Source organism: Uloborus diversus, unplaced genomic scaffold (genome assembly GCF_026930045.1).
Source record: "Uloborus diversus isolate 005 unplaced genomic scaffold, Udiv.v.3.1 scaffold_354, whole genome shotgun sequence".
NCBI classification, from domain to species: Eukaryota; Metazoa; Arthropoda; class Arachnida; order Araneae; family Uloboridae; genus Uloborus; species Uloborus diversus.
This window is the reverse complement of record NW_026558521.1, coordinates 1-107,289: the sequence shown is the minus strand read 5'-3', so window position 1 is coordinate 107,289 and position 107,289 is coordinate 1. Positions and strand designations below refer to the sequence as shown.

Below are 107,289 nucleotides of genomic sequence, written 5' to 3'. Positions count from 1 at the left end.
GTTCAGCTTAAGAAAAACCAATTTAGTTTTGATTTGGTCTGAGACTGGATTGGAAAAAATAAAAACTCAATAGCTTTCATTTTCAGACAGTAAAGTTACATTGTATTATTTTTCTTAAAAAAAAAAAAAATCAATCAGTTTGAAAGTCGAAAATTTCAATTAATACTATAAGTTTCAAAGGCAATCTAAAATAGAAAATGTAATTGTTACGATTAGACACACAATATCCAATATGGTTTGTTGAATGACGACTTGACTTATTTCTGGTGTTTGATCATGAAAGCTCTCAGTTATAAAGCAAAAGTCTTTTTTTTTTTTTTTTTTTGTTCTAATTAATCTTACCTTTATGTGTATTTCTGTCAAACAGATGTGTGGATAGCATATATTTCTAAATGCTTAACCCTTTATATGTTCCAAGAAACACAGAGCTATTAAGAAACCCTAATTTTATTCATAAAAAAATCAAATTTTCCCGAAAAAAAACCGGTAAAAACCGGTTTTTTTCCACCATTTCAAAATTTCCGGAAATTTTACATCTCTAATCAAGACAAAAAGAAATGCAACATGTTAGAGATGAAAATCGAATTCGTAGACTTTCTTTCTTTTGGTGCTCATTGCACAGGTTCATTTTGATGAGGACTGCAATCTGAGTGTCTTGCCTTCGTTACGCATAATTTATTTTTTATTATAGTACAGAATACATATAAAGAACACATGAAAGAGTTTACATCAGAAAGAGGGGAAAGTACATTCGGAGCGAGGGTGTCTTGGTCCACGACGCCTCAAGTGGGAGAAGCAGTCGCTTAGACTAAAGCCCTGGATCCTTCTCCTAAGTAGCGACACGGGGAGTTGTTGGCCATGTTGGGGCCAAACACCGGCTGTCTTCTGTGATGAAATAGTGGTTTCTTAGTAACTCCTTGTTAATAAATATTCCTAGATTCTTCGAGATAACAAAAATTTGAATGTACATTAACTTTTTTTTAATTTTTACTTGATAAGGAAACTAATTTTTATATCAAAGCATTTTAATGTGCCAAGATGTTTTACAATAATTCTCTATCCCTTTGCGAAATATTTTTTTAGTCTCGTTCCCGAAAGCATGGAAATAGGATATTTTTTTTTTTTTTTTTTGAAAGAATAGATATTAGGATTGTATTAATTATCAGAATAGCGCAAATAATTAATCATCCATTGATTCATCGCAGCAGATACTTTATTAACCAAAAAGTAGTTTTTTCTTTTTTTTTAATCGCAGACATAAAATTAAGCTGTATGTTACAAGGGTTTAAACTACTGATTCTTTGAATTTTAAAGTAACATAATCAATATATAAATATGATACTTGCAGTTCCAGTTTCTATAGAATATAAGTTTTTATTATTGTAACGGATCCAGCGAGACTTCCAACTTTCTTGAAAGGACGACACAGTTCTTGATAAAAACACAGGAGCTTTATTTACACTATGTACAGGAGAAATCGTTAACAACTGCTAAATTAATTATCAGCAATTAAACAAATATCACTCAACACCGTAAACTCAACGGTTACACACGTATTTACTTCCAAATACGAAAACAACACAGCGAAATGCCTCGCAATGAACAGAGCTAATACACTCTCAGTACAAATTCTCAATCGAAACTAAACTTTTTATCACGCGGGACGCTTTTATAAACATCGAAAAAGTTTCCACAACATTCTTACTGCTTCTCGAAATGCGTAGACCGTTATCAAATTTTATCAATGAAAAGAAAAGGAAATAGGGGAGAGTATACTTCAGCCGAATGAAAAGGGGTTGTATATTCATTACGGGAAACTATTTACAGGTTACGTTGCTACAATAATTACTATTTACAGAATTTGTAACATTATTAAACTGAAATGAAATTTCGAATTGAATACAATGTAGTATTTAAAAATAAAGCGGCTTTCTTTCTTTTCATCCATAAAACTCATGGATTAAAACAAACTTTCGCTATTTATTTCAAGGATTGAATTCTTCTTTGAAAACTTATAATTATATTTAATCATTTATTTAAAATATAATCAATCGTCTTCAGCATTAAAGTTTCACTACACAAAGTAGATTTAAATAGAACTTCGAATGAGTAACGCAATGAAATGCAAAGTAAGATTTTCTGCCTTTTAATAAAATAAAATAAATGTTGTCAAAGTAGCATGTTCATTAAAAATAACACAGCAAAATACGGTGAGTGTTTCAAGTTTTATATTGCAAAATTGTTAAAATGTAAGATATTGGATAAGTATAAATGTTTTTATACAACATCAACTCTCTCAAGAACATAATGTCCGTGAATAATTGATTGTTTTCTTTTTTAAATGTAAATGAATAAAAGAGGACGTTTGTCATATATTGGACATATCAACTCAAAAAATCATAGAATAAAAGTAATAAATTAGCTTAAGATTTTAAACAAAAGTTTTAAAATACATATGAAGAGATGAATTAATTACTCGTGTTACTGATTTTGTACTGCACATTAATGTATGCTTACAATTCTGTTAAACATAAAAGTAATAGTTGCTTGTTTCAAAATGTTGCTTTCGTTTCACTGGCATTTTTCCTGAATTCACTAAACAAGCATTCAGATTACAGATCTGAGGTAAATAGAAGCATTGACGATAAAGTTTTAAATATTAACTGCGCTAAAATAATTTGAATTTTAAATTTTGGCCAAATATATCGATATTGTTGAAGAAAAGTAAATAAATAAATAAGGAACTGGCCATTTAATAAATGCGTGTTTACACAGAAAAGTTTCAGTAAATACTTTATGAAATACCAAAAATAGCAAAAAAATATCCTGTTAAAATAATCCTAAAAGAAGAAATGAACAAGAACTCACTGTAAAAAAGTAAAAACTCAAGGAATGCAATATTTTAAAATACGATGTGTTGGAAAAAAAAAAACCGTGAGTTTGAATGCAAACAAATATTAAAAATATATGCGAAAAAACATTGAGTTATACAGGGATTCACACCGAGGGGGGGGGGGGGGAGATAAAAGAAGTTACGTCATCTCTGCTGATTCAATGCACCCAGATTTTACGTTTTTCTTTATTTCGTTTCCCTCTAGGTAAACGATATAATTTGGTGCCCGATTCTGCCCTATTCACGCAGTTAACGGCACAGTAAGTAGATGCTAAAATGAACGAAGAAATAAATATACAAATAAATAAATATGAGCAAGAATAGCGAGAACGCAATGTTAAAAGACCGGTAAGCACACAGATTTTGGCCCCAAGATGTCAAATAATTACCCACGTGATCGGCCACATCCAATAAGAATAGGAAGCGGCACCAGAAAATAGAGAAAAACGATGTCGCTACTTCTTCTTGGTTCGAGGGCTTTAGCTTAGACCACTCGGCCACTGAGATCCCAATTAGTAGACTTAGTAAAAAAAAATTTCAGGCAGCGAAAACTACCTGTATTTGTCGCACGCAGTTAACGTGCGACACAGAGTGCAACATCAAACGTCTTTCACATTTACATCAAAAATAATGATTTTTGACGCACAAAAAAGAATGATGAAAGTTGTGCTTCAAAAATAATGATTTTTGACGCACAAAAAAGAATGATGAAAGTTTTGCTTCAAAAATAATGATTTTTGATGCACAAAAAAGAATGATGAAAGTTGTGCATCAAAAATTATGATTTTTGATGCACAAATTTTTCTTTTCATGAATCACAGTACGGTTAATCGAATGTAAAGGGCCTCTTTATCGTTTCATCCTCTATCAGTAAAAAAGAAAATCAACCTAAGTTGGTGATATAGCAGTAACGGATCTGAGGGGGAGGGGGTTAGTCTTGCTCGTACCCTAGGCGGCAACTTCTGAGTTTGTCAACATTAAGTGATTCACTCAAGCACGGATCCAAAAGGGAGTTATAACTCCCTTTCAGAAACCAAAGAGATCCTTTTGCGTTTCTAAAATTATAAATTAGGAAAATTTCCCGACCTTTACGCTCCTTCCTACTGTCACAAAACTTAAAATTTATTTTCAGAACTTTAATTAAAAAAAAAAAAAAAAAATCCGGAGGAGAGCGACTTACCACTCCTTTCTCCCTTAACTTAGCCAAACATATCCTAAAACAGTGTTTGTAGGGGAGAAAATAGCTTCAAGGTGTGTTTTGAGGCAGGAGAATTCCGACCCCACCGAAGATATCTTAAAATTGCTTTGTTTAACCCTCAATGATGTCACATATAGAGCCACCGAAACCTTCCTATTCCTTAACGTCACCAAACAGCCCAAAAGTGCTGTTTCAGGCCTTGAGTCTCGAAACATTTTCATAGGATAACGCCTACCCCATCCCTTCACATCTCATCTTTTAGCTTAATATTGAGTTTTTAAAATTTCAACACCAACAAATTCCTGAGAGCAATCAAGCCCTGACCCTTCCTGTAACGTGATTAAAGCTAGTCTAAAATGTGTATTTAGGGCATGAGCTTCAAACTTTAAAATCCCCATCTCGTCCAATGTCTCCAAAAATCGCTTTAAGTTGGGTTTTCTAAACGTCAATTTCAGAAAAATTTTAAGGTAGGGACCCCAAATGCGTACGAAATCACCCAACGTCATCACAATTAAAGCCCTCGATCCGTCTCTTAAGTGGCGACACGCTCCAGCGTCCGCCATTTTGTGTCGTTCCGCAACTTTCTCCCTATCTCAGCAGTAGAAAAATACAGAGTTTCGCTCATTGAAAAGTATCTTTTTATCAACGAATGTTTACAGATTTTTAATCGTAACTTATGTAACTGAGAATAAAAACACAAAAATGTTGAATTTTACCTTAGTAATATATTTTTTTTTTATTATTAAACCGAATATTAGTAAAAAAGTGTTTTGAAGAAATGTTCGACCATTTTTAAGAGTAATTTCTTTTTTTCCCCAATATAGACCTTCTGAGTTACAAATTACTTGAAGTGTTTTAAATATGTGTTTTATTATTAGAAAGTTGGTGTAGTAGGACCAGGGGCGGATACAGAAAACTCTCTCGGAGGGGGCCCGGGAAATTGAATAGCACCTCCTCCTTCCCCCTGCCACATACGATGTTTCATAACAAAGTTTTCATTACTTTATTTTAAAATGTCTTTTTTTTAAATTTTTTTCGGATCCCTTAAACTAATGATCCACCTCTAAGTACATACATATTATGTACCAATATACTTTGAATGTGGACGTAAAACATCTTTAACGTTTCAAGCCAATTAAATACTTAACCATAATAATGTTACCGAAATGCTATACAATAAGCGTTTTTAATTTTAGGAACAATGTCGTGATGATTATAAATCGAGGGCAAGGTTATTCAATAAAAAAATATACCCATACCTCATTTGAGTTTTTAATATTATTTTATAGTATTTTAACTATAAAATATTATTTAATTAAGAAAATCATAGCTATTAAACATATAAGTTTTACTGAAAAATTCAGGACAATTTCTGTGTGGATTTCAAATTTTTTTTTGGCATGGGCCTCCTGCCCCCCCCCCTTAAATCCACTACTGAGTAGAACAGTAGTGAGCTAAATTAATTATGTCATAAATTATTTGTAGGAAACAGTTTGAACTTATTCATGCAAAGCAGTATCATTTATATTTCTAATGTGTGTAGTTTTCTTATAGAAAATTTTTCACTTCTAAAAAATTGCAAAATTTATTTTTATTTTAACTAATAAGGTTTTATTTTCAGCAGGACTCTTCCATGTTTTTTTTTTCTTTTTTTACATTTTACCAACACTTCTCTTGACGATTTTACATTAAAAAATGACTTTCATTTAAACCTGATTTTTAAGGATACTGCTAGTTCTTAAAAATTCAACGAACTGATAATAAAATGTAACCAGTTTAAAATCAATATTAAAAAAATAATAATAATTGAATTATGTGATACCAGTAGGAATTCGAATAAAAGAGTGCAGATTACTAGGACTCGACCGATGCATCGGCTAGGCCGATGCATCGGCGCCGATGGTTCAACAATTTAGCCATCGACATCGGCATCGGCGGCCGATGCTAACTTGCAGGAAACATCGGCCCATCGGCCTTAAAAAAACATCGGAAAGCCGATGGAACTGGCCGATGTTTTTGAAAAATAAGGACCTTGGTTGTTTTACTTTTTAATACAAAGTAAAGGGAGTTATTGTTTTCATATAAAATTGTTTACTTAAATTTCAGTATGAATTTCTATTTTAGTCACCTCTGAAAGAGTTTTTAATACTGCATTCAGGTACCAAACGTGTTAATTATTGCGTTGTTTCTTGCGGCTGGATGTACGTATGTATCTCTCATAAGTCATAACTCAAAAATGGTAAGCTGTAGAAGGCTAAATTTTCGCATATGGGGTGTGCGTACGTTCCAGTTGTGCACTTCCCTTTTTGTTTTCGATCGAGTGTTCTAAAAAGCCTATTTACTCATTTTTTGTGGCTATTAACTACTTATTTCAATGGAAAACTGATATAGCGTCTCAGACTGACGATCATTTGGTGATATATTGCTGAATTTGAGACGATGGAAACAAATATGAGATGGCGAAACTGGTTTTGTTTCATTTTGTTAGATTCCCGTTAAACCGGCGGTAATTTTTAATTTTTCGATATTTGTAACATTAATCACTGTAATGCAGTCTTTTCTGTATTGCTTCGGCGGAGCTACAAGTTTGGGGCCCGTCGAAATACCTTTTTGGGGCCCTATTTCTCTATCACAGAAGTTCTAAAACATTTATCATAAGCATTTTTGTAACTTCTACGGTGCCCCAATGGTTATGGGCCTCTCGCGCAATTGCAACATTTGCTAAATTTTAAATCCGCCACTGCACGTCAAAACAAACTCTGGTGCAAGTTTTAAAAGGGTTTTTCTGCTCAATGTTTATGATTGTTTTGAACTCTATTTTTATGACTATTTTTTGTATTTCCGAAAACACTTGCCTGCCCCTCCTCTCACTCCCTCAATTTCTGAAATTAAACTCTAGTTGTACTTCTTAGTTGTTTAAAACTAACACCATTCCTAAAATTAGAGATTTTTTTTTTGTCAAGCTTCATCTATCGTTTAGGAAGAATTTAGAATATTAATGTAAGAAATTGATTAAAGACGTTTTGAATGGTGACATAATTCGGAAATCAAAGGGTCTTTTGAATTTTTTCTTCAGAAGTGCTGAAGTAGATTCAGAAACTCTTCCGAGGCGTTGGTGGTAGCGGTTCTGTACTAAAAAGTGATCTTTCAAATCCCTGTCATTCTTATCAATTTATTTCTGATAGATTTTTTTGAGCAATCGCGATTGCTTATTGTTCTCATTTGACTGTCCTTGACGTTACGCTGATTTTATTTCCCCTCCCCCGCCTCCCTCTGCCGCACTCCCGCCCATCGTCCTCCGCAGGCGCGGCTCCTCCGGTCCTGAGCAATGTCCCCCGAAATCCACTTCTCCTGGTCGGTTGCGTCCATGTCCTACACACGCTCATACACACACATACACACACACACACTCACGCCTATGTCTATACACAAGTCTATGCACACACAAGCTTACACATGCACAAGCACCTACACACACAGAGACATACACGCCTACGTGTGTGCACAAGTCTACGCACACACAAGCTTACACACCCCCACAACTATACACACGTAAACGCCCATGAGAAGGGCAGGTTTGGGGGGGAAAGGAGCAGTTTCTAGAAACAATAACTCCAATGAGTAGGGTCCTGTCGCAACTCGTGATTGCGGAAAACATAATTTGAATTAAAAATATTAGAACTCAAATTAATTTTTTTAAACTTTTTTTTGCCATCGGCCAACGGCATCGGCCATCGGCCATCGGCAATCGGCCATTTGGAAGAAAACTATCGGCCATCGGCCATCGGCCATCTTTGAACAATCGGCCAACAATCGGCATCGGCCCATCGGCCAAAAAATGCTATCGGTCGAGCCCTACAGATTACATCTGTGACGATATGTTATAAATAGCAATAATGAATTTATAAATTAACAGATACTGAGATAAATCATATATATATATATATATATATATATATATATTTTTATTAAAAAGGTTTTCACATTAAAATAAAAGTTGAACGAAAACGGATTTTTTCCGGGCAAAAACTTCACTTAATTATATAAATTGGCTTGAGTTACATGTTACTTATAATCTCAAAGAAACTTATTTTTTTCTTAATGAATAATTTCATACTTTTAATATTTTAATTTTTTTGGGCAAAATAGATAAATAATTAACTTGGCAACACACTGAAACTCATGGCTATAACACAATTAAAAGCAAAACGACGTATTCTTAAAATAATTTCGCTACAGTTATTCAGACATTTTGAGACTAACTAAACAATAGAAAATTTACATTAAAAATAAATAAAATAATTAGTATATTTAAATTTTGACGGCTTTGTTATCTTAAACTCAGAAAAATCAGTTTTAAAATCAGGGCAAATATTCTACTACTGCTAGAATTTATTAGGTGCCGTTACATAGTTGAGCTTTACAATATTTGAAGGAATTATTTATGATGATTTTAGTGAATGTCCTTATTGTCCATGAAAATTAACAAACCATCAGACAGTTTCATGAAAAGTAAAAAATATTACAATTTCAACAAGAGTTTCAAAAAGTATCTGAAATTGCACAGCAGTACTGATGAAAATATTTAAAATACATAAATAATCTTTCAATGTATTTCGATATAGTAATTTTGAACTGTTAGAACATCTTAATGCACTACATTAAGGCATCTTCACATGAAAGATAGCGTTTAATGAAAAATACGAATAGCAAAGAGAAAATATCTAGTATTCCGCACAGTGAAATCACACAGGCAACGACACAAAATGGCGGACTGAACCCACGTGACTGCCCGCCTCCAATCGCAGTCGAAAGCGGCGCGCAGTGCATGGATCAAAGTGTGTCGCCACTTAAGAGACGGATCGAGGGCTTTAATCACAATTGGTTCCAAATTTCACTTTTAGAAATTTCTGAGGCAAGTCCGCACAGCCTTTCTCTCTCTCTCTCAATGATGAAGAGCTTAAAATGAGCAAAAGTTTAAAAAAGATCGGGTGGAAAACCCCCCTCCGAACATTCTCTCATAACTTGTCTGTCAAACAACGGCTAAAGTCGCGTTTTTAGGACTTCACTTTCAAAATGTTTCAAGGGGAGACGGGAGAGCCGTATGATTTTTCAAGATTTTCGGAAACATTTGGCCCGTCTTACGCCACCAAAGATAGCCTACGATTGCGTTTTTTGAAACTTCGGCATCAAAAAATTTCGAGAGAGCTCCCGAACGTACCCTTTTCTGTTTAACGTCATCAAAGATATCCTAAAATTGAATTCAAGCTTGAAAATATTTCAGGAGGAAAATCAAGTCTTTGTTGGAGTTAGGGAAGCCCTTACACCACTGGATACAGCCTACATTTACGTGTTTTCCAGCTTAGTTGAAAACCTTACCTGACAGCGCCCCCGAACCTTCCCCAATATCTTCACATTATCCAAAGATAGCCTAAAATTGCTTTTTTAGCACTTCAATTTTGAAAAAATTCCTTGAAAAGTACCGACCCCTTAACATCACCAAAGAAAGCATGAAATTGATTTTAATTTAAAAAAAAAACTATGGAGGGAGCTCTTCTTTTCTATTAGCTTTACTAAAAATTACCTAAAACTCCGAATTTTAACTTTAACTATTGGAATTTTTCGGTGGGGTCTGAATTCTCTTTTTTTTTTCTTCTGCAAGAAAAATATGAAGAAAAAAGTTTCTTTTCTTCTTTATTAAAATTTTAAATCTTATTATTGCTATATGAGTGGTATCAATTTTTGTATCTGTTTCCTTTACGTTGCTTGTTTCATATCATCGCCATTCTTAACAGACTTCGAAAAGAGGTTATCAATTTGGAGTGTGTAAGATTTTATTTGTTTCTATCGCGTTCATTGTTCATTTTAAAGAATCCGATTTCGCAGATACTTTTTTTTTTTTTTTTTTAAATGACTGAAAGAGGTTTTGTGAACTCGACCACGTGATTTTAAAACATATTTACTTCAAAAGAAATTTAAAGAAACAGAAAAGAAAAGGTGAAGAAAAAGATTCGACCTCAAAATAGAGCTGTAAAAGAAAGAAAATGAATAAAGCTCCCAAACATAAAAAATGTGCAAGAAGTTAAATCTGAGCATCAACATCAGTAGCATTTTCAAACATAAGTTTCGAAGTCGGTGCAAAATGATTGATATAATCATATGTAAACAGAAATAAATTACAAATATTTATCTACGAATATAAATTTGAGTGGACTTGGAGTTCAAAAAAGTTATTTCTTTAATCCGCAATTGCTATAAATTATAAGAGGCGTTGCAGTCTCTGCCTAATGGTGAATGAAAGAGGTCAAACAAAAAAACAAAAAAAAAAATGCCGTAACTTTATTTGCATTTAAGTTTAGTGAATGACAGTAATTTTTCCTCGTGCTTAGGGAAGTTTTTCTTTTTTATTCATTTGAAACTACATTGCACCAGAAACTCCTTGAAGCCTTTCGCCTGAAGCCCTGAAGCCTATACTTTACCCAGAAGAAAAAAATCAAAGGGACTAAGGGGCCATTCCACGGAAAATGGCCATTTTGTCCCTGTTTTGTTTGTAGTTACCTCTAGATAAAATAGCAATGTCACTGATACATGGAGGTAGACAATAAAAAATTAAAAGAAAGGTGGTTGATAATGTAGCATGAAACAAGACGTCTTCAGAAAATTGTGGAACACAAAGCAATGCTGTATTTTCGTTATTTTTCAGGTGTTGGGCAACGCGAGAAAGGCAGTAATCACTGAACTGAAAGAATTTATAAAACTGATAAGATTCTTAAGAGCGAAGTTCGGAAGAAATGTATCGTTTGCATTGCTTCACTGAGAAGACAATAATACAACGACAAATAATACACTTTTTTACCTAGTGCTAATATTTGCGGATATTATAAAAGCGAAAGTGAGTTTGATTTTTTTTCCTTGTTTGGAACGTTTTTACGCCATAACTACTCAACGGATCATCATGAAAGTTTTTATACACGTTAGGAGTGCAGAATAAATCATAAGGTACCTTTCATCCAGAAAAACAGTATTCCAAAATTTGTACGAGGAGCGATCCAGAAATAAGGTTCCCATCAATTTTACAAATAGACGAAATTTTTTATTCTCATAAAAATTTACATTGTTGGAAAGATGAAACTTTCCTCTATTTTTCTACATAATCGCCATCTTTTTCTTCACGTTTTGTGGACGATGCTCCAATTTCTGCGCCCCAATATCATAGAACTCCGCCGCCAAACCGTTGAGGAAACGTTAAGCCTCTTGTTTGACTTCATCGTCACTACGGAGGCATTGCGCACTCAAGTATACCTTTAACTTGGAGAACTAGTGATAATTGCTAGGCGCGAGGTCCGAACTGTAAGGTGGAGCATGGCAGTCCAGTCTGTCAAAAGTTCCTGGGTTTTGAGCGTTGGTCGTGAAGCAGCGTTACACCGGCTGTTTGTCGTCCTCGCTGGTGGTTCTGGATAGCTCTCCTGAATTTTCTTAGTGTTGCACAATAACTGTCTGAGTTGATTTTGGGGGAAGTTAAAGGAACGCTTGAGTGGCCATCGCTTCCATAGTGATGATGAAGTCAAGGAAGAAGTTAAGCGTTTCCTCAACGGCTTGACGGTGGAGTTCTATGATATTGGGATACAGAAATTGGAGCAACGTCTACAAAAATGAGTAGAAAAAGATGGCGATTATGTAGAAAAATAGAGAAAAGTTTCATATTTCCAACGATCTAAATTTGTGTGAGAATAAAAAATTTTGTCTACATCTAAAATTGAAGGAACTTTATTTCCGGATCGACCCTCGTATTCCAAATTTGAAGCAAATCATAAATTTGAGAGTTTCTTATCGAAGAAATGTCACATTTGTTCGATTTTTGTTGCATGTTAAGCGCTTAAAAAGCTGCACAAGGTGTATTCCACCCAGTTCAAGAAATAATTAGAACGCCCCCTAATTCTTCATTTTAAGTTGTGGGATATTTATTGTCTGCTTCAGTTCAGTTTTAATTAGTATGAAGAAATTTCTGAGAAGAAATATCTGACGTTTTTTTTTTTTTTTTTTGCTTCAGCGTGAACAACTAAAATTCTTGCTTTTGGTTTGAGACTTTTCCTGTAATGGGGGAAGTTAAAAGTTTCCCCTTTTGATTATTTCATCGCTACTAATCAAAACTTTTTTTTAACTTCCGGCATAGAATATAAGGAATTTGGCTGTATTAAAGGAGACTTTTACTGTTAAGTTTAATATAATCGGAACTTTTAGATTTGCCTCTAACGTTATTTCAGAAAGGTTGATGCTGATGTGGATTTTGAAGGACTGACGTCGATATTCTAATGAGGACTTTTGGAGAACTCATTTAAAGGAGATTTTTTTGAAGCTATTTTTTCCTGTTCTGATGGGGTTTAAAAAAAAAGAATGTTGATGAAATTTTGAATTTTTCTCTCATTCCTTAATTTATTTTTTGGAACAATTTTTCTTATTCAGAAAGATATTTTTAGAGGGACTGTTGACGTTATTTGAAAATTGTAACCCTTATTCTGACAGGGTTGTTTAATAAACTTATATCGTTATAGGGTGTGTCTTATAATGCACTTTTTAAAAAAATTTTGAATTTCTTATGGAGCACCCCTTTAATTGCTTCCTTTTGATGAAAAAATACACGCATAAAAGTTTCATAGAATTTGAACATAACTTAGGGGGTGCTACCAGTGATTAAAATTACATTCATTGTAAAAAAATGGTGTAAAAATCAACTCTTGACATATTTTTAATTAACATGAAATTAGGTTGGTTGGGTTCAACATAACACAAATACCTATTTCTTATATATACCAGAAAATAATAAGCGTATTTCATGGTTGTCATTTTATGTAATAATGTCAAAAAAGTATTTGAAAGTTCTGTAATGCCATTCATATCACAGGTTTACACTTTCAGTCTTTTACTTATAGCAATATTGTAATTTTTCTCTTTGTTACTTCCATGTGACAATACAAACTTTTCACTGATTGCTACTTATTATCCAAACTAAATAAATAAATAAAAAAAAATAAATAAAAAGAGAGAGTTGACAAATTTTGCAGCAGTGGTAGCACCCTCTAAATATTATTCAATTTTTATTTTTCATATATGAGATTTTTTTTTTCATCCAAAGGAACAAAATGAGAGGGTGCCTCATGAAAAAATAACACCTTTAAAAATAAGACGCACCCTATCGTTACCCTAATAGGGAATTTTAGAGAGTTTTTCTTTTTCTTATTGAGAGTTTGGGAAACTATTGTCCTCACTCTAATGGGAATTTTTAGAGTCTGTTGTCCTTACTCTGATGAGGATTTTACACACTGTTATGCTCATTCAACAAAAGATTTTTTACGGACTAATGTCGAGATTCTACTGGAGATTTTTGAGGACCGTCCTCCCAGCCTATGGGGTCTATGGGGTCTATCGCCGCTGGCGAACTTAAGAAATTGCGGCCCCCACCCCCAGGGTCGCCCACGGGAGAAGTCACCGGAGGTCATTGTGACCTCCAAAAATTTTTTTTTAAATTTATTTATTTTATTTATTTATTTTTTTATTATTATTATTTTTTTTTTTTTTTTTTTTTTTGGACATTTTGATTAGTTGATTCGACAAATAGTAGGCGAAATTAAAGTCAGACAAAACAACGTAAGTAGAAGCACAAATTTGTAAATTACAGCAGACACGTGTTTCGGCGTTACAGGGAACGCCTTTTTCAATGCAAAAAATAATGAGCTTATGGATGAAAAGACATCCGACAAAAGCTTTTGTCGGATGTCTTTTCATCCATAAGCTCATTATTTTTTGCATTGAAAAAGGCGTTCCCTGTAACGCCGAAACACGTGTCTGCTGTAATTTACAAATTTGTGCTTCTACTTACGTTGTTTTGTCTGACTTTACTATTCAGCACAAAGGTATTTATTTATCTTAGTAGGCGAAATTGTTTTTCTTTTTCTTATTTTCTTTTTTAGAATTGTTTTCAATGATGCCCAATGTTTCTTCTTAGTAGATGTTATGTATGTGTCTCTAGCTCTTTTTCTTGCGGGTGTTTTTTTTTTTTTTTTCATTTTTTAAAGCATTTTTCAAATTCTATGATTAAAAAAAAAACAGCTTAAATTTTCTTTTTCAATCAGTTGAAGTGCCTCCCCCCTGGCTGCTTCCCCCTAATTTTAATGAGGATTTATAGGGTATGCTGACACTATTGTGTGACTGTTGGCTTTATTTTAATGACCCTTTTAGCAAAATTTCTCCTTGTGCATTTGGGTAATGCATTTGGGGCATTTGGATATTTTGGGGAATGTTAACTTCCTTTACAAAGCTTTCTCATTTGAATGGGCGCCTTTTAAAGACAAATGTCTGAATTTTAATAGGAATTTTTAGGGACTGTTGTCGTTGCTCTGACTGGAGATTTTACAGATTTATTCTTTTATTTTAGACAAATTATTGAACCTGCTTCACTCGACATAACCTTTATTTTCGAGTTAGACCAGGCAAAGCCGGGTGACGCAACTAGTTGTTAAAAAAAATGGGAAAATGAAAGGTATTGTCTTATGGAGGAGTGTAAAACTTGTGACAGAGCGGTAAATCTGGATTTAATACACAGGTGTTAAATTTATATTTACATTCAAAATTAAAATGTCACAAAAAGCGATCTACATTGCGAAAAAAATCATTTATAACAAAAGGCAAGGGGGGAAAAAAGAAAAAACTTTAAAAAAGAATAAAAAAAGTTCACTTTCCTTTTACTACATAACACAAACTAATATTTCTCCAATATTAACTTCATGAAGAAAATGTGTGTGCGTGTGTATTATGGCTCTTATCAGTTCAGCCATGACCTTGACAATGTTTGCCTCTTTTTGGGCAGTTTAGTGAAGAAGGGAAGCGTTATTAGCAAAGATTTTAGTTGGAATTAATTTAAAAAACTAAGACGTGGGTTACTTTTGTAAAAACTTGCGTTGGTTTACTAAAGTAACGCAACTCAACTCTTCGCCAGCTCCCCTTCACTGTTTCCTATTATCGCCCAAAAGACGCAAACACTGTCAAGGTCAAAGCCCAACTTATAAGAGCCACACTATACTTATGCACGCACGTTAGACGTTTTATTTCTTTCATTGCCTCCCTTATCCCTTATTTTTTACGAACTTTAAGTTTTGATGAATTTTTGATTACTCCAAATGAAAGTGATATTTGAACATGCACTTCACAAAAGGTGCGGACTACCACAAAAAAAGGGGGGGGGGGCTCATATTGAGAAAGGTCTCGCTATGAAAAAATGAGATTTATAAAAATGCCCACAGTTTTTTCGATAGAAATTTTAATTATTTAATATTATGCACTTCTTTTTTCGATTTTACGCTGTTACTCTTCTATTTAAAAATCTCTCTATTAAATAATTTTCTTTTTAATGTCTAATAGTCGTTAGGGTTATCGAAGTCCTTGTTTTCAACGGCTTCAGAATGTATCGAGTCTGCTGAACTCACAACAGCTGGTTTCGTTTTCGGTATTTTTCTAACTTCTTGTCAAATTATGAGTTATTTCTTGTAAATACACATGCGTTTTCAACCTCGCGCACGTGCAGTTTTTTGTTTTCTTTTCGAGGCGCGAGTGAGATGCAGCAAAGTTTTTTTTTTTTTAAATACCTATTTTGTCTGTTTCCTAATATTGATTGATGCGTTTCAATATACACAGCAGAATTTTCATTTGCGACTGTAAACGTGGTGATTTTGATGCGGACATGAAAAATAGTTTTGTGCAAGTAAGTTGTGATAATTTCGGGTATGAAATAGTGAGCAAACCCATTGCGCACGTACGATCATTTAAAACTGCAGTTTCTTTTTTACAGGTTCTTCTATTTTTTTTAATACTGTGTTGATTTTTATTTAGTTTTCCTGGAAATTTGTTTCATGTTGGAAGCTATTTTTTTTTTGTATAGTTTTGGAATGCTATTGTCTGGAAACGCTTACATTCAGTGATTATGAGTTTTTTTTTTTTTTTTTTTGCAAAATATAAAGTTTGTTTTTTAAATTTTTCAGCAGTATCTTTTATATAATATTCCATTCGTACACATAACTTACTATATACATAGGGGTTTTTTTTTTTTTTTTGCTAATTGCTTCATGTGTTATGCATGGTGTAACATTTATCGAGTTGAAATTTATTAGTATTTTATGTATGACATTAAATGAAAAATCAGAAGAAAATGACTGAATTTTTTATTAAAAATATAGTTTTTAGAATCATGAAGCAATCAGCGATAGATCAAAGAAATTCCAAAAGAGAAAAACACGTTTCAAAACCAGGCTGCAATGCTTGATTGCACAAACATTAATTTGTCAGAAGCATTTTTTTTTTTTTTTTTCATGTCTTTTTTTCTGAACTCTAGTCAGATGCCGTGCTCTTGGGCATTTGCAAAGCTTGCGATAAGCAATTCATTTAAACTGAATTTTCAGTTCAAAAATTTAAATTCAAATTTTTATCTTGAAATCTGATCCTCTACCACAATTGGTGAATATTTTAACCATTTTTGCATCATAAAACATTTTTAGAAACAGCTAAAGATAATCTTTATTTATTCAAAAAAATAGTTACAAGGGATTAAAATAAGGATACATTGTCTGTGATTATATTTTTTTCTTCCGCATTGTGAGTGAAGACTTTCTAAAAGTGGCAAATCTATAGTTGCGCCAAACCTAACTTGGCTACGCAGATCCTAATCACTGCATTACGAAGCTGCCAGGGTTAGGTTAACTACAAACTATCATGAAATCAGTATCCATTTTCGAAATCACCAGTTTTTGCTATGCTACATTGTGGTGCAATGCGCTATACTTTGTATTGGAACTTTTGATATTATACTAATTTCTGTATAATATTTTAACCATATTTTCTCCTAAATAATTAAATTACATGAATATTTATCATTATCAAATCAATTAACTGGATGACATTTGTCTTCTTTTTATCACACAGGTATCGTCATTGTCTTCCGAACAAAGTAGGCTAAAGTTATCATGAGGAAAGCATGATAACTGTTTTGACAACAATTAGGGGAAAACGTAGGGACTCTCTTCCTGGTAGGGAAAAAAGGAAGGGAAGAAAGTGAAATCGCGGTGGAAGCGGACAGAAACACGAAATCACCATTCCGTCGTAATTCCGTCCGGCGCAGACAGAACGAATAATGGTTAATTGCATAAAGGGTTAAAATTCTTCCGTTAATGCAAAAATGCAACTTGTTGATTGAATTTTGATTCCGCGTTTTGTTTTTGCAAGCGAAATGTTCTAAATATTTATCGTGCAAGTTGCAGTGTCGGAAAAGAGAAACAAATGTACCGGCCCACTGGTTCGCCGCCCCTTGTAAGCAGGTTAGAAGGAAATGACACAAAGTAAGTGAGATGTTTACATCATTCGATTGTTTCAAAAAGGGTCAGCTCTAACTCATTCATTGGTTTGGGCACAGCGTCGATTGGGATATGAGTCGAATAAACTCTGACAATGTGATGCGACAAGCAGTTGTCATTGGAAAATTTTTGAAACGATAAATAATTTTCAAAATTCCCCTAAAAATACCAAAATAATTTTTTTAATTTCTATTTTTTTTCCTGCTCAAGAACTTTGCGCCAAAAATTAATTTTGGTCATCTCTTTTAAATTTCTTTCTTTTTACATCTATTTTTCTTATCCCTTTTTGGGCTTGTGTTTTCCATATTAGTTTTTTCTCTTGATCTCATGAAAATCAATCAATTCATTTTGTAGGTTGTTCTTTTCGATACTAGAACAGAAATTTGTAAACTTTAGTTACCTTGCAAAAGTTTACTATAGAACAAAACTTCGTTCCCTCATGCATTTGTTACACTAGACTAGAAGAACCGCAAATTTCGAAGATTTTAAGAGTAGTATATTTTATCGAGAACAAAAATTAATCAGTTCAAAATATGGAATGACCATAATGAACAGTTTAAAGGATTATTTATACTTAAGTCTCTGAAAAATCAAAGTCAAATATTTACTTTAGCAGTTTTTTTCTCGATAAACCTTAAAATATTACAGAATTTCACTGATTAAACGGAATCTATTATTTTACATGAGGAAACTCATATCCAAGAAGTGGTGAAAGGATTTCTTTTGTTATGAAACATGTGACTTCAATTTTCATTAACGATTTTGGATGCACAACGTTGTATTTCGTTGATTGTATAGTTTAGTTGTCGAAAATGACTTATTTTTCTTTTTGTTGCTGTCCTGCCAAAACAATAGGAAGATGCTCCACAAATCGTTAAGGTGTTACAGTACCTCAAAAATGATCAAACGATCAAAAAAAAAATTATTTCTTATTTTAAAACTAAAAAATATTCCAAACACAGGGAAAAAGTTTCATCGCTTTAGCTCAAATATTTAAAAAGTTATGAGCTGATTTAGATCATGCTCACTATGTGTTCTTCCACAAAAGAAAAACTTTAAATTACTTTTTCTTGATGATAGCTTTTTTTTGAGCAATCACGATTGCTTATTGTTCTCACTTGACTGTTTTGATGTCCGATCATTTTATTTTCCCACCGCCACCCTTTGCAGCATCACCGTCGACCGGGTCCGCACGATGCTGCTCCTATAGCGAAAGCCTTCTCTAGGTTGCATCCATACAGACACCTACACATACACACACATACACACAACTACCCACACATTCATGCCTGCACACATACACAAACTCATATGCCTACACACACATACACATACCCCCACACACACATTCATACACACAACTACCCACACACTTATGCCAGCACACAGACACAAACACACATGCCTACACACACATACACGTACCCCAACAGACAAACATACATACCCCCCACACACAAACACACACGCCTACATTCACACACTCGTGAATGCGAAAAACATAATTTGAATTCAAAAAGTCAAAATTCAAATTAATTTATCTTTTTTTTTTTTTTTGCAATTTTATGTCATTAGAATCCGTAAGGATTTTTGATACAGCTTTAAAGTATTACTTTTTGTAGTCAGGATAGTATATTTAACAAAATTGTGCATTGGATAAGCATTTTGTAAATTACTCAAATGTTTAGAGCATATTATTCGCAACTCCAATAAATTACCGCTTCAGCCGCAGTGTAGTGCCGGACGAAAAGGGTAAAACAAACAAATGCCGTAACTTTTAACTTGCTTGGACGCTTTGTGAATGACATTAATTTTTCATCGTGTTTTTAGGAAGCTTTCTTTTCTATTATTCTGAAATTACATTACACCATAAACTGTCTGAAGCCTGTATTTTATCTCAAAGAAACCACGTAAAATGGAATGTTTTACCCTTTTCGGCAGTATTGTTAATCACCGCAAGGTAGCGTATTCGAGCTCTGGGGTTGCGAATACCTATAAAAAAAAATTTTAATTACAATTTTTTGCTTAATTAATCACAGAAAATTTTCTAATAAATATACTAGCAAATGAATGCACAAATTTTTAGAGATAATTATTATGGTGGTTTAACAAAAACATTTTTTAAATAAGCTCAAAAACAAAAAAGACTTAAGGATTTTAAAAAGTTGAAATTTTTCTAAACTCTAAATTTTTAGAAAAGTGGTCAATTTTTTAAAATTTTGAAAATAAATTACTGACTACAAAATAAGTGTGCATGTTATAGTACCAAAAAAAAATTTACTTAAATTTTTTAAAATGCCTCGAACTTTTATACCCGCAAATAAAATATTGTTTAAAAAAAATCCGCAGATCGTATCACAGAATTGGGTTTTTATTAAGTGCATTTTAAACTCAAAGAGAAGGTACTAGTTCTGCAATTATTATACAGAGTGATTATAAAGTCCTGCTCTGATAAAGAAAATTCGTTTCAAAATTACTTCAGATTTAAATATGACTATTTTCACTTTCTTGCAGTCCCGTCATTTCAAATTTTTCCACAAGTTAGCGCAGTCAAAGGGCATATAACTACTCAATGCATATTAATATTGAAAAGCCGCAAATTCCACGCCCACGTATATGGAAATGCTTTGATTTCACAAACCAGGGGGGTCGATTTCCACCCTCCTGACTCCCCTAAACGAAGGACTTGCTTTCTTTTATATCTAATAACTTGATGAAAGTATCGGATTCGAGAAAATCTTAACTTGACGTATTTGTACGTTCTGAGGTGTGTTGAGTCCATTTTTACCATTTTTGGAAATACATTATAGGTCTGTGTGTCTGTATGTGTGAGATAGTTTTTTTTTTTATTTTATGTTTGTGTGGTCGCACTAGAGCAAATACTACTGCATGAAATCGAACGAAATTTGATACACATATGTACCCTCATTTGAATTGGGACCCATTAGTTTTTGGTGTCAATTCCTCCAAGGGGGGGTGGAGCAATCAAACGTTTCTCCGGAAAGCGTACCTGCTATATCTCTGGAAGTAAAGGGCGGAATCAAACAAAATTTGGTCACTATGTTGACTCTTGAGGAAACAGATGTTGAATCAGTTTTAGTACCAATAACTCAAAAGAGATGGAGCAATCGAAGATTTTTTTTCTCGTTACTTGTGATTGCTATATCTGTAGAAGTAATGAACGGAACCAAACAAGGGACAAGGAACAGTCGACAGGTAGACATTAGAAGGTGCAAGAGTTGATTTGATCTTGGCATCCGTAACTGAAAAGAAGGTGGTGCAATCGGGCACTCTTTCTTGTTCACTGCGAGTGCTATAGAAGCTCTGCTGCGAGCTCTCAAGAAGTAATGCTATGTTTTAGATGAAGTTTGGCACAAATGAGAACCTACATGAAAACTGGCACTGATTCAACTTTGGAGTTAAAATAGGTTAATTTATACAAATGTCGTCTGCCCGAGAATGCCTTTCACACGATTTAATAGTTGGAAAATGATCGGAAAAATCTCAATGATATAAAAATTTTACATGTCGCCATCTTATATTTGTTAACAAATAAAATATTTGTTTACGCAAAGTGTTGGTAATAATTTTCAATTTTCTCTCTTTGATTCTGCTTTTGCTTCTGAAAAATTACTTGGTCTTCAGATTTTTTGCGTTCATAATTTTGTTTTAGTAACCCTGTTATTTTATGGTAATCTTATGCAAATAGATATTTCCTCGTCTTGGTTTCTGCATGCAAAGGAAAACATTCCTCGCGCAGGCATGGGTGCCAAACATCTCATGCTCTTGAATTAAGCTCGCCAATTATCGAGATTCTCACGCTTTTGCGAAAAGTTGTATTCACAACTCCAGAGCTCGAATACGCTACCTTGCGGTGATTAATAATACTAAAGAAAAAGGTAAAACATTCCATTCCACGTGTTTTCTTTGGGGAAAATTACAGGCTTCAAACAGTTTGTGGTGAAATGTAATTTCAGAAGAATAGAAAAGAAAACTTGCCACAAACACGATGAAAAATTACTGTCATTAACTAAGCGTCAAAGCAAGGTATAAGTTACGGCGTGTGTTTGTTTTACCTTTTTCATCCGCCATTAGACAGTGGCTGCAGCGCCCCCTATAGTTTAATGGAGTTGCGAATTTTGTAGTTGCGATTGCATGAGCGATTAAACGTGAGATCCAAGAATTCATAAGAAATATTTAGGTGAAAGTTTTGTGATGGTCACAACATACTAGTTTATTTTAATCCTTATTTGATAATTTTTTATCGCAAAGTTACTATAGTTCTACGAGTGAATTTTTCGTCGTTCTGAAATGATTTAAACGATTTTCAACTTTGTGCCAGGCGCCACTTTTTTCTTTTGACGATGCCGGATATAATTCATATAGTTTTTTAGTTTGCACCAGTTTTATTGCATTTCTTTTTATTATGCAATTTAGAGTTTAATTCTTGATGTACGATGTACGTAGTGCCCAACTCTTTAGATGATTTATATCTCATTTATGCATTTAATGTTAATTTATGTTTGTGATCGAAAATGAACATGCGAAATGATCTGGTTTTTCGCAGAAATATTTTAAACATCTCTACGTATTTCGTGCACTCAAAATAGAAAATGCGCCTCAAAATTTTGTCAGGCGTAAATAAAAATTCAACATTGTGGAAAATGGAGGGGGAAAACAATATGCATTTATTCCTCTTGCATAGTAAAGGAAGTACTGCAATCGCGAAAAAATTGTCACTCTAATATCAGGAGTAATTTCCATTTAACTCACACCCGAATGAATGTTGGGTGGTTTTCTCGGCCCAACCGCACGATCATATGAACCTGAGAAGGTACCAGACCCCCGAAATATCATTTTAACGATCCCCGAGCTAACCACGAGTTTTAACCGAGCTTACCACGAATTTTAACTCGAAAACGGTATGCCGTAGAAGGTTGAAATTTTGTTTGTCGACTCTGAGTGGTGTCTAGTAGTGCACCTTCCCTTTTGGACGAATTCAAAGCATTGAATGACTAGAGAAAAATCTCGATTGATACAGAAACCCCGCAGTGAATAAGCAAAAATTCGAATAACAGCTGTTAAGCATTAGCTACGAAGAAAAATTTCCTTATAGATTAGTTGTTTTTAGGGTCATAGTTAATAATCAATTTGAAAATATGGGGGGTCTTTGCCTCGAGAGGTTGGAATTCTGACATATAAGACAACACAAGGAAGATTTTGAGCACAAAGAGAGAAAATAACACTAAGAGCTCCGGGAGGAATCGAACCCAAGATCTCCGGCATTCGAAGAGAAGCTTCCACTTTTGAACCACGAAGGCCCTAATCAGTTAGTTAAAACTCTAACTAAACCAAAACGGAATACTAACCAGGGAATCACAAGAATTTTGTAATACGAAAAAAAATTTAAATAGGTTGCAATTGAAGGAGCATTGTGAAACGTATTTTCTGAAGCATAAACTATTTTCGTCCTTTGTCCCTCCGTTACTGAAATATAAGCCCTTAAAGTGAGGCGATATTTTAAGAAATATCGCCAAATTTAGCGAGAATCGGAAATTTTTGGAGGGGAGCGAAGGGCAAATGGCTTATGAGTCAAAAAACATATTTCACTATTAGTCCAGTCAAATTAGACCAAAAAATAAGAGTGAGGTTACAAAATTCGCACCCAGTTGAAAATAGGTAGGGTTGTTCAAAACACCATCATAAATGAAATCTAAAGATTTCTCATCGATCCAGTGTTGAGAAAAAAATACTACTGGTGATCAAAGGTCACAAAAACGGGTTCTTCGCGATTTTCAACGAAACGATAAGTTTTATCATAAAATTAGCCCAAGCAAAAATTGTAGATCAGATAATTATTTATAAAAAATGTCTCAATACTTTTTTTCTTAAGAGCCATCGTTTTTGAGATATAACGATTCAAAAAGTTGAAAGAGTTGTAATTGTCATAATATGCCCACATTTCCACGTTACCTCTGGGGTAATGTGCTTAGCGCCACTTTTTTTTTTTTTTTTTTTTTTTTTATCGTGGTTTCTCCGGTAGACCTATTCTACGGATCTGTTATGATTCTGTTTAATTTGAAACTGTTGAATAATTAAAGATATTGGCAAGGGTTGAAAATGATAAAAGAGATAAAAACGGTATTAGAAAGAAAAAAAATAAAGAAATTTATCCACCTGGTTCATAATTTTCAAAACATCTGCTTCCTCTTTTCCTTGTTCTTCGTCTTTTTCTCTTATTCTCCTTCTTCTTCATCCTGGGTGCAAGTAAATTGTCCCAATAATGATCGCATGTCTCTTCGCTAGAAACAAATGAATCCTCAATTGTTGGTGAATCAAGACTTCAACACAACCGTTCTGGACAATTAGTACACCAACTAATTAGTTTGTTAGCAACAACATTTACTGTTGTTGGTACTTGGTAACCAACAGTCGTCACATGCCAGAAGTTTCTGAAAGACTTCTTGCACAACTTTCTTGGTATAGATGATACAATTGATGCAGCAGAAAGCCATCATAGAACTACACTGTAAAAAAATTCCGAAACGTCACTTGTTAAATTCACCAAAGAAATAGCTTGGTTATTTGGGGCAGCAACTTTCTATTCAATCCGAAAAACGACAGAACAAAAAACAGGGTACGTCGTAAAGACACGGTATAGAAATGAAACTACCATTGTGTTTCAGGGACATATTTTAATTATTCAGTAATGACTTTTGAATAGCATAGATTATGTTTATCATTCATGTATTTGCATAGAATTATATACAGATGTGTCACTGCGCATCATCTTCAGAGTTCTTAAGAAGATAAATTATTAGTTTTGTGACAGCTAAAATAAGTAATGAAAACTCTCGATTCTAAGTTTTCTAGGAACCATGAAGACTGAACAGAAGTAAACTGTATCAATTGTTGTTCCACGACGTGTGGTTTCTTACGTTCTGAACTGTCACTTCACCCGCACGTTTTCTCTCACGCCACGCTCTGGTTCTTTCTGCGCCTGACTTAGGCACATTCACAACAAAATTGTACATTTTAACGAAGAAAATAGATCATAAACAATGAGAACAGTAAACAGTGCTCGAAATGCAATGGTGATACACACGTGTTTCAACGGATGCTCTGTTGACAACCAAGAGTTGTACTCAATGATCGCCACGCCGCTTGAACGCAGTCACACAAGAAACAACTACATCACTTCCGTTATACAAAAAGGGTAGCGAATCAGAACTTCAAGCCCTCGCATAAAAAGATTCACTTCAAGAATTACAAAATTATAAAACGGTGTTTAAATTTGGAATGTTTACGTTTCAGCTCATTCTTAGGGGCTGTCCGCAAATGATGAAACGCTTTGAGGGGGTAGGGGTTTTGTAAAATTGTGACAGTTTGTGGAGGACTGAGGGGGTGACAAGAAATGTGACGTTACGCATTTTTTAAGACAATTTGCAGCGTGGTATGTGACAAGAAGAAGTGAGAGGTACGGTGGAGAGTGACACTTTGTGACAAAAGGGGGGGGATATAAAATGTGTTGAAGAAAAGCGTGACGTCATTATTTATGAACAGCTCCTTAGGGATTGTCTATAAAAGGGATGTCACACTTTTTTTCACCGTTATTTGCCCCCTCTCTCGTTTGTCACAAAAAGGTCATACTTCACCTTACCAGTAATCCACTTGTCACATGTCACGCAATTTTTCACAAACATATTCGTATAAAAATGCTTGACGTTCCCTTTGTCACAAACTGTCACAATTTCACAAACCCTCTCTCCCTCTCAAAGCGTGACATCATTTATGGACAGCCCCTTAGTTGATATTTTGCCCCTGTGTTTCCCTTGCTTATTTATTTTCCCTTACGAGTGTCAACTACTAGTGCGATTCTCAATAAATACTGGTAGTTTTAACTTACTAGCAGTACCCGTACGGCGGTGCCCGTGGTAAAAATTTAAAGGAAGTCCGTCGAATAAAAAAAAAATCCACAATCCCTTCCATCCCTTCTAATGTGAAATAATCATTTTTCTTCAACTAAAATACATGCACACATTTTCAGAAACCAATTAGAGTCTATTTGGAATTTAAAACTATTCGCCAAAACACATAAAAAATATTAACAGTAGCTTTAAAACTCAAAATAATCCTTCAACTATATAGTTCATCGCGTAACGCGCCAAGCAACCACGCTGCCGTAACCCTGCTCTCTAGCGAGTGAAGTGGGTTTTTTTTCTGTAATTTAAAATGTTTCGCCAAATAAATAATACAATAATAAAAACGTTATAAAGGATAATCACAATTGAAAAAAAAAAGACAAATGAAATTATTTACCTAGATAAGCAACTATCTTCAACTATAAGAAGAAAAACAAACGTTTTAGAAATAAAGAAAACAAAACCCAATAGAAAAATTCTACAAAATCAAATAATGTACCTGAGTATCGGAAAAAAAAAACGCATTCCAAAATCAGTTCGCTGACCAGAACAGTTTCACAATAGCGTAGCTATCGACACTGTCGGCCAGCGCCCTCTCGAGTTAACTTACCCATCCAGCTATTAGGAATTAATAGAGCTAAACAATTGATTAAACATTTAATTTGCAGTTACAAATATTTCGGGAACGCAGTCGAACGGGATAAAAATTATCCTATGTTACTTTTCTACTCCTAGTTTTTCGCTACCTCCCCACCAATTTTCAGCCAAATCGGTTCAGCCGTTCTTGAGTTATAAATAGTGTAACTAACACGAGTTTCTTTTATATATATTGGTATGAAAATGCCATTTTCATTCCTCATATCATATTTCTGTGTATAAATATTGCTATTACGCAAAAAAAAATTTAAAAATATTGAAATCCCGGTACTTCCTTATGATAAGTACGCATTTTTGTTATTTGCAACATAAATGTTTTTCAATGAATAACAAAATAATATGCAAGTCATTTTATGCAATACATGGAAAAGCATCAGCAATTTTCTTTTCTAAATGTATGCGAAGAAGCAAACCAATCAATGCGTTGTTCAGCAGATGACCAAGGCGGAAGCAATCGCATTTAAGATGAATCAAGCAAATATTACGCATAATTGCATAACATTTTATGTAGTATTGCGTATTTTTACCTTTTTTACTTCCGCGAAAGTAAAAATTCAATAACCAGTTAACCATTTCTGACTAGAATATCGTTTCACAAGTAACATCCTCTAAGTTTTATTGCGTTTTAAATAACATAATAAGAGCTGCTGCTGATTGTTTCATCAACCTGGGCCCAAGGAAAAATGAATCCAGAAAACTTAAGTATTTTAAAAAAAGAAAAAACAGGTCTCAAAACTTTAAAAGAACTCTGAATTGCACTGAACTTATAACAGTATAGAGGAGGGGAAAATAAGCATTGTTAGTTAGTTTTGAATTCGAAAGCTAGTTTTCTCGAAATGCATCAGTTAATTTTTAATGTCTCAAAATTTAGTTGCACTACATTTTTTTAAAAACTTTTGTGTTTTGGATAGCTAGCAAATATATTTCATATGGAAAAGTAGTGATTTTTGCTGCCTACTTATGTCTTCATAAATCTTGCTAAATAGTCTTGACAGGAGAAAACAAGAGTTGACAAAATAAACTTTTTCCGAAGCTTTGTTAAGAACTTTCTCAAGTCAGATGGTTTTTTCTTGATTATGCTGGCATGGCAATGCAAAACACTGGGACGACTACTACTCCCGCGGGATTGACTTTATTCTGCAAAGAGTCAAATGTCAAATAGAAAAAAAAAGAGTTTTTTTTGGAATGATTGCTTTTGTTACTTGAATTGGAAGTTTTCTCAAATTCCGTACACCAATTGTAGAGTATTACAAAGTCACATACCAATTAGCAATTATCGTGCAAAAGTGAGCCCTAAAAAAGTCCAATGCGTCTTAACAGAGCATTGCTCGTATGGGATGGGAAAGGATTTTTGCTCAAAAAATAATGCGTTTGAGGAAAACGGGTACTGAAGCTCCAATGCAGTTAATTTTACTGACATTAAATAACTCTGTAATATCAATAAATGATCCCCATAAATTTCACCACCATCTAAAATGGATTTTTCTTTTCTTATGGGGATCATGCTCGGTTTTTGCTCAATAACTGCAAATTTCGGGGGAAAACGATGACTATTTGATTTCTGCATTGTTGTATCCACTTTAACTTGCACTGCAAATACTCTTGTTGCTTCATTAAGGTAAGCCATTTTATGAGTGAATTTGGTTCATTGTAGCAGGGGTGAGCGCTGATTGTTTTCATCAAGTCACAGCCTCAGTAGAAGTTTTTGGATAGCTTCACTAATTTTATTTCTCACTTTAAAGAGACATTCAGAAACTTCAGCAGCTTAACGTACTGCACTTTCATGCGAGTCATTCTGTGTTTCATCCAAAATTAAGTCGCCTCTTTTAGAGTTATGCAGAATGTTACAGATTGCAAGATTGCTCGGCTAATATATCGAACATCATTTTCAAGGTACCACCCATACTTATCAGTTTCACGGTGACAAATATATCGGCAGGCACTTTATGCGGGCTATATATTATAAATAATGCCAAGTTTTTCATTACTTTTTTCTGTGGAGAAAAATATTGTGCACTTTAAGTAAAAGATTTTGAGCTCATGTCTTAAGCTTTCCGTAACATTCCAATATTGCGCTCCAGCTGGTTTTTTAACCTGTGATAAACTTTATAAATTTTTTCTAAAGCGCAATTTTCTGGGTTTCAAATTTTAGTGATGATTTGCGAAAATGTTTATAACTTTTGTACATTTTCTTAACTGCTGAACGTATTTTAAATGGCAAATTCACCGTTTATCACATGAGACACAAAGTTTTTCTTGCTTTACGAGGAAGGTGCTTAAAATTTCAGATGGTGCTTGTGAAAATATTCGTTTTATGAGCAGCAAAAGTTGGAAAACGTCTGCATGGAAAATCTATGCGGGGTTTGAAATTTTGCGGGATTTTTCTCTCAATCCCGCGGGATCAATCCTGCTAAATATCAAGTGGGATCCCACGGGGTTCGGGATCGGGATTAGAAACCCTACTCCATTTACTAATTCTTACTCTAAGTTAGGATTGAGGAAGCATAGAAATGTCTACACACATTATGTGTAAAAGAAATATAACTGTTATAGGGGGTAAAATCAATTTAGATTGCAGTAGAAACAGTGCATTCGTTCCAGCAGCTGTAAGTTTGGGTGATAGAACTAGTGGAATGTTTTTGCGGTGAGAATTTTATTTGCGTTCCTTTTCAAGCCTCTTTTTCTGCTCCCTCATATTGTACGACCAGAGAACGAGTGATGTTAACATAACTGAATTAAAGGTGAAATGTCCAAAGAATTTACTTTACGAGTATTTTGAAATAAATGCTGAAGCTATGATGTTATGTAACGTTGCATAACTAGCTCATGTCAGTAAAATGGAATAAAGTATGCTCTGTTGACATTGCGTAAATGAAGTAAAATTGAAAGGAATACTATTTCGTGAAGGCAGGATAGAAATCATAATGGAAATTATGATAACAAAAATTATGATTTTTTTTTCAACTCAGTTTAGTTTTTTCCAATTAAATTCTAAGAACTCATATGGAGAAAAATAAAAGGTTCATTTTGGGATACCCTTAGTGTAGAAACGGAGGGGTTTTCTAATATCAACAAATATTATTAAAAGTTAAGAAAAGAAAACGGGTTGGAAGCTACTGAAAAATGACCCAGGAAATCCGTTAATAAGAAGATTCGTTTAATGGTAATTCGAGTGTTTGTTATGAAAAATTAATTTTTCAAAATATTTTTTAACATAATTCTTCATATCACCTCAGCTACTGATATTATTGCACTTAGAAAACAAATTTGCTTTCCTAAAATACCTCTCTCATAAGATAGAAAGAAATGACTTCAAATTTGTTTTGTATCTAAGAAATGTTTCATCAGTCACATTCCATGCCTTTTTAAATACATCATTTTTTTCATAATGATTAGTAAAGGAAATAAAACAACGTTAAAAGTACATTTTTTTTTTAATGTTCTTTTTTGCGAATTTGCTTTTCTTACTATTACTTTGTAGCAGAAAAGTGCTAATCTATATCTTATAATGATTAGTGTTTGACAGCTTTATTTAAATGTATATTTTACAATTTGGTGTCCCATTCTTTGTTGTATAATACTCTTAAATATCTGAAAAGAAAGCCCTCTGAACTTTTTTATTGTGAGAGAGTTTTATTGTCAATAAAATGGACAGAGCTCCAAGCTATTCTTAAAAGCTGATTCACGGTTAGGCAACTCTTGACCTTGAAAAGGAATACAATGTTCCCAGTTTTCATTACTTTTTTTTTCTTATAGGTAATAAGGCTCTTTAGTGTCGTTGCTCTTAATATTCTAAAAGTTTCCCTAACGTAAACTCAGTTTTTTAAAAACAATTCTACACTAAAGAGAAAGAAGGCGCGAAAGAATAGAAGTGAAGAAAGTTTTTACATTGTCAAGAGTTCATCTGGCATGAAATTACTGGTTTGCGTGACTTAATTCCCGAGTCTCTGAATTGCAACATACCAAACTTGTTTAGAAGCAGACATCATTGCAGTATTTTTTTTTTTTTTTCATTATTTGAAGAACTTCTTCAAGCAGCATTTCAGTTAACTTTCAAATAGTTGTCTTTTTTTTTTCTTGTCCTTCGCGTAAAATTTTACATGAAAAAAAGGGAAGAAACAAAAAATACATTGCTTTTTTTTATTTTCACTTCGTTTTCAAAATTTCTTGTTGACTCCCTTTCTTAAATTTATAATTTTCTTTCTTCCATCTGATTTCATGTTATAAGATGCATTATCAATGTTGAGGTATAGAAAACATAAAGGCACTGGATTCAATGTTTGTCGAACATCGGCAGTTGGAGCTCGATGTTGTAAAAGATATTGCCGTGTGCAGGCAAAAGGCAGTGACTGAAAAAAAAATTTTTTTTTCTTTTTTTTTTTAATTTTTTTGTTAATTGTAGGTTAACTTTATTGTGAAAGCTTGCTCATTTGGTTTTCGTTGAAAAAAAAAAGCGTGGAAAAAAACGTCTAACTCCAACATTTCCCTAGTGTTAGAATTGAATCCAAAACGCGTTTCTTCAGATGTCTCAAAAACTCACTTCTGCAGATACTGCCGTTTGCCTGCCCACGGCAGTATATTACTTTCTTCTTTTTCTAATACGAAAAGAATTTACATTCAAGAACCTTGACATTTTATTGAGTTTTCCACTTTCGAGGTAAATAACGGATCAAAAAAATGATATTGGCAGCTTTAGACACAATACCAAAAATGGGGGGTGGAGGGGAAGTTCGTTTTGAGGTTTTGACGGAAATTTTTCGAATCTTCCACGTGCGCAAATCTCCTGACCGGAATATTTTCAATATAAGTATATGAGAATTTATCACCGTTATTATCATCGTTTTCCTGAGTATCGATGTATCTTCACCTAGGCGTCCACGACTCGAAACGAATCAAGAAAAACAGTTGTTTTTCACATAGTTTTTCAAAATTTTTGGTTCAAACTGAATTTTTTTGTAGGGCTTAGTTAGAAACATGTTTGGGTTACTTAAAACTTATATTCGTTGAAAAACATTCCTTAACTTGCTAGAAATAAGATAAGGCTTTTTCGAGGAAAAAAAATCAATATCCTTTGGTACATATTTTTCAAAACCGACAAAAATATTTCCTGAAAATTTTCTCTGTACATGTGAAACAATACAATAACTGATATGTTGAACCTTATTTTAATTAATTTTTGTTAAAGTCTATTTCTCAAGCTATTTTCTGTATCATAATGTCAGTCGATTACTTTCAGTTCTTAACAGTTGTCAGAAACAATGAAAAATAATAGTAATTATTGAGTTACTAGAAAATCGCCCGTCAAAGTATGACGAGTGAAAATTGCTTCTACATTTGAACGAAGCCATTGCTTGTTTGGTGATATTTAGATAGTTGAAATTGTAGCCTTAACTCCAGTGGATTAACCCTAAACTCCTGTAGGTAGCGTTCATTGTTGACCACTTTTACGTTTCTTCATTCCCCTGAAATGAGTCTTACCAGTAAAACAGTTAAGTTACTGGATCGAGTTCGGCCTTGTCACAATAAAGCCTTTCCTGCATGTTAAACATTACCAAAACATATTCGCAACTCCAACGAACTATAGGGGGCACTGCAGTCACTGTCTAATGGCCGACTTAAAAACTAAAACAAACGCATGTGGTAACGAAGAAAATGCTAAAAGTGTTGTGATTTTTGTTGTTATGTATGATTTTTTCGCTTTATTCATTTGAAAAGATTTTTCAAAGTCTTTTGGTTATTCTGACCCATATAGAAAGAGATTAGAAACCAAAAAGTATTACGAAAGTAAACAATTAATGCAGAACACACAGTAAGTTGTTCTGAAGCAGCCATTTTCACAATGTTAAATTCGGAATTCATAAATTTTTGGTTCGCTTCGAACGGCATTTTCATTTTGTACCGTTTTTTCTATACATTAGTACATATTAAGTTCAGTTTCGTGACATTTCCGGCATTTGTTGACATTTTTGTCACATAGTGCACATACATGGCAGACTGTCAAGAGTAACGTTTAACACTAGATAATTTATTTCTATGACTATATGATTGGATATCCAAAGAAATTATGCATTTAATTCATTCGTCATGGAAATGATTTACCTGATATGCGAAATCTTGTCAAGATACATTATTCTTTCACACAATTTTAAAACCATAACCCTATAAACAGATTTTTGGCGAACTTTTATTTTTTATTGTTCAAATTCTTAACGTTCTTTCTGGATTTTTCAATCTGTTCTGCGATAAATATTTTCAAGAAAATTTATTTGCATACTGTCTATTTCAGTAGAATACTGTAGTAACAAAGGTTATTAAATCATTTATGTGGAATTAGGTTAAGGAAAAGTGTCCAGTCAATGTTGTTAAGTTCGTTTTTTTTTCATCGAATTGAAAAACTGATATTTATTCAAATTCACTCAGAACAAAATAAATAAAATGTGTACTCACAGTTTATATATGGTGGTAGTTTTCTTTTCAGTTGATTGACCATTATTTCTTTTTACTTATCGAATTCTGTAATCTTACTATCATTTTATTCCACTCATGATAAAAATTAAAAATGGTTTAACTAAAAACGCGAAATCTCGCCAAGGCTACTTTGCTCGCACAATACTAAAACTATAACCCTAAACAAATTTGGCGAAACCTTTCAGCTGAGAATAAAAGGAATAAATTAAATTCTTTCTAGGTTAAACATTTTTCATTTTGTTCTACGATAATAAATTCAAGAAAATATTTTGCATACTGTCCATTCCAACTAAATGCTGCTGTAAAATATGATTAGTTAAATTAATTTAAGATTAAAAAAAACTCATATTCTTACAAATTCATACAAAACAATAAAAAATTTTACCTGGTATAACGTTATCCAATTTTGTTAATCCAGAGTTTTCTTGTTTACGCTTCCACCATTTAATACTTTTTTGAAAGAAATAAGGAAAACTAACATTATTTTGAGAAGCTCGAGAATACTACTAAGGGACGAATTAATTTCTGTAGCTGAAAGCAAACTAAGACACCTCGATTGCGTTAATAAATACTCAGAACAAACTGCCTGTGTTTACGTCAACAGACACACGTGGAACGCAACGTGGCAATGTTTTAGTTCCATCGGCAGTTTTGTAAATCACCGCAAGGTAGCGTATTCGAGCGCTGGAGTTCCGAATTATAAAATTATTAATTGTTGAAACACGCGCGTTACTCGATCATCGGCTATTCTATATATGAGGATCGTTAAGAAAAAAAACTAACCTGGCATTGTCGTAATGTTGTGAATAGGAACCGTGTAGCCTTCACAATGCTGCCAGATTAGGTTTGCCCCAACTGTAGTTTGGTTAATAAATTTAACAAACTGATTTCAGGCTGAACTTTTGGGTGTTTCAAACTTTTCAAATAATGCAGGTTTTCGATGTTTCTTTTTGGTTCACGTCAAGTCATCAGTTCAAACGTGTTTTTAAAAGCTTTTTTTTTTTTTTTTCAAAATTACTTTTAAAGTTAAGCATACAAACTTGCAACATTTAGAGCAGATTAGCGATTAATATAAGTTATGCTCTTTTTGTGCACAGTACATTTATATTGAAACGAAAGTTAATACCGTTTTTGACTTTTATTTTAATAAGGATAGGTAACAGATAAAGATGTTTTAAAGTTTAACCTCAAATAAATTTAAAAACAAAAAACTTTAAAATGAAATATTAAAAATGTTTTTATCCAGAAGAATTATTTCTATTAGCTTGATTTGCATTAAAAAGTATGACATAAAGTAAGCATATGATTTCTTGATTACGATACTCAAAAATTGCAGTTCATCTTAATATGTATTTATTTTGGAAAATTTAAAGCAGCCAATAAAATTTAAATTAAAAATTAAGAGAAGAAGAAATGTATAGCCGGTACAGCAAAAGCTATTTGTAAAAAGCTGTATCCTGCCTATCTTCTCTCAAATTTTCATTCAAATTTTATTGACTGGTTTAGAATTTACCTAAACATTTTTGAAAGTTTAACCATAAAGGTTAACTACATTTTATTAGTGTTGTAATCAAGAAATCAGATACTAAGTCAGAAAGTTTCTCTTTTTCTTCTCATCTTCACAAACTTGAGATGAAACAGCGTGCTTAAGTCATCATATTTCATCAATTTTCATACTTAAACTGAAAAAAATAATAAAATAAAATAAAATAAAATAAATAAATAAATACAAAATGGTGAGTGATTATTGGTATGCATTAATAAAGCGATATTTAGACTAGTATGTGATGTGGGAACTTCCACTGTCAGAGATAGCTAAAGGGATGAACGTCCATTCACAAAATCAATAAGTAGCAAATAACGACGCCAATATTTACTCTCCACGATCTCTACCGAAAATTTCGTTTTGTGGGAGAGGAATTCGCGTAAGCTCTAAAATTCGTTGCTCGTGAAAAACTCACATATTATAAGTCGAATCGCGTTGTAGCACGAGTCCAAGGTCGTTTTGTTTGAATGACACATTCAAAAATGGCTTACTTGCAATAAAAATGAGAAACATTCTAAATAACTAGAAAATCACCCGTCAAGATATGACGGTTTGAAAATTGCTTTTACATTTGAACGAAGTAATTGTCTGTTTGGTGATAATTTAACTGCTGAAATTGTAACCCTAATTCCAGGGGATTAACCCTAAACTCCAGTAGATAGCGTTCATTATCGACCACTTTTTTGTTCCCCCGAAATAACAGTATTACCAGTAATACCGGATCCAGTTCGGCCCTGTCACAATAAAGCCTTTCCCTGCATGTCAAACATTTCCAAAACATATTATCATATTATCATGGCGTGGCGTGAGTTTCATTGTTGATGACGTTAGGAGCGTTACTCGATCATTGGCTATTATATATATGAGGATACTTATTGCCATCAAAACATAACATTTTTTTGAAATTATTGTAATTAAATGTCATTCCAATACAAATTTCGTACTCTTGTAGTAACATAGTCGCAAGCCATATAGTTACAAGAATTGAGTTTATTACTCACATTTCGTTTTGATGTATTCTCTGCTGTTCAAGATAGAATGCTTCATTTAAAACATATTTGTACAGATTTTTTAACAGACTATTTTGAATTTCAAACAATAAAAGACCCCTCGATTGATCTTCCGGGAAACCTGGCGTTTTGTGGAACACAATTTAAGAAACGCGGAAGTAAAAAAATAAAAATCGATTTTTTGACGGTTTGTTTCCACTTGGTCCCTCAATCTATCGTGTTTTCAAAATCCTGCACATACCAATGAGATGAGCCCACCCAGCAACCGGCACTGACCTTGAATTATAAATTCAATATCTCTTTTTTTTCCTTTGCATCTGCTGCCCATAAAAGTAGTATCCGACTTTCTGTAGGCACAGATGGCTTTTGAACATACACCGCGCGAAAACAAACATTTTGGAAACCCATTCCTTAAAATATTTAAAGCTGATTCACTCACTGTCCGCTCGTAAGTCTCAGCTGTTTGCTGAAATGGTTGTCACTTGAAGTATGTATCTTTTACAAGTAGTGCATTGCTATTAATTGAGCGTAATGCGTTCAAACAACGAATTTGGAATTTCGGACTTGTTGAGGAAATGCCAAATTTTTGTGTCAAAATTATGGCGGTAAGTTGAGATTGAAACCCATGCTTACTGTGAGTTACATTTATCTCTATGCATATTAGATTTGAGCCTGAATCTTAAATTTATTGTATTTTTTATAATTTCTTTTTTCGTTATGAAATATCATAATTACTCAATGTTTTCTCTTCCACGATAAATTTTCCATTCATTTTTAACAAACCTGATATCTACTTTTCTCATCGTGAAACTTTTTGTAACTTGCTGCTGTGTGAACTGTCTGAACATACATGAAATGCACCGCCAACTCAGTCATTTCCAGCCGAGGACCGCAGTTTCGTGCTTATTAGCACTCAGCTATAAGCACGAAATATTGCTTCGGTCACTCGTTTGGTCTGTGCTAATTCTATATTACCTGTTAGGGAATAAATATGAATTAGAATGTTTCGAAAATTATTTTCTCTTACCTGCTTGTTTGTTGTATTTGAAGAATTCATATGCGGGAAGCCATCTCAATCTTGAACTCTGAAAATCTAATAATTGAAAAGTAAATTGCACTACAATTAGAAAAGACGGCCTCACTCCTTGATATTAGAACTTACACTTTACTTTCTTCTTGAGAGTTACACGCTTGCGCAGCGCCATCTGTGGACTGTATACGAAACATACCGCCCCCCTTGAAACACGGAGGGGTTTCAAAATTAATGAATTAAGTTAAACATACTAAATGAATTTAAATTAAAAATAAATCATACTTCTAAATAAATGAAATTAAGTAATTAGCGTTACAGATGAATAGACGACCTTAACCTTCTACAATATTAGAAAGAAAAATTAGGCATAGTTTAAGAATGCTCAAGTGTCTATAGAAAGGGGACACAGTTTTGCAATTGGTCTAACAAGTTCACCAGTGTCAGTTTTTACCTTGACCACACGAACTTTATTGTCTTTACCAGGGAACGTTTCCGTGACCTTCCCTAATTTCCACTGTAGTGGAGGTAAGTTGTCGTGTTTGATTAAAACAAGATCTCCAATGTCAAGGTTCTTTTGAGAATTGCGCCACTTCGCTCTTGATTGTAGCAATGTCAAATACTCGGACGACCATCTATTCCAGAAATGTTGGATCATTCTTATAAGCAATCGCCAACGATCGCAATGACTGATGTCGTCTGGAACCGTAGGTAGAGGAACAGCTGTTAATGCTTTTCCTATTAGAAAATGTCCTGGAGTCAGAACAGACGGATCATCTGGACTGCTAGATAATGCACATAGTGGTCTAGAATTAAGGCATGCCTCAATTTGACTTGATAACGTGGCTAATTCTTCGAATGTGAGACTGGTGGCTCCAACAACTCTTTTGAAATGATACTTGAACGATTTCACGGTAGCCTCCCAAATGCCTCCGAAGTGGGGAGCAGATGGAGGATTGAAGTGAAAGGTGATTTTGTCTGTTACCAGAAATTGATGTACGTCGTTTTCCTTCATCAACTGACGAAACTCCTTCCTAAGCTCTCTGCTCGCTCCATAAAAATTACTTCCTTGATAGCAGAAGAGGTCAGATGGCCTACCTCTGCGTGCCACGAATCTTTTTAAACAAGCGATAAAGGCTTTTGATGACAAGTCGCTGACGACTTCAAGATGAACTGCCTTCGTTGCGAGGCAGACGAAGACGCAGATGTAGCTTTTAGTATTGCGGCTTCCTCTTCCCTTGGAGTTCCGTATTAAGAATGGGCCTGCAAAGTCAATACCAGTTCGTTGGAAGACAGAAGAGGGGCAAACTCTGGACATTGGAAGATCTCCCATGATTTGACCAGCGAGCCTTGGACGATTTCTGAAGCACGGGATACATTTTCTTACAACTCTTCTAACTGCATCTCTGGCTGAAAGAATCCAAAATTTTTCTCTGAGAGCTGCTTGGAGAAGTTGTGGACCGGCATGAAGAAGTTTTAGATGATAATCGGTGATAATTAAATTCACAACATGGTCGGTTTTAGGAAGCAAGATGGGATGCTTCTGCGATTCTGAAAGCATTGAATTTTTTAGTCTCCCACCGACACGAATTATTCCGGAATCATCGTAGAACGGAGTCAAGGGATTAATCTTGTTGTTCGAAGGAAGCTGCTTTCCCGCTGACAGATAGGAGACCTCCGTCAAAAAATGATCTTGCTGGATAAATCTTACAATCCTTTTCTCGGCTTCGTGCAATTCTGTCGTTGTTAAAAAAGACTTATTTCTTTTATCCGCAGCCAGAGAACAGTTCTTCCCAAATCTTAAACAATAGGCTACAACTCTCTTCAACTTGTTCCAAGACGAAAATTTCTGAAAAAACTCTGCCTTGAAAGAAGCATCAACCACTTGCAGCATAACCAGCTTGGATGATCCTTTGGCTTCTACAGACATGTCTTTTTGCAATTCTGGATTATCCTCAAACCCTTCATTAGGAAAAGTAGAACTCCTTAGCCAATCAGGTCCGTTGAACCACAAGTCGCACCTTTCTAGTTTAGTTGGAGGTATCCCTCTTGTTCCGCAATCAGCAGGATTCTCCAGACCGCTCACATGGTTCCAGTGCACATTAGGAGTCAGCTCTTGAATTTGTGCTACTCGATTAGCTACGAACGGTTGCCATCTTCTTGGTTCAGACTTCAGCCATGCCAGTGTGATCTTGGAATCAGACCACGCAAATGTCTCAGAGATTGGCACAGTTAGCGTTGGCAAGCTAGCTTGCAACAAATTGGCAAGAAGTAAAGCAGAACAGAGTTCCAATCGAGGTAAAGAATGCGGTTTTACTGGAGAGACACGCGTCTTGGATGTTAGCAGTCTGGATGTCACAGCTAGGGTTACATCCTGGGAACGAATGTATAGAGCTGCACAATAGGCCTTTTCTGAAGAGTCGCAGAATCCGTGTACTTGCACGTCTGAAGCCTGGGGAATGAGAATACAGCGTGGAATTTTGATATTTGTAAGTACAGGAAGCTGTTCTTGAAATGTTCTCCACTGCTTTGCCAGAGAATCAGGTAGCTCCTCGTCCCAGCTTAGATGATGACTCCACAGCTCTTGGAGGAAGATTTTGGAAATGATAACTGTAGGTGCCAACCAGCCCAAGGGGTCAAAGATTTTAGCGACTTCAGAAAGTACCTTACGTTTAGTCCATCTCATTGACGGTGATGGTAAAGGTGAACTTGTCAACATCTGGAAGCCAAGCTATTCCCAGAATCTTGACAGGTTGGTCATCGTTGATCGTATGTTTTGAATCAATTGCCTGTAATTCTTTTGAAATGGTTGCCAGTACGTCGGGATCGTTTGACACCCATTTACGTAAAGAAAAGCCTCCCTTTTTCATCATTTCCTGCAGCTCGGATACCAGTTGAATGGCTTCCTTCTTTGTCGCACTCCCACTCAGCAAATCATCTACATAAAAGTGACAACGGGTAGCTCTTGAAGCGGCTGGAAAATTCTCTTGTTCGTCTATGGCAAGCTGTCGTAAGGTTCTCGTGGAGAGGAATGGTGCTGAGGATGTTCCGTAGGTAACAGTAGTTAGACGATATTCTTTTATTGGTTCGTTTGGGGACTCCCTCCAAAGAATTCTTTGCCAGTCTACGTCTTCCTCATGAACTTTAATCTGGCGGAACATCTTTTCCACATCAGCGCAAATGGCTACATTGAAAAGTCGAAACTGAATCAGGATAGGGAAAAGTTCTGGCTGTACTCTTGGTCCAACCATGAACAAATCGTTTAAAGAAAGTCCAGACGAGGTTTTACTTGAAGCGTCGAAGACAACGCGGAGCTTAGTTGTAGAGCTAGTGTTTCTAACAACTCCATGATGAGGTAGGTACAAACTATTGATGTTATTACTTTCAGAATCTGGAACCAGCTCCATGTGCTTTAGATCAAGGTATTCCTTCATGAATTTGCGATAGAGTTCGTATTTTTCTAGATTAGAAATGAGATGGCGTTCCACGCTGATTAGCCTACGAATTGCATTTTGTTTTGAATCACCTAACCGCGTGGGAGGTGTATGAAATGGTAACCTTACTGTATATCTGCCATTCTCATCCCTAGAATGTGTCTTTGCGAAATGATCTTCACACGACTTTTCTAAAGAAGTTAAGGGTTTAGCACATGGTACAGAATCTAATTCCCAAAATTTATTGATTAGATGATCTGACACTAACTGAATATTATTTACATGAAGAGAATTTTGATCACCAAAATTAGCCTTACCGCCAATTATCCAACCCAGTTCTGAACGAATGGCAAATGGTTTGTCCTTACCTAACGATAACGTTTGACCCTTTAGCAATGGCAAAGTAAGGTCAATACCGAGAAGTACATCAATCGGACCACTCTTGTAAAATGTTGGATCAGCCAGAGAAATATCCCCAAATAATTCGCACATTGAGGAATCTAAGTTGTGATGTGGTAGCATACCTACAATTTTGTTAACCACATACACTGGCGCTTCAAAGGACTTTTGAGAAGGAAAATGTGAGGTGAATTGAATCTCAGCAATTCCATTTGTACGCGTATCGGAAGCACCCAAACACGAAATACGAACATTGGCCTTTTTCCTGTGCAAGCCCAATTTTTCAATACACTCATTTGTAATAAGCGAAGCCTGGCTTCCGCTATCCAAAAGACATCTACAGGTCTGATAGTTACCCCAAATATCTCTTACTTGAATCAGAGCCGTGCAGAGGAGAATTTGAACGTATGGGCCCACATCAGAAAGACAAGATGTAACATCCACCACTCCAGAATTTTCCCTCAATTCATTAGTACTTGGAACAAGGGCAGGTGAAAACACAGGGGCGTTGATAGCAAGTCCAGTCGAATTTGACACATTTACAGGACCCTGTCTTCCCCTAGCGCTAACATTTTCGATATGAAGTAAAGTGTGGTGGGTTTTTTTTGCACGTTCTACATCTAAACTTGCTTTTGCAAGTTTTCACACCGTGAAATTGAATTAAGCAGTTAAAACAAACATTATTCGATTTAACGAAATTTGAACGCTCTTGTACTGACAATTTTAAGAATTTATCACACCTCGACAATGCATGGTCTCTATTACAGAGAGGACATTGTGACTGGGCGCTAGACGCGACCAAAGTCACCTTTCTTTGAACGTTTCTCTTGGTAGTTAAACTCGGGATGGATCTCGCTTGTGTTGAAAGAAATTGCAATAGTTCGTCCAACTTTGGAATGACATCAGTTGAAAAGGTTCTCTCAAACCAAGTTCTTGAATTTGTATCAAGCTTGAACAATATCATATGCATCAAAAGGGTATCTGCAGTTGGATCAATCTCATATTCCAAGGACTCTAACATCCTTACAAATTCAAAATTTGTGTGGAAGATTCTTCACTTAAGGGTGTTATATTGATAAATCTTTTCATTAAGGAGGACCCAATTTCTCTTTTATTAAAGTATCTATCCCTTAGCAATCTCCAAGCAATTTCGAAATTATCATTGGTAATTGATAAAGAGTTTACGATTTTTAACGCATCTGACCTTAAACTCCCTTTTAAATATTGCAATTTTTGTGCTGCCGTCAAATTTTGATTGTTGGAAACTGCAGCTTCAAAAAGATCGGAAAAGGCAAGCCACTCCTCAGTTGCACCGGAAAATACAGGTAGGGATAACGTAGGCAGTTTTACTTCAGCTGACTGAGCTGGGACTGAAGTTTGGCTTGAATCCTGGGTTTTAACCTGAAACTCGGAATTTACCACAGAAGGTACAAGCCGAGTATCTATAGTGACAAGTACTGCCTCTAAAGCGTCTAAAAGATCGTCCTTTTCCGTACAATAAGTTTCCTCATCTTTTTCTTCGCAAATACTTATAATAGGATCCAAAATACCCTTTACCTCAGTTTTAAATTCTACGAATCTTTCCCTCCTAGCTAATAAACCCACCTTATTTAAATTCTCAATTTCCTCTTCTGTTTTCTTTTGGAGTTTTGTAATCGAAGATTTGACACTCTTTTTTTTCTTTAACAAAGCGTCCATATTCATTTGAATATAGCAAATAAAACAATTTTATTAAAGAAAAACAACGCAGCTGTGCGGGAATGAACGAATGTCTAGTCCAAAGAACGAAAGAAAATACTACTTTGGCGCGTCACCGAGACGGTGGGGAAGCGAGGGGAGAAAATCGCAACAAGAATTACCAAGGAATAAACAGTCTAAAGGGCAAAACGAAACTGAAACTTTTGTGAATTATTTGAAAAGGAACGACAATGGCAGACTACCAGTAATTTACCAAATAAGAATAATCAACCAATCAAATGAAAAGAAAATAACCACTTATTAAACAGATTGAAACTTTTTGAATAATCTCAAATTTGAAATAACGCATTTCGTAAATTTGCATTAAATCCTAGTACGTGCACTTCGTACGCTTTAAAGTTTAACACATTTAAACAAAATATACTTTTGAATGTTTCTCTAATTGAATTAAGACAATATAAAGCATTTGTTGAAACAACAAAACAAGCAAGAATTTAGAATAGAACGTTTCTCACTGGTCTCCGGCTCGACGGACCAAAAATGTTAGGGAATAAATATGAATTAGAATGTTTCGAAAATTATTTTCTCTTACCTGCTTGTTTGTTGTATTTGAAGAATTCATATGCGGGAAGCCATCTCAATCTTGAACTCTGAAAATCTAATAATTGAAAAGTAAATTGCACTACAATTAGAAAAGACTGCCTCACTCCTTGATATTAGAACTTACACTTTACTTTCTTCTTGAGAGTTACACGCTTGCGCAGCGCCATCTGTGGACTGTATATATCATTATCGACCACTTTTTTGTTCCCCCGAAATAACAGTATTACCAGTAATACCGGATCCAGTTCGGCCCTGTCACAATAAAGCCTTTCCCTGCATGTCAAACATTTCCAAAACATATTATCATATTATCATGGCGTGGCGTGAGTTTCATTGTTGATGACGTTAGGAGCGTTACTCGATCATTGGCTATTATATATATGAGGATACTTATTGCCATCAAAACATAACATTTTTTTGAAATTATTGTAATTAAATGTCATTCCAATACAAATTTCGTACTCTTGTAGTAACATAGTCGCAAGCCATATAGTTACAAGAATTGAGTTTATTACTCACATTTCGTTTTGATGTATTCTCTGCTGTTCAAGATAGAATGCTTCATTTAAAACATATTTGTACAGATTTTTTAACAGACTATTTTGAATTTCAAACAATAAAAGACCCCTCGATTGATCTTCCGGGAAACCTGGCGTTTTGTGGAACACAATTTAAGAAACGCGGAAGTAAAAAAATAAAAATCGATTTTTTGACGGTTTGTTTCCACTTGGTCCCTCAATCTATCGTGTTTTCAAAATCCCGCACATACCAATGAGATGAGCCCACCCAGCAACCGGCACTGACCTTGAATTATAAATTCAATATCTCTTTTTTTTCCTTTGCATCTGCTGCCCATAAAAGTAGTATCCGACTTTCTGTAGGCACAGATGGCTTTTGAACATACACCGCGCGAAAACAAACATTTTGGAAACCCATTCCTTAAAATATTTAAAGCTGATTCACTCACTGTCCGCTCGTAAGTCTCAGCTGTTTGCTGAAATGGTTGTCACTTGAAGTATGTATCTTTTACAAGTAGTGCATTGCTATTAATTGAGCGTAATGCGTTCAAACAACGAATTTGGAATTTCGGACTTGTTGAGGAAATGCCAAATTTTTGTGTCAAAATTATGGCGGTAAGTTGAGATTGAAACCCATGCTTACTGTGAGTTACATTTATCTCTATGCATATTAGATTTGAGCCTGAATCTTAAATTTATTGTATTTTTTATAATTTCTTTTTTCGTTATGAAATATCATAATTACTCAATGTTTTCTCTTCCACGATAAATTTTCCATTCATTTTTAACAAACCTGATATCTACTTTTCTCATCGTGAAACTTTTTGTAACTTGCTGCTGTGTGAACTGTCTGAACATACATGAAATGCACCGCCAACTCAGTCATTTCCAGCCGAGGACCGCAGTTTCGTGCTTATTAGCACTCAGCTATAAGCACGAAATATTGCTTCGGTCACTCGTTTGGTCTGTGCTAATTCTATATTACCTGTTAGGGAATAAATATGAATTAGAATGTTTCGAAAATTATTTTCTCTTACCTGCTTGTTTGTTGTATTTGAAGAATTCATATGCGGGAAGCCATCTCAATCTTGAACTCTGAAAATCTAATAATTGAAAAGTAAATTGCACTACAATTAGAAAAGACGGCCTCACTCCTTGATATTAGAACTTACACTTTACTTTCTTCTTGAGAGTTACACGCTTGCGCAGCGCCATCTGTGGACTGTATACGAAACATTACCTACCAGTATGTTTGGCACTCTTGGCTTCCTTAAGACGTTTTTCATCTCCAGCTCAGTCACTTTCCTATGCCGGGATGATGAGTGCTAATAAGCACGAAACTGCAGTCCTTGGCTGGAAATGACTGAGTTGGCTGTGTATTTCATGTATTTCTCCCTTAGCCCTGGCTAATGGGCGGTAATTTGCTAAATATATCCGAACATATTTTATTACAACTTCTAAAATGCGGTGTGAATTAAAAGAATTTAACCAAGGGAAACTAAAATCATGCGTGAAAAGTTTAGCTCGTTTTAGTTTAAAATGTTGCACTCATTCCGGTAAAATAGTAACTTACATCACTCGCCCCCTGTTCGTTAACAATTACGCACCCCCGAAGATTGCACTGCAGTTTAATTTGCTTCGTGAAAAGTTCATTCGTCTTGTAAGAAGAATTTGATTGAAATACGTTATACGATTACAAAATGTAAGAAAACTCCAGAGCATAATACAGTTAGTTGTTGATAAAATAAATACTTAATGTCTTCTTATTTCTTATCTCGTGTGGCCAAGATAGAATTCATTCAATCAGTACTTTGGCGGCTTTATTTCGCTTTAATACACAAATAATACTAATTTAAAGTCATTAAACCCTCATTAACGCTTTTTTTCGTCTGTAAAAGTTTTTTTTAACTATATATTACAGTAATACGATGTACACAACACTGAATTATACGAAATCAGGGTAACTTTGTTTCTTATTTTTTATGTCATGGACAAGATATTATAGAATTTATTCCACCGATGTTTCGGCTTCTTTATTTTGCTTTAACACACGAATAGAACTAATTTAAATTCATTAAACGTTCAATAACGCATAGGCAGATCTAAAATCTGCCGCCCAACTCCCCCCCCCCTTTTAAAAAAATGCAAATTTTCCGTGATTAAATAAAATCGCAAAAAAAAGTGTTCCCAAAATTAAAACTGTCAAGCTTATGAAGAAATGATGGCATTTTGTATAAAATTCCTTATTTAGGAAATTTAGGGACAAAATTGCAACATTGAGATTTTTTTCTTTTTTAAAATTTTTATATGAAATTGTTTTATAATGATGCTAAACGTTCCTTCCCATTAGGTGTTATGAATGTATGATATTCGCGCATGCTAGTATTTTATCATTCGGCAAATTGAAAATTGTTTTCATATATGAATCAACGATTTAAATAATTTCCTCTGCGTTATTACGTTCAACCACTTTACGTTTCTTACCACTCTTCATTTAGTCATGGTATTTCACTCGTAAATTGTTACTGGATTACATTACAAAAAATCCAAATATTCTGCTTTTGAAAAATGCCCATTTGAAAAATTTGGATCACTTTTTAAAACTTTTTGAAGATTCCTATATGTTTATCGTTTTTTAATTAAGCATATGTTTTCGTCATTTAAAATCAGTCAGCCTTTTTCGTTCGTCACTCACTTTCATTTGCTGCCCAGACATATTACTATTAACTGAAAGGTTTTTAAATATTTATAATGTAGAAGAAAAAATACACGTCAATCACTGAAGAAACCGTACATGAATAAACTTTACTATGGTACTAAAAATCTTAGTCAAACTCCAATCTTGTTGGAGTTTCTGATCAAACAAAATGGCACTTGTTTTTCTTCAATCGACACCACTTTTCTTCTTCACACTTATTGATTTACAGACATCTATTGCCAAGCTTGAAAAATATTTCATTTTCATAAGATGAGTGAAAATAAACATTACTAAATTACAAGAAAAGGATGTCACTGTAGAAAATGAAGGAATGCTAGTACTTCACTTTCAGAATAATAATTATTTTTTTTTAAAAAAAGAAAGGAAATACGTGCTTAAAGCGAAATTGCCGCCCCTGAAAATTTTGCCGCCCTAGGCAACTGCCTATTTTGCCTATTGGGAAATTGGGCTCTGTCTGGACGGTGGTTTGAAACCTGTACTGTTCAAACGAAGAAAACATATAGTTGATATAGAAATGTAAATAAATCGGTATAAATGCGAATAGATGAAGAAATAGATAAATAAAAATAGATATACATCGTATATAGAGACAGATCCATATAAATAGAGATATTTAGTTAATATAGATAGATAGCTATTAATAAATAGATATAAATAGGTATATAAAGAACGATAAATGTAAAGAAATAGATATAGATAGATAGATAGATAGAGAAGTGGTAGCTAGATAGATAGGCAGACATAAATGGAAAAAAAATAAATGATGGATAAATAGATATGTAGGATGAATTTAGAGACAAAAATATTTTTTTTATTTTTAATTTTTTGATTGTGCTGAACTATTATAAATTTGTTTTTTATGGAAAGTATTATAATTCTCTACCCTTTTCTTGTTCCCCATGCCACTGATTCTGCCCTAATTCCACATTTTTTTGCACTTTTTCGGGTTTGGGGACCTAGGTCAGTTTTACCCTTGAATGGAGCATTGGAGCATTCGGCATATAAATACCCAAGAAAAGTTGAATGTAATATCTAGTTTCTTATCACTCACCAAAAATTGGTAAACGAGAAGCAGAGAAATTCTCATGCTCCTTGTAAAGTTGTGATTAGTTGTAACTGATAAAAAATGTCCAGATAACAATGTCAACAGGAATAGTTGTTCTTTCTGATATAGATCAGAGGTTGTAAAATGTATCTCAATTATTTTGATAGCAATTCCTATCGCATTTTATTGTCTGCTGCGTGAAATTCTATGTTTTTTATCAAACATGACTTTAAGCTTACGTCCTTCTAAACAGCGCACTGTAGTTCTATTTTTTTTTTCTTACCAGAACACGAGAAGGGAGATTAACTTTAAAACTAAACCGTTGTTGTGTCGTCGTGCTTAATTCATTGTTCAATATGTGGCCGGGAGAGTTTATATTTACTCGTATCTTTCTCTATACCTTTTTTATATCTGTTTATCTCTCTTCAGAAACGGGATTGAATCCCATACACCAAAAGTGTAAAATTAATACACATTAGCATTACTTTTCACATTGATGTATGCATTAAAAATTATGCTTTATTTAAATTACTATAAACTTTAATAAGAAAAATTATGAACTTTCATTCGCAGGTAATGTGGTATCCCTTCCTTCACTGGGTACAAATTTTGGCTTATGCAATTATGCGTTATGCTGTCTAAAAATAGTCCATTTTATGTAGAATTCTGATTTAAACAGATCCAAATTAACCCATTTCGGGGCGTTTATAAATGATGTCTCACTCTTTTTCAACATTTTTGAACTCCCCCTCCCCTTTGTCACAAAGTATCCCACTTCATCTTACCCCCCCTCCCCCCGCCTACTTTGTCACATGTCACGCTATTTTTCAACAAACATTTCGTTTAAAAAATGCGTATTGTCCACACTTCTTCTCACTCCCCTTCCTTCCCCCCTTGTCACAATTTTCCGAACTCCCCTCCTCCCTTCAACGCTTGGCATCATTTGTGAAAAGCCCTTTTGGTGAAATATCGGAGTTTTCAAAATAAATAAAAGAACTTGAAATAACGTTCCGGAATAGCGTTCTGCCTTACGGAAAAAATCCAGTGCGTCGTACTGGCGCGTTCGGGCTCTTTACACCCTGATTGTATGTTCGAAAAGATCATCATATTTTCGAAAATATCCGATACTTTGATATATATCCGAATATTTTGATATATATGTATATATCCGATATTTTCGATCAGCACTTTGATAGTAAATACATCCTGAAGTTACTGCTATTTATTTTTTTTATATTATTATTGTTATAAATTTATACGGGAAGAAAAAACATGAAATTTGCTGACCCGCGAAAGTTAGGATATTTTTGTAAAAATTTTGTTGTGGGGCCCCCTTTGCTGTGGAGCCCCCGGGGCAGTAGCCCCGCCTGCCCTCCCCTAAATCTGATCCTGATTGCATAATTGGAATAAAACTGAAAATAGCTTCTTAAATATTCTCTATATGTAGCGAATATTAAGGAATAATAATTATGAAAATTGTTTGAAATGAATTATTAAACCAGTTTCAAAGTTATAATGCTACTTAGGGTGGTCTTGAATCCAGGAGTGTCTGGATGGCCACTGTGACCTCCCCAAAAATGTCCTTATTAGGCAAATTTTGTCGAACGATTCTGCAAATTCGTAAGCATAGTTGCAGTATTACAATTTTTAAATGCTCAAAGGTCCCGTTTCATTAGATGTACTTATGTGTTGCATACCCTTGTTTTTTCATTCGACAAAATTTAGATTTCCATTTGGCGAACTGAGAATTTTCCACCTGCCAAAAATTAAAGTTCGGTGCGTCCGTGCTTAAACCATGGAGAAATGTTCCGTAAAATAAATTATTTTGAGAAAAAGAGTGCAGCTCTGAAGCCGAAGACTTAAACTTCCACATAGTAGCTCCAGAATTATTGAACTAGCTGTGTACAATGTTGCCAGCTGATTTCGTGAAATAAGAAGTAGAAAACTGATAACATAACCTTGCCAGCAGAGGACAGCATTGGGCCTTCTAAAATTTCCTTTGAATTCAAATATGTTACAAAATATAAAGGAGCACAAAGTTAGCCCAAGCGGAAGGAACTTACTGTCAATGCTTTTGTTAAGAAAAACAATTAAACGTTCTCAGAGACAGACGAAAAGAACGAAACTATCTGACACCACTTAACAAAAGGCTCATTGTGGTTTCAAAAGCCTTTCAAGCAGTTAAAACATAAATAGAAGGGTATATTATTTGCAAGGAAAAACAAAACGGAAAACTGTATCGAAGAGCTATTATTATAGTGAGAGATTCGGTAAACTCTTACCATTCATGATAAAAAATCTATCTGTAACTTTACAGCGTTTTCCATGATAATTATTGAGGAAATTAGATTGATAAAACTAAAAAAGTTACCTTTAGCAAAACCAAAACTAATGTTTCTTCAAAACGAAATGATTTTCCAAAACTGACCGAATGTAAACAAATATTAATGAGATTAATTTTTTTTCAAAGAAAGTGTTATACCTACTAAAATAATAATTGTAAATTATTTAAAGTCAATTGTGTGCTAGTGAAACGGAAAAGATGAGTTTATTTTAAAATAAAGTTTTAATAAGTAAAAAGAGAAATATCTATTTTATACTAGGAATGCCAAAACTATTTGGAATGTATTAACAATTCTGAATTATGTTAGGATCCATTTGATTATTTATTCTGAAAAGAAAAATGCTACGGAAATTTTTTAGTACTTGGGCATTAAGATTCTTTTGAACTTGTACTCCGAGGCAAAAAGGTTGGGAAAACATTGTCTTGAACAATAATTACTTGAAAACAGTTATGAATGAAGAAGTGTTTTTTTTCACTTTCTTTTTTCATGTATTTTTCTGTTTTTAGCTTAATTTAGATGAAAACCTCAGAACTAATTGAATCGTTTATTTCAAAAAACTAGTCAAGCGACAAAATTGCTAATTTCAGGAAAACATCTATATTATCACATAAAATTTTTCAATGGTAATTACAACGTTGTTTATTGAAAGAAATATGCCTAAATATTTATTCCTTTTAATTTAAAACATTGTAATCCTTACAAAAAAAATTTAACACGAAGGTAAAAGTGCTTTTCCGAAATTTTTTAGAGTTTGTCGCTTGACTGCTTTTTGAAACAAACGGCTCACTTCTACTAATTGCTCTTTCAGAAAACAATGTCCTGACTATAACGAAGAATTGTTGAATTCATCTGAAAATAGAACGGAAATACCTCTGTCGACGCAAGTGGATTATCATACCTGGACAGACGGTTCCAATGGAATATCTCATGCCAATCCCGCTTTCGTCTGCGATATAGAAGTAATTGCTTAACTCAAATTAATAAATGAAAAGACTGTTGATTAAATTATACGTGGAAAATGATTCATGTATATACGGGTCATTCCATCGAAACGAACGTAATATTTAGAGAGACTGTTTAGTTGCATAACATGAATTTTAATCGTCTAATAATCATTTACTTCTGGTTTTGTACAATTTTGTGAAAGAATAAAACTTTTGTGTAATATTCATGCAATAAAAAACACTATAAATCACCAATTTTGAAACTAAATTTTTATAGTGTGACGAACGTAACACTTTTGCAACCTTGATTTGCAACATGAAATTCAGCTCTCCATTTCTCTTAAAGTTAAGGTAGATATTATTGTAAAAACAATGCAATGTGTTATTTTCATTCATTAACTTTATTTTTCATTTAGAATAATACTCATTTTTGTTATAATGTGATAGAAATGAATATTTCTTCAAAATATGACGTGGTGACAAACGTAACCGTGACGAACGTAACTCTGATGATGAACTATTTTAGAAATAAACTCGTTTAGTTTTTTAGTCCGTTACGTGTCTAAATATTAATTAATAAGTAAGCATTGATACTGTGTCTTAAAATTTAAACTTCTATCAACAAATTTTCACCATGCATTAAATAAATACAAAAATTGGCTTTGTGCAAAATTTATTTTTTTCTCCTGTTTTGAAATGAAACTTTTTAAGTGAGAGCTTTGAATTTCTGTCTCCCAACCTTTTTGTGTGACGGAAGTGACGAAATTGTTTTCCAATTGCTGCCAAAATAATGAAAAGTGATAGTCTTTGTCAGTTTAGTTTTGTTAATAAAATTAACAATTTAATTTCAAAATTAAACTTAAGTAAGCATATATTTGTTGATTTTTGTCACTTTAAACGTTTCAAAAAAAGGCAGATTTTAGAGGATTTCTTTGATTCAAGTCAAGTCATCAGTTTAAGAGCGTAATCCACAATGCGCTTAGCTTTGAATTTAGTTTATTAACTTTTATTACCAAAATTAACTTTATTATTACTATTATTTTTTATTGTTTTTGGCAACAACTAAAAAGCGAATTTCGAGTAATTTTTTGTTTTCTCTATGTTTATAGTCTATTTCTTCATTAAAATATACAATCATCTTGTGAATATGCCTAAGTCAGACGCAGAAAGAACAAGAGCTAGACGTGAGGAAAAAGTACGGGTGAAATGACAGTTTAGAATATAAAAAAGAAGAAAAGACAAAAGTTTTACTTCTATCGTGGGCCTTTAAAACACACTTTTTTCCCCTAGTCACACACAAGCGGAACTTCCTTTTCCAAAGAACTATCAAGAAATGTAATCTTTCTTACGAAAACAAAACCAATCGTAAGGATTATTTTTTCAAGAAGCCTTTTTCCCGGAACTTTCTGGCTTTCATTTCTGCTACAGCAATTCCAATATTATTATTATTGTTTAGCAAGATAACATGTAAGAGCCTATTTTTTTCCTGGGACTACTTGAAAAAATATGCTTTTTGAATCTTTCCGGAAACTCCGCATGATGAAAAAGGTGAAGTTGCATTGGTTTACAACTCTATACAAATTTAGCTTACTAGCTCAGCTTCCCTACAATTCATTTACATCCTCCTGACTTCTCACTTTTGATTCCTCAGTCTTCTTGATTTTTTTTTTAAATCGCTGTGTGTGTGTGTGTGTGTTTCTTTTCTTCTTCTTTTTTTTTTTTTTTTGCCGTAATATTTGCATAAGCTCTGCTGCTTTTTTCTTGTAATTTTCTCTTTGTTTTCCTGCCATTCTTGCCCAGCTTTAACTCTTTTTTTTTTTTTTTTTTGAGCTACCGTTTTTTCCATAAAATACAATCCAAGAAATTTCCTCAAATATGTGTTGAAAAATCAAGTTAATTGCTGTAAAAATTACAAAATATTATGCAGTGATTTTTCAAAAATTAAATTATTTCAAAATATACATTTTATTGAGCTAAACGTTCGAAAGATTGTTTCACACGATTACGTTCGTCACAATCAATTTGTTACTTTCGTCATGCTAACAACTAATTGTTTAAATAATTTAATAAAAATTCAACATTTTAACTGCATTCTAAGTAGCTCTTGGGAAGAGAATAAAGCAACATTTTTCTTTTTATAGTCCTATAAAATGTGTGGAAGAGAAAATACAACGTTTTGTGACGAACTTGACAGGCCCTTCAACACAGAATTCCAATAAGGCTCAAGGAGAAAAAAAAATAAAATTGAATGAAAGAAATTAAACAAAAAATCAAATTTCAAAATATAAGCAATAACTGAAAAAATATATGTATATTTACATCAAATGTATGCTAAAAAAAACTACAGGTCGCGTTTCTTGAATGCTTTATAATTAAAATTTACTTGTTGTTGTTGAAGATCTTCAAGCAGTAATTATTCTACGCACGCATCCATCTTGAAAAACCTTTTACCAGATTCAAAGATTAAGAATATTGTCTCCAAAATGATGTAAAACACATTAATATTGATTGAGCTTGAAATGTTGGCCTTCAGGTTGAGATTTTCGTGGATGACCCTACCACAAAATTGATTCAGTAGATTGTCACAATGTCGTCAAACACAAAGGAAAAAGGAATGTATTTAAATGAGTTTTCCAAAGCGAAGTATGCTAAACTGACATTGTTGACAGGCTAATTAATTCTCGATTCAATCACGACAAGGTATATTTCCCACTGTTAGAAACACAAAAAAGAAGAATAAATCACTCTAAAAAAAATTCTAAACAGTGGGATGTCTTCGCTGAATTGAAAGATCCGGTCTTTTGGCGTGATTTTCAGAACAATAGGATCGTTTCCAAAATTTTAAAAGTATTTTTTTCTGAAAGAGCATGCTTAAAAACATAGCATCTGACCATTTTTTAAACAATTTGCTTAAGTTTAATGTTTTTTTTAAAAATTACTTAAATCGGTGCACTTTTATTGTTTAAATTTCTTGCCGATGACATCACAAATGATGAAATGCCATTCTGTGTTGCCATTCACAGAGCAAAATATTTAATTCGCATCTTAACTCACGTGTATTGGCAACGATATGGTTGATAGCAAGCGTAGAGCGCAATTTTAATTCACTTCTGGATTATCATAACGTGGAAACGCGGTACAAAGATGCGCCAAGAGCATCATTTGTGACGTCATCAAGACCACGTCTTGTTTGAAAAATCGGAAATTTTAAAAAATTAATTAAAAAATAACTGTTGGGAAAATGAAAGAATTTTCTGGGTCCACGTTTTTTTCTTTCTTATTTTTTTGCTTATTCTATCAATTTCAGTGATTAAAAGTACTACTTTTGACTGAAACAAACAACCCCTTTGTGCACTTCTCTTTCACTCACACTCTGTTGTCTTTTTTTTTTTTTTAAACCCTCATGAAGAAGTACCGCCGTCGCCTTGAAACAAAATTTTTTTGTAGATTTTTTATTTCCTTGTACAAAGTAAAGTAATTAATGTAATCAAGAGAAATTTCTCACTCAAATTTCGGCCTAAATTGTCATTCCCCTCTCCCCAATCAATGTTGAACAGTTTTTCCGGCACGCTCGTAAATTGTGCACCTACGAACGTATGGATTACCGAAAAAGCCACTTTGATCATAGAAAGAATTCATCGTCCCGTTTTCTCGTGACGTCTCTATGTGCGTACCCCATTGTATTTTTCACATGCCAGAAGACCGGACCTTTCAATACAGCGGAGATATCCCGCTATTTAGAAGTGCATATTTTTTTTCGTGATTTATTTCAATACATATGAATGTAACAACGTGTCTTGGATTACTCAAAAACAGTATGTCAAAATTTCGTAGAGAACTGAATGATCTTTACGGTTCCCAATGTCAAAAGTGGCAGATTACTCTCATGCCATGGACCAATACTCTATTCCCGGCAAAGGCATACGTGCTTTATTGGAATTGCACTCCTCCCGATCATATCAAGGTGGTTTGGAAACCACCTAGAGCTCAAAGTACTCTGTTTTGAATCGGATAAATGCAAACGAATCCAGTCGGTATCATGAAGTTAATAAGCGATACGGAGCTTTACCAAAATTACCTTTTTGTATTAAACAGTGGTTCTCAATCTTTTTCATCAATAATTACAGCTTGGAGATGGATGACGTTCTCACGGGGTAGCCAATCAGCAGTCTCCAAATTTTTACATGATCTGTAGCAGAGTAAATGTTGTTTATATGCACCCGCGACCCCATGTGTGTCACCCATATACATTTTACACATTGCGCCCATTTTGCATAATGACTCAAAAGAGGCTCGTGATATTTCACTTATGCTTAATAAGTAACACACAACGGTTATAGGAAATTTAAAAAAAAAGATAGTTATTATAATGTTAAACATGCATTTTGACACTTTCAAAATTCTTCTTTCAAAACGTATTAGGATGAGCTGTTTTTTTTTCTTTTACAAAGAAAAAAAAGAGTAAAATATAATAAAAGAATTGCATTATGTATGGCATGTTTTATTTTTAATTAGTATCATTTCATATACAAAAAAAAAAAATGTCAAAAAAACATTCAGTCTAGATTCCAACTTTTCAGTAAATATTTCTTTACCCAAACAGGTTTAAATATAGCTACTATTAAGGTTAAATGTTTTTGTGAATTTAATAACGATTCCATCAATGGAAGACTCGTTATTTAATTATTTTGAAAAGCGAAAGGGAATCTTACGTAAGATAAGGGGGTAGGGGTTTGAAAAATCTTACGTACCCTTGCATGGGGGGGGGGGGGGACAAAAATTGCCAAAATCATCCTTACGTAATTAATGAATGGCCCCTTATAACATAGGTACAGACGATAATTTCGCGCTTCAAACAACTTTTTACATTATAAAAATCAAAGAATGGTTTAAACGTTAGACATGCTTTTATTCCGAAATTAATTTCAGTCGTCAGACAAAGTTTTTGAATTATGAATTACTATTTTAGACCGTAGGATGCTCTGTAACATCATGACTTCAGTTGATTCCAATTGTCGGAGTATAAAACTTTCAAAGAAATTTTCAGTATTTTTTTTTCCTTACCGTTATTTATGCTCTCATTTCAATTATTTAAAGGATTCAGAGAAAAAATCTTCAACTAAGACAGCTTTGGCTAAAGCCATAAACGAAAATAGTCAAGAAGCGGCTGAAAAGAGTGACAACGATTGCTTGAGTCTCATTTTTCGAAAATTTCGTCGGAGATTCCAACATCACAAAAAAACAATCAAGCGCTTGTTTAAGGTGAGTCTTTATCTTTTTTTTGCATGAAGAAATTTTCTGATGTAGAATAAAAAATAAAATTTACCATCACTATGAAAATAGCGTTGCTAAGAAAGTGATCTCAAATAACTCAATTCGTATGCTTGCATATTTTAAAATACAGGCTTATCGATTTGAAATTCAGGTTTTAAATTGTTCTTTTGATTTTTTAAATCTTTAGTTAAATGTAAAAACTAATCTTGGAAGAAATGCTATTCATAGGAGAGTAATTTTCCCTAAAACAGTCTAGACAGTTTAGACTGCAAGATTATGCCATTTATATTTACCTTTTTGTTTTTCTTTTCCTTTTTCAGTGCAAATCAAATTTAAAAATTATTGCCAAAGGAAAAATTTATTCTAAAATAACTGATCTCTTGAAATATTTTTAAATGTACGTTCAGTAACTTACAAGTTATATTTTTGTCCCTCTTTGATTTATAAGTGTGAGGGAAATTCAGAAGTTCAGGGCAGAAAAACGAAACGTGAATCAAAAAGTTCAAGCTTCAATTAATCGTAACTTCAGAAACTTCTCCTATAACTTAGTTTATTATCCCTTCATCTGGCGGAAAATCTTCTAAAATTGTTATTTTTTGAATTTTCAATAAGTAGAAGGAGGTAAACCGCTGACATATTATTTTTCAAAGGAAAAAAAATCAATAAATTAATACGTTTTTTTTTAGTCACCGAAAATGTTTTTTCAAATAAATTTTATCATTTATCTTTTTTTTTTTTTTTTAATTCATGTTCTCTATTTTCAGATGCTACTGTTTCTTCTTTACAACGTATACTTGGGATTTGCTATACATAAAACCTGGAGGAGTAACACATCTTGGTGTAATGGACCTCGTTTTCTTGTTCTCATAACTATATTAACATACGTGATTGTCCTTCATTCTAAGGTTCTAAAACCCTATATCTACTGCAAATTAGCCATATGTTTGGAACCAGTGACAAAGCATCTAAGGAAAGTATCTACGCTCAAATATTTTGAAATGTAAGTATGTCTGTTTTATATTCAGAAGTTTTAATGATATGTTTCTTTTTCAGCTAAATAAACAGATAGCATCAGAATAAATAAATCTATATAAATAAAACGAAGAATATATGTGTATATATGTATGCATTTTCCCCATACAAATTTGGCAGGGAGGTACTTGGACACCCGAGAAAGAGCGTAGGGGGATTTTCGAACGCCCAAAAAGTACCGAACTGTTCGAACTTTAATTTTAGGACCCGAAAATGGATCTTACTACCCGAATCTTGATTTTAGTATCATTCGAAATTAAGTGAATAATACTTTTGTGTGAAGTAGGTTTAATTCCTCCGGATTTTAAAACCACCATTCTGTAAAATCACCAGGAGAAAAGGTATAAGCATTTTTAATTAAAGGAACGTCAAATCGGAAATTTATCGTTGGTCGCAAACTCAGTTTGAATTAGCGTGATTAAAATCATTTAGAAGAAAGGGCTGTTGCCATTTTTTTCTCAACTGTGAACAAATAAAATTCTTGCTTTTGTTTCGAGGGTTTTCCTGTAATCATGTAATCGGAAGATTTAAAATTATTCCTTTTTGGTTATTTTTCTGCGATCTGTCAGGAAATTCTTTTTTTTTTTCTTTTTTTTCAAGCCTGATTTTTGAACACGCCTCACTTGACCTAACTTTTATTTACGAAGTAAACCGTGCAAAGTCGGATTTCACAGTTGGTAACCGATAAAAATAAAAATAAATCCCTATAGCTGAGAAAAATTGTTTGTCTATAAAAGGCAGTTTTAGAGAGAGAAAGAGAAGTCCTCCATGGTAAAACTTCAAATGTATCCCTTTTATAGAGTGTAACACTCCTGTTGTTGGAACTCCTCTTACTTACTAATTTATAATGATGTTGTTTACTTCAGTCAAAGGTACTACTTTTAGTCACGGAAATTGATAGAATAAGCAAAAAAAAAAAAAAAAATGACATGGAGCCAGAAAAAACTTTTATTTTCCCAACAATTATTTTTTATTTAATTTTTGAAATGTCCGATTTTGGAAATAAGGCGTGGTCTTTATGACGTCACAAGTGATGTAATTTGGTACGCTACTCTATTGGCGCGCTAAATGTTTACGCTTTGCTGTCAACCGCGGTGCCAGGACATGATAATTTTGCGCTGTGCGCTAATGGCATCAGTGAATGTCATTTTATCACTTGTGATGTCATGTACAGAAGCGTACAAAATTAATTTCAATCTGGGCACCGATTAAAATAATTGTTAAAAAATATTTAACACTGACAAAACAATTAAAAAATTGTTAAATCTTGTATTTTTAAGCATGCTCTTTCAGAAAAAAAATATCTTTTTTAACTTTCGGAAACAACTCAATTTATAGCATAGTAAGTTTTACTAAGGAAAAAAAAAGAAAGATGTGAATCATCATAAGTTTTTGTTGCATAAGGGGAAAAACACCATAACATTTGGATAACCACGATTTAGCAATTTCATTTTTTAAAAAAAAGCTTCTTCAAAAAATGCAGCTTAAAATTAATAGAAGGTTTTTGTTATGAGTCTGGTTCATAGTATTTTAAGATAAGATAAGATAAAATTTATTAACAAACAAAATACACATACATAACAGTAAGCAAAATTAAAAAAGTAAAGTTAAAAAACTTACAAATAATAAAACATAAATTACAAACTTCATAACAAAACATTAAGAAAATCTTGACTATAGTTCAACACGAGTTAGTATTAAATTCAACACTAAAGGCACTGTCCGCAGTGTTTTTTAATTGGTTTAGTATGGAGTACAAACACAAATATGTATTAACAGAAATATTTACAAATTAATTTTACACAAGTAGTAAAAATTTTACACAGAACAATTATTGGACTGTTTGACTCCAGAAAAAAAAAAACACAATAACTCGCATTGAAACATTCAATAGTATAAAAATTACAATACAAAATCCCCCCCGGTTGGCAAGTCAGTATATTTTATCAGCTAAAAGTTAATTGTTGATAGAATGTCATTATTTTGTATATATTCATTGACCCCTTGTTTATATTTTTTAAAGTTCTTCTCATTCCTAACATCTTCCGTTAGTTCATTAAACAGCCGCGGTGCCAAATAAAAGAATTGCTTTTTAATAATCGTTTTATTTGGTTTTATAACTTTATATTGTTTACCTGAAATTCGAGTATTATATTGTTTTTCATTAATTTCAAACCAGTTATTGTTGTTATGCAAAAAATACAATATTCTCTGTGCATATATTTCTCTGATATTATAGATTTTCTCTGACTTTTGTAAAATAGTATCGTTTTTATTAAGTTCTTGTTTAGATCCATAAATTATTTTCAAAATTTTTGCATAAGTTCTATTTAAATTGGTAAGATTTGTTTCATAATCACCTCCCCATGCACAAATACCATACGTAATTATTGAGTTAATACAAGCATAAAATAAACATCTAAGAAACTTTTTCCCAACTATATTTCTCAATAGATAGAGCCAATGTATTCTACCTCTTAATTTCTTCACAAGTTTATCAGTATGGCATTTCCATTTTAAATTTTCACTAAAAGTTATACCTAAATAATTTATATTTTCGACTCTTTCTATGGTAGGGCAGTTACAGTTATTTGTGCAGTCACATGTTGGTTCGTGATATTTTATGCCTAAATCAATTTTATTAATTCCATTCTTTTTTAAATCAAACTTTATGTATTTTGTTTTATTTATATTAAGAGATAACACATTGTCAGTTAACCATTTATTTATAGCAGTTAAATCAAGTTCCATTTGGTTTTTTATATCATTAATGCTCTTTGCAGAATATGTTAATGCTGTATCATCTGCATATAGAGTAATTGTACCGTATAATTTAATGTATGACATGTCATTAATATATATTAAAAAAAGTAATGGACCTAAAATTGATCCCTGAGGGACTCCCGTTTTTGTTGTTTCATATTTGCTTATACAGTTATTTAGTTTTGTTGCTTGTTTTCTGCCCGTGAGATAGGATAATATCCATTTGTAAGGTATTCCTCTTATTCCAACATTGTATAACTTTTTTATCAAAATCTTTATGCTTACACTGTCAAATGCTTTACGTAAATCCAAGAATACTGCTGAAGTTTCATAGTTTTCGTTAATGTTCGCATAAATTTCACCTGCTAATTTTAATACAGCTTTTTCAGTATTTCTGTTTTGCCTAAATCCGTATTGTGCGTTATGGAAAAAGTAATATTTTTCTAAGAAATTCATCAACTGAGAGCTATAACATTTTTCCAATAATTTTGAGAATATTGGTAGAACTGAGATAGGTCTGAAATTATTACAGTCATCTTTAGCACCCGATTTGTGTATCGGTGTAATTATTGCTTTTTTTAGATCTTCTATGAATTCCCTTCTTTGTAGACTAATATTGATGATTTTTGTCACAATTTCTATATGATAATTAGCAATTATCTTAAGTGCATTACTTGTAATTCCGTCATGTCCCGGTGTTTTGTCATTTTGCATATTATCAATAATATTTTTAACCTTACTTATTTCCATTGGGTAAATATACATAGAATTTGTTTGGTGTGTTATGTTATTATCATAGTTTGATGCTTTATCGCCGTTTATTTCCACACAACAATTTATAAAAAAGTCATTAAATTTTTCAACTAGTTCATTGCTATTATCTACATCGATGGAATTCTTATTCTTAATCCCTGTAATATCTTTAATAATATTCCATTGTTTTCTTCCATCTTTTCCAGCATGGACAAATTTTTTATGAAAAAAATCCTCTTTTTCTTTTTTAATCAACTTTTTTAATTGTTTATTGTATTCTTTATAATTATTTTTATATTCCTTATTATAAGGAAATTATTTTGTTTTTTTATATAATTTTTCTTTTTTATTGATAATATTTACTAACTCTTGTGTAATCCATTGTTTCTTTAATTTATTAGCTTTTTTTATCTTCTTGTTTTTTTCCATGAATTCCTTAATTTTACTGATAAAAGTGTTATAAATCTCATTTATCTCCATGTTTTCCTCTATTAAGCTAGAGAAATTAATTTCTTTAATATCCTGTTCAAAAGTTCTATAATCGATGCATGTTTTAATTATTTGCTTGCTACTCCGATTACGTTTCAAATGTTTTTCTAATAATTTTTTGTTATCAATTTTTACTAGTAATGCATAGTGATCGGTTATTGTTGTTTTATGTACTGCAGCTGTTACTGCTCTATCTATTCTGTAATTACATTTATAAAAGACATGATCAATACAGGATGAGCTTAGGTCATTACACCTAGTTGGTATATCAACATATTGCTTGAAACCCATAGTGTACATAGTATTAATATAATCATTTGTTGTCGTGTTATTCTGTAAAGTATCAATGTTTATGTCACCAATATACAAAATGTTTTTACATACAATTCCTTTTACCTTTTGTTCAAGTTCTAATATATAATCATTTATACTACATTCAATAGCCCTGTAAATAAAAACTATAAAAAAATCAAGTTCCTTATTATACAAGTATAATGCCTCAGCAGTATTCATTAAAATACTCTGATCAGAAAAGTAGTATTTCTCTTTAATATAAGCTATGACTCCCCCTGATCTATTTCTTTCTCTTGTATTATAAAGTTTGTTATACCCCTTAAGATTATAATTATCAATTTCACATTCCTTAATCCATATTTCACTTAATAACAAAATAGTATCTATATCCATATTTTCAATTGTTATCAAGAGTTCATCTAAATTTTGCCTTATGCTCCTTATGTTCAGATGATAAATGTTTAATACCGCTGTATTGTCTTTTATAAGAAATGTCTCTGCTTCGTCCACGTTATTTAGTTCAGTGATTTTTTCAATTGAATCATAATCCATGAACACCCGTTCACCTCTCTTAATATCGTAGTCTTCCATCGCACAAAAACTGGTTTGAATTATTTCTCAATTTATCCAAGTCCTCTTTCCTCCTTACCTGTATTACTCTATCATTCTCACTTTTTCGCAGAAAGACCTTTCCTCCTTTCATCCAAACAAATTTATAATCATTTTCACTCTTGAATTTTCTGGCTATAAAATGTAATTCCTTAACCTTTCTTGTAACATGTTCATTGATAAAAATCTTTTGTTCTTCAAATTTATTGTTAATCATGGTCGTAGTTAAATTTTTATTATCTTTGGTAGCTCTGAGCCATGTATTACGTGTGAGAATATCCTTAAATCTCACTATAATAGGTTTTATTCTATTTTTACTTTGCGTTGGAACTCGGTGCATGTTAATTATTTCACCTTTTTCTTCTAGATGCAACTCAGTAGCCATCTTTCCAATTATATCATTCAGATTTTCTCCTTTTTCCTCAGGATAGTTGTTAATTTCAATGTTGTTTTCTTTTGATAGAAGTTCGATTGCATCTAATTCCCGTTCGATGCTTTCTATCTTATCGTTCAATGTTCTATTTTCCAGCACCAATTTTCTATTTTCTTCTCTAACTTGTTTTATTTCATCGACTATACCGATAAGTTTACTGTTCATTTCTTCAGACGATTTATTGCAGAAATCCAGGGATTTTTTTAGTTCACCAATTTCTTCTTTAATAGGCTTCAGTTCTCGTAAAAATTGCCCTTCGAAACTACGGAAACAACTCTTGATTTCATCTCTAATCATTTCTATAGTTAAAGGAGTTTCAGCATTTGTGTCAGCACTAGTTGATGCTTGAGCAACATTAGGAACTGTGACGTAGCGAGGGTCTTAGTAAGCCTTTACACTGTCGCTACAATCTTCACATTTCCATTTCAATTTTCTGTCCCTAGACATTTTTCTGTAATTTTCTTCCCTAATATTTATACATTTCGGGTGAAATAAATTTTTACATTTACTACAACAAAACACCTCACTTTTATCAAAAATCTCAGAAACACAAATTTCACACTTGTCAGACATCTTACGTATTTAATTTTTTAATGAATTCTTGTTAATCTCAACACTCAGAAGATGGCACCACTCACTTTAAGAAGAACCGACACATAACGTTGAAAAAAAAAATACAAGCGTTAGGCCAACGGATTTTTCTTTTCCTTCAAATTTAAGCTGATATACTCAATACATACATGGATTGTTAGCTTACCTCATTGGTAATGTATTCCAGTTACTCTCCAGAAGAATATTTCTTGAATTCTTTATATATATTTCGTATTTCGACTATTTTTTCAGCGGCGCTGAAAACACGACATTTGTTTACACGTTACCCGTTGCCAACCCTATTTTGGAATAATATTTCCTTTTTTTTTTTTGATAGCAGCATGCAAAATTGGTTTATGTATGACAGGGGTGGGCCCATCTCACCAAGAGCAATTGCCCATCCTCGTCAAAATCTAAAAAGCATCCCATAGAACGATCCGCCCCCCTTCTTCCCTCACCACCAAAAGAAGACCCTTGAAACTCCCCCCAAAAATGTTTAATGCGTCACGACCGCTAAGCACGACTGTGCTTACTAAGACCCTCGCTAGTCACAGTGCCTAATGTTGCTCAAGCATCAACTTGGTGACCATTTCTTTACTTTTTTTTTCATATAAACAAGGGTGCTCCTCCTCCCTCTCCCTCCCCCTCCCCCCCCCCCAAAAAAAACAATGGCGCACTCCCTACGAGAACCCTCTAGGACGAAAGTCTCAAAATGAGACCAAAAACCTCTCAAATTAGCCTCCCCTAAAATTTCAATGGTGTAGTTTGGGCCATGCCCCCCCCTTCCACCCCTTCACCTCCTCCTGAATTTATTTTTTAGGCATCCTTTACCAGGAGGCTCCTGATATAAATTCCCGTATCAATATTCCGTAAAAGTTCTTTTTCTGCCAGCTTACAGCTAACGCAGCGAAAACAACATACCCTTGTGTGATGAATTTTTCTTCGCAGTATCCAGCAGATATTTTACCTTGGTTTAAGTATGCCTTGATCTAGACCTACTCTCGCTGTTCCTGAAATTTCATTAAGTCCCACAATGTCATAAGTTTCGATGTGTCGTGCAAAGTATATCGATATTTATCTCCATGTGTAGAAATATTTTTAAATTCATTAAAATTGTCAGGAGGCAGGATAACAGGGGTGCATCCCTCAGTCAAAAGTACCACTTTTAGTTACTAAAAAGGATAGGGAAAAACATGGAGCCAGATAATACTTTTATTTTTCCAGCATTAATTTTTAATTAGTTTTCTAAAATGTCAGAGTGAGATTTTGAAAAAGAAATGTTTCATCGTGTGACGTCACAAGTGCATACAGCCATCTTGAATCGGAGAGCATGATTGTCTGCCTTTTTGTGATTTTTCACTCTTGACACCTTGTTCCTTTGTGACGTCAGCAACGAAAATGAAAACAGCAACTGAACGTCTTTTAAGATTTTTTTTTAAAGAGAAAATAAGTCAAAATTAGGAAAAAATCTCAGCCCATGTTTTCGACCATGCCCTATTAGAAAAAAATATGTTTGAAAAATAAGAACAACCTAATTATATATCTTTTCTTGAAAAGCGCGAAGTGTTGAATGACTTGTCCTTTGCTATCGGCTATTTCATGCAACAAGTTCATGTTTACCATGTCTCTGTTCTCATGCAGCATTAGAGGTATCTGTCTACCACCAAAAAAAATCAAAATTTTCCCCTGTAGCGCATTCATGTACAGTACACTGCTGCATAGATTTGACGTCACACATGACGATACTAATATGACATTACTTGAAATAGATTTCTATGATTCCTTTAGATCAGTGGCTCCCAACTTTTTGTACGTCGTGACCACTTTTTGGCCAAATAAACAACCCGCTACCCCGTACTGTGTGTTCCTATGTATATATTATTTATTTATGCGTAACAAATCCGATTTACCGTACATTTGTGGTAAACACGAATGACAGAAAAAATCAATATTTTTAAATTTGCGCAAAATAACGCATAATACAATTAAATTAACCATTAATGCACTAGGAAAGCATTGACAATCTTTTGAACAAAAAAAATTAAACAGCGTACTTCACGGTAATTAACCGCGATTAACAAAAGCTACTAATGAACATAAAAATGAAGCTGTTTCTTATGTAATGGTTTTAAAAGAATGTAACACGAAATATTTTAAAAATAGTAATATTGCTGCGACCCCACAAGAAATGTTTCACGACCCAATTTCGGGTCGCGATTCACAGGTTGGGAACCTGTTTTAGATGTTTCTACTCTCCATTTAAAACTCACTAAATATTTTATTCGAATATTTGATTGAAATACTTATTGAAAAAACATCCTTATTTTTCGAATTTTAATGGAATATTTGACAGAGGAAAAGAAAAAAAAAAGCCTCAAACTTTAATAAAAGGAAACCTTAAAATTTCAATGTGAAATTTATAGTTTTTTTCCGTGTAATATTTTACAGATATTTTGGTTTATTCGATATGCCTCTTCCATTATGTAGGCATTATGATAAGCATTCTGTTTTGATACTTTATGAAACTGAGTTTGTTTCTGAAGCTCTGAATCATACATTACATTTTATAAGGATATTTTTTCCAAATTATACAGATAAGAATCTTTTAATTTTATTTTCAGATTAGCATGGTTGGTTGTTTGGGGCTGCGTTGTTCTCTTCCTCGTTTTAGACACAAAAGGCGACCGTTACAGGCTAGTGTCTGCTGCGGGATTACTTATACTAGTATTTTTAGGTTATGTCTGCTCAAAGCACAGACGAAAGGTAAGGTTATTGTAGTCCGCCTGTAATATCATGCTTAAAAGCAGTAAAAACTATAATTTTACCCTTTTCACTTTCTCTTACAAAAAAATTAAGTATTGTATTCCCGAAAAAATGTTCACCCAAAAATCTACATTAATTTCCATTTTTCTCACCGCCGAATGAATGTTGAGTTTGTTTTTCGACTCGACCACACGTGGATTAGTGCCTAAAAACGTATAGACACACGAAATATCCATTTTGAGGATTCCCGAAAAAAAAAAACGAGTTGATGTGTGCATCACATGACTTCCTTTTACTCCAATTTAATGTCATTTCCCCATTATTGGCAATTTTAATGTGATTCAATTGTTTACTCTCTAAATATCACCAACAGTGGCCAAATTAAAACCAAATTTTAAAAAAAATCGCCAAATTTGTCGCAAAGTTGGCGACAAAATATTGGCGACCAAAAGAATGGCGATGTATTGCCAAGTGTCCGAAAAATTATAACACCACTTGAATTTACATCGAAATCAACAATGTTTTCCCCCCAAAAAGGGGCAAAAGACCCCCTTAGAAACATCCGAATGCAACTAAAAGGAAAGGTGCACAACTAGGCCCCACTAGGAGTCTACGTACCAAATTTCAACTTTCTAGGACATACCGTTTTTAAGTTATGCGAGATACATACACACAATCGCACATACGTACGTGCATACAGACGTCACGAGAAAATTCGTTGTAATTAACTCGGGGGTCGTCAAAATGGATATTTCGGATGTCTGTAGGTTCCTAGACATTTATCCACGTGTGGTCGGGTCGAAAAAAAACTCAACATTCATTCGGGGGTAAGAAAAATGGAAATTAAGGCCGATTATTGAGTGAAAATTTTTTCGCGAATACAATACTTCCTTTTTTGTAAAAGGAAGTAAAAACAACGAGTTTTCTCGTGACGTCTGTATGTACGTGCGTAAATGCGCATGTGCGTACGTGCGTATGTATGTCGCATAACTCAAGAATTGAATGTCCTAGAAAGTTGAAATTTGGTACGTAAACTCCTAATCGGGTCTAGTTGTGCACCTCTCTTTTTGGTTGCATTCGGATGCTTCAAAGGGTGTCTTTTGCCCCTTTTTGGGGGGGAAATCATTGTTAATTTCGATGTAAACTCAAGTGGTGTTATAATTTTGGGGATACTTGGTGATATATCGCCAGTTGTTTGGTCGCCTAGTTTTGTCGCCAACCTAGCGACAAATTTGGCGATTTTTTTTTTTTTTTTTGCTTTTTTTTTTTTTTTGAGCAATCACGATTGCTTATTGTTCTCATTTGACTGTTTTTAATGTTACGCTGATTTTATTTTCGCGCCAGCACCCTCTGCAGCATCACCGTCGACCGGCCGCCTCACGATGCTGCTTCTTTTGCGAAAACAGTGTCCAGGTTTCGTCCATATCCTACACACACACGCATACATACACACACCTACACACACACACACCTACACATACACAGACCCATGCCTGCACACAGACACAAATATACATGCCTACATACACACACACACACACACGAACGCCTACACGCACACGCGCGTACACAACACTCGCTCACACACATGCATACATACACTCACACACACACGCACCCACACACATGCGCCTACACAAACACACACGCGCATACACACGCTCGTGATTGCGAAAAATATAATTTGAATTCAAGATGCCAAAAATTCAAATTAATATAATTTTAAATCTGGTTTCAATTTCGCCACTGTTGGTGATATTTAGAGAGTAAACTATTGAATCACATTAAAACTGCCAATAATGAGAAAATGACATTAAATTGGAGTAAAAGGAAGTCATGTGATGCACACATCAGCTCGTTTCATTTAAAATACTAGTATCATTTTGCATTGTTGATGTTTGTCGTCTCTGAAGAATGTTTACCTTATTTTTCAGCAAAAGTGAAATCAGCATTTAGTTGCACCGACGATTGTATAAGTACGATTTCCACTGTGAAGTTTAGTTATGAGCTTTTAAGCATTCTTTATAATTCTGTTTGAAGTCGAATGCAGACATAAATTGCCGAAATAAATTGGCGAAGAGCAGTTTTAAGCATTCGCAACATTTACTACTGTAAACCAACTATTATTTTACACAGTTGAAAAAGAGTATAGAAAATTTTAAAAAGTAGCAAAGAAAAAGAAGAGAAAAACGAAGAAAAAATAAATTGAATTTTTTTCACTTTGGTTTATTCAGTAACTGTTTCCGCACACTTTACTTTTAACTTCTTATGTGAATGTCGAAGAACTTACGACCAGACGGCACGACATCGAGAGTCACGGATCTGGACAAAAATCCGGATGTAGGCCAATTTGCACTAAATATGAACCTAGCTGAAGTGTTTTGAATGCATAGGCCCTAGGTTCAGTCGTAATGGGGTTCCAAAGTTGCTTGCTCAGCACCAGAAAAGCAATGGAATTTTGATTTTAGTTTGAACACACATTTGCACAATATTTGCTTTCCCAACACATTTGGTGTCTTTTGTCAGAAGAACGCAAGGGGAGGGGGATTTTTTATTTTGTACAACTTACTATCCGGCGTTGCCCGGGTACTTATTAATACCACATATCTTTTGGAGAAAAATGGATGAATTCTATCTACATAGGTGTAAAAAACATGGCACCGACCCCACCTTTGCCATTCATGCGGAAAACATTGATCAAAAATTTCACTCAACCCTTATTATTACCTTTTTTTAAGTGAGTAATTTAAATTAAAAGAAGGCATGCAAATTAGGTAGAACTTTGAATCACCTCGATGAAACTGTTGGGCTTCGTAGAACGCAATTTAAGAAACGCTGAACCACAGCATTGTATGTAAATACGATTGTATTTCCCAAAATGTTCCTAGCTAGTCACTAACAAGCACTATAGGCAGTGGAAAACAAAGGGATGTAAGGTCTTTTTTTTTAAGTTTTGAGTAAAACGTGTTTAAAGATAAGGTCTTATGTTGGCTTTCATTGAAAAGTTTTTGTAAATTATGCTGTATAGCAGCAACTACCAGGGCTACTAGTACCATCTATTTTCCCAATACAGAGGAGAGGTTCACCTACCATGTGTACTGGTTATCTCAAAATTTTTAATTTTGCAACTTACATCCTTTTGCTTCTCACTGCCTCAATTGATAAGCGTACTTTTACGCTTATCAATGCTTAGTGCGTGATACTTTTTCTGCCGATTGTGGTTAAAGTATTTCCTGGTGATTAAAAGTTGCTAACCAATTTTATTTGCTGCAACAAAGGTTCCCAAATTTAAACTTTTATAGTTGATCCTTGAAGAAACTTTGTCTGGAGTTGTTTTTTACTGGCTTTTCTTTCAGACCAAATCGTAGAAAAGAGCAATTTTATGACTCAAAATTAAAATGTAGACTTTTTGATTTTAAAAAAAAATCCTACACCCCCTCCCCCTTCGTATGGGAATTCCTGAACATCAACGGATGTACGTGCCAAATTCGTCAAAGATCCGACGTACACTCTGGACTTGTATAACGAACATACAAACACCCACATACATCCATTTTTAGGCGTATGAATTGTAGTCACTTGCTACATACTGCTGCAATGAGATAGCAAGAAGAGGGTTTAAAAAAATGGGTTGATTCGAAAAGCATTTCTAGTGCAAAGCTAGCAACTTTGGACGCAATTTAAAGCCACGCTATGGCCTGTGTACTCAAACCACTTTATCAATTGCAAATTGGCCTAGATCTAGAATTTTGTCCAGATCTGTGACCCTCACGGTCGTGCCGTTTGGTAGTTAGCTAATTCATAATTATTTTGGCTACGAATATACAATTTAATTTCCTTCTTCTGTCAGGTGCGTTGGCGGCCACTGTTGTTCGGCGTACTTATCCAGTTCCTTCTGGGCTTGGTGCTGCTTCGATGGCCAGCGGGCCGTGATGCCTTCGTATGTTTTGGAAACAAAGTCACTGCTTTCTTGGATGTCACCGACAAAGGTTCTACATTCGTCTTTGGATACCTTGTCAGCGGTAAAATGGAGGGAGAGAAAATTCCCGACCAACCGGCCATATTTGCGTTTAAGGTGAGAAAACTACAATGAAATGAATTTGGGGCCAGATAATAGGGTTGCCATGCAAGCCAAGGGAGGATTCAGGGGAGGGTCAATGGCCCCCCCCCCCTGTAACAAGAATTTTAGTATTAAAAATATCATAATTTTATTAAATTTCAGTTTTTAGATCGGAAAAATAGTACATAGAATCAATGTTAACCTTTTTTAATCTTTGCTTGGTTCTGTCTGTAAGGTTAGTACTGTCATGGATTTTTTGTTTAGTTTCAAAAGAACAATCATATCTATGCTCAACGTTTTTTCCGAGCACTCTTACACCTCAAACCACATGTCATATGTGTGTGTGTGTGCTTTTTCCAACTATTTTTAGCTGTAATCTCATTTATTCAAACCTTACAGTAGTGTGACCAGCTTGTCTGTCTATGGAAATATGAGTTTTAATTAAAATTTGAGGGAATATGATCCCTGTTGCAGATAGTGTCATTAAAAAATTTGGGAAGGAGGGGGGTAATAGGAACGGTTCTGATCTCAGTGAGGTTGAGGGGGGTGCTCAGTAGCATATGAGGGGGTGTACCATTATCCTTGGGGGGATGGGCACCCCTGCCTAACTGATATTTTTTACGTAGGAAGTATAACGCTTTCCATTGAAACCTGACCCTGTTACCAAAATTTCTGGATCCGTCGCTGTGCAGGCGTAGAATTTCCCCAACTGGAAAATTATGCATTTCTAATAGCGATAAATCCATCATTTACCAATAGCCCTTCTTTACAGTCTCGCCAAAAAAAGAAGAAAAAAAATAAACAAAATCGGTTCATCCAATGAGAAGCTACAAATTTGGGGGAAGGAGGTGAAGGAAATGCGGTAGCATTGAAACACCCTTTCTCTTCTGTTGAAGCCGATTGAAAATGAGAGAAGTGTGAAAGTATCATTCCGAAAGTTGAATTCAAATTTATTTTGCTCAATAATCTGTTTACAAAAATGGGCCCGTAATCCATCAAAGAGTATTTTATTACATCTCTATGGCTGTTCATGGTGGCACTAAGGGTATGAGGCATTTTTAATGGCAGATGATTTTGAATGTGTCACATAAACAAAGTCGTTAGTGAAGATAAGTCACAGAAAGACGTAAGGAAAAAGTGAAATAAACAGCAGCAATGAATTATAAAATTTGAGACATAAAGAAATAAAAAGATCTCCGAGTTGATAGCAAGCACTTTTGTATTGATAAATGTTTTGTATCATCATCGTTATAAAATCTGCAATGCTACGTGTTTTCTAGAACCTTATATAAATGTATGGCAAAAGGCAACTGGGGCATTTCGTATAACCTTAACCGTTATGGACTATAATTTTTGGGGCTTCCTAACATGCGTACCAAATCCTCAGTTATAATTTTGTTCACCATGTTTACTGAAATTTCACTTATTCTTGTTATTTAACATTATCTCTTTCACGGAAAATCGCAAAACAGAGATAATGCAACAACAGCCCGTAAACCGTAAATAAAAATAGAAAATAAGTATCATTATTAAATTGAGTATCCGCGACCCTGAAGGCCTTATGTTACATTTAGATGAATCTCTCAGAACCTTAGAGCAGCTCAGGACAGATCACTTACAAATTTTCCATTCATATAATTTTTTTTAAAGGTAACACGGTAAAGCCAAACAAGGAAAGATAAACCACAACTGTTCTAAGTTTTGTTAATCGCAAAAGCCGAATGAAGAGGGAGAATTGAGAATCCTTTTTAAAGCTTTATACTAAATTCAACTAAACGTAAAGGAATATGGGGAAAACTGAAATAGCGGGTCAAAGTGAAATTGTGAAATATTTACCCTGTTTCCCCTCCCCCATCTGGTAATATTTTAATTAAGAGTCATTCCACATCAACTGACCTAATTTTTCAAATCGTCCCCGCTCGACCATCTTCAGAGACAACGTTTTCCTGACTGGTTTAGCCTATAAGTGTTACTACTTAAGAGTCATTCCATGTCAAGTGACTTAGGGGTCCCCACTCGACCATCTCCGATTTGGATGAAACTTTATATGGGTGTAGAGATGTCTTTGAAACTAACCTATGCAAATTTTCAGCTTCCTAGATCCAAATCCTGAGGATCTAGGACCTTCGAAAAAGGAGATCCAAAATGGCGGATCAGCTTTTTGTGTCGAATTCCCAACTTTAGACTAAATTACAGAAAATTTTATCACGATAAAAGCTTGATATTTTAGGCTATCACGCTATCGACAAACAGTATTTCAAGCTCTTTTTTTTACGCTTATCTGAAAGAACACCATCGGAAAAAAAACTATTTTTATATGAAAAAATATGTTCTTTCTAATGGTACCAACGAAAAGATGATGCAAGGTGACAAACTTGAGCTACAGCGCATTAAAAATAAGCCATTTTTCATGTGAACGATTTTGACAGTCACTTTGGGAGCCAATATCTGTTAGAAAAACAATATTTACGCTCTGCAGTTATAGCCCTTTAAAAACATGTATATTAACAATGGAACTACAAAGTACGAGCTTTTGAATCATTTCTGTTAAGAATTTATGACATTCTAAAATCCAGGAAAAAGTTTCTCCACTGCGTTTTTCTTGCGACTTTGGGTGCGTGCTACACAAAAGTTAATGAACCCAAATTCATAAAAATACTAGAACATGTTGACAACCAAAAGTACTTTAAGCCCCTAAAATTTAAGGCTTCCAGTGAAATGAAATGTTCCACAACCTGCTCTTAAACAAGACAATTCGTTACGAGAGACAGAATTTCGAGCTCAATTTTTCATCCTTAAACGAAAGAACACCATGTAAAAAAACCTTATTTTGAAAGGAAAAAATCTGCTCTTTCTAATGGTTTTAACGAAAAGAAGATGCGAGGTGAGAAACTTGAGCTATAGCGCTTTGAAAATAGGCTATTTTTCACTTGAACGGTTTTGATAGACACTTTGGATGACAATATCTTTTATAAAATACATATTTAAGCTCTGCAACTGTAACTCATTAAAAACAAGTATTTTTACAATAGAATCATGAAGCACGAGCTTTTGAGTTATTTTTGTTCAGATTTTATGACAACCAAAAATCCGGGAAAAATTTTCCATATCGCGCTTTTTCACAAGTTTACGTACGCGCATGCTACACAAAATCTGACGAGCTCAAACTCACAAAAATACTAGAATATATTAACGGCCAATTGGCCTAAAATATCAGGCTTCCATCGTGATAAAATTTTCTGTAAACTTAGTCTGAAGTTGGTAATTTGACACAAAAAGCTGATCCGCCAGTTTAGATCACATTTTTCGGAGATCCTAGATCCTCGGGATTTGGATCTAGGAAGCTGAAAAATAGGTTAGTTTCAAAAACATCTCTGCAGTCTGCACCTCTATAAAGTTTCATCCAAATAGGAGATGGTCGAGTGGGGACTCCTAGGTCATTTGACATGGAATGACTCTTAAGTAGTAAAGCTTATAAGCTAAACCAGTCAGGAAAACGTTGTTTCTGAAGACCATAGCATATGATATACGAGCAGTTTTCAAAAATTGATGCTCATAATATAATATTTTTTTGTAAGTGAAAGAAATTTTTTTTTTCTTTTTATAAAATGATCTGTTATTTACATTTTTAACGTTAATTGAGACTTGCTAGTATTCAGTGAGGCATTAAGCATTCAGTTAAAATAAAGTTGTTATATTATTTTTGTGTTAAATGGCTTGCCCCATTAGTCATGTGCATGCGGGACAATATGGATGGGGCGAAGTGAAATAGTTCATTCCGTTTACTTATTCTATTATTTATTAAACCATTTTATGTATTCATTTACTAATTATTTCATTGCACTAATTCATTTTAAAATTCACTTATTTAATGGCCTATCATCCATTTTCTTATTTATTCACTATTTTATTCGCGCATTTATTAATTCTCATGGATTAATCAATTAATTTACTTATTTATTCGTTTATTGTTTCACCATCTATCTTATTATTAACTATATTTGTCACCGACAAATGTAGTTAATAATAAGATAGTAAATATTTCATTCGAAAAATATTTTATCTTTCACTTTTTTGCCCCATGAAGAAAACGACTTTTTTTAAATGTAAAAATTTACTGAGAAAAAATAAAAATAATGCATCAAAGCAAGTTTTTTTTCCATAAGAGACATTTTTTCTTTATGTACTGAAACTTTCAAAACAAATTTCTAATTTTTTTCATTTTGAAAAAGTTAAGTTATCTTAACTATTTCACTCTGCCCCTCATTCCCCAATTTTGTCTCAAATAGATAATGGTAACGGGGGGGGGGGGATTAAATCATCGAGCTTTCTCTCTTTTTTTCCAACTATGGGATCGTTACCAATCGTGTGAATAAATACTTAGAATTGTATTTAAAATGTACTGAAGAAGGTTATATAATTCTTGTTCTACAATGTTCTACCATACAAAATGCAACACCAAAAGGGAGAGTCATAATTAAACTCAATTTTACATACGTGATGTCATTGATATTAGAAAGTGAAAGCAGCATGATGACTTATTACTGGAAAAATCTCAAATGAATGGAGGTCCAAGTACCCTGTTGAGCCACCTGTAGCGTGAACGTACGAAGTGATAAAATCGAGCATTGAGGCGCAGAAGTCTCGTACGATGCCCTACATCACCTCGTGCCATAGTTACTGTAAACGTGCCATTTGTTTTATCAAAGTCATAGGCTGTCCAATTTACCGTCTCATGTGATCCCAGATATGCTCGATTTGTGACGAATCAGGGCGTCGCGCAGGACAAAGAAGGAGATAATGTGAAAGAAGATCCATGAGACACTTGGCTGTGTGTGATCGAGCATTGTTCTGTTAAAAAATGGTTCCAGGCAGCCCCGTCATGAGTGCCAACGCATGTGACTGAAGCATGCCGCAAACGTACCGTTTGGCTGCCATAGCACGGGGAATCAATATCAAAGGTGACCATGTTTCGTATAACATAGCACCTCATAACGTCACTCCAGCTGTGCGTGCGGTGTGCTGCTGAAAAACAAAGGCTTTATCAGGTCATTCATACTGTCTCATCTAAATGGAGTAGTGTCGAGCTCGAAGAGATTTGTTTGCAACCAGACGCATCGAAATCGTCTTTGGCGTCGAATTCAAATCAACTTTTGGCAATGAAGACATTTTTGTACGCTTATGAAAAACGCGCTGTGAACTCCCAAATAGTGCCTTTGCTTTTCAGCGGCACGCCGCACCCACAGCTGGGGTAATGTTATTGGGTGCTATCATATACGAAACAAGGTTACTCCTAATATTGATCCACAGTTCCATGATCGCATAACGGTACGTCAGTGTTATGCTTCAGTCACATGTGTTGCCACTCATGGCGGGGCTCCAGGGAATAATTTTTTAACAGGGCAATGCTCCTTCACACACAGCAAGGGTGTCACGGGACTTCCTCTTCCACATTTTCTCTTCCTCTAGCCGGCGCTATATTTATCACAAATCGAGAATATATCGGATCATTTTAGACGGTAAATTGAACAGCCTGTGAGTTAGATCGAATTAGTGGCGCTTTTACAATAACTGTGGTACGAGACAACGTAAGACATCGCACGAGGCTGCTATGCTTCAATGCTCGAATGTATCTCCTTTTACATTCATGCTGGAGGTGGTTCAACAAGGTGCTAAAACCTCCATTCATTTGTGATTTTCCAGTAATAAATGGTAAGTAATAAAACTATTTTTTAAACATAAATTCATGCATTTGTTTGTATTCGCAGGTTTTGAGCGTGGTGATCTTTTTCAGCTTTGTGGTGTCTCTGCTGTACCATTTGGGAGTGATGCAAGTGTTGGTGTCTCGGTTGGGACAGTTGCTACGTTTCACATTGGGAACTACTGCTTGCGAGTCGGCGTCTGCAGCGGCGAATGTTTTCCTGGGCATGGTAACTAGATTGCATTTAAAGCAATTGTATCTCACAATATAACAAGCAATAATTATATATTATTGGCAAGAAAGAATTTCTATGTCATGACGATTCAAATTATCATCAATCCAGAATTTTTTTCCAGAAATAAACTCCGCAGGACTTATTGGTTGCTTCTTTCCTGTTTCACAAAATATGCGTGTGCTTAAAAATTACGCACGACACACATACAAAACTTATTTTCCACAGTAAAGGGAGGAGCGGGGATTTTCATCCAATGCCTATATAGATTTCCTGATTAATCCCTTTATTATACTGTTTTCCACAGAAATTATCCACCTAATAGCATCCCAGTTCAGTTCCTGTTAAATAAATGTAAGTAGGGAAAATTAATGATTTTGAGAAATCTCCTTAAACAGAAAAGACTTATTAACTGTTATTTCTTAAGTCTTTATCTCGTTTTTCATCTGTTTCATTTTTCGCTTACTCGCTCTTTTCTCAGGCATCTTATCTTTTTTGCGTTCGGCAGTTAATACGCTTTTATTACTTGAATTTTGAAAACTTTCACGAGAAAACAGGCCCCCCCCCCCCTCCGCCAAGTTCCCTCCAAGTCCGATTTTCCTAACAGTATCGAAGGAGATAGCAACTTTAGAGAGTGAGCCTAAAATTGTGTTTTTTGAACTTCAGTTCCGAAAAAAATTACCTGGGTAACGTCTTTGGACTTCATCTCTTCTCTTAATGTTAGCAAATTTGGTGTGACCAATCAAGTTTTTAAGAGAATACGATTTCAAAAATTTTCAGAGGGAAGGACACACGAATATAACTTTACCTTTGATTTTTTTAAATTTATTTATTTATTTATTTATTTATTTTTGGACCAATTCAATTTTTGTAATAATCATTCTCCTTGCTTATTGCATTATGACCGGTGTGAAATCGGGTAAAAAGAGATGCCATCTTGATATTTTATTCTTTCTTACAAGAAAAAAAAATATTATTGAGAATCGAAGTGGCTATTAGAAACAATTCTCTAGTACTAAACAAGTCAAAAGTTAAAAGATTTGAGTTAAATTGAATTTAAAATACTGGTTCTTCTCATTTTTAAATTCTGTATACACGGAATGCTTTTAATACATTGATTGGAAAGCAAGTAAAATGGGTATACTTTAAATATATATGGAATAAATTTCCATTAGTCAACCCCCCCCCCCCCAGGCAATGCAGTAGTCATTCGTCCCCTAAAACAATCGCCTGGATCAGGGCCGTCATTTAGGCCATCAGGAGAGAGCTCATTGACCCTCTTTACTGAGTTTAAAAATCATAGTAATTTTTCATTTCTGCATGCATTTTGATGTTTTTCCCCCCTATAAAATGCTTTGAGTAACTTGGATTATTCTTTTAACTTTATTGATATTTTCTTTTGCAGACTGAAGCGCCTTTATTGATAAAACCCTACCTTCCTCTTCTGACAACATCTGAGTTACATGCCGTAATGACGGGAGGGTTCGCTACAATTGCAGGATCCGTCCTAGCAGCTTACATCAACTTTGGGGTGAGTGCGTGTGGTTTGAAGAAATAAATATTCGGAAAATTTTTAACGTAAATTTTACTGCAAAATTAAATGCTTAAAGTGCAGAGAAAATTCTACTGTTAGTTTCACCCGAAATTGTAAGAAATTGCAGTGTCATTGGTACAACACTTGACTTACGATGTGAAGCACATAATTCGCTGTTTGCCGTTTCTCACGACTCCCATACAGTATAGAGGTTTCGTTTTCGATTTCGATTCCGAGTCACAATTGACTACAACTGTATTTATGTCGAGGACTGCATACTAAGTGCCTTGCCTCCATTATTTTTTATACCGATAGATGGCAGCACCATCACCGGATCGAACAGTTAATGAGAATTTAGAACTAGACCAGGTAGCTATTAGCTCCTGGTGCTAGCACCCCCAGAGGTATCGTTTCACTTGGAGGACATTGAGACCACGAGCATATTTAACGTCGCCCAGTCCCCTTTAATGACGACGGTGGGTCTTCGACCATCGAGGTTCGAACTCAGGACCCCCCGGCCCCGAATCCAACACTCTACCGATCGGGCTACCACGCCCCAGTATAGAGGTTAACACATTGTTCTGCGGAAAATGAGAAGGCAGGTGCAAACCCCGCTGCTTGTATCTCGCTCGTTTTAACCAGAGAACCCACTGCGTTAGTGGTATTTTGCTATGAACTTTTACAGTAAAATAGTATTTCACGGTAAAAAGTACTGGCAGCATGGATGTTAGTACTTTCAACCGTAAATTTTCAGGAATTTTTGGGATACAGGAACAGACGGATTTCCCCTGTCGCAAAAATTCAAGGACCACCCCACGCCCATAGGGGCCTCGAAGGGAAAACAAAAAATCCACATGATATTTTACTGTTCAATGATAGATAAAGGGCCCCCAAAAATTGCGTATCAAACATAAGTCGGTTGATTTTATTTCTAACGTAACGTTTTCTGGAATCAAGTTTTTGTGTGGGTGATTTTCCGTGTGCTGTTTCAGATCAGTGCTACGCACCTGTTATCTGCTTCCGTGATGAACGCCCCTGCCGCCCTGGCATTCTCGAAGCTTGTTTACCCAGAAACAGAAGATAGTCAGACTGAACTTAACAACATCAAAATGGACAAAGGGTAAATACGTTTCTGACTCAATTTTTTTATATGTTACCGTTAAAACTCAAAAGCCATTAACGTACAGATTACCTAGCTTATCTTCAAATTTACTGATTTTAAAGTGCGGAATCGGAAGTTACCCGCATTTTAGCTAGGTAATGTGAACATTATCGGCTTCCATATCTTTCAAGTTCAAAAAGTTTGTTTCTCTCATTTCCTTTCCCTACTCTTTACCCCTCTCCCTCCACTTTGAATTTGGTATCCTCAAGACTAGTCTTCAACGTTTGCTTTTATTTCTCATAATTTGTGAATTCCGAAACACGTGTCTGCAGTAATCTGCAATTTATGTAATTTAACGTTATTTCTTTTTTACTTTTCATGTACAACGGTATTTATTCAACTTTATACATAATTCTGTTTGTTTTCTTGCTTCAACAAGCAACAAGTTTGTTGATGATATCAACTGATTTCTTGTTTGCTTGATTGCATTAGCTTGACTTATTTTAGATATCGAAAAAGAGATGAATATAATTGTACAGAATCATGGGCGCCCATATGCAAAGTTGTAAGGGGGGGGGGCTCAGATATTTTAATCATGGTTTGGCAGGATATTTTCCCCATGGAAGCTGATTTCAGGACAGATTAGAGTCATTAAAATTTGACATTTTTAATAACTTATTCATTAATGGCTGAAGAAGAACTGTTTTTACATTTTTGCAAAGAAAAAAATACTAAAAGCAAGGAAGTTCTAATTTCTAAGGGGGGCTCGAGCCCCCCCCCCCCTTGCTCCCCTATATAGGCGCCCTTGTACAGAATTGATTTATTGCACTGAAATGTTGCTGTTATTCCTGGAAAGATCTTATTTTCACTTTAACATTACCTGCCCATTAGGTAATATGCAAATTAAAAAGTGTCTCGTTGGTAATGTGTAATATTACTCTTAGGTAATTCGTTGATTACTTAGGTAATTTGAGGGGGGAAAAACAATTTTCCGCACTTTAACAAGTAACTCTTGTTGTGCGAATTAACTGATTTCTGTACTTTAATGGAAATATAAGTTTTGATAAAAAGAGAAAAGAATAAACATTAGCAACTTTAACGAAATCCAATGATTGCTTAGCTGTCTTCTTGGAAAGCTGAACTTATTTCCAGGGCGGTGGAGTCGGAGTTGAGAAGAGTCGAAGTCGGGATGGTTTTTGGGATAAAAGTCGGAGTTGGGAGTCGAAGATTTAAAATTCCAAGAGTCGGAGTCGGTCATTTTCAATCCAAGTTCGCCACTCTGCCAGCGCTTACAGAGTTGGAGTCAGAGTCGGAGTTAGACAGATTTTGCTGTGAAGGAGTCGGAGTCGAAGGTTTTAAAATTCCCGGAGTCAGAGTCGAGCTGGAGTCTGTCATTTTTCCTCCGACTCCCCAGCCCAGCTTATTCTTTACATGAGGGAGTAATGTTACGCAGCCACGTTGTCAAACTACTTCCGTAGACTGTATCTTTCTACAAGAAGATAACTTCTTTGACTGTAACTGAAAGATCTACCATTTCATACTTACATTATAATGCACACAGGCCGAGCACGGAGAGTCTCTAATAAGTATTTCTGAGGGGCCTACAGCTTAAAAGAGATTCTATACTGTAATGCCAACATTACATGTTTACGTATGTTTCGCCTGATTATCGAAATCCCTTCATTATGGTAACCTGCCTCGCGGAGGAGCAGTGGAAAATGTGCGTGTGTTGGTGCTTTTGGCGTGTTTTGTTTCACTGCGGGGAAGCGAATTGGCGAGGAACTTGCCTGGGTTCTGGGCGAAAGGTTTGAATGGAGAAGATGAACAGAGAGGAGAGATAGTGGGCGGGAAAAAAATAACCGTTAAAATACGACCTCTATGCCTTATGACAGTGATTCCCAACCTTTTTCAAGTCGCGACCCCCTTTTTCACCGACTGAACAACTCGCGACCCTCTATGTGTCCTTCATTCCCTATCATATACTATATAGATATAGTGTGTTTGTGTGTGAGCGTATGCGCCGACAATGCGCATATTTTACATAATAACTTAAGATGCTTGAGATATTTTATTTATGCTTATTGGAGATAACACACAATGATTGTAAATAGGAAGACAGTGATCCACTAATAAAGTTAAAACATACACTTCGGCACTCTCAAAATTCTTACGTCCTAGCAGAGGAGAATACAGGATTTGGCTTTCAGAGGAGCTGAGGTCATAAAAATCTTATATAGTCTTAGCGTCTCCAACTTTCATTGGATTGAATGAAGGCATTTTTTTTCAACAATACCATCGCGAGTACAAAAAGTTGGGGGGAAGTCATTTGGCAGTCCCTCAATTTTTTCAAACGTATATATAGCAAGACAGAGTCCAGATTTTGGTTGGAGGGGGCGGGGTGCCATTAGTAGCATCCGCACAATCAAAATAAGAGAAACTGTGTTATGTAATCGTAGAAAGAGAACTAACAACATGAACCCATAGTTGGGACAAACCTAACCTGTCAGCGCCTTCACAGTGCTGCCAGGTTAGGTTTGCCCCAAATATAGAGTCGTAGGTATAACATTCGCAGAGGTCCTTCCCCAGAAAAATTTCAAAATTGTAGTTCGAAAATTGCAGTTTTTTTTTTTTTTTTTAATTTTAATTTTTATTTATTTATTTATTTATATTTTTTTTTTTCGAAATTAAAATCATAAAAACTCATTTCTTGGCTATTTTTATAAAGTTAGGAGACGAAATGGGGTTCGGGACTCTTCCCACAGTACTTTCAAAGTTAAGTCCTAGAAACGCAACTACAGGCCATCTTTCAATATAAGAGTTGAAATAGGGAAGTTTTCGATTTTTCAATTTTATTTTTATATGATAGAGTAACATGTATGAACATCATAGGTGAAAAAATTTTTGCGATACGATAAGTAGTTTTTTTTTAATTAATTTTTAAAGTTCAAGCGCCTGTGACGTCAGATGGCATAGGAAGTGACGTCCGATAGGAGAGAAACGCTTGTGAACCGGTTCCCATGTCATGGGAGAAATCGAAGAACGTGCATCGACTTCGAAGGTGAAACGTAAAAGGCTTATCTCCTCGCGTTTCTGGAACATTAAACCTCTCATCCTCTCGGAAATATTCGAATTTCACCATTGATATTATTTGAGGAAGATTATTTAGATTGTGCTTTTACTAATCCATCTCCATAGTGTGTTCAAAAGGATTATTGAATTTCTAAAAAATAAAAATATCAGCGCGCTCAAAATGTCCCAGGGGAAAACAGGGGATCTTCGGCGGAAGGCTGCACATTCGCGCCCTGTGACGTAGGCTCGTGACGTTTCAGAAGAGCGCACTTTTGCGCGTGGATTTTTAAAAATTCATTAAAAATCAACCACGGTGTTTTAAAATTCGGCGATGGTGAATTTTTTAGTTTTGAGCGTCAATTAACAATATCCAATAGCCAAAACATAACAATTTAATAGGTTGCAACTTCCCTATTCTTATTAATCGACTAAAATCTCGTTTTTAGGACCAATTTCTTCAAGTGAGCAACTGAACTCTTCTCTTCATAAAAATATCGAAGATCGTCTAAAATTGCGTTTTCATAGCTACAATTTTGAGTTTTTTTTTTTCGGGGGGAGAACCCCCGTACCCCCCAAATCTTACGTGCATTACGCTCACAACTAAGTTTTTGTTGTTGAGTTTCTTTGCATGTGTTCTGTATAGCACACATTTCTCAAGATCTTTCTTCGAATCCTTTTTTTCTCGCCAAATCCTAATTCTCAGATTGATTCCAATATATTTTTTTGAACTCACGATGCCGTCTTTGCAACAGCACTTAGTTTCATGATTTTAATTTTAAACTGGATTTTTTAAACATATTTTCTAAAATTATTACTTATTATCTCCAGTAAGAATAGCAGAGCTACACAAATAATACACAGTTATTTGTGTAGCTCTGCTATTCTTACTGGAAATAAAGCTTCCATGGGTACTTTTTTATCATTTTATAGAGTTTAAACTATTATTTTTTACTTTTAATTTTTTTGGGGAGGTAGGCTACAAATACAAAATTGATATTCGTGTTGTTACACGCAAGAACAATTGTTTTCTTACTATGGAAATTCGGGAAAGTGGGATTAGAAATCCTGTAAAGTAAATTTTGTCTATGCCCCCTTATCGGGGATTTCCTAGCGCCATCACTGATGTATACTACGAATAAATTTAGTTTTATTTTCGGATTCTGAGATATATCGATGAGTTTTTCACCAGTTTTAGATCATATGCCAGTAATATTGCTCTGGAAAGTGAAAATTTTCAAACTGGACTGGTGTAAAAACCAACTGGTTTGGAGCAACATGTCGGCAGATGACATTTTGGATATTAGCCAAATTTTAAAGTTCTTGTCGCTTAAATAATACTGTAGTGATCGAAACAAAAGAAAACCAGATGGTTCAATGTCTGGCGACTATATTCTTAGTGACTAAAAAATCACATTGCTCAACGCTCAAGACGAACTATGTGAAAAATTAATCAATTTCAGTGGGTTGCTTCATCCACCACACTCGTCCGACACTGCACCACCAAATTTTCCTTTATTCCGATCACTAGGTGACAAAAAATACGAAAATGTGCCTATGTCTAAGATGCCATCTCCAGACATATTAGGATAAAACCAATTGATTTCTATCGATCAGGGATTGAAAATTTGTACACTACATGGTAAAAGGTAGATGATAACGGGGAAAATTGCACCACTGATGGAAAGGAGGAAGGGGGGGGGGATTTATCTATTTGAAAAAATAAATAAATAAATAAAATCGTTACTTTTTGGTCCCTCAAATAATTGTATTTTCTGTTGAAACCTGCATACGATGCAGAATCTCGATAATTAAAGCTATCAGAAATGTTCACATTATCTCCCATTGCAAACTCTTGACAGTACATAACTTGCATTTGTGAGGTAATCATTTGCTACTTTTCATTAAAACAAGTTTTTATAAATTCTCAAATTTTATTACACATAAGAGCACAAAAAAATAAAATTTTACCTATTGCGCCTTTATATTTTGTAAGTATAAATTTTATTCTATAAGTGTAGTGAAAATGTCTCTTAAATATGCGAGTTTCAAAATAAATTTTAGACAGTGCAGCAACTTTTCTGATTCACTCAGTGGCGGAACCACGGAGTTTGAAAATTCCAAAAATTTCCGGGAGAAAACCACCGATCCCCCCCCCCCCCACACACACCTATCTAATCACCTATAGTTGCTTTTTAGGACTTAAATTCCAAAAATTTTCCAAGGAAGAGTCCTCTCCCCTCTTGTCATCGTTAGATCATCTAAAATTTTCCGCTTTTGAAGCTTCAATTTCTTTGAACCCGTTCCCTAGGCCCGACTAACTAAAATTGAGGCCCAAGGCCCACAACAATTTCGAGGCCCCCCTCTCTATAGCTACCGCTTTTTAGTCATCGAAAAATATTTAAATTTTTCGCAGGGTTGGCGCTTTCCTTTGCGGAACCCCATTTCTAGAGCCTCAAGTCCTACTAGTGCAGTTGCGCTGTTTTTGAGGGGCACTCAGATATTTTCCCCATGGTTTAGCAGGATATTTTCCGCATGGAATCCGATTTCTGTACAGATTAGAGTTATATTAAAATTTGACATTTTTAACCACTTATTCATTAATAGCTGGAGAAGAAATATTTTTACATTTTTGCGAAGAAAAAAATTCTAAAAGCAAGGAAGTTCTCATTTCAAAGGGGCGGCTTGAGCCCCCACTTGCCCGTCCCCCCCATATGGGCACCCATGCTGTACTCTTCCACGGGGAATTTTTAGAGATTGAAGTCCTTAAACCAAAGTTTTAGATAATCTTGGAAGGTATTGGGGAGGGATGCGGGGGGATCATGAACTTTGTCATGAGAGAGGGAAAGGCAAGGGAAGTTGTTGCATCCCCATAGCTCTACTCCTGAATTCCTCATCGCGCTCAAATATTGATGCTACCCTAAAATGCTATTTTTCCTCCATGTATTTTTATTTTCAAACTATGCAACGATGCATTTTTAAATCTAGGGATAATGTCGCGACCCCCCTAAAAACTGCTTCGCGACCCCCTTGGGGTCGCGACCCACAGGTTGGGAACCCCTGTCTTATGAGAAAAAGGAGATAAGGCATTCTTGATCAGTTGTATTTGTATTTAAAAATGTGCCTTTCATTATTATTTGAATACTTAAATGCTTTTAGTGGGCTGAGTACCATTTCAGTTAATATATCTAGATATAATGCCTGAAAATAAAAACTTAATAATAGTAGTAATGACATCGTTTCCATTCTACTGAACCTAGTACGATCACGGATGGGCATAAATGTATCATATAATTTACCAAAATTCATCAAATAACAACATCATCGCATATACCATTAGGAAGTGATCTAAAAAAGCACTATAATGATCAATATCGCCTATATCCCGAATTCATGAGCCCCTTTTGTTTAAAGGTGTGCAAATCATATTTCTCACTTCAGTGTGATTGGTTTAAATTGCTCCTTCAACTCTAATGAATGTGGCATATACCTGTATTTTAACTAATAACTTTGTCATTTGATTTTATAATACAGTGAAACCTCCCTTAACGGACACTCCCGAATAACGGACACCTCTAATTAACAGACATTTTTGCAAGTCCCAGTCCCTAAATATAGGCCATTACATGTAATTCACTCTGAATAACGGACACTCCGAATAACGGACAGTTATTCCACAAAAAATTTCCCTTGCGATCGTAGCACTTCCGTTTTTTTTTCTTTTCACAGAATATTTTAGTAACTGCTTGCCTTGCAAAGCTTTTCATCCTCCACAACTGACATCCCCCCCCCCCGTCATTTCCTTATCACTTTCTTGGAATTAAAAGGTGGTATTGGGCAAAGGCAGCGATTGGGGCTTAAAAGTTGGGGGCAGAAAAAAAAAAAAGAACTAAAAGACATGGTACTTTTTGCGGGCAGCAAAAAATGAAAAAAAAAAAAAAAGTCATAATTTTGTTACGGCTAGTTTTGAGAGTATTGAAGCAGATAAGTGAAAACTGATGTCAGTCTGACAATTAACGTACGTTTTTCTTAAGATTTTAATGAATTTTGTACACAATAACTATTCAAAAGTTGAGATAAAAAAGAGGAAACTGGGCGCTTTGTCTAACTGGGGCTCTCGGAAGATGCAATTGAGCAGACCGGCGCCGGTAGTAGTCGGCTTTATGGCGCCGTGGTTTCGCTGGGTTGTTTAATTTTTAGACATGAAAAAGATTTGCCAATGTTCAAGGTCGTATTGCCAACTGTCAATCATGCAATAGTGATACTCGAGATAAAATAAATAAATTAACCATAAAAAGTGTGTGTGGGGGGGAGTTGCTCCGCCGAATCGCCGCCGTTGGTATTGGGATATTCATACCATGAGATGAATTGAGAGGCAAGCGAACCTGCTTTTCATGCAGCAATCGTAGCTTTGCAGTTGCAAACTTTCCTAAAGGCGTGTAGATTTAGTTGATTTTTTTGTGTGACAATAATATTTGAGTTTTAAAATGGCAACTAAAAGAAAGAGACTGGCATTGAAAGAAAAAATTAATGTTTTGTATGTTGCCGAAAACGAAAAAATAAGTGTGCTTGGTCTTGCCGATCGTTTTCAAGTTGGGAAAACTCAAATCAGCGAAATTTTGAAAGATAAAGACGAAATTAGAAAATTGTGGATTGTGAGTTCGAATGAAAATTTAAAAAATGTAAAGGTTCGCAAAACAGAAACCAGTGAAATCGACGTGGTTGTCATGAAATGGTTTAGAGCTGCTCGTGCAAAGAACGTCCCAATAAGCGGGGTATTACTCCAAGAGAAAGCCAGAGAAGTCGGGAAAACTTTTAAGGCGTCAAATGGATAGCTTGAAAAATTTCGAACACGGCACGTCATTTCTTTTAAATCCATTTGTGGCGAAGAGAAGTCCGTAGACCCAGCTCATGTCATGGATTGGATAGAGAAATTGAAATCGGTGTGCGAAGGATATGATGAGAAAAATATTTTCAATGCCGAGCGGAAGAAAGATATCTAAAGAACGTCTCACTGTTTTACTGTGTTGTAATATGATCGACGAGTTTGAAACTCCACTTGTTATCGGAAAAGCAAGAAAACCGAGATGTTTCAAAAACATTGATGTAGATAAACTTAGGGTGTCCTGGAAATCAAATAAGAAAGCGTGGATGACGACTGAAATAATGAAAGATTGGCTAGTGGATTTGGATATAAGGATGAAGAAGAAAGCTAGAAAAATAATTATCTTTCTGGATAACGCCACATCTCATCCTGATGACTTAAAATTGCAAAATGTTAAGTTAGAATTTTTGCCACCGAACACCACCTCTGAATTACCCCTTGGATCAGGGTATTATTCGGAGTTTTAAAGTAGGGTACAGAAAGCTTTTACTCAGGCACATTCTTTCGCAGATTTCTTCGTGTAAATCTAGTGAAGAATTGGCAAAATCTGTAACAGTTTTGGATGCTGTTTCGTGGATCACGTCAGCTCTCAAAAAAGTGGAACCTGGAAGCGTTTCAAAATGTTTTAAAAAGGCAGGATTTTCGTTCAGGAGTGAAATGATACCTGACAGTGCATTAGGAGGAGCAGAAGAGGAAAAAGAACTTAATGAGCTACTGGTTCATTTGGATTCAAAAGTCAGTGCTACGTTCAAATTGATGAAGACTTGTTGATTGAGGAAGAGAACTTGAACATTTCAAATTTCATTTCTCACGACGATGATGAAGATGAACTTCCTGTGATTGAAAATGATGTTTGCACAATTAGAGACTTTTCGGAAGCACTGAAATACAGTACAGAATTGAAAGACTTTTTCCTGAGCAAAGAGGACACTGAAGAACTTGCTAAAGTAAATGATTTAAATATTTATATTGAGAAACAGGCTTGTAATGCAAAAAAGAGATGTCAAACTGTTTTAACTGATTACTTTAATTGATAAAATGCTTTTTAAGCCAAGTGTTTGCTGTCAGTATACCTTTATTAAGAAAAACAGATTTATTACACTTGACGTAAAATGTAATAAACCTTTCGCAATTGTTTCGATTGTGTTCCACAAAGGAAACAACAGCCCATTTTGAAAAAGGTAAATTAAGTAGTTCCTTCTAATAGCGGACACCTCCCAATAACGGACAAAACTTCTGGTCCCTTGACTGTCCGGTATTCGGAGGTTTCACTGTACTTTCATTGCAAATTTGCTCACGAATGGAGCATTAAAATAAAATTTTCCTGAATGTTTAACTTAGTATTTTATAAATAATAATAAGAAGAATAAAACAACAACAACAACAACTACTACTACTACTACAATAATAATAATAATAATAATAATAATAATAATAATAATAATAATAATAAATAATAATTTTAACAACCCTCAATATTGTAAAAACTTAAAATTATTTGCCAATTCCATCATGTATTAATATTTTTCACACTGATTTATCTGATGTAAAAGTTTCTTTTACTCAAGATATTTAAATAAATTCATTTAGAACAGGTTTTCTTATTTGCATTTGCCTGATTAAAAAAATAACTTTCTTCTTTTACTTTCAAATACTAAAATTTTTAAATTATCTACTTTTATGCTTGTAAAAATTGTACGCATCCGTTCAGAGATATCTTGAGCACATAGTTTGTTAAAATGTACGGTTTGTCATGAAATTTGTCTTCGACTTGAAGTTCAACATAGTCGCTGTAATCTAAATTGTCCGACAAACTAACGCACTCTGTAAAAGTTGTCCCACTGCCAACGTAATGTTAATGCAGAGAAAGCAACCAAACTTCATGTTCTCGCTACAATTCCCCACCGTAAAATATCGAATTGGAATAGAGTAAATGACTGGTTATGGGCATGATTTTTTTTTTTAATTTGGAGGATGTTGAACAGTCACGTTGCAGCTCTAGTTCATGCAAAAAAAAAAAAAAAAATTCTCACGGTGTTGGAACTTAAAAATTGCAATCTTATAGCTGCGAAATTTTCATTAATTTTCGCCTATGATTTAACGATGTTATTTGGAATAAATTCAAACACACTGATTTAACTAGTTATGGTCCTTCTCCTTCGTCACACTAAAACTATTAAGGGTCATGATAGCTGAGTTCAATTTTTTCAGGGAAAACGCGAAAAAAGTATTCAACAGTACTAATAACTTTCGTTTTTCTTTCAGTATCGTCCTTTAAGAATTTTCAATGTGGGGAATTTTAAGTGTCTTGATTTACTTATTCGAGCTACATTAAAATTAGAATATGGATAACTGAGAGATCGCTTTTGGGAGGTTCAACTAAAGAACAACAAATGAGTAAATAAAATATACAGAACTACTGCTATATTTTTTTATTTATCGTTTGACAAATTTAGTTGCTGTTAATGTATCAAGTTAAGGTGCTTTTCCGATGAAATATTTCGTTTTTGATGATTACTTCAAGTGCTACGGTGTAATTTTTTAAATTTTATGATTCAAAAAAAGGTTCTTTTTGTTTGATATTCAGCTCGAATAAAAAATCGAAAAAGGATAGACTGAAATGTATGCAAAATTATAGTTCTTAGAAGTACGGAGTAATCACCTGGCTGAAATCCTTGACTGCAGAAATCTTTATTTTCCTAAAACAAATTCAGCTCTTTTTCTTCTTTAGTTCTGAGGGAAGTGCTCTGGAGGCGGCTTGCAACGGTGCTTCTTCGGCTGTGAAATTGGTCAGCAACATCGCCGCCAATCTCATAGCATTCGTGGCTTTCATCGCGCTCATAAACAATCTGCTCAGCTGGTTTGGATCCTTGCTTGATTGGGAAGAGTTTAATTTTGAGGTGAGTAGTGTTCACTTAAAGCCAAGTGAATATGCCCGCACATACACCTATGCCGGTGTGTGTTTCAAATTCTGTTCTGCGTGAAAGATGGTGCCATTATTTCAGACAACACTACACTAATTTCTTTCTCGTTTCGGTAGACCAATATGTCATGTTTTTAACCTTGTCCCAGTCTTGGAAAATGGATGTATAGTAAACTCCCGATTATCCGCAGAATAGGGTGGTACAGAAGAAGCCCAGTGGCTCCACGCCACAGGTCTGGGTTCTATTCACGGGTCGGGTATGATTGACGCAGCCGTTCATTCCTTCAGTGGGTCAATAAAATGAGTACCAAGCGTACTTGGGAACCAAACACTGGGGGTTCCGCGTTGGGCTGACCACCTAACTCGAGCATCTGTCTTGCATCCAAGAGCCCTTTGTCAGGAAAACTGAGTTGGGCACAGTAGGCTTTGGCCCTCACGGGCTGTCGTCCGTCATTCGGGTGGCATGGAAACCGCGGATTACCGAAGTCGATGATAATCGGCACATTTGGCAGAAACGATGCTAATGCATCCAATAGATTTAAAAGACCAAAAACACTCGTGTATGCATTAAAATTAGCTAAAACAGGGATGCACATCTTAGGGGGGATCATGGCGAAGAATTTTTAGGCCATCGGAATTTTTAAGGGGGGGGGGTGTTTAGAGGGGTATTTTTTTCATTTGGGGGGGCTCTTGCTTTTGGGAGGATCTCCGCAATATTAAGAGGGGTACGCCCTTGCTCTTAAAGGAGGGGGGGGGGCACCACTGGCTAAAACGATAACTGTGCGTAAAAATGCATGTAAAGCTAAAAAAGGATATTGCAAAAGGATTACACACGTACGCAGAAAAATCATGAAAATAAATTTACGGAAACAGACCAAATTAGATTACACCAAAACGCATTGGGAAGACGAGAAGAATTCTCTCAAGACTGACCCGGTCAGTCGTTTATGCACGTAAGTAGTGTAGACCTGAAAATTAGTAAGAGTAGTGCATATCTAAAGCAGCAAGTAACGTAGATCTAAAAATCAAGTTTCTACTAGTCAGGTTTCGTTGACATTGGAAGGTTTGATGTCACTGGAAATGAGAGAGGAGAAAAAAATAGGAATGTCTAAAAATACATTTTACATTTGTTAAGTTAAAACATGCGCATTTATCTACATTCAGTCAATCATCATCGAAAAAGAATATAGTTTGAAAGTGTTAATGGCCGCTAATAAACACCCAGTAGATAATCAGGAGTTTACTGTTGTTTGAGGCAGTACGTTTGTTTTTCAGGACTGAATATAAGTGAAATGAGTGCGCTTTTCGTTACATTCAGTGCCTGATTCCCGAAAAGGGAAAACAGCGCAGCTGCCTCGGGCCCCCAATTGAAGGGGCTCCGAAACAATTTCAAAACTTAAGTATGAATTAGGAGAAATAAATAAATAAATTTAACATCAAAATTGAAGAAAAATGGTGTTTAATAATCAACAAACAATTATTTCATGAAAATTTAGTTTGCGAAAGTAAAAATCTTATTGGAGAGAGGTAAATGTTAGCAAGCAATGATATGGAAAATGTTCAGTTAAACAATGATTCGTTTATAGAACAATTTATGCTGTTGTTCGTTTTTTTTTTTAATCATATTCCCCATGCTCGTTATACCGTTTACTGAAAAAACAAAATTTGCGGGTTGAATTTGGAGAGGGCAACCCTGAAGGAAGGTGACCCAAAGTAATGCCAGTAATGCTTTTCCCGGACCCCCTCCTGGCTTTAATCGGGCTTTGATTACATTTTGCGTTTTTTTCTCTCTTGGTATAAAAAACTGCAAGTCATTTAGTGGTAAATATTTCAACCGCTTCCGCAGAACTGCAGATTTGTTCTTACATTCACATATTTTTGTTCCACTTGCTACAAGTTTTCTTACTGTAGAAAGAAAATCAATAGTAAGTGGAAGAACTCTATACTAACCCAACTCTATTGAAAGTTGGTATTGCTGTTAGATTATTACCTTGCAAGGCTTCTGTCGTCTGTTTATCTCCTGATTTGCATTCCCTTTTCGCAGAGGAAAAACTTGATTACCTTGGTTCAGAAACGTTCCGAACTCGAGACTACGTCTCTGTTTTTGTTTTAACGGCATGTCGTTAAATTTGTCGTCAAATCGACCACTTTTTTCGCTTACTATTTCTTCTACAGACAAACACGCTCTGTAAAAGTTGTCCCACTGCCAACGTAATGTTAATGCAGAGAAAACAACCAAACTCCATGTTCTGGCTGCAATTTACCGTAAAATACTTGATACCGAAACTTTTCTTTTTTCCTAAAAAATTAGGTTTTAAAATTTGTTTTCTCATCATAATGGAGGTGGGGCAGCTAACATAATGCGATTACAATATTTTTCTAAATTTACTCTTTCGTTTTCGAAACATCGCTATTTGTAATTCCGCTATATCTAGATCTTCAACCATTACATAGAAGACCGACATTTTTTATCAGCCATCCAGTAGCATTACAGCTAAAACACTAGGCTCCTATGCCAAGGGACCAAATTAGAAATTCGTCAGCTGCATGTTATCTATTGTTTTAACTCTTCTTCCGATCATGTCCTAGTGATTCGGACTCTATTTTGAGCTAAGTTTCTCGGAGATCCTTATTGCAGCACTTTCATGTTCCCATCTATTTAGCCAAATTTAAGTGCACTAGATGAACGGTCGTTTGATGTATAAGCAAAGTTTTTTTTTTTTTTTTAATTTAAAATGGCACATTTAAAGACAGTTGAATATCAAAAGGATAACAACAAAACTATAAATGAAAACTAGCAATCCAATAGCGTTCCCAGATGGATGTCCGAGGGAGAGCAATAAGCAAAGTATAAAGTAGAAAAAAACTAATTGAAATAATGGCATAAATTTGACAAAAAAAAAAAAAAAAAAAGAAGAAGAAAAAAATATCAATATCTATACAAAAAAGTCCTGGCTCACGGCCAATTTCACCATTAACGGTTTATATAAAACAAGACAACCGTTTATTTATTTTCGAGTCAGTGGATATATCCCTCACTGGTGACACTAATGATGCGTGACAGTAATTAAAAGCTTAATTATAATATAAAAAGTCTAAGTTTTTTCCACCCTCATATTTGAGAATGTTTTAGAAAATTTTGTCTTAAATTGGTGTAAAAAAGGAACTACTCGTTCAACTTTTTCCGAACCGATCTTCAAACCTCTGCGGTATTGAAATCAATAAACTGTGTCAATTTTCTTTACATACCCGAAAACCAGAGCTGTGGAATTGGATGAAAAATGACAGATTCCTGGAATTTTAGAGCCTTCGATTCCGATTGCTATACCCCAAAATCAGTACGACTCCGACTCTTAATATATCTTTTTGACTCCCGATTCCGACTCCGCAGCCCTGCTGAAAACATTTAATTACGCTCTATTCGGAATGCATTTCAATAGTAAACTTTATTGCTCACTAACTTTTGTTTTAATGCAATCAACACTACATATCTTCCATTTTTTTCTTTAGTGGATCTTGTCGAAATTGTTCGTTCCTTTGTCTCTACTACTCGGCGTGGATTGGGAGGACAAAGAAAGAGTGGCTAATCTAATAGGACTCAAAACTGTGGTCAACGAATTCGTCGCATACAGACAACTAGCCACCTATCAAGAGGCAAAAATGTTGACCGTAAGTGAGACCTGTCAAGAATTGTATGCATCTTCAATACTTTTCACTCTTAAGTAATATATGGGTGTATCAATATTTGTCTTTAAAAAATAATTTTTTATTTTAACATCATATACTGCTCCACTATTCATGAGTTCTAATAAGAACGAAACTGCAGTCTCTGGATGTGATAAGGCCTGTCCACTTATCGGCCGTCCGTCCCGTCCATCCCGTTTTTTGACGTTCCTAATTACAGTCTCTTTTCCAGGCGCGATCATCTGCCATCGCAACATACGCACTGTGTGGATTTGCCAACTTGTCTTCCATTGGTATTCAAGTGGGTGCTCTTGGAGCACTAGCTCCCTCTCGTAAAGCAGACGTTGCACGTATAGCACTGAGTGCTATGATGTGCGGTTCGGCCACTTGCTTCATGACAGCTTGCGTAGCAGGTAAGGGCTAAATACTAAATCATTTCACCACCATATTTGAGGCCAAATAAGAAATTTGAGGCGAACTGCCCATGAGAAAGTTAGTATTTCCCAGGAAATTTTGATAAGAATTCCATAATATTTGTAGCGATCATACGTTTATTTCTCACGCCACATTGTTTAGCAACGTGTTAAAAAAAAAGAGACTTGTAAGATGGGCTTAACTTTAAACATGTAGGGAGCTGCTCATATATGTTTTGAGGGCCACCTCCGGGATTAGATGTCAATGAAGCCAATATATCGTTCAAAGTCAATGATTTCGGTGTTCATCACACTACGTTGAACCATTGACCCGAAATCTGGCAGATTTGTGATCTTTTCAAACGGCGAGAATGAAAATTCTTTGTGTAGGAGAAAATAGCGGACCATTTTGCAAGCAAAATTTCTTACCCACTCCTTTACTAGGTATCTGGTTTCAACAGTGGCGGCTCGTGCTTAATTTGGCGGGTGGGCCCACTGTGTAAAGTTTTTACAATTATATTTATACAGACAAAATGAAGAGAAATATAGTTAGTAACGCTGAGCAACAAAATCTAGTCCTTTTGCAGTTTCTTTATCGCGAGCTTCTCTTCAAGCGTCAAAGTTAAAATTTGTGTTTTTAGAAAATAATCCAAATGATTATTTTTTTTATTGCATAGTAAACAATCTAAATTTAAAAACACCCAACCCATGCAACTAGTAACAAACAACACAGCATTAATCAAACTACTATTACACTCTTGATATCAACAACGACCAAGTTCATCACGCAGCAGCATTAATTTCGATTTAGACATGCTTCCTTAGATTAAATTACAAAATTGGTAACAATATTTTTTCTAGAAACAAACAGTTTCCTTAATTGCCCATATATTTTTCCTTTTACAAAATTAGAATTACCTCTAATTTTTTATTGTGTGAAACCACATCACAATACCTCTAGAGCACCCCATTCCAACTTCAATTTTTTTCATTAAAATGAAATATGTAATTCTTTGATATCTTTGTATGCACTTACTGATAAATCAGTATATATTTTTTTCTAAATCAGTAAAAAAAAAAAAAAAAATCATAACACTTACGAATATTTCAATTTTATAAAAAAATTATAAGTTTTTTTTATTTTTTCATTTTTTTTTTTTTTTACTTTTGCACATATTTCAGAAATATTTTTTGCTAAATGATCATATTAATCATTTCTAAAAAGCTGTGCATTCGTTTGTTTATCCTATTTAAAATATTCTGTCGTTAATTATGTAAAAAATCATAAAACTTCCATACTAAATTTTGTTTATCTTTATCTTTACTAATAATAAAGCTGAAAGTCCGTCTGTCAGGATCTCTGTGACGCGCATAGCGCCTAGACCGTTCGGCCGATTTTCATGAAATTTGACAAAGTTAGTTTGTAGCATAAAGGTGTGCACCTCGAAGCGATTTTTCGAAAATTCGATGTGGTTCTTTTTCTATTCCAATTTTAAGAACAGAACTATCATAAGATAGACGAGTAAATTACGAAATTATCCTAACGTGGAACCGTAACATGGGCACAAGCCAATTGGCGATATACGAAATTATCATAACGTGGAGCAGTAACATGGGTACAAGCCAATTGGCGAGAAAATTTACCATACATTATTTGTAAATACAGGTGAACCAAAAGATCTTTCAATTTTTCTATTACAGGTAAAGCCGTGCGGGTACCACTAGTAAGGATATAAAAAACTCTCAAAATTTTAGTAATATATAGAGTGTTTATCCAATGCACAATTTTGTTAAATTTATTGTAGGGTCTGGTGGGGTAAAGTGGACATAAAATACTGGTTTTTTCAACATCAATAAATAATAAATACAGGAATTTCTTTTAAAACTTCAAATTTTTTGTCGTTATTTTACATTACATTAATAAAGAACACGCTTCACGGAATTTTCGGAAGAAAAAAATTGATTTAAATAGCTAAGTGGCTTTTTTTTCATGTGTGTTAATGACCTGGGGTGAGGTAAAGTGGTCATAGTTTAAAAAAATTGATCTAAAACCATCATAAATAACCATAATTTTTTCAATGCTCAACACACCTAGTTCTTTTTAAGAAATTACCTTTATTTAGATACATTTTTTGATATCAACTATGGTCAACAGTTGGTTCACCAAGAATTTTAATCATATTTCACTCCTGGATATCATCAATATCATCAGAAAAGGTGTGATCATTTGCAATGTTTTATTTCTTTAGGAATACATTAAAGATAGGGTCTGAATAACGTCTAAACTACCTCTAATTACACAATAAAAAAATATTTCTCTCAAATAGAATTCCGAAAGAAATATTACTTAAAATACAAAAGGGAAGAAATGATCGTTTTGTCTATTTATTCAATGTATGACAAGTAATTCTAGTTCTACGCTTCTACTTTTTAATAACATTTAACACATGATTTTTTTTTTTTTTTAAAGAGGAAAAGGGGAGTAGCATAAATTATTCTGCTAGAACAAATTGAAAGTTGTGGTCGCAGAAAAATTTTTATGTTTTTTTTTTTCAAATAATACAGGAATACAATCTTGCTTTAATTCAACCGATATGCTACATAAAATTTAAACTCAGCTATATTTAATTCAGTTGCCTTATAAACATTAAATGGAACAAAGCATATCAATAACATTTCACTGAAAATGTTTATTTTTAGTGAGAAAAAAAAAATATAATTTTACTGCAGTTAAATATTGGAGTTGCAGTTTTAAAGAAGTATAAAAGTATATACAGAGGAAATCTTTTTGCAGAAATTAAACAGAATACAAATATCAGTGTGGAACACAAACTTTCCCACTTTTGTAGAATCACCAATATTTTTAATTGAAATTTCAAAATTTTCCCTTTGTTTTGCAGGTACTCTGTTGACGCATTGAAGAAGACTGGAGAAATTTTCTATTCTTTGGTTGAACCAAAGTTCTGTCACTCTTCAAAAATGCATGTAGCATGCGTTGAATTCACAACAGATATACGCACAATCGTTAGTTACTATTCTAAGTCTTCCTCTGCAGTCCACGACAGCCATTCAGAGTGCTGAGCGTTCTCTAGAATGGCTAAGATAGGATAATTTCAGCTTGATATGGTAAGACAGTGATAAATCAGACTAGATAAATCTACTGATTTGAAACATCAAACAACGATCAAACTTCGTATGAATCAATACAAAAATAACAAGAACTTGTTCTTTTCTATGTTTCTTTAGAAACGTCAAAACTTTGGGATCTTTCCGTAGATTGCAACACCATCTTTTAAAGGCTTAAAAATTGTGCATCTTACTTCAAAATGTGCTGATGATACGAGTTAAAAAAAATTAAATGGTACCACAGTCAAAATTTAAAGCTCATACTAATTATATATTTATATGAATGGCAATAAAACGATATGAGTTAAAAGAAAAAAAAAATGGATTACGCTTTATAACACAGAACAAGCTGCAGATGAATCATAAAATAGTGCTTGACATCAAAACAACAGCTAAAATAACAAATAATTTAACTCTTACCTGTCAGATGGGAGCAGCCAAATTTTTCAATGCCAGAGCAACTATGATCCCTTCTGAACAATGTATTTTTTGTACTATACTTCAATTGTAGATAGTTATTTTATAATAAAATGTGTTTTTTATTTCCTCTGTTTTAGTTTGAAAATACAATTACACCACCATAAAAAATAATAAGACATGTCAAGATGTCCGTGTATTTATTAAAAAAAAAAAAAATTACAAGCATGCATATTCGAAAATCTATGTGAAACAGAGTGCATGTATTTTCCTTATATAAATCCAGTTTGCATCGGATAGTCACCAATTCTAGAGGCGGGGGGGGGGGGGGGGGGGGGTACTCTGTCAACCAAGACACTTGTGCATTTTGCTTGAGATGGCCCAATAGGACACTAAATCCACCATTCACTTCATGTTTCCCGGCTTTAATGGTGACTTTACTTTGATTTTAAAATAACATATCAACATTGTATTTATGTACTGCAAAAGCACTTATTTTTGCAAGGCTGAAATTTTCACTATTTTCAGGAGACCACTGTAATTACGAAAATTTAAGCCTCGCAAATTTTTTTTTTTCAAATTTGCTTTCACGAAGTTCTACCAATTCTCGCAAAACTACCAACATCTTTAATTCCGCAAAAACTACATCTCGTGAAAATAAGTGCCTTTACAATATGTAAAATTTCGCTTTAATCTGTCAATTCTTTTTTGATCTGAAATTTTTTTATCGCAATGAGTATTTGTTTGCAAATTCATGTCAAAAAGACTGTTTCACAGAAATTCATACTACAACTATCGACAATTTCAACTTGGTTCTATGGGAAATAATCTCGTTGAATGTCAAGCTGACACTAGATTTGGCATCTCATTTTGATCTCTGAGTTGGCAATAAATCCCAAAAGGCTGGAGATATAAGTAGTCACCAATTTATTACATTATTTTCATGTGCATTGAAATTACAATAACATTGGTTTGCTACCCCCCCCCCCCCCCCCCGTGCATACAGATACTTAATTAGTGGCATAGTCAGGAAAGCCCAATCTTGAGGGAAAGGGGGGATTGAGCTCGCAAATTGTAGTTTTTTGGTAATTGTGTTAAAAAGAAATAAAAAGCATTCAACAATTAATATAAACTTTATTTGTTACAAAATAAGTATTTGGTTCTTTGATACATACAAAACCCGTTTACAAAAAAGGGTACAGTAAGCATTAATATACAATGTAGAACTCCACAAAATGAAAATTTAAGAAATAAATTCAAATACAGTATAAAATATTGACTAATGAAGTACATTTTTAAAGCAGTTCTTATAACCATGATCAATTCTACTTACAAATAATCGATAATTTTTTTTTAATTTGTAACAAACACGTTTATTAAGTAGAGCTTCATTGCATGCAAAATGCAACCATTAACGAAAAATACAAAAAGCCTTTCATCACTAGCTCCTCCATGAGTATTGGGAGAAATGAAAATGTAGCTATTGGTATATCAATATAAAAATATATTCATAGGCTATTCTATTTTTCTATTAAGAAATACAATTTATCACCTTTTCATATTTACATTTTTAGTGAAGTATTCATTATTTAATTAATACATGCATTATTTAATTAAAATACTTTTAAAGATTACAAACAAACTAATACTCGCTTCATCAAACTAAATACTGTAAAGTTTAACTGAAGTGAAATAGAAATAGCTTCCACATTTCTTTCGGGTTAAATCGGATGTCAAACTTTAAAAGTTACAAAAGTAATCTTTGCACACTTTATCGCTAATCTGACCATTAATTTTACTATCACATTTAAAATATTTCTTTCAAAATGAATATTTTGAAATTAATTTGCATCAAGAACCCTACTTTTTGTAGTTCTTCAAACAAAAACATCTTGATTCTTTTTCTGACTGTTTTTCAAGATTAATATATCACTGAGTGAGTAGACAACCTGTCATGTTAAGGACTTTTGTACAACTTTTAAGGACAACTGTAAAAAAGTCTGATTTTAAGAGCTTCTAAATATTTTGATAACTTATAGAAAAACCACAAGAGATATCATAAATATTCCTTTTTTTGAAGGTAAAAAGAATTATTTTTTTTTCTTTTGGGCTTTTCAACTATTTTTATTTGAAATTTCATATTAATTATACTATTTAAAATTGCAGAGCAGCTAAATTTAATGGAGCAAGAATTCCTTTTTTCCACAATTTGACTGCATTCCACACTTTGTATTTAGTAAAATCATACTTGAATAGAAACATACTTGAATGTAGGATCAGTAATAAAGCTAAGCTGAGAGATATGAAGTTGTGAATCTATTATTGAATATCTATTCTCCAAAATGAAAAAAAGACTGCTCTGTGGGTAGCAGAGGGAGGGGGGGAAAATCATCCCATGAAAATGTATAAAAGAAAAAAAACAATGCCAGAGATATAAGTTATTCTGTTCTCCATGAAATATTTCTCCTACATCATTCACAATCTGAAACAAACTTTAAAAAAAAAATTATGTTCAGAACTTTGGCTTCTTAACAGGTGATAAAATTCAAATGAACCTAGCACACTTTTTTTTAGCTTTACAACATATCAAGCACCAACACTGCCCAAAGAGTATGTTGCATTCTCTTAGACTAACTTCAGTTATTGTTTTTCACCCACACATACATGCACATAAATCAAAATATCAATACTGTGACTCACAGATAATGACCAAATACATATACTGACCATTGCAACTGCGCAAGGGGGGAAAATGTACTTCTCTGATTATTTGATATTTATATTCCGCATCCCTGACAATTTACTAATCCCTAATGAACATCAAGAGTTCCCTTAACACAATTAACCACACTGCAAGCAAATTATTTTTGACACATTATTAAAATTGTCTATTAGCCTATTCAAGTAGAATTTTTTTATCATTTCAAGAGTAACCTAAGTTTTGAATCAGGGGCGGATACAAGGAGAGGGTCATGGGGTGACATCCCCCCCCCCCCCAAACTGCCCACAATATTATCAGTCGACATTGGTGTTTAAAACATTTTATGAATAAAATGCTTCAGTAATCTTTTGTATTCATTATTTTTTCAAGCAAATATTTGAAATACTGCTTCTTTTGGTTGTAGATAAAATTTATTATTAGCACTTGTGCCCTATTAACTGGGCCTATTCCTGGCCAATTTGAGCTTTTATTTTCATTCTTGAAACGTCACACATTTTTTGTACTTTAAACAATATGTTCATTTATGTGGGAGGGTGGGGGGCTTCCTCACTGTGAGCCCCCCCCCCCCTCCGAAAATAAAAGTCTGTAACCACCCTGGTTTGAATCACCTGAAACAGTGATCTGTTCTGCTTTCTGTGAAAAATACTCTCCTACAGGCATCTTCCATTTTAGTACACTTAAGCAACTGAATTCTAACCCCTGAGAGTCTTTTTCGTGGAGATTGTGTATTAGGCCATTTTAGTCTTGTATTGAAATCAAAATCTGCAAGCAAATTTATTCACATAGCAGCCTTTGTTTGACTGTTTCCAATAAAGTAAATTTTTCTCAAGATTATAAAACCAACACTGAACAGCCTACAGCAAATACATAACATCCTAACTGCATCAGGCATTGTTTTCAGGGTAGTTTAATTAAAAATAAAAACATTTAACGAAAATTTATTCCTCAATTGGACCAAGCTAAAAATAAAAATGATACAAGAAAGAGAAATTTGCATAAAAATCCTTAAGCAAAGAAAAAATATCATTTAAATATCTTAAAATACTAACATTAAAATATGAAATTTATTTTGCATAATCCGTAAAATTTACAAACTCATTGTATACTTTCAGATTAATCATGCTTTTTATATTATGGCCAATATATGGTGCAACCGATTAAACTATTACATACAACTATATAATGTTTGATATTGTCACATGCCTATAATGCTTACATAAACCCTTCTAAAATTGGATTTTTAGAAACACCACTTGACTAGAAAAAGTCTTGTTTCATTAAAATTTTATTTGAAGTAGTTGTTTTGATTTAAAAAAAAAAAGCAATGGCATAGAAAAGCCAAGGCAACATTAAACCAATAAAAAGCTAAAAATATGCATGAAAATGAATATGATTTGAAATGTTACACATGGTCACAGACATCTCCAAACTTTGCATTTCTGTTTAGTAACAGTGCTTGAAATTCATTATTTGCTCTAGAATTAAGTAAAGGTTCTATAAATTAATACTTCTATAATAATTTTTCAATAAGAAGCTCGATTATGTTGAACATAAATCTAAGGGTAGTCAAAACAAGCAAAAAGATATGACCGTGTATGATTTGAGAAACAGAGTCATGAACTTTGCAAATGTTAGCGATGATATATAGAAGGAAAATAATAATATGTTTTTAAAATATGAACAATTGCACAGTATACAACATAGGAAGTTGATATGTGTTATACTTTGACATGTATGACACAGCAACATTGTCGTATTCCAATTTAAAGCATTACATAAAATGAAAAATCTAAAATGCAAAAATTTGTTCGATAAGTATCAAATTACACAAAACAAATAAGTATAAAATTTCTACATGGATTTATAGATTCATACAATAAAGTCTCAGTTTCAGGGATTCATGAGATTTGAACACATTAAGCTCGTCTTGTTATTTACAGATAGTGTATTAGATCTTAATGTGGCACACTACATATGCATCTTCAGTTTGGCAACAGTTAGAAATGACATTTTATCAATTGAAAGAATAAAAATTAATGAAATCGAGTATTAAACTAAAATTTAAAACAAAAAAGAAGAAAGAATATCTTGATAAACAATTTGTGTTTATGCTTCCAGTTTGAAAGATATATTACCATTGTTTAAAATAATTACAAAATATACTTTTAATCAATGCGCTGCATGAAATGGTGAAAAATATATTGTAGAAACAATACACAATACTGGTAGGTGTATACTTGTTGGGGCGTACAGGCATAGAATAGGCAAAGAATTAAAATTAATAAAGATACCAAGTTAAAAATTTCGGCACTTGATAATTTTGTTTCAATAATTATATATATGATAAATACATCATGATTCAAAAGCTGCTTACAGACTAACTAAACACAAGTATAAAAAGAAGTTCTCTCTTTTATTGGAATATTTCAATTTGAAGCTCGGCTGAGTATTCATTGGATTTAGCGACAGTTAACATTATTTAAGGGAAAAATTAGTGCACTTAATCTGAATAAGACAGACATTGTGAATTGGTTTTTGAAGAACAGATAAGTTTATTTTCCAAAAAAAAAAAACATACTTTTCAGATTCAACTAGGAAATAGTATGAATTTTCTATTTCTAAGTTGCTTAGTATTGAATATAAGTATTTATTCCTAAGAGAGAGTGTTATCTGGTCCCTTTTAGGGCCAAATGATCAGTAACACCAAGCACTGTTTCTTTAGAAGTAAAATTGTCGAAACTTGGCACATATTTTATGAACAAAGTTATTTCCGATATTATCAACCAAAAGCTCTATGAACAAAACATGTTTCCCTGAGGAAAATAGCAGGTAAAGCGTAATTCAGACATTGTCTGCACGTCACATTTGCTACGTTAAGCGGACAGATGTTCATTTTCTGAAAAGGGAGAAGCATTCATATATTGAGAAAGCATGCTCATACTTTGGAGACCAATGAAATGCGGCTCCCAACTTGACGGATGTAAAAATATCTAGTTTCTCGTCACATTGAGGGTTTCCGTACTATACAGCTAGCCATCATGGCACTGCAGAACTGGATTTAGGGAGATAAAATCGTCGCTGACGTGGCATACGGACGAAATGTTGTTTAACACTTTCTAATATGAACCATAATAAAAAATACAGATCTTAAGACTTTGGCATTATACCAAAACACAAACCAATCAATATAGAATGAACATGTTTTTCATTTACTATATCAAAGATAACTGTACCTAAAAAATAGGCAAGTTACAAAAAAAAAAAAAAAAAAACAAAAAAAAATAGGAAATTAAGATGTGTGTGATATATTTTACAATTACTCAGGAAAAATAATTTTAATTTCACTTTTAAAAAAATCTAGTCTGAAACATTAATTACTGGCTTTCAGTTATAACAGTAAAAACACAAAAATAATCATTTCTTCTTTAACCTTTCAAGAAAACTTTGAATTTAAAAGTAATTTTACAAAAAAAAAAAAAAGTGTTACTAAAAGCACTTGACTTTCAAAACTAAGACAAAAATTGGCACTTATTTCTTTAATGTAGCAAAAATGTCCCCCCCCCCCCCCCATTTTTGAGTAGGTACATTTTTTATTGTAAGTAACCTCAGAGTGCATCAATCTTGAAAACTGCAAGCAAACAATCTGCAATATTCACTTGGAACGAAGCACTTTTTTTTTATAAGCATTTAATTTCTCCTGAACAATGTTTGCAACAATTGACGGTTGTTTCTTGGGAACAAATATGAGGCAAGACTTCACAAGCTGTAGCTCCAGGACCATGTTTAAAGTTCAGGTTTAAATCCATTTTCTTGAAATTTGGTAAATTATTAAAACTGCACAATGCCTATAAAAACAAAATCAATATGGTTAAAAAATCAATTCAGTAAGTTTAGAATACAATATTTAAGGGAGAAAAGTTTTACATTTGATTGTTAAATACAATTTAAAATAAGAATACTACACACATGCACATACAGTGTGTACAATCATCAGGTAATTTACAAATCATAAATTACAACACTGATATAAAAATTTTAATAGTTTGCTGTACTGCCTCATTTTCAGTTAGAAATAGAAAGTGATTTTTCTCAATAAATAACATATACTTTAGTACAAAGTATTTCTTTTTCAGTTATGATTTTTGCCAGGAAATGATACTACAGGGTGGCGACAGGAACTGTGAAAAAAAGTTCCCTGACTTTTCCCTGATTTACGTTACCAATGATAATGGTTTTCTTCCTTTGCTGTACTTGAAATCCTTTGTATGTTTGTATAAAATTCAGTATTTTAAACGTTTTAAATTGTGTTAAGTTGTTGAACTAAAGATATATTTTAAGAAGATACCATCTTTTTAATAAAATGGTTAAAAAAACATAACAAGTCAATTTTTGGGGGAAAAAACCTACAAAACAGTACATTAAATATGTCTACAATGGAAAGATTATAGAAAATTAAAAAAAAAAAAAAAAAAAAACTTTACTTTCAGAAACCTAACTCAGCATAAGAATTTTAAGAAGCTATTAAAATTACTCTTAAAACATACGTGTATTTATGATAGAACTAAAAAGTAATTGAAATTATTTTGAACTAAGTTTTCAAAAAGTATAATTGTTGCAAGAATAAGAAGTAATAGTGAAAGAATAGAAGTAATGTAGTTATTCTTATATACAGGGTGGCGATAGAAACTGGAAAAAAAAGTTCCCTGACTTTTCCCTGATTTCCCTGATTAAGTTCACCAAATTTCCCTGATTTATGTTACCAATGATAATGGCTTCTTTTCTTGGCCCTACCTGAAAAGCATTACATATTAAATAAAATACAGTGTTTAAAACGGTTTAAGCTGTTAATTAAAAATATATTTTGAAAATATGCTCCTTTTTTTTTTGGTAAAAATTGTAATGTTAAATTATCGACAGAGAAATATTGTAGGAAATATAAAACAAATACTTTACTTCCAGGAACCAGTTAACATAAGAATTCTAAGAAATTATTGAAACCACTCTTAAAGACATATCTAATCATGATAAAACTAAAAAATTTAAATGGAAATAATCTTGAACTGAATTTTCAAGCAGTATAATTGTTGCTGCAAGAATAACAAACAGGTGATAGTTAAAGTATGGACGCAATGTAGTTTTACTTACGTAAGTAAATACTGCCGTTTGCAGGTAAACGGCAGTATCTGCAGAAATTAGTTTTCGAGATATTTGGAGAAATGTGTGGTGGATTCAGCACTAACAATAGGAAAATGTTGGAATTAGACGTTTTTTTCAGCGGAAACCAAATAAGCAGGTATGTACAATAAAGATAACGTACAATAGATGACAAAAATGCAAAGAAAAAAAAGAAAAATGTGCAGTTACTGCTTTTTACCTGCACACAGCATAAGACATATTTATGTAAAACAAATTGAAATCTTTCAACAACCAGTCATATTCAGCTATTCTCTAATCAAGAACTTAGGTTTTAATGAATGAATACAGCATTTTAACTATTAAAAATAATTAAAATATTTACTTATGTACACAACTCAATTTCAAATGATTTCATTAGTTGTCAAAAAAAAAATTTTAGATTACTTTAGTAACAAACAATGTTAAAAAGCAAAAACAATTATTAAATTCAAAATGTATATACATATGGTTTTAAAATAAAAGTTTTAAAGTTTGAAATAAAACTCCTTCGTGTAATCTGAAGTGCCAACGAAAAATACCATGGCAAAAAAAAGAAAAAAGTCAAAATTCAATTTTAGCAATTAAATTTAAAAAGCCAAGTGAGACTTTTAAGATTTTTTCAGCATTAATTTAAAAAACAAAGATTCTTTCTTGAAATCGTGATAACAGTATGCTAATTACTTCAAGACAATGAGTGAAGGCAAGGGACCAAAGTCATAAATGACGGCTTCCTCTTTGCCTGTAGGGTTGTTTATTTTACGTAGCGTGGAATGCATGGAAGGGAAATTCAAGCTATGTAAAATAAACAACTTAACAGACACAGAAGCAATCTTGGGAAACTCATCCTAAGATTGAATACTTTGACCTTGAGGAAAAAATATGCACAAATATGTGGCACTGTATAATCACACTTCATTAACTTTACTTCTTTAAAACAAATAATTGTCGGAAAATTCCTAGGGAGTCAAAGTACTAAAATTTTGCAAGGAAAAAATTTTTTTTTCTTCATTTGATAAAATTTCCCTGAATTTTTGTTATTTTTTCAAAATTCCCTGATTTTTTCCTGATCTCCCTGATTTCCCTGATCTGTCACCACCCTGATATAACTAACTGACATATTTATGCAAAACAGATTAAACCATTTGACATCCATTCATAGGGAGCTTTTCTCTAATCAAGAACATAGGTTTTAATGAATGAATACAGCTTTTTAACAATAAAAAAATAAAGATATTTACTGAAATACACAAGTTAACTCTATTTCAAATGATTTCAGTATGTAACGAAAAAAAAATCTTAGATTGCTTTTGTAACAAACAACTTTGAAATACAAGAAAAAGAAAAAAAAAAGTAATCAGTAAATTTCAAAATATATAAAAGAAGAATACAACTTAGTTATAAAATTAAAGAATCACTTAAGTCTGAAGAAAAGAAAACCTTTATAATCTGCGGTGACAACAAATAGTATAACGGCAAAAAACAAAGTTTTTTAAATTGAAAGTTCAATTTTAGCAATTAAATTAAAAATGCAAAAAAGTAATAACTTTTAAGCTTTAATAGTATTAATTCAAAAACCAAAGATTTCTTCTTGAAATCATGATTACAATATGCTAATTACTTCGAGACAATGGAATAAAGGCAAAGGAGCTAAGGCATTAATGAAGGATTCCTCTTTGCCTGTATGGTTGGTTTATTTTACATAGCATTGAAAGCATGAAAGGAAATTTCAAGCTAAGTAAAATAAACAACCTAACAGACACCGAAGCAATCTTAGGAAATTCATCCTGTGATTAATAAGTAAGATTCAATACTTTGAAGTTGAGGAAAACAGATGCAAATATGCGGCAGTGTATAATCGCACCTCATTAATTTTACTTTACTTTTTTTTTTGAACAGATAATTAGCGGAAAATGCATAGGGAATTAGAGTGTACTTAATTTTGTAAAGCAAAAAAAATTTTTTTTTCTTTATGAAAACAATTTTCCCTGATTTTTTGTTATTTTTTCAAAATTCCCTGATATTTCCCTGACTTTTCCCTGATTAATAAAGTTCCCTGACTTTTCCCTGATCTCCCTAATCTGTCGCCACCCTGTACTAGTTATTTAATTTTTTGAGTAGTTATCCCCTGATTTATATTGCACTACTTTTAAATGATTTTAATTTTACATGGTTTATAAATTAACAGAAGTTCAAAAAAAGTTGGCTATGCATATATTTAAAGTCATTTTTGTATCTTATTTCTTCGGTAACAATATTTCTTTTATAACACAGCCACAAAGCCACATAGAAATACTATTTAGTTTAGATTTAAAATTTTCAGGAATAAAAATGCAGTTAAATACAATGTTGAAACATTTTTCTTGCCAAAATTGAACAAAAACACTCATTTGCAACTTTTATAGCCAGAAAATGTCTTAAAACACAAATGCCATTTTTAAAAAATTAAAAAATTATATAATGCCAAAAAAAAAGGAAATAAACCTGAATGAAGACCATAAAAAATAAAAAACAAAGTAATAAATCATATCATTGCTTGACAGAATTTTTTTCTGTATTTAGATGCATTCAAATTGTTAGACCACAAACAATATTTGCACAGTTTCATGCTAATCCAACTTTCATGCATTTTGTTAAGTAAAGACGCCAAAGAGTGGAATGGAAATTTTAAGCATTAGATAAAACAAAAAATGTTTACTTCAGAGGCCAAAATTTCTGCTGGTGAAAGCTGTCGAATAATGCTATGAGGCACATTAGCTATCAAAACAGTAGAGTTTCGTAGTAGTTTTTCCTTAAGCCTTGTTGATAAACTTTGGATGTCTTTAATTAAAGTTGCTAAGCTCTTTGGATGTTCAGCAATGGAATCACATTGAAAACTTGGTTCAATGGCTACTTCAGTTTCTCTTAGTACACTGTAATGATAATTCAATGAAAAAATGTATTTTAAACAACATTTTATACAGTAAAAAAAAAGGTAGGCAGAACTTGCTTCCTAACTAAAAAAATTTTAAAAAGCATTTTTTTTCTTTCTGATTTTAAATGTGGCAGGCTAAAATGAAGTTTTAAAGCTAATAAATACAAAATAAAATAATTTTACAAAAGCAGGGCTCCCAACACATTTTAGCCATAGAAAAGGGTAAAAGAGGACCACTTTCAATCAAAAAGGGGACTGAAGGGGACCAGTTAGGATTAAAGGACCTTGGGAGGACCATTCAGTTAAACCCAGGGAAGCAGTAAAAGATAAATGAGCTGCCTGCTGCTAAATCGGTGAAGATAATTCGTTAATTTTCACTGCTTAACAGGGGAAAACTGGCTGATTATAAATAATCAGCAAAGTGGCCGATGAATCAGTGCATACCTTTAGACCTTTTAGATACAGTTATTACAGTAAACAGCTTAGTGCATAGTCATTTACAAAATGTTTC

General features: G+C 33.9%; 1 protein-coding gene across 1 annotated transcript; it reads left to right on the top strand.

The window, feature by feature from the left end:
• Nucleotides 1-55,002: 55,002 nt before the first annotated feature.
• Nucleotides 55,003-95,493, top strand: LOC129233352 (solute carrier family 28 member 3-like). Its single transcript, XM_054867392.1, has 11 exons — nt 55,003-55,088; nt 55,865-56,100; nt 64,686-64,827; nt 68,678-68,902; nt 74,656-74,817; nt 76,226-76,351; nt 77,347-77,474; nt 88,139-88,307; nt 91,841-91,999; nt 92,247-92,427; nt 95,328-95,493. The coding sequence occupies exons 2-11, from the start codon at nt 55,865-55,867 to the stop codon at nt 95,345-95,347; spliced, it is 1,548 nt and encodes a 515-aa protein (XP_054723367.1). The 5' UTR covers nt 55,003-55,088; the 3' UTR covers nt 95,348-95,493.
• Nucleotides 95,494-107,289: the final 11,796 nt, after the last annotated feature.

What these genes read in the sequence shown, in the direction of transcription:
- LOC129233352 (XM_054867392.1), top strand. Translation starts at nt 55,865, where the DNA reads ATGCTACTGTTTCTTCTTTACAACGTATACTTGGGATTTGCTATACAT. An exon ending in ACGCTCAAATATTTTGAAAT is followed by an intron (nt 56,101 to 64,685) that starts GTAAGTATGTCT and finishes TTTTATTTTCAG; the next exon opens with ATTAGCATGGTTGGTTGTTT. An exon ending in AAGAGGCAAAAATGTTGACC is followed by an intron (nt 92,000 to 92,246) that starts GTAAGTGAGACC and finishes TCTCTTTTCCAG; the next exon opens with GCGCGATCATCTGCCATCGC.